Source organism: Eumetopias jubatus, unplaced genomic scaffold, assembly GCF_037043125.1.
Source record: "Eumetopias jubatus isolate StellerSeaLion01/CBP00866 unplaced genomic scaffold, mEumJub1_p1.0 scaffold_11, whole genome shotgun sequence".
Lineage (NCBI taxonomy): Eukaryota > Metazoa > Chordata > Mammalia > Carnivora > Otariidae > Eumetopias > Eumetopias jubatus.
The window spans coordinates 19,808,066-19,952,244 of NW_028274817.1; the positions used below are offsets into that span (position 1 = coordinate 19,808,066).

The following is a 144,179-nucleotide window of genomic DNA, read 5'->3' on the forward strand; positions in this document are numbered from 1 at the left end:
AATTCTCAAGGTGATACTCATCAGACCCATAAGCTGCATTTATCTGATCAAAATTCTTACATGGCACGTAAAGATTTCTCTAGTACATACTTCGAAAATCCTAAAAGAGAAAGTAGAGTTATGGCTAAATTCAACTGAGTGATAACCTAAGCTCCCTTCTATCCTCAATCCTGTGACACTTCTCAAGGCAGGCAGTGACACATGATGCTGGTGTTGCCTCCAACACAGGCATCATGAAAGAAGGGCAGAACACACTCTTGGTTTTTAGGTTATTGTTTTGTGTCTCAGTCCAGGGTGGAAGAGATTTAAGAACTCTTTTTGGGGGCGCCGGGGTGGCTCAGTCGTTAAGCATCCGCCTTCGGCTCAGGTCATGATGCCAGGGTCCTGGGCTCGAGCCCCACATGGGGCTCCCTGCTCAGCGGGAGGCCTGCTTCTCCCTCTCCCACTCCCCCTGCTTGTGTCCCCCTTTCGCTGTGTCTCTCTCTGTCAAATAAATAAATAAAATCTTTAAAAAAAAAAGAACAACTCTTTTTGGGCAGGATGTGTTATGTTACTTACCCCATCCCTCTACCCTAGTAGATAAGAGCCTCAGAACTGAGAAGAAGAGGGGCGCCTGGGTGGCTCAGTTGTTGGGCGTCTGCCTTCAGCTCGGGTCATGATCTCAGGGTCCTGGGATCAAGCCCCTCATCGGGCTCCCTGCTCTGTGGGGCGCCTGCTTCTCCCTCTGTCTCTCCCACTCCCCCTGCTTGTGTTCCCTCTCTCACTGTGTCTTTCTTTGTCAAATAAATAAATAAAATCTTTAAAAAAAAAAAGAACTGAGAAGAAAGCAAATAGAAAAGGGAACTTAGAAGATGGGATCTTGGAATGCCTGGGTGGTTCAGTTGGTTAAGCATCTGCCTTCAGCTCAGGTCATGATCCCAGGGTACTGGGATCAAGTCCCATGTTGGGTTCCTTGCTCAGCAGAGAGCCTGCTTCTCCCTCTACCCCTCCCTCTACTTGTGCTCTCTCTTTCTCTCTGATAAATAAATAAATAAAACCTTAAAAAAAAACAGAAGATGGGATCTTGTGGTCATGATGAGAGGAAGCAGCATTGGGTAGCAGTAGGGACTATGCCATTAGAGGCCTGATAGGGAGTTGCCCCCCTAATGAATGGCAGTAGGGATGGATGAGAGGGTGACTATATATCCCAAAGAAGGCTGCTGCAGAATATATCAACAGCCCAAGAAGTAGAGACCTCCCCACCACTGCTATTTCAGTCTTGCGTTAACTCTAGAGTTCCAAATCAACATGAGGGGCATGATGAAGGGAAGAGGTGACTCTTAAATCTGATTGAATTTAACATGAAATCACACACACACACACACACACAACATTGAATTGACTGAGTTCACGTGGATAAGGCTAGATTGTTTTCTGCTCTCAGGGAGAATGGTGACTTAGAAAGAAGTAAGTCCAGATATAGGCAGTGTAACCTCCAGAACCTTGTCTGTCTTGCTATGACTGTGTACCTAGCACCTGGCACCTAGCACAGTAGCTATTTGATAGGTATCTGTGGAACATATAATTATCCCTTGCAGAAAATAATGCATGATTTAGAACTTTCCTAAGGGTGTTAAGCATCAAAACAAGTTGTGAAATACTGCTTTAAATATTTGACTATTTCATTTCTTGATCACATGCTACTACTTCCATCTTATTAATGGTGTCTTTTCCCCAACTTCCTCTGCAACTATACCTGCTGAAATCCTCTCTGTTCTTCAATGCTCACCTCAAATGGTCCTTCCTCTTTGAAGCTTTTCTCCTCTCACCCCTCAGCTGGAAAAGAATGCTCCCTCTTCTGAACAACAGTGTCTCTGTGTACCTCTTATAGAACTTCTTGGAACTTCTCAAGGTCTATCTTGTATCATATTGTTACAGAATGAATAAGCACACCATGAGCTCTGATCATTCTTATCTTCACTCCCCCGCCATCTCTGCAGCACTTTACAGTTATATATATTTTTTAAAGATTTTATTTATTTATTTGACAGAGAGAGAAGGAGACACAGTGAGAGAGGGAACACAAGCAGGGGGAGTGGGAGAGGGAGAAGCAGGCTTCCTGCGGAGCAGGGAGCCCGATGTGGGGTTCAATCCCAGGACCTCGGGATCATGACCTGAGCTGAAGGTAGATGCTTAATGACTGAGCCACCCAGGTGCCCTACAGTTATATTTTTTTTAAGTAAACATTTACAAAACAAGTATTTACATTTTTCCATAGTATGCTTATTTCCCTTCTTTTAATGAACATAATATATATATGTATAGTTTAAGAAATGATTATGAGTGCCCATGTAACTTCTACCCAGGTCAAGAAATCAAACACTGTTGGGGGGCCTGGCTGGCTCAGTTGGTTAGAGCATGTGACTCTTGATCTCAGGGTCATGAGTTCAAGCCCCATGTTGGGTATAGAGATTACTTAAAAATAAAACTTTTAATAAAAAAAAGAAAAGAAAGCAAATATTGTTAGCAGTTTGGAAGACACCCCCAAACCAGATGCTTTCTCTCTGACAACCCCTTCTTCTTCCACCCAGAATTAAACCAGGGCTGGTATTGAGCCAGCATACTCTGATGAGGTATAAAAGCTTCTGTCTGTTTGGATTAGTCAAGGTTTGTGTCATACCAGCTGTTAAAATTTTTGAAGATCATTCCTGTACATAACCACTATCTTGACTTCTGTGATAATCATTTTGTTGCTTTTCTTTATAGTTTTGCCACTTACAGATGCAGCCATAAATGCCTTTGCCTGTTTTTGAACTTTCTATGAATGACATCATACAGTATTCACTTGTCTTGCTCATTTCACTCAATATTATGTCATGTATGTAGCTGTACATAACTGTCATTTTCATTGATGTATAATATTTCATTGTATGAATACATCACAATTCATTCATTCTCCTGTTGATGGACATTAGAATGGTTTCAAATATTTGGCTATTATAAATAAAACCTAGTATGGACATTCTTGTATATGGCTTTTGGTGCACATATGATTATTTTCTAGGATATACTATCCTGGTGGAATTACTAGGTCAAAGGTGTTGCAAGTTGGGCTTTCCAGAAACAAAAGCTGAGATGGAGTATTGAGTGCAAGATGTTTATTAGGGACTAACACTTGTGGAAGAAATGTGAAGGAAGTAGGATTGGGCAGAGGAAGAAGATAAACTGTGATACAAGTCTGACAAACCTTGAGCTGACTTGGCGTGGAGCTTTGGAACAAGTAGTGCCCATCTGTGTGTTCTGCATCAAACCTCACTCACTCTCCTGCCTTACTCATTCATCTTAGGAGGAGCATGACCTTGGGCAAAGCAACTCTCTGCAGCTAAGGTAGACCCTCTAGGAGTTGGCAGCTGGAGGCTATCTGTTGATGCATTCCCCATAGCTGTGCAGAATGTCCTTCCTTGAAGGGGAATCAGAGTGGCATCTCTGTTTCTCTATCACAAACCATGATAGGGTACATAAGTGTTCCGTTCTAGGTCATAATACCTAACTGGCTTCCACAGTGGTTGTACACCTTACCCTCTCAACTGCACTATATGGCAGGAATCAGTGAACACTGCCTGATGTCAATATTTGTATGCCCTTCAACCTAATAATGGTTTTCATATTTTTAAATTGTTCAAAAAATCAAGAGAGGAATAATATTTCATCATATGAAATTCAAATTTCAGTGTCCATAAATAAAGCTTTATTGGAACCCAGCTATTCTCATGTGTTTACCTATTGATTTGGCTGCTTTCATGCTACCGCAACAGAGGTTATTGTGACAAAGACCTCGAGGACCAAAAAGTCTGAAATATTTACTATCTGGCCTTTTACAGAAAAAGTTTGCTGATCTCTAGTCTAGGTCACTGGTTCTAAGGTGTGGTCCCTTGGCCAGCAGCATCATTATCACCTGGGAACTTGTTAGAAAGGCAAATTTCGGGGTGCCTGGGTGGCTCAGTTGGTTAAGCATCTGCCTTTGGCTCCGGTCATGATCCCAAGTCCTGGGGTCGAGCCCTGCATCGAACCCCGCATCGAGCCCCATCATCGAGCCCCACAAGAAGCCCTGTGTCAGGCTCCCTGCTCAGCGGGAAGCCTGCTTCTCCCTCTCCCTCTGCTGCTCCCCCTGCTTGTGCTTTCTCTTGCTCTCTGTCAAATAAATAAATAAAATTTTTAAAAAAAGAGAAAGGCAAATTCCTAGCCATACCCCAAACCTATTCAGAAACTCTGGGAGTGGGGCAAGCCACCTGAGTTTTAACAAGCCCTCCAGGTGATGCTGATGTATGTGTTAAAGTTTGAGACCATTGGTCTAGGCGCTGGGCAAGGACCTAATCCATTTTCTTTGCGAGCCATCACAGTCCTTCATGTTTTGTTCTACCCATAGTGGGTAAGCTGTAAAAGAGCCTTCAAAAGTGTTCTATAAATATATTTTTATGCATGTGAAATCCAGCCAAAAGAGACACCTAGGTCAAAATTAGAGGAGGAAAAGTGGGAGAAACCACAGAGGGCAACATAAAATCTTAAGGATATATGTGGAGGGTGGAGGGCACAATGAAGGCTAGGGAGCCAGCCCCAGCACCCCCTTTCCTTCCACCTCATTTCATGCAGCCTTTTAACAAAGATGAATCAGATATGGTCCTTGTCTCAAGGAGGTCATGTTCTATGTAGGGAAGTGTCTTGATCCGCTTCTCCCTCTTTTACTGCTTCTCTCCAAAACTTACTTTTCAGGAAGTGTAATTGCACCAAATTGCTGACCCTAATAAATGATAATGAACAGAAAAAATTAACTTGGCAGACAACAGTTTTGCTTTATTCTCCCTTTCGTTCAGGACTGACTTCCAGACGGATCTTCTCATGTCCTGGCTTTTCCCTTGGCTCAGTCTGATGCCCAATGCATCACCTTCCTTTTTTCTTCTTGTTAACGACCATCCATTGAATGCGTATTACATGCTAAGACAATGTTAAATGTTTTACATATACTTTTACATTAAATCCTCATAAAGCCACTCTGAGTTAGGTTGTTTTAAAATTGTTATTTTAATTCCAGTTAGTTCTGAGTTACATATTATATCCATTTTACAGATGTAAATCTGAGGCTCAGAGAGGTTAAATAATTTGGTAGCATTTGAACTCCAAGTCTTTCTGACTCTAGAGCTCAAGTTGGTAATAATTATGCTATTCTGCCTCTAATAATATTCACCATGTGCTTTTAGCAAACCCAATTCAGATTACTTAGCATGTGTTACATGTTTTAGGGCACGCTTTGGTGTATAGAATTCCAGGGTGGGAAGTGTTTGAAAAATTGGCTATATCTTTTTTCAGAGTTAGGTTTTGTGTGATAATTTTTTTTAAAGATTTTATTTATTTATTTGACAGAGAGATAGAGAACACAAGTAGGGAGAGTGGCAGGCAGAGGAAGAGGGAGAAGCAGGCTCCAACTGAGCCACCAGGCACCCCTGTGTGATAATTTTTAAAAGTAGAAAAAACCTTTTACATACAACTTAAAATGATAATGTCAAAAATAGCTCCTTAACCAGGTAACATTATTGTAAATAGCCCAGTAATTTATATTCCTTCTCTTATTTTGCACATTAAATAACTGCACTGTCTCTTTAGTGTGAAACTGTTCTTTCCCTTTTTTGACTCATCCTGTCTACTAGTTCCTACTCCATCTGTTAGGGATTATTTCAACCTGTGTACTTTTGAGCAATATTTTTCAATTAATCTTTTAAAATGTTATTTATTCATTATATAAGTATAAACACCTTCATCAAGGAAAATTAGAAATAATAGAGGGACAAAAAATAAGAAAAAAAGTCACCCATAATCCCACCACCTTGCTACAACTACTGTTAACATTTGGAGTAGAACTTTTAAGACCTTTTCCTTTGTGGAAATCTATTTGTGTAAACAGTTTCTTTCTTCCTTTCTTTCTTGCTTTTCAAAAATGGGATCATTCTGTTTTTTTGCTTGCCTTTTTTCACTCAACAATATATTAGGGGCCTCTGTGATCATGACTGCAAAGGAACAGGGAGCAAGGTCACAAACTGGCTCTTACACAATTGGCCTAGAAGAGAGACATCTATTCTACTCCTATCCTATTAGGCAGAATTTGTCATATTGACTTGCCTTGATGAAAACGACCTAGGAAATGAGAGGAGACACATGATTATATAATGTGGAGCTATAAAAAGTCCAAGAAAGACTACTAATCTAATATGGAATGATTTCCACTATATGTGGAGAACATGACATAGCCAGGTTTTGGTGTAAAAATGGGAAATACAACCAAAAAGAATACTGAAGTGGCTACTTGTTGGGAGCAGGAAAAAGATAAGACAGTGTTGTAGTAGAGATTCTATGAGTATATATTTAAACATAATTTTGACTGTTGAGACTCAAATACTTAATTTTTTTCAAATACTTTATATATACATAATGAAACAAATAAAATGAAAAACTTGAAAAACGGAAAACAAAAGATCTATTAGCAGCATACTTCCATGCCAACAGATACGTACTTCCATAATCATTCATAATGATTGTATAGTATTCCATTTACGAATGTTTTGTACAACATTTTGCAAACACTTCCTCTTGCACATTTACGTTGTTTCAGTTAGGTTTTCCCTGACCCTGCACTGTGTCCTGAGTCCCAATACTCTTCTGAGAATTTACTTTGGGTACAAGCCATGCAAGAATCCCAAGTTATTCTCTAACCTCCACCTTAACAGCAACTTTTCTGTGGAATTAAAGCAATTATCTGGCTGTGCATACTACCAGAGCCTGAAGAGTGACAGTGTCTCCTCATAAATCCAGAGGGAACACTATGGAGACAGATGGCAGAAATATTTTTAGTAATTTTCTCAGTATGATTTCTATTGTCAAGGAGGAAGCCCTGTGAAGAACAGAGAACTTAATAAAGGTGAAGTGGAAAGATGAAGTTTGGAGCCAGCCGGTCTGGGATTTGAATCTGGCTTTTGTCACTACCTGTGAGACCTTAGATGAATTATGTAGCCTCAGTCTCCATTTTCTGATCTGTAAAATAGGGATCATAACATTTATTTCATAAAATTACCAGGAGGATTAGCAATATCATATGTCAGGAATCCAGCACAGTGCTTGATGCAATAGTGGGTGCTCAAGAAATGGTTGATGCATACTAGCCATTATGATTACCTTTTCTTTAATATACAGAGCACCAAGGAAATATCACATTTTCAAAAATGCCACTATCATACATGTCTTCAAGAAGAATGGTGAGAAAGTTTACTGCTGTGAACAGAATTGTTACTATAGTTTTAAGTAAGATACTGTGACCAGAATCCTTTGTCCCAGCTTCTGAAGAACACTGATAAGTGGGATCACAATGTAGTTTTAAGTCATACTGTGGTTTCAATGATAAATTCCAGATACAGGATAAGAGAATGAACACCAAGTCTTTGACCTTGCCTTCATGAACTTTATAAAAGTACTTAATACCACCACTGCACACGCATTCTGGCAGCTACTGAATTTTAACTTCTGCAATATTCACAATCTGCCAAAATGGATGTATTGTTCAGTAGAATAAGATTGGTTGAGGTTCTCAAATATGGCTCCAAGGTCCTCTATAAAATTTTGCTTTGTTCTCCTACCTTACTGGAGTATAGCAATTAAAGACCATTTCAAATGAAAAGACAAAATAGGAGGAAGTAGTAGCAGATAGAGCAAGGTGAGTAGGTTCAGAAATGAGGTGACTCTTGTTGAACAAAGTCTACAGATCATGAATTTTAGGCAGATTTGCAAATAAGGATAGCACATGCTCTGTAAATAGCAGCTGTTGCCACAAGCCAAAGGGCAATATTTACATGAATCCTGAAGCAAGGTCTATGGACCAAGCATTGACCTTTTCAGCCAAACTCATTACTTGGTAGCACTTTCATCCATGTCATCCTGAAAAAGTAAGGATCACATTATACATACATGGAAAATTGCCAACATACAAATATGTTCTGTCCCCCAAATTAATTTCTAAATTATTTTTTTGGAACTTGGAATACATTTCCACAGAAAAGGTATTATAAAGGGATGTGAGTTTCCCAGATGTCCTCACAAAATGCATTTAGCTCACAATGTAACCCAAATACCCTACACTGGCAATGAGAAATACAATGTAACAAAGTATCTTCACTAGCAGGAACACAGAGTACACAAAATGTATTTACTGACCCCCTTTTCCTTTGAAAACCCTGGCAAGGAAAGGGGAATTCTATTCTCTTATAGCTATAGTTTGGTGAAAAAGAAATCTTCCATTCTGCTTGTCTAGAAGGATCCTTCTCAAGTCAGGTGGATGCATGCATTGCAGCATCCTTTGCTTTCAGTCCTTCCGGAACGGAATTCCCCACCAAACGACTTTTAATAACTGAGGAGACAGAACAGTTGGAGGGGAAGGGGTAGGACGTCTAACTGGAAGTCTCAAGCTTTTATTTGGAGACAGTTCAAACTCTGTGGCTCATTCCTTAATACGTCTGCACGTTTAATAGAAAAAATAGTGTTTCAAGTGATCAGTTAAGTGACTTAATTCGGTCTCACTTTTTGACTAAGGTTGATGCTCCAGAAATATGAACCATTGTTATACTGAGACTCCCTATACCCATTGCATAGTACACAGGTGTACTTCAGGATGGGAAACAAGGGCAAATGATAAGAACATAATGAAAGTAAAATCAGAGCAAAGCTAGCACCCCCAGTCTCAGTGGCACACTCCTTCAGTCACCAGTGTCTTGCTCTTTTCCTCTAAAAACTTCTCTGTGTTTCTGTGTAAAACCAGTCCCTGGACAGGATCTCACACTCCTTCACACTAAGGTGTAAATGACCAATAGTAGCTAAAATGTCACAAGGATTTTGCATACTAAGGAGTGGCAGCTTTAAAACAAAAAGGAATTTAGGCTACTATCTCCAGGAAAAAGAGATATTTGGGGGGCAATTGTGTGCCTTCCTTCCATTCACAGAAATCATACTTGATTTTAGTTGGTAATTTAGGAAGGTGTGTTGAGGGAAAGTAATCGTGATTTCTTTACTCTTTAAAAAGCATTTGCTTCACTTTGGAAATTGCAGATTTTGTGATTGTTGTTTGGTCTACTGTTTTTGGCATGTTTTGCTGTCTTTCCTCCCTAATGACTGAATTTAAAAACTAAGATGTAAATCTTCCCATAATTGATCAAAATAAATAGTGAGAAACAAAAATAATAATATTTAATAATTGACATTGCATACTGTCCCACCCTTTACAAAATGCTTTTATATCCATGATCATGCATATTATTGGTATTTAATTACTACTTAATAACAGGGGTACAAAAGGAACACGCACCAAAAAACTCACAATAATTCAATCCAATTACAAATATTGGGTACCTACCATGATTTGCCCCAGGTTCTGTGAGTCCCTTGACCTTGTCTCCCTGCAGGAGTTTTACAATTCAGTGGTGAAGGTAAAAGAAGGGCCCCTGCACATTGGCCATCTGAGAAGTATCAGAGTTGCAAATAGAGCAATATACATAAAACCCTAGAGTCATGCTCTGCCTTGTAAGAGAATGTTTGCAGCTGCAATCAGGAGATTCAAGGAGTGCCTCTCCTGCAGAATTTACAAAGGTGGGAATAGCACCACCAATCCCCCTTTCGAGATCTGGGAAAAGGCAGTCCCCAGAGGGGTTCTGGGCTTTGCAAATGGTGAGAAAGACCTTTTGCAGTGCAGTTACAAGCAGAGGAAAAGTTCTTTGTGCAAGAAGGGGAGAGCGCCCTGAGGTACAAAGAGCAGATTTAAGGGAAAGAGGATTCCTTCTGCACACATCTGCGAGGGGAGCTCAGGCTGACTGTTGGGGGCGTGTGGGAAAGGAGATTTTTAGGGAGCCGCGGGCTTGTGGGTTCCCGCCTCTACCCCAGTCCGCGCCCCACACTCAGGCAACAGTTGGTCGTGCGGGGCCGGCCCGGGCTCTGGGTGGGGAGGGGGAGTCTCGCGATCGTTGAGGGGGGGTGGAGGAAGGGGGGAGGGTGACGGGGGGAGGCCATGACGTAGGGTGGGTGGACGGAAGTGGGGCAGGGTTGAGGGTTATTTAAAGAAGGGGGGGCTGAGCGAAGGGGTTGGAAGCGGAGTGATTCCCCACCCCTGCTCCATCTAGCTCTTTCCAGTGCAGCCACTGCCGCCGCCCAGGAGCCCTCGTCCCCTTCCTCGTCCCCCTTCTCGTTCCCGCTCCAACGCCATGGAGCCGGACTCCGCTGCAGTGGCAGCCACCGTGGCAGCCGCTAATGCGACCGCCACAATCGTGGTCATAGAGGACGAGCAGCCGGGGCCATCCACCTCTAAGGAGGAGGGAGCGGCCGCCGCGGCCACCGAAGCCACCGTGGCCGCGGAGAAGAGCGAGAAGAAGAAGGAGGTAAATAGGAAGGGGGTGTGTGTGTGTATGTGTGTGTGTGTGTGTGTGTGTGTGTGTGTGTGTTGAACAAATCCTGAGCCGGGCCCCTCCGAGGGGCCCAAGCCCTGACCTTTCGGCGCCGACAGGTACCGGCGGAGCTCCACGGGGATGGGGGCCGAGGGCGCGCTGGGGGTGGGGGGCGGCGGAACAGTCTAGCATTCGCTCCCCTCCCCCTTTCCTCCTTGCCGCCTGGAGGGCGGGGGCGGGGCTGGACGCGGGCGCGGCGCGGGGTGGAGGGTGCCCGTTATCCCGGGAGTTGGGGGCTTTGGAGCCCCTGGACAGCCCCCGGCCCCATTCACATTCCCGGAACTGGGGTAACAGGGTGGGGGATGGGGCTGTGCAGGAAAAAGCCTCCGCCTCTCCCTCTCCTCTCGCTCGCTCCCTCTCCCCCCCCCTTCCCGTCGGCCTCTGCCTGGGAAATCTGGGCCCTTCAATCCCACACCCGCGCAAAAGGGGTTCTGCTGGGGCTTATTTTTTTAAATTTGAATTTTAAGGTGCTGGTGGTTGGGAGGCGGAGGACGATAGGAGAGACTTGTTTTTTTGAATGACAATGTCGGCCTTTTAGGTAGCAGCAAAAAAATCATCCCTTGTTCGTTTGGTCCCGCCTGCTGAAGCGGGGGTGTCACCCCGAGAAAATGAGCTCTCCGCGTCCTACCCGCCGCCCCCCCCCGCCCGCAATCCAAACCCCAAGCTGAGGAATCGTGGACGCTGGCTTAGGAAAATTTCCAACGTGTGCACCCTCACCCTCTCCTGCCCCGCCCCCGACGGTATAGTGTTTCACTCCAGGGCCACCCAAATGGTCCCCCAATGGGGCCCCAAGCCTTCCAGGCTTCCGCCTCCCTCTCCTAGTGGGCGCTGCTGGCTCCTGGACACACGCAGGGTTTTTTTTTAATTTTTATTTTTCTTTAACCCAGCGTCGCTAAGATGAACTGCTGCTAACATACATAAGGGGACCGCTCAGATACCTTATTAAAGCCAAATCTAGAAAATATGTATTATCTCCATAAGGCATATCTCATATGGACCAAGACATGCAAATGAAACTATGAAACACGTTCAAAATTTCAAATGAAAAATAGGATGGGACATAAGTATTGTTGATGTATAATAAAATGTAGAATGGATCGTTTATGGATGGATTTTTTTCCATTTATGAGTAGACATATCACAATTAAAAAAATGGTAGGTAATTAAAATTATGCTTTAGAGATCTCAAGTGGCTTTGTCTGAATCATTACCTGATATGATACGACCAAATGAAAAGCTTTTGAGGGAAATTAACAGCTTTTGCCGTGAGTTAATTTTAAATGCAGCAGTTGTTTTAAGTGACATATTTTACTGTTACAAGGTTGACTAAACAGAAAGACAATTGTAGTGCTAAGTGAAAACCATAGAAAACATGCACATTTTAAGATCTTTGGTACCTGGATCAGTAAGACAGTATTGTAAAGATGGGTCAAATACCAAGTATCACTATAAAATCAAATATTGGGGAATTCAGACATGAGTCTAGGTGCCTTTTATTCCCTAGACTGGGCAAATGTAAGGGCTAAACTATCTTTTGTATGGCAGTAAAGGTTGCTGAATTTCCAGATTGTGTAAATTCTTTGAATTGTGAAAAGATTGGGAATCAGTAAAAAACCTATGTAACAAACACTGAATTGATACATAGCTATTCATGAATTCTGTAACTTCATCAGAAATTGCCTAATAATACCTCATTTGTCTGCTCAGCATAGGGAAATGAGGTGTTGCATGGCAGGAACTTTCTGAATACCTGAAGTTTATTACTCCAGTCATTGCATCTTTTTTATTTTTCCTGAAAAATCTAAAGAGTACCAAACCATCCACTTAAGTTCTTTCATTTGTATCATTCCTTCAAATAAAGTAATTTGGCACACACACCCACAAAATCTAAATAGATCACTCCCTTGACTCCTTAAGTGATACACTGAAAGTGCAGATTAACCTGTTCCTCATGTTCATTAGTTATTGTACTCTGGAAGTGATACAAAGGCATTTGAGGTGCTGTTTCCCCTCAATTAAATAACCACTTCCCAGACAGTTCCAGTATTGTGTTGATTTTCTTAATGATTTTTATCTCTCCTCCTTCAATTGTCAGGCTGTTAGCTATCATTTTTTACTACTTTCATCAGAGAGAATTTATAATAAAGGACATAGATGTTATAAAGCCATAAAACCATTTAAAACAACTGTAAAAATACAAAAAGACAAAAGTACAAGTGATGCAGCAGGCAGAGGGAAATAATTACACCTGAATAGTAAGGAAAAGGGATGTTATTGCGGTGGAACTCATGTTTCAGTCCTGGGTTTCTGCCATCCCTCCCTTCCTGCTGTTTACATTGTCCCTTCCTCTAGTGGTCCTTCCCATGTCATTTGCTGCTGCTTTTCTCTGTAGCAGGTTATGGAACTTGCTAGAATTGTGTATCAAAAGAAAATCAGCTCTGAAGAAGAGCATTTTGTGATGCATAATTAGATTGACTTGTGACATTCAGCGACAGAAAGGTATTTTTGCGTATCTTCTGGTTCTTTTTTTTTTTTAAGATTTTTATTTATTTCTTAGAGAGAGAGAGAGAAACAGCAGGAGAGGGGAGAGGGTCAGAGGAAGAAGCAGGCTCCCTGCTGAGCCGGGAGCCCCATGTGGGACTCCATCCCAGGACTCCGGGATCATGACTTGAGCCCAAGGCAGTCGCTTAACCAACTGAGCCACCCAGGCACCCTATCTTCTGGTTCTTGAACTTACTTGGGTTTAAGTGATTGTTGGTTAACCTAACACTGGAAGTTGGAGTTGGTATTTTTGGTAATGAAAACATCAAGAAAAAGGTCATGGTCTTTAAGACAGGGCATCCTGATGACCTTGTGCTGTATTCTCATGGCATCTAAACTACCAGATAATAAAATCTGTAAGAAATTCATTAGAATATCTTAGTCACTTTTTATCTTGTGTGAGAAGTGTATTTTTAAAAAATATACAAAGGAGAAGGTTTAGAAGGTAGGTATTTTTAAATTTGTTGTGGAAGATAGTGCCAATTAAGTAATTACCCACAGCTTTTAATAGCACTGCTCAAGATTAGGAATTTTTAATCAGCATATAATTAAATTTTATGGTATTCTACCACAAGGTAGGCAAGAGTATTGAGTGAAATTTTTTCTAATTAAAGCTTTAATTTTTCTATAAGTAAAATCTATGTCCCACATTATTAGATATACACTTGTGTATATGAGGGGAAGTAATTTTGACTGTTTTGAAAGTTAGAAAACTACATATAGCTTTTCAGGTAATGATAAAGGTGTGATTTTTTTTTTTTTACCCAGTTTTCCTTTTCGTGTTGCTTTGAAAATAAAATCAGATTTATAGTATATGTGACAGTTTGAAAGTGTGGGATCAAGGGAATTTTAGCAGTTTTCTATCCTTGCCCATCCAGGATTATATTCAAAACATCCCACATAGACGATATATACATATGAGGTGCTTAAATCAAGATGGCTATTATTTGGGTTAAGAATGAACAGTATCTGATCAGTGCTTCAAAGTAGAACCCTGACAAGGGTCAAATTCCATAATCTTCGTTTGGATTTTCTCAAAATAGAAATTTCAGTAAATGTTGGAAGACGTACTCATGAACTATCGGAGTCATGTCTTTTTTTTTTTTTTTGAAGATTTTATTTATTTGACAGAGACACAGCGAGAGAGGGAACACAAGCAGGGGGAGTGGGAGAGGCAGGCCTCCCGCAGAGCAGGGAGTCCGATGTGGGGCTCAATCCCAGGACCCCGGGATCATGACCTGAGCCAAAGGCAGACGCTCAACGACTGAGCCACCCCTGAGCCACCCGGGAGTCCTGTCTTTCTTATGTTTAAGATCACATTCTGTTGTTGATTTAGGACCTAAGTTTTCAGAAACTGGTTGACAAAAGCCATGATAAAATGGACATAATTTCTTTAGTTTTCACAAACATTTGTGTTTTGACTTGTACAAAGTCTGTGTTAAAACTGAAATACTCTTGGCTCTGGTACTAAGGTGTAGATTTGTGTTTTTATTATTTTATTTCTCCATTTCTTACAGGGAAGGAGGTATATTTTATATGCCTATTTATATTTACAAGTACAAGCTTATCTTTACTAAGGATGGCATGCATGAAATAACCCTCCAGATAATTTCAGTATTTTTAAGAAGCTGATTTATGCCAGTTTTCACTAAATTACAACTTTTTAAATATCAAATGTTAATAGTTGATAGCATTGAGAAACTGCTTCTACAAAATGTTTATGTAATATGGTTTAAAATACTTTTCTTTCCAGTTGGAGAAAATTAACATAGATCAAAAGTTTGAAACTGTACTGTTTTATTATTTAAATAGAAATGAACACATTGCATTATATAAAAAAGTTTAAAAGTTCTGATTAGAATATGAAAACAATAAAAAGTGCCTTTTCAGGAACAGAAACCACAGTCTTCTTCTGAAAGTCTGGCTTAGTTCCATTACATAAAGAAGTGTTTCTGAGAATTAATATTTACTTTCCTTGAATTTTTTGGTTTGTGGTTGATAATATTAGCATATTCTAGATTTTAAATCTTCTATTCAATGGTTATATGCTTTTTTATGCTTTAAATTAAAAAAATAGGTGAAAAGGCTCAATGTTTCACCTTTTGGTGTTTAATTAATGTTATTTCTCTGGTTTTAAGAATTCAGATTTTTTTATTGGACCTCAGGTGCACAGAACTGGATTAATTATAAGCCCTGCTTCATGACATGCTCTCATCATTGGTCTATGTGTGGTCCATGTTTATTTATTTATTTAGTATTTAATTACTTTTTATTTTCTTCAAATGAAAATGTTGACCACTTTTAAGATACTGCTTTGTAATTTGATGGCTTATTTTTTTTTTAATTCTAGAAAAATGTTTCTTCGTTTCAACTCAAACTTGCTGCTAAAGCTTCTAAATCTGAAAAGGAAATGGACCCAGAATATGAAGAGAAAATGGTAAATATATTCTTGGGTAGGATAGTGAATACTGTAGTTGATTTTTTTTTTCTTACTGAAGTATAGTTGATACTCAATCTTATATTAGTTTCACCGTAGTTGATTTTTACAGAGGAGATGTGAAAGATTGAAAAAATTCATGTGTATGTATAATGAATACAGGATCATAGATTTTAGAATTGGAAAGTAATTTAATATATAATCAGTCATAATAGATTTTTTTTAAAAAATATTTTTTTTATTTGAGAGACACAGAGAGCACAAGCCAGGGGGAGGGGCAGAGGCAGAGGGAGAGAGCAAGCAGACTTCCTGCTCACTGGGGAGCCTAATGCGGGGCTCGAGGCTTGATCCCAGGACCCAGAGATCATGATCTGAACCAAAGTCAGATGCCCAACCCACTGGGCTACCCAGGCAGCCTCATCATAATAGATTTTGTTGAATAAATGAATCTCTTTGTTTTCAGATGAGAAAATAAGGATCAGAGAAACTATATGGAATAGTTGGGAACAGAAATCATATCTCTTCACTTTTGTTCAGTGCTCTTTATCCCATAATAAGATTTTTAAAAAGATTTTATTTATTTGAGAGAGAGTGTAAGAGAGAGTGTGAGGGGGGTGGAGGAGGGAGAGGGCGAGGGAGGAGACTCCCTGCTGAGCAGGGAGCCCAGATCCGCCATCCACCTCATCCCAGGACGCTGGGATGATGACCTGAGCCAAAGGCAGACACTTAAGTGACTGAGCCACACAGCTGCCCTTAAGATGTTTTTTTTAAAGATTTATTTATTTATTTGACGGAGGGGGAGAGGGAGAAGGAGAGAATCCTCAAGCAGATTCCCTGCTGAGTCCAGAGCCTGGTGTGGGGCTCCATCCCAGGACCCTGAGATCATGACCTGTGCTGAAATCAAGAGTTGGACACTTAACTGATTGAGCCACCCAGGTGCCCCAGATTTTTTTTTTTTTTTTAAGATTTATCCATTTATTTGAGAGAGAGAGAACAAGGCACACAAGCAAGCTGGGGGAGGAGTAGAGGGAGAGGAAGAGAGAGAATCCTCAAGCAGACTCCCCACTGAGTACAGAGCCCAGAGTCCATACTCTGGGGGCTGGATCTCAGGACCCCAAGATCACGACCCAAGCCAAAACCAAGAGTCAGATGTTCAACTGACTGAACCACCCTGCTACCTCCATCATAAGATGTTTTATGCTAAAAATATTGTATCCACTAAGTGGAAATATCTGGCACCATCAGTATGGCTGAAAGAAAGCAGGTCGCAAAGCCAGACTGATATTTGTTTCTTCCTCTCTTCTTGCTTTGGATGTATTAATGAATGTTACACATTGTAAAACATGTAATATAGTAACACATTTTCTGGAGGACATTTGCCTGGTACCTGGAAATATTACATATTTAAGCAGTATAATCTCAGTGATGCCCACCTACTGCTTTGCCATATATTTAATTTAATTTTTCATTTTTAAAAAATTTTTATTCACTAAAATCCATATTTTAGCTTTCATTTTAGTTGGAACTGAACTTTTTTGTTGAGGGGTTGTTTTGCAGTAATATAAAAATAGTAGAGATGAAGTATATTTTTTGGCTGCTCATGGTGATTTTACCAAAATCCATGCCTAAATGTCTAAGGTCACATCTAACGCAGACAGTTAATGTTTTAACAACTCTAAAAACAACATTCCAGTGAGGATAACATAAAATGGAAAAGTTTTGGCCTCCTTCCAATTTCTGGTCTGAATATATTTGTCTAATTCTTGTGTTTATGTTAATGAACTCTTGTATGTTTCTGGTGTTATTAATTATGCAACCTTCATTAGCAATCAAATATTCTCTACCCTGTGGTCAGAAAGTGATTGGGAATTAAAAAATAATTTTCATTTTTTTCTTTATCTAGAATGATGTATACATCTTTTGATCTTCTAAGATTTTTTAGTGAAGTTTTATTTCACTAATGTGGTATAAGTTATATGCCCTTTTACAATTTATTGAGAAATTATAATACATACCAATTTTAATAGTTAATATATATTAACTGTTTTACTTACATGTGTGTATATATTTTTCCTCCAAATCCTGCTCACTTTGGGGACAAACTTTTTATATTATTAGCATAAAGTGCAATTTTCCAGGGGCACCTGGGTGGCTCAGTTAAGTGTCTGACTTTGGCTCAGGACATGATCTTGGGGCCCTGGGATCAAGCCCCACATTGGGCTTTGTGCTTGGCGGAGAGTCTGCTTGTCCTTCTGCCCTTTTCCCCACTCTTGCACTCTCTTTCTCTCTCTCTCTCAAATAAATAAAATCTTTAAAAAAGTGCAATTTTCCAGATCATTGTAATTGAAGAAAAATATTTATTACATTGTTGTACCACGCATTCACAATATTTTGAGACAAGATGACACTGTATTCTAAGATGTTAATAATTATTCCTAGATGCAACTTGAAAATTCTTAAGAGTTCAGTTTACGGTATGTGTATATCATAGCTAATAATTTATATTTCTGTATTTAGGATATATTGTATATTATGATGCTTTATTTTGTTCACTAGGAAAAGAAAATCATTATGTTTTGGAAAGAGGATTTGCGTTTTGGCCCTGACTCTTTAAGCAGGGTACTTTTTATTGGGGCATTTACTGCTTTTAGATCACTTGGCTTCTATTCAAACTATCTGAAAATGCCATTTTCAAATTCTGCTTACTAGCTATGGGAACTTGGGCAAGTTAGTTACCCTCTCCATACTTTACTTTTATCATCTGTAAAATGGAGAGAATATTAGTACCTACCTCATACGTTTATGAAGAGAATTAAATGAGTTAGTATGTTTAAAGTACTTAGAACATAGTACAAAGTAAAAGGGCAATATAAGTCTTTGTTAAATAACTTTGAATAAGAAAGAAAATCATTACTTTTTCTTTTGTTTTGTACATTAGAAAGCAGACCGAGCAAAGAGATTTGAATTTTTATTAAAGCAGACAGAACTTTTTGCACATTTCATTCAACCTTCAGCACAGAAATCTCCAACATCTCCTCTGAACATGAAATTGGGACGTCCTCGAATAAGGAAAGATGACAAGCAGAGCTTAATTTCTGCTGGAGAGTACGTTGGCATCTCTCTCTACTTTATTCCCTCACTTCCTCCTGTCCCCACCTCTCCCTCCTCTTATATTCTCATTGCCTCTTTACTTACTCAGTATAATTCTGTATTAAAAAAATAAGGTTATTGTCAGTGTAAATAAGTTTTGGAGGCAACTATTTTTTCTCACTAGAAATCAATAAAAATGTACACTGGTTCTACCAACTTCTAAGCAAGACCTTAGATAACTCATTTTTTTTTTCATGACAGACATTAGCAATGTGTAGTGACTTAATTGACAGCTTAGCATTTGGGCTGAATATAAAGGTATTTCTTTTCATTTCAGCTACCGCCACAGGCGCACAGAACAAGAAGAAGATGAAGAGCTGCTCTCAGAGAGTCGGAAAACATCTAATGTGTGTGTTAGATTTGAGGTGTCACCTTCATGTAAGTATCTTATTACGTTGGTATTTTTTTTCCAGTTTGGTTTTAGAAAAATTGTACTTGATTATATATTTTTTAAAGGTTTTATTTATTTATTTGAGAGAAAGCGCGCATGAGAGAGCACGAGGAGGGGGACAGAGGGAGAAGCAGACTCCTCACTGAGCAGGGAGCCCCATCTGGGGCTCGATCCCAGGACCCCAGGATCATGACCTGAGCCGAAGGCAGATGCTTAACCAACTGAGCCACCCAGGCGCCCCTGTACTTGATTGTATTAATGAAAGTATGAGATGTCTTGATTTCTTTTTCAGATGTGAAAGGAGGACCACTGAGAGATTATCAGATTCGAGGGCTGAACTGGTTGATCTCTTTGTATGAAAATGGAGTCAATGGTATCTTGGCAGATGAAATGGTAAGGAGTTGATAGCTAAAAACACAATCTCAGTTACCAATTTTTATGTAAATTTGAAATACCTGCGCTGTATTGTCCCCCTGAGGCCTGGAGGCTAATTGCTTTATTAGGTACAATGTAAAAAGCATTTGTAAAGTCTAGAATTGTTTCTTTAAGTAACCTCTAGAACATATACTTTCACAGGCTACAAATTCTTAGTGCGATTTCCTCATATGGTTTAAAAAACCTCCTTGTACTTTTGTTTTTGTTTGCACTTTGGCTTCCAGGAAACTCAGCCAAAATGAATGCCAAAATGGAGACCCTGTGTAACATAATGGCCAGCCCATTATGCCTTTATGCCTTTTCCTATTCTATACCTTCTAATCTTTCCTTGGCCCTTCTTTATTTCTATTTTACCATTAATTTATGTTCCTTGTTTTCTTTTTTTTAAAAGATTTTATTTATTTATTTGAGAGAGAGAGAATGAGAGATCGAGAGCTTGAGAGGGAAGAGGTTCAGAGGGAGAAGCAGACTCCCTGCTCAGCAGGGAGCCCGATGTGGGACTCGATCCCCGGACTCCAGGATCATGACCTGAGCCGAAGGCAGTCGCTTAACCAACTGAGCCACCCAGGCGCCCCTATGTTCCATGTTTTCATTGTAGGCCACCTGGAACATTTTCTTTGTAGGCGACCTGAAATCCTTTTGGTAATGAAGTGGGGGTATATAAACCAAACACTAAATGAGTGCATGAATAAACCAAACAATAAATGATGAAACCATGAATGAATGAATGTAAGCACCTCAATGTGTGAGCATTCAGAAAGGACTAGATGGAATAAAAAAAAAGTAAAGAGCAATGTTGAGTCCTGTTATAGCAGAGTACCAGGTAGGACCTGGGAAATAAGCTAAGGAATGATGGGCATATAAATAAAATGACCAAAGAGAAAAAGTAAGACCATTTAAGATGCTAATTCAGCAGATCAGGGGAGTACATGAAGGCCTACATTGGTATTTTAAGACCAAATGAGTAAGATGGGATTTAAGAGAGTGGGGTGGGGGAGTTCTAGATTTTTATGACCTAGTGATACTCATATTTATGTGACTCTGGAGCCATATTTACATGACTATTTATGCTAAGTAACATGTAGTGTAGTAGTTGATCCCATAGATGCTGAGCAGCTGTTAGGTGTGTGGCAGGAGGTCCTTTAAATCAAGGGTCTGTAGGTCCTTATATTTAGTATTCTGGGTTGGAGACTACAATTAGCTCAGAGGGGGAGGAGCTTGGTTAATTGGATAACAGAAAGACCAGGATTATTTGCCCCAAGCTCCTCTTGGCTGCAGCCTGTCTAAAGGATCTAAAGAGCCTTCATACTGAATTTATGCTGATACCAGATACTTTTTGATTATTAAAAAAGGGAAAGATACTTTAATAAGGAGTCTAGAAAATTTGGAAAAAATCAAGAAAAAAATTGAAAGTAAATTATAATTATGCTTCCTAGAAATAATCACAGTTGATATTTTGGCATATTTCCCTTTAGTATTTTGACTCCAGATGTGTTTGTTTTACATAGTTGCGATCATATTGTATGTATAATTTGGTATTCTGATTTCTTCATATTCATACATTTTTTACATAATTCAAATATTTATAAAAATGATTGTTAATTACTCTGTAACAATTAATCCTGGAGAGTTACCATAGTTCTATTCATCTCCTCCCTTATTGCGGGTCATTTGGATTGATGTGTAGTATGTAGTATATATTTCGTATATTTAGTATATATGGGTTGATATATATGTACTATGGTATGTAATAATACTGTTGTAAGAACCCTTGTAATTTAGTTTTCCTGCACCTTTCAAATTATTTCCATAGGATTCCTAAAAATGGAATTACTTGATTAAGGAATTTTATTTCATTTTATTTTATTTTTAGATTTTATTTATTTGAGAGAGAGAATGAGAGAGAGAGAGAGCACACGAGAGGGGGGAGGGTCAGAGGGAGAAGCAGACTCCCCTCTGAGCAGGGAGATCCTGCGGGACTCGATCCCGGGACTCCAGGATCATGACCTGAGCCGAAGGCAGTCGCTCAACCAACTGAGCCACCCAGGCGCCCTTGATTAAGGAATTTTAGATATTTTAAGGTTTTGATGCATCTCATTAAGTGAAATATTAGATGGGATAAACCCTATAAAAATAGTTTAAGCCTAGGTTTATAAATGCAAATATATACCTTGCATAGAGATAAAGCCAAAAACTCTTTTATTTTTTATTTTTATTTTTCTTAAAGATTTTATTTGTTTGACAGCGCGAGGGAGCACAAGCAGGGAGAGCAGGAGTAGGAGAGGGAGAAGCAGGCTCCCCGCTGAGCAGGGAGCCCGATGTGGGGCTCGATCCCAGGACCCTGGGATCATGACCTGAGCTGAAGGCAGATGCTTAACCATCTGAGCCACCCAGGCACCCCCAGAGACTCTTTTAAAAGGCCACACAGCATGGAACATTGTTCCCTTTCTCATCAGTTAGGTGGTGGGTTCGTGGTGTTCAATATGCTATTTTTTTTTAAAGATCTTATTTATTTATTTGACAGAGACACAGTGAGAGAGGGAACGTAAGCAGGGGGAGTGAGAGAGGGAGAAGCAGGCTTCCCGCCAAGCAGGGAGCCCGATGCAGGGCTCGATCCCAGGACCCTGGGACCACGACCTGAGTCGAAGGCAGACGCCCAACGACAGAGCCACCCAGGCGCCCCTCAATATGCTATTTTTTAAAAAAGTTCACCAGACCAGGTCATCTCTAAGGCCCTTTCTGGCTGCAGAGTTCTTTCATGTTCTGTTCTTTTATGGTTCCATAGGTCTTCAAGGGTGTGAGATGCAAGTACAGAGAGCCACAAGTCCCTTGAGATTCATAGTCTGAATATTTCATGCCTGGGCTATAATAATGTTGGGGGCAATGGGAAAGAAAGACCAGTGTCTAAGCAGGCTGATAAGGGAAATGAGTGTGAAACACATACACATGAAATCCCTAATTTTGGCTCTAGAAAAAATTATAAAGTAGACTGCTTGCTCCTTTAAGAGGAGCAACAAAGCAGCCTTCTACCTGCAAGTCCCTGGTTTCTTTTTGTGCACACAGTAAGTACAAATTGGAATGGTTATTCACTTAAAAAAAACAAAGGTCTTTAAATTTTTCCCTATGTGACATAGTTGACGAATGTCTTTTGTAATGTTATTACTAACAAAATGTTTCATTAAATAAACATTTATGGATTTTTTCTTTGTAATGGTAATGCAGGGTCTTGGTAAGACTTTACAAACGATTGCTTTGCTTGGTTACCTGAAACATTACCGAAATATTCCCGGACCTCACATGGTTTTAGTTCCAAAGTCTACTTTATACAACTGGATGAATGAATTTAAACGATGGGTCCCATCTCTCCGTGTTATTTGTTTCGTCGGAGACAAGGATGCGAGAGTAAGTGAGAAATAGGTTTAAAGAGACCATCAAGAATAACATCATTTCTGGGGTTAAGTTGCCTACTATTACCATAAAAGACATTGAAGTTGACTGCTACTAGTAAATAACTCTACATTAAGGCTCTGTTTAAGTGCTTTTTATATATTAATTAATTCTCACAACACTCCTGTGAAGTAGATGTGTTACTTATTAATAACAGACAATCCATTACTATGTTTATCTGCATTTAATTTCAACTAGGTCATTAACCTCAGCATTTTTGAGTTGCATTTTAAATATCTTTTTATAAAAAAAGTCCTTATTGACAGTGTATCTTATCAGTGACTCTATCAGTTGTGCTATTTTGACTCCAAAACTGTAATTTTGCATGACTTAATTTTTTATGTTTAATTTTTTTTATTTTTGACTTTGACTTGGTATACATGGACACATGTGTGTGCTTACACACATGAATGGAACTTTTTCTATTTGTATGGAGAGCCTTGTGTTTTGTGTTTATTCATAGACACAGCTTTCAGTTTGGTCTTTGAATAGAAAAATACATATCTGCATACATTCTTAGATATTAGAAATTCTGGGCTCTTGCTTAAATTAGCCATTTGTCAATCTAGTAGGCTACAATTATTTAGGACTGTAAAATTAATCTAAAATAAATAAATTATGCAAAAATATCAAAATGAATAATCAGCTTAGAAAGCATATTATTAAACTTTGCCTTTATTTTGCCTCCAGAGGACATAGTTTAGAGTAAAGATTTATTCTATTTTACATATTTAGATACGTTATCAAAAGATATCCTTAAAAGAATGGTAGCATAATGAATTATGTAATTTTATTCTTATCATTTTGCTTGAAGAAAAATTACTTAAATTTATTTAAATTTAACTTATAAATAATTTAAATATTGAAATACTGAGCTCATAAATTTAGAATTATGGGCTTGATTCTTCCCTATGCCTAATATTTCCCAGTGGCAAATTAGTTACTTAGAACTCTTTCTAATCACTGCTGTTCTTTCCTTTTTAAAAAAGGTTTTATTTATTTATTTATTAGAGAGAGAAAGAGCACGAGTGGGGGGGAGGGGCAGAGGGAGAGGGAGAAAGAGAAGCAGACTTCCTGCTGAGCTGAGAGCTGGACACAGGGATTGATCCCAGAACCTGGAGATCACGACCTGAGCCAAAGGCAGACACTCTCAGGTGCCTCTCACTGCTGTTCTTTGATGTAATACCACTCCTTATGAAACTTTGCATTTCTAAAGTACTGATTTTTGGCTGAAATTATTTCTTAAAGGTCATAAGCAAAAGAGAAATATCTACACTTGTTTCCAGGTATCTCAGTAAAACTGTCAGTGGTTTTCAACTATATTGTATGGAATCCAAGGATTTAATGAAGTATTTCTTCACTTTTTTTTATGAAGATTTTTATTTATTCACTTGAGACACAGAGAGAGAGAGAGCATGAGCAGGGAGAGGGGCAGAGGGAAAGGGAGAAGCAGGCTCCCTGCTGAGCCAGGAGCCCGATGTGGGGCTCGATGTGGGGCTCGATCCCAGAACCCTGGGATCATGACCTGAGCTGAAGGCAGATGCTTAACCATCTGAGCCACCCAGGCGCCCCTAAAAGAAAGAGTGGATGTATTTAATTTGTGACTGTCCTATCTCTACCCCATGGGAGGTTGGGATTTTACTGGCAGCTTCAAAAATTTTTTAATCTTGAAAACCAATCTTCAAAGTCAGTGTTTTTCATATTGCCACTTGTTAATATTGGGAATTCATGTTGGTGGAGACAAGTTTTTAAAACATTGAGATACAAAAGAATGGAAAATGGCAGAGTGTTTCACTCATGGTGGGGATATGTACTGCTCCTTTTTTAAGGATTGCAACCTAAACTATAATTTTACTGTGGCCCATGGGCGAAAGAGTTTGCAAACTGGTAATTATTAATAACATAAATAATGTACTATATTCAACATTTAGAGATTGATGTCAGTATGCATAGTGAAAATCCAGATTATTACTTATAGACAGATTTGAATCTTGGGATATGGGATAGATATATTGGGTCTTTATAGTTTCCTGGCCTTTTGTAAATATTTTATGAGGTCAATATGTTATTAAAAATTTGATGTAGATTATAACAGGTATTTGAGTTGGGAAATTCTTAGTAATACTATTGATCCAGTTTGATACTAATGTAGTCCTGAAGTATATAGAGGTGTGAATCCCAAGTAAGGTTTTTTAGTTTTTCTTTTTTTTTAAGTAGGCTCCACACCCAGCATGGGACTTGATCTCACAACCTTGAGATCAAGAGTTGCATGCTCTAACTGAGCCAGTTAGGCACCCCACCAAACTTGGTTTTTGACCCCTTCCTTTTCCACTCCGGAGGCATTAAAGATCTTGGACATGGAAACAGATCTGGTTTTAGTTCTGGTGTTGCCATTGACTGTGTGATGTTGAGTGACTCTTGAAGGGCCTTAATTTTGTCACCTATAAAGTGAGAGCTTTTGGATTATGTGATATTCAATGTTCTGTCACACAAATTTCAAAGTAGGGCTAATTTAAATTAAAAATGTGCATATGTTTCATGAAACTGTAGGAAGAACCATTAAACTGAGTGTTTCACAAAATCAAAGAAAGATAAGGTGTTTGCAAGACCAAATGGGGTCTGGTACCCTGGTTCTCTTTATGTTGTTTCCAATTCCCTAATGTCTTAATTAGCTTTTTCAATATGACCACTTCCCAGAGTGCAACTGAGATCTCTACAAAGGCCTTTTTTTCTGTTCTCTACTTTAGTCCAGGGGATCCTTTTGTATATATAGGCACTCAGTAAATATTTGTTGAATGAGTCCACAGTGTGTTTGGTGCATAACTGAGTTTATGAAATAATGAGTTTGCAGTGAACAGTTACTTTGTTTATGTACTGTAATTTTAGATTTACAGTACTAATCAGAACCTTCTCAGTATAGATTTGGCTGCTCCCTGTTAACTTCTGTGGTTTTATTTTGACCTGTAGCATCTGGAATTCAGTTCATACAAGTTAAAAATGCTCTCAGTCAGCTTGGCTACTATGTTGGCCACTGCCTGTGAAGATTTAAAAACAGTTCTAAATAGTCTCACTGTTTTATTTTTTATTTTTTTAAAGATTTTATTTATTTATTTGACAGAGAGAGACACAGCGAGAGAGGGAACACAAGCAGGGGGAGTGGGAGAGGGAGAGGCAGGCCTCCCATGGAGCAGGGAGCCGATGCGGGGCTCGATCCCGGGACCCTGGGATCATGACCTGAGCCGAAGACAGACGCTTAACGACTGAGCCACCCAGGCGCCCCAGTCTCACTGTTTTAAATAGTCTCCTGTACTAGATAGAGCAAGTCCCCTTTATAAAATCATATCTGTAGCCTCAAAACAACATCAGGAAGTTCACAGAAGCATTAATGGGCTTTCATGACCCCTTAACGAAATATGTGATTCATTCCTGCTAGAAAGGGAAGGAACATAAGAGATCTCAAAGGTTGAAATCATTCATGTCTATTGAGTTCTTTTCATTTGTTAAAACTGTATTGGTAATAGTTGGTGATGCTTGGCTCTTGGTAAGAGCATGTTTTTCAGAAGGCAGTTACTTCACCCATGTTTTTTGGACCATCTGTCCTAGTCATCTTCTGGTGATAAGAACTACTCCAGTTCATTGGATATGCTGTACTCTTTTAAGGGAAGCCTTTGCTTCTCTTTTGTTGATGAATATATTAGCATGTCATCCAGATAATTGCCCACAAATGTGTCTTTGGGCCTTGGTTTTCCTGTCTTTAAAATGGATGAGACTAAATGATTCCCAGGTCTCTCTCTTACAATTATTAATATTCTCTTGATGTTTTAATTCTGTGACCATCTTGTCAGTGTATTCTAATATGAGGAACTTTATTTTGCATTAGGCTGCTTTTATTCGTGATGAAATGATGCCAGGAGAATGGGACGTTTGTGTTACTTCTTATGAGATGGTAATTAAAGAAAAATCTGTATTTAAAAAGTTTCATTGGCGATACCTAGTCATTGATGAGGCTCACAGAATAAAGAATGAAAAATCTAAGGTAAGCCAGTTTTCAATATCATTGTTAAAGTTTTCTTTTAACTACCATGTCTGTTTGTTTACTTCTGTGTATTCAAAATTAAAAAGGGTTGGAAGATTGTGATTTTATTCACAGAATGTGAATGAAAATCAGTTTTAAAAATGGTTTTAAAGTTTAAATTATTGAATATGAGACAAATGAAAATTGAGCACAGTTTTTAATATAAAGAAAATTAGGTGTTCATTTGCTATACTTGTTGCAGCCTAACTCTGTTATGCTACAGTATTTTAGTATTTTGGTAATATTTGGTGTACAAAAGTCATTTGCATTGATTTGACTTTTATTGAGGAGCCTACCAGCTTATGTATATTCATAAGGATTAAAAAAAACATTTCTTGGAATTATCTGATTTGTGTGAATTAGAGTGTGGTGTTAATTTTGAAAAATATGAATATTTCTTGCCATTCAACTCCATCAACAGTAGGAAAAGCCATCAGTTATTATGATGAGCCTCTCTTTGGATTACTGGGCTACTTTGGGAGAAACAGGGACAGAACTGGAGGAAAACTACCAGGTGGATCATACTAATTTCAAATTGAAACTAATAGCCAATAAAAAAGGATGCATGTTAGAGAATAATTATTTGAGTGTATAAAAATGTGCATTTTTATTTGATAAGGTTACTATTCTTTTATGCTTTTGTGCTTTAATTTTTATAGTTTTATGTTTGTTTATTTTTTAAAGATTTTATTTATTTATTTGACAGAGAGAGATACAGGGAGAGAGGGAACACAAGCAGAGGGAGTGGGAGAGGGAGAAACTGGCTTCCCGCGGAGCAGGGAGCCCGATGCAGGGCTCGATCCCAGGACCCTGGGATCATGACCTGAGCCGAAGGCAGACGCTTAACGACTGAACCACCCAGGCGCCCCTATAGCTTTATATTTAGAAAGTTAATGTAAGTTAAGAAAAATGGGTGCAACTCCGGTGCTTAGAAATTGTCATCAGGCCAAGTTAGAACTTGGCTAGGTATGTAGATGAACATGATTGGCAGGGAGAAGGAGATATTATTGTGTAAAGTGACTAGCCTGGATTCCATGGAGTTTTGACTGTTTCTGTGGACCCAAAATGGAGAAAATAAATTTTTTGAAGTGAGGGAGGGGTCTGAGGTATGACTATGATTTGCATTCTTGTAAGTGTAGAAATGCCTAGGATATTTTGTTTAGTTGTGATTCATTGTGGCAATGTCACCTGAGCTAGGATATTTTCCTAGTTCAGAAAAATAATTTTCAAGTTTTATTTTATTCAAAACATGGTTGGATAAAGAACTGAATTTTGAGAATTCTAATAAATAAAGCGATGTTAACATAATTATTTTTCTAGCTTTCTGAGATTGTTCGTGAGTTCAAGTCAACCAACCGCTTGCTCCTAACTGGAACACCTTTGCAGAATAACCTGCATGAACTCTGGGCATTACTCAACTTTTTATTGCCTGATGTCTTTAATTCTGCAGATGTAAGTTTAAGTCATGTTTTAAATATGATTTTCTTATGTTCACAGACATCTGTTTTCAAAGCATAGAATGTAGATTGAAATTTATAGTTCTTTTTCATTTGTAATTCTTTATCTGTGTGTTTTGGTTTTCTCAGAAAAAAAAAGCTCTTAAGCACAAATTTTTCAAATGGGGTTATTTAGAGAAATAATGTATCTTTTCTTTGAGATTATTCTGCCTGTTAAACTTTGCCTATATTGCATTGCTGTCACAATTTCTGATATGAAATAGGCTGAGTTCATAATAGTAAATTCAAAATTTTCTTTTAATTAAATTGGAAGGGCTTTCTACATACTAGTTTGGTAGGTGGAGTCTTTAAAATGGTCTTTAATTATTGTAGTCATTAACATTTGGTGAGCACTAAAGAGCTCATAATTAATGTGTGATTAGAAAAACAGCATATTTTGTAAACGTGTGATTTACATTGTTTTTATCATTAACACAAGGTTATGCTAGTGCAGCAAACTGAATTGAATGATTTAAGGATTTTGGAACTTGATTTTTCTCATTACTGATATTAATTGATAATAAAAAGTACCAAGTTCAGCTATCCATTGGTTTGTATACCTTATCTTGCTTTGGTTTATTTTTATTGTTTGTTTAAAATTTTTGTTATCATTATATGCCTTCTATTTTATATTCTTATTCCTACTCTAACTCTTAACTGGATAAATGCTACTATGATATGGGGAAGCCTATTAAAAGACTTTTAAGGAAACAGTGCTGGTGTAGTTCAAATTTTAACTCCTCCAGTATTTTAGCTATTTTTGAGAAGTAAATAATATTGACCATGATAGTGAACGTATTTTTGAAAGTGCTTTTAAAATGAACTACTGTTGTATCATTGTTTAAGAATTTGTGCAATATTGAATTTATTAAAAAAAAAAAACCAAACCAACCCCCTGTGTGCTTACTGCAAAATTTTCACCCCTCCACAGGACTTTGACTCTTGGTTTGACACTAAAAATTGTCTTGGTGATCAAAAACTTGTGGAAAGACTTCACGCAGTAAGTAATAGACAAGAAAATTTAGTAATTTAAAATATATATACCAACCCAGAAAACAAATTGCCATAGAGTCCGTTTGAACTTGTGGGTTTACCCCCTGGCTCAGTCTCACTGCTTCTCCCTTCCAGTCTTTCTGACAGCCTCTTTGGGAAATGAACTCTACTCTATTTTCAGCCTGTTTAGGGAACAGCTTTTTTACTTCAGCTCTCCTGCATGGATAATGTGGTCCTCTCCAGTAGAGGCTGTTCATACTCCCATACCCCACAGGTCCTTAAGATGGCATCAGTATTTTTCTAGTTCCCCAGTGCCACTTGTAAGCCACTAGTTCTGCACCATCATGTACAGAACTCTTTAAGGTGAAGTTATCTTGCAGGTCCACCTTCCACCCATTCTTTTCTCTGTCATCCACTCATCTACAGGTGACTCCCTCACATTCATTAAATACCCGTTTTCCATTCTTTGATAACAACTTCTTATATCCTTTTTAGCTCTTTCACTCATGTTACTCCTTCTGTACTTAATTCTGTTACCTTGCAGAGACCTCCAGTCCTTGGACCCCTGCTTTTTCTCATCCATCACCTCATTTCTGTTGTTACTTTACTTTCCTCTCTCTCTCTTTTTAAAAAAGACTTTATTTTTAAGTAATCTCTACACCCAACATGGAGCTCAAACTCACAACCCCAAGATCAAGAGTTGCAGGCTCCACTGACTGAGCCAGTCAGGTGCCCCTGTTGTTACTTTTTTCTCTACCAAACAATGAGCCCATTTTCTATCACTTGAACCACGCTTTTGCCAATACTCCCAAACTTTCTTTCTTTTCTTGTCTATCTGCCATTTCTGCCCTGGAAGCCCGACACTGGAATACTGTAACTGTCTCTGTCTTCTGGGTTTGAATTCTGCTTCTACCACTTACTAGAAGAGTGCCTTGTTCTGTACTGGAACTGTTCAACACTGATAAAGAAGGTTATACAATTGTACAGGTTGGAGCAACTCCAGTTTCATGTTCTATAACATAAGCTGGGGTTTGATGATGTCAGCAATCCTTCAACGTGGCCTTCTGTGGCATTCTTTCCCATTTCTGGTAACAGCTGCCTCAGGCCTTCCCCAATCTCCCCAAGACTTCTATCCCAGATACTCTCTGCCCCCTTCCTTTCTCAGTAAGTAGCATCATTATTTTCTCAAAGAGAAAGGAGAAGTTATTAGGTAGGAACTCCTTTAAAGATATCCAGCTTCCAAGGATATCTGCATCTGTGTTACCTTCTTTCTGAAGGGAGAGGTGTTTTCTTTGGTCATTGGCTAAGACTTTGGACATGAACCCTGGATCTCATCTCTCTCTGTTTCCTTATGGGACCTTTCCCCATAATTTATCCTTTTTATTGACTGATTTTTCTGGCTCTCACTCTATATTGGCTCTTTGTCCTAACATGTAAACATGCTCAAGTATCTCCCTTATTAAAATCCAAACCCACACCCATACGCACCCACCCTCACGCATATACAAAATAGTACTCTCTTATCATTGTGTGGCTGTGATTCTGGTCTCGTCTCTTGATAGCTAAGCTTCTTGAAAAAGTGGCTTATTTTCTCCATCTCCGCTACCTAATCTCCTGTTTACTCTTGACTCATTGACCACTGGCTTCTATCCGTTCTACGCAACTGAAACTTATCTTGGAAGGTCTTCAGTCATTTTCCAGTTGCTGAATTCAGGGTATACTTTTTGCTCAGTATTTTGGCTTCTCTGTACTGCTTAGCACTTCTAACCACTCCTGCATGAAACCCTTTCCTACCTGGTTTCTGGAGTACAGAATGGATTCTCTCTTGGATTTTCTCTTACCTTTTTGGCCACTCCTATCAGTCCCCTTTATGGGTTTTCTTTCTCAGTCTGTCCCTGAAAGTTTAGTGTTTTGTAGGGCTTTGTCTTTGACTTTCTTTTTATGTGCTCTCCCTGGGGATCCGCTCCCATGGTTATAGCTACCACCTATCTACTTAGAACTCCCAAATTTATCTTTCCATTATTTCTTGCCTAGTTTCTGCATATCTCACTGTCTTCTGAGTCTTTCTGTCTAAATGTCTCACAGGCAGTTTAAACTCTTAAAGAATCTTAGACAATTTTAAGAGGCTCAAACCAGAGATCAGAAGTTGTCTTTCACTCTTTTCTTTTCCTTACCTCCCATAGATCTCTAATAGTAATAGCTTCTATTTACTAATGTCTACTGTGATTAAGCTCTACACAAGTACTATCATAAATTTTCACAGCAGCTTTGGAAATAGGTATCATTATTCTCATTTTAAAATGCTTGTCATATACATATACTATAACTTTTTGATGAATGGTTGAGGAAAGAGGCTCAGAAAAGTTAAGGAAGTTGTCCAGGCTCTCACAACAGCTAATCAGGGACTGAGCTGATTTTAGAATCAGCTTGATCTGGGTTTGAATTTGGCTTCTACCACTTACTAGCAAAATGACTTTGGTTGAGTTAATACAATTGAAGGACACCTGGGTGGCTCAGTCGGTTGGGTGTCCGACTCTTGGTTTCAGCTCAGGTCATGATCTCAGGGTTGTGAGATTGAGCCCCATGTTGGACTCCACACTGAGTGCAGAGTCTGCTTGAGATTCTCTGCCTCTTCCTCTCCCTCTGCCCCTCCCGCTGCTCATGCTTTCTCTTTCTCTCTCTAAAATAAATAAATATTTTTATTTTTATTTTTTAAAAAAGTTTTAAACATTTTTTTTAAAGATTCTATTTATTTATTTGACACACAGAGAGAGACAGCGAGAGCAGGAACACAGCAGGGGGAGTGGGAGAGGGAGAAGCAGGCTTCCCGCCGAGCAGGGAGCCCGATGTGGGCCTCGATCCCAACACCCTGGGATCATGACCTGAGCCGAAGGCAGATGCTTAACGACTGAGCCACCCAGGCGCCCCTAAAGTAAATAAATAAATAAATAAATAAATAAATAAATAAATAAATAAATAAAATCTTTTTAAAAAAAGAAATAAAATTAAAGTAATCACATTTCCCTTAAAGATTTATTGTAAGGATTTTGTACTCTCTGTTGTAAAGTTCATGGTGCACTATCTGGCACATTGCACGTACTCTATATAGATGATGGTAGCACTATTACTTTCCTGTGATAGAGTCTGTCTGGCAGGTATATACTGATTATTTCATCTTTTTTCTCTATTCATCCATATCTTCCTTAACATTGAACTATTTTCTCTTCATTCATATATTTAACTATTTTGAAATGGCCTGCATTTTTATCTCACTTGTAAAGACTCTCTGATTCATACTCTGACTTCAGATTTCCTCTAAGATTAAAAAATCTTGTTGTTTCACTTAGTGTAATATCTTCTAGGTACATTCATGCTGTCACAAATGGCAAGATCTCATCCTTTTTTATGCCCGAGTAACATTCCATCGTGTGTGTGTGTGTATTATATTTACATACATACGTGTGTGTCTGTATTCATATATGAATACAGACACACATATATGTAGACCACATCTTCTTTATTTATTCATCTATCAATGGACACTTAGGTGTTGCTTCTGTATCTTGGTTATTGTAAATAATGCTGCAATAAACATAGGGGTGCATATAGTTTTTCAAATTAGTGTTTTTATTTTCTATGGGTAAATACCCAGTAGTGGAGTTATTGGATCATATGGCATTTCTATTTTTGTTTTTTTGAGGAACCTCCATACTGTTTTCCACAGCGGCTGTACCAATTTATATACCCACCAACAGTGTATGAAGGTTCCTTTTTCTCCACATCCTTGCCAGCTCTTGATATTTCTTGTCTTTTTGATACTAGCCATTCTGACAGATATAAGGTGATATCTCATTGCAGTTTTGATTTGCATTTCCTTGATGATGAGTGATAATGAGCATCTTTTCTTAGTGTGTCCGTTGGTCATCTGTAGGTCTTTTGGAAAAATGTCTGTTACCATCAAAATTATTCCTATACAGAATAAAAAAACAAATGTATGACAAGAACTTTTTTTTTTAAAAAAAGATTCTTTCATGCTTATTCAATAGTCAATAATCTTGTCTTTTTAATGTATTTTATGCTATCAAATTATGAATATCTAATTTAGGTCCCCTGTTCTGATTTTTTAATGGGCCATTGGTTCTTTTGAGAAAATTGGCAACTGGCATTGGTAGTGTTTTTCAGGTTATGCTTTGGGAAGTAAATTTCACATTAGTGTGTTGTCAATGAAATACATGGTTTATAATATTAAATATCTTATAAACTTTTATAAAAACTATCACTTTTTAGGTTTTAAAACCATTTTTGTTACGTCGTATAAAAACTGATGTAGAGAAGAGCCTGCCTCCTAAAAAGGAAATAAAGATTTACTTGGGACTGAGTAAAATGCAACGAGAATGGTGAGCTATTTTATTTCCATTGGAATTTATTTATGTGTAAGGATTTATTAAAATTTAGCTTTGTAGTGGTTCAATTATGCCCTTATTTTTTTTCAGTTGTGCCTTTAGATCAAAATTTACATTTTATGTTTAAATGGCAAGTTAAGTAGTTCAAATATTTTAATAGAAAATTAGTGAATATTTTATTTAGCCTTTGGGAGAGAGCATGGGCCTTGATTTTATAGGCCCATATTTTTTTTTAAATATTTTTTAAAATCTAAATTCAACTAATTAACATATAATATATTATTGGTTTCAGAGGTAGAGGTCAGTGATTCATCAGTCTTATATAATACCTAGTGCTCATTATATCACATGAACTCATTAATTATAGACCTGTATTTGAATCCCATGCTTTGTCCCTTAGTAGCTATTTAGCTTGGGTAAATCATATAACCTATTTCCCTTCTATAAAATGGGGATAATAATACTTAGCTTATGAGTCAATGTCAGGGTTAAAGAGGCTAATGTGACTTGCACATTTGTCTGGTATTCTTTTTCCGTCTGTGAAAATAGTAATAACCGTAATAATAAGTAATAATAAGATGGATGAGAATAGCAGTTGTAGATATTATAAAAATAGAAGCTGAATTGGTTTGATAAATACAGGCAAAGCAGGAAATTGACAAGAGAAGTCACAAGGAATCATAAATTAGACATGCTTATGTAATAATGCTGCTAAAAGAAGCAAAATGTTGTGGGGCACCTGGTTGACTCAGTTGGTTAGGCGTCTGACTCTTGATCTCAGCTCAGGTCTTGATCTCAGGGTCATGAGTTCAAGCCCTGTGTTGGGCATGGAGCCTACTTAAAAAAAAAAGAAGCAAAATGTTGCTAATATATGTTACAAGTGATCTAATTTTATTTGTAATGACTTCTCTACTACTGAAACCAGTATAGGGTGGTGGTGAAGAGTATATTTCTCTGGATTCAGACATAAGATCAAACTCTGACTTTGTCCCTTTTTGTGGCCCTGAATAGGTTGTTTCACCTCTCTTAGCTGCCTGAATTTCCATTCGTAAAGTGGGGGTGATTCTAGTACATACCTCAGAGTTGTGAAGATTTAACAAGATGATTTATATAAAGCCCTTCACATGATATCTGGCACTTCCAATAAAATTTGGCTATTAATATAATTAAATATTAATTACTGTTCAGGTGGATACATAGGTCTATTTTCACCTGGGTAAAGGCCAACAAAAGATAGTGAAAAATGTTTATGGATCAGAAAAAAATGCCTTACGAAGATTAGGTATAAGAAATTTGATTGTTGGGGCACCTGGGTGCCTCAGTTGTTAAGCATCTGCCTTCGGCTCAGGTCATGATCCCAGGGTGCTGGGATCGAGCCCTGCATTGGGCTCCCTGCTCCTTGGGAAGCCTGCTTCTCCCTCTCCCACTCCCCCTGCTTGTGTTCCCTCTCTCGCTGTGTCTCACTCTGTCAAACAAAATCTTAAAAAAAAAAGAAAGAAGTTGTGATTGTTTTTAGCTCAAACAAGAAAAAGTTGGATGCCAACTTTCAGCAAATATTGTAGTTATTGAATAATTAATTATCAGATATGGTTATCTGAGTAGTTATCAGCTGATCGCAATTTGTAGCAATGGATAAAGCAGGAGGAAACAGGTTTGTAGGCAACATACAAGTTAAAATGTTCAAAAGTTTCTTGGTTTTGCTGATCAGATTTAGTTTCAAAATCGAATTTGTTTAAATAGGACTCTATGCTAATCAGCAAAGGGATTTGCTTGATGACATTGAACTCTTTATTTTTAACTTTAAAAAAATTTTGTTTATTTATTTGACAGAGAGACACAGCAAGAGAGGGAACACAAGCAGAGGGAGTGGGAGAGGGAGAAGCAGGGTTCCCACTGAGCAGGGAGCCTGATATGGGCCTGGATCCCAGGACCTTGGGATCGTGACCTGAGCCGAAGGCAGACGCTTAACGACCGAGCCACCCAAGCACCCTTGAACATTTTTTTTTAGATTGCTTTAACTTTTTATTATTACAAACAGTGTTGTGATGAACACTATTTCACTTATATGGCTATCTACAAAGGACGAAATTGTAGATGTAGAATATTCACATTTTAAAACTTATTACCTATCTTGCCAAATTGCCCTTTAGAAAGACTGTACTAACATATCCATGTCAGTTTATAAGATCTTCCTATTTCACCACATATTCACCAAAACTGAGTATTTTTTTACTTTTTTTTTCAAATTTTTATTTAAATTCTAATTGGTTACTATATAGTGTAATATTTGTTTCAGGAGTAGAATTTAGTGATTCATCAATTACATATAATAAATGATTAATTATAGTTAAAAATTTTAGGTATACAAAAATCCTGATGAAAGATATTGATGTGTTAAACTCTGCTGGCAAGATGGACAAGATGCGACTCTTAAACATTCTGATGCAGCTTCGAAAGTGTTGTAATCATCCTTACTTGTTTGATGGTGCTGAACCTGGTCCACCTTATACCACTGATGAGCACATTGTCAGCAACAGTGGTAAAATGGTAGTTCTTGATAAACTGTTGGCCAAACTCAAAGAACAGGGTGAGTTACAAATCTATACATTAACATGAAATGACTTTATATTAGTGACTTGTGTATGAATAACATTTTGCATATTTACCCATCATTCATTCACTTATTCAGCGAACATTGTTGAGTACTTATTATCTGCCAGGAATTGTCCTATGGGCTGGGTATACAAAGATGCATAAGACAACAGTCTTTGCCTTGGATAAACAATGTAGTGAGGAGGAACAGTGGCAATTCGTTGTGATAAGTGCCATGATATGTTGAGAAACAGAGTTGGGGAAATCTTCACAAAGGCGACATTTGAAGTGAGTCCTGGAGAATGTCTAGGAGTAAATCATGGGAAAAAGGAGGGGGAAGCGTTTTACAGGGCAATGAAACAGAAGTGTGAAAAAGGAATGCAGAGCTTACAGCATTTGGGGTAGAGTGGCAGTTGAGGAATCTGGGAAGTTGGATGGGGCCAGATTACGAAAGGCCTTTTAAACATGCTAAAGAAGTTTGGACTATTTGGAAGGCAGGGAGGGAGGTGTGTCATAGAAGATTTTGCTGTCAGCTGACGTGATCAGACTTGTATGTTTGGAGGAGAACCTTTGAAGCAGTATGGGGGTTCTACTGAGGATGAGAGATGAGAAACAGGAGACTAGCTGGGAGACTATTGCAGTAGTCTAATGAAACGTTGTGTGGACCGATCACTCATCCTCAGGACAGAGAAAAGGCAGAATTTAAATCATCTCAATATGTGTGGAGGGTTTTGAAATCCTTAAACGTGCATAACTCAGCAATGCATAATTCTGTATAGCATTCCTCAAAGGTGTATATGTGTGTGTGTTTCATGAAGTGTTCCACTATATATTTATATTACATGTGATGTTTACTTATATTTTTGTAACTTTCAAATTAGTTTTACACAAGTTGAATAACTTGCTTTTTGGGGGGAAATGTTTTAGGTTCAAGGGTTCTCATTTTTAGCCAGATGACTCGCTTGCTGGACATTTTGGAGGATTATTGTATGTGGCGTGGTTATGAGTATTGTCGACTGGATGGACAAACCCCACATGAAGAAAGAGAGGTGAGGAAAAGAAAGTAAAACAAAACTTTAAAAATCAGAGTTCAATTAAGCCATGTTTTTCATCATTAGGTAGTTTTGAACTTTGGCCTTTTTTTAAATAGCTAGGTGTGTTGAATTTCTCACTAACACCTCTCTGTCTCTCTGAGATCTTCAATTTGGCTTGCATTATACTGACTCCTTACAAAGCATCCTTTTCAAGGTCTTCAGAGACATCCTCACTTACCTAAAGGATACTACACCATTGCACCCTTACCTCTTCTAACCACAGCTCTTGACCTTCTAATTACTGTTTCTCATCCTACTCTTTAATCTCTTGATTCTGCCATTTTCTTTTCTTGATTTGCTTCCTGCAGTAGACCCTCGCCATTTGTGGAGTTTAACAGTTGAGATTTTTCCAGTTTATGAGTAATCCTAAAGACTCATGAAACTAATTTGTAAAGGAAATAATCTGTGTTAGATTTTTGTAAAACTGAAATTGGACAACATAGGTATAGGTGTATCATGCATTTGGATCTTGGAATACCAAAAGGCTGGTGTATAGGAATGAGTTACTTAGCTAGTGAGGAAGCCTACCTAGCAGCCAGTGTTTCTCAAATTTGGGAATTCTTACAGATCTTTAGATTATCCCTCATGAATGTCATGGGTCTAATGTATTTTAAACCCTTTAAATACTTTTTTGGGGGGAGGGCTTTTCTAATTTATCTTCACTTTTCTGTGGTCCTTCAAGGCTCTGTCTTTGGTCTCTCTTTTAAGTCTATCCTCATGCTCTGGGCAAAGATTGTGATTTCATGGTATAGTGGAAAATGCATTGAACTTGGTTTCAGAAGACCTAAATTTCAGCACCAACTCCACCACTTTGTAGTGTATGCAAGCTGTTTAATTCTCTGAGCCTCAGTATCTTTAACTATTATCAGGGTAATATTAATACCTAGGCTGCTTTTTTTCTGACAATGTTATGAGGATCATTGGGTATAATAGATATGAATGCAGTTTTTAAAACTCTGTAGTGCAGGATATACTACATGTCATGAAATTGCACACAGGCCTTTTACCTCTCAGTTTTAAGGCCGCATCTCAGGCCACAGAGACTCTTAGTCCATGTCCCTCTCCTTCTATAGCTTCAGTGAGCACTCTGTCCCTTGTGTGCTTCCTTATTGAAGCTTGGCTCTAGCATAGGATAGGGTCCATAGCGGGCACACAGGCCCTTTTCATATTAAGGGTTTACCTGCTACCCATTGTGGGGAAACATTTTTGATAACATTTACAAATAATGGGGGTGTTTCAAAGTTTACACAGGTCCCTGCTCTATAGTAGTTTACTTTTTCTGAAATGGTAACTTGAAGCTTTATTGGGCTTTTGCTGATTTATTCCTCAGAATGGGTTTCTTTCAAATCCACATTAAGTACAAGCCATATAGTGCTATTCAAAATGACCCTTTTTCCTGGAGTGAAGATGATACTAAGGCAGAAAAGTAGGTGCTTTCTGACCTCAAATAGCCAATTTGCATTTCTGACTGATCTCCCTGTTTATGAACAATGTGGACTTTACCTAATTATACCCAAATTATTCTGGTTTCTTAAAATTTCCAATAATTTCTCCCTTCAGAGGCTTTGAATTGCATATGTTGAATTTAGGTACAGCAAAGTCAGAGCTGTTCTTTTTTTTTTTTTTTAAATGCCCCACTTTCCCATTATACTGTTGTCCACCTAATCGTTTCATCTATTTTCCTAGTAAGGAGGAGAAGCCACATTTGATTCCTTACTCTAACTATTTGCCAGCTGTTAATAAGCAATTCTTTTTCAGTAGTTCTCAGATTTGCCCTTTCTTCATTGCTACCGCTAAATTCAGCTAGCGAAGTCTCTGGTCACCCTCTGACTCAGTTCCTATAACCTTTACTTAATTGGCCTCCTCGCTTTTATAGGGAAAGGATCTAACATTTGTCAAGCAGCAACTCTAAGCTAGGCAATGTATAGTTCCAACTGAATTCTCCCAGCAGCCCAGTAAAATATAATTTACTGGTATCATTTTCTCTACTTGAAACTGTCTCAGAGAGGTTAAATGCTTGCTTAGAAACACATATGTCGTAAATGGTAATGAGTCACACCAGGTTTTTGCTCTTTCCTCTACACCAAATTGCCTCTCACTACACCATGCTGCTTTCTATACTGCCCCCTCTCCATGCTATACGGACTGCGGCAGTGAGCGTCACCTCTGCTGCAAGTTTTGACCATGCCATTCCATTCATTAAAAATATGACTTCCTGTATTTTCTGATTATCAAAGTAATATATGACTGCTGAAGGAAATTTGTAAAATAAAAGTATTTCTGGCCAATTTCTTTTTGTATATAGAATTTATATAAATAACGGATATTATACTATATTAATATAAAGTTTGGTAACATTTTTACTCAGCATTATGTTGTACTTTCCTATATCAGTAATAAACTTCATTGTAAAAATAACTTAAGTATAATATTACATCCAGTGGATGTACTATAAATAATTTATTTCCCAATTGTTGATCATTTAGGTTGTTTCCAAGTTTTCACTATTATAAATAATGCTAAAGTGAAAGTCCTTATACATAAATCTTTGTGCACATTTCTGATTATTTCCTTAGGATAAATTCCTAGAAGTGGAATTACTGGGTCAAAGGGTATGAACATTTTTAAGACTCTTGATGCATATTGCCAAATTGCTTTCCAGAAAGGTTGTACCAATTTCCATTCCCTGCAGCAATGTATGAGAGTGCCCGTCTCACCGCCCCCTCGTCAACATTGAGTATTATCATTTTTTTAATCTTCAAAAAATGGTATTATGTTTTAATTTGCATTTATTTGATTACTAGTGAGATTGAACATTATTTTTGTATTATTAGCCATTCATATTTGTTCTGTGAATTGTCTGTTCTTTCCTTTTTTTTTTTCCTTATTTTTCTATTGGGGTCTTAGTGTTTCTAATTAATTTGTATGAGATCTTTATATAGTAGGGATATTAACATCCCATTAATTTTAAGACTCTTTACTGAATATCCCTGGATTACCTTACTGAATTTCCTCATTACTTCCCTATTTGCCCCTTGTCACCATATGGAAATAAATCTACTTAATCTCCCCTTTATCCAATTCTCTCATTCACATTTCTGAACCTTTTTCTTTCTTGTTGGTCTTCCAAACTATACCTTCTTTGTTAATCCTATGTAAAATAATGGGAATGAAGTTGAGATAGCTGACATTTTGCCTCCTAGATATTTTTTAGCTCTCACTCCAAACATTTTTACTATTGTTGCTTTAAGTAATTTAAATGATTTGCTTGCCTAGTTAAATTTGTCTATACGATTGTTCTGAGTTTGTCTCTATTGATGTAAGCTTCTAAATATTAGGAACTTTATGTAATATACTTTCTACAGCAATTCACACAGTACAGTATATAGATATATGCTTAAGTATTTTTGAGATGGAAGAATATCATAAAGTGGGCTTTTGAATATGTATGTTAAAAATATTTCTTAAGGACTCTGTTAATATAATTTTATTTTTGTTTTTCTTCCATCTCCTGTGTCAATTAAAAAAAGGAAGCAATAGAGGCCTTTAATGTTCCTAATAGTAGCAAATTCATCTTTATGCTGAGTACCAGAGCTGGAGGTCTTGGAATTAACTTGGCAAGTGCTGACGTGGTTATACTGTATGATTCAGACTGGAATCCACAGGTTGATCTACAAGCTATGGTTAGTAATCTTTAATGATGCCAGAAATTTATTTTAGCTAGGAATACTATTGTTATTTATGCAGCACAGATGTAACTTATAAAAGGGCAACAACAATTTTTGGGAGGTTTTCTAGATGTTAAAATAGATTATCTTGGAAAACAAAGATACTGTGCTAATTACAAAAACAAAAAAGAAAACAGAAACACACACACCCCAAATCCAACTACAGCATTTATGTGTCTATTTTGGCATTTATCATGAAACAGAAATGTTTTTTCCCACTCCTGAATATTGAAAAGGACATGTACATATGTCTTAATGAAAAGGGTTAAAAAGTTAATGTATTGATATTAATTCTTTTGGATTACTAAATACATTAAAATCCTTAGCACTAAAATTGGGAGAGGTATGATTTCAACTTTTGTAATAAAACATTTGGGATGAGGAGGTAAAAAGGTAACAACGGAATATATTCCAGGAAAACATCTGATACCTAAGGACACCATTGGAAAATATCCTACCCTTTTTTCAAGAAAAATTTCAAGGAGCTATTTCTTTTATCTGTCATCATGCTGTCATTTACTGAATTAGAGGTACAACTTCTGTCAGTGTGACTCACATTTTGAGATAAAGAAAAGTAATTTCAGAAGTACAAAGATGCAAAATAGCTATGCACTCAAAATCCCAATAAATTATGGGATAATTTACTATCTTTGGAAGCAATTAAAGTCATACGTCAATGAGGCATGGCTTAGAAGTCCTTTTTAAAAATTTTATATATTTATATTTTTTGGTGCTGAAACCCGGGAGTGAACGCCCCACCTTCCTTTTTTTTATAACAGAATTAAAACATATTGACTATCAGGACATTTTAATTTTTTTTTTAAGATTTTATTTATTTATTTGACAGAGATGTAGTGAGAGAGGGAACCCAAGCAGAGGGAGAATGGGAGAGGGAGAAGCAGGCTTCCCGCAGAGCAGGGAGCCCTATGTGGAGCTCGATCCCAGGACCCTGGGATCATGACCTGGGGAAAAGGCAGACGCTTAACAACTGAGCCACCCAGGCACCCCAAAAACTTGTTTTAAATTAGCTAGGAAACTTGATACTTCAAGAAGGTCTGATATGAAGGTTTTCATAAAGAATTCCCTCTCCTTATTAATATTCTTAAATATAAAGAACTCATGCAATTTGATTTTTTTTTAAGATTTTATTTATTTATTTGATAGAGACACAGCGAAGAGGAAACACAAGCAGGGGGAGTGGGAGAGGGAGAAGCAGGCTTCCTGCAGAGCAGGAAGCCCGATGTGGGGCTCAATCCCAGCACCCTGGGATCATGACCTGAGCCTAAGGCAGATGCTTAAAGACTGAGCCACCCAGGCGCCCTGACATTTTAATTTTTTAATTTTTAAATTTTTTTAAAGATTTATTTGTATTTGTATTTTTTTTATTTTTTATTTATTTTTTTTAATAACTATTTTTTTTTTTAAAGATTTTATTTATTTATTCGTGAGAGACAGAGGGGGGGGAGAGAGAGAGAGAGAGAGAGAGAGAGAAGCAGAGGGAGAAGCAGGCTCCCAAGGAGCAGGGAGCCCGATGCGGGACTTGATCCCAGGACCTCGGGATCATGACCTGAGCCGAAGGCAGACGCTCAACCATCTGAGCCACCCAGGCGCCCCTATTTGTATTTTTAGAGAGAGAGCAGGCCCACATGTGTGCACATGCACGAGTCAGGGGAGGGGCAGAGAGAGAGAATCGTCAAGCAGCCTGACGCAGGGCTCAGTCTCATGACCCATGAGATCATGACCTGAGCAGACATCAAGGGTTGGACACTTAGCTGACTGAACCACCCAGGTGCCCCAGGACATTTTTAAATCGAAATGCTTTTTTATCATTACTTTAGCATGGTACTGAGCTAGCTGTTTGATATGACTCAGTAGGAGTAAGCCCCAGTAAGTTACAGGGTTACTAAACTGGAAAACCTGTTGATAACACTTCATTTCCTTATAATTGTTAAGAGTATAGCTGATCTTTCATGACTTACTGATTTGAGTTTGAAATTTTAAATTTGTGTAGAGGTGTTGCGTTCTCATTCAGTGTACTTTGTTGAAATTGTTACTGAGCTCTAGTGTTTTTATATTTAGTTCAAGGGCTGTTTTGAATCTTGTTTCTTTGGTTTGTTTTTCTCAACTGCCCTCTTCCCTTCACCTGTTTGCTCTAGCAGCTTCTGTGTTTTAAAAACACTCCCCATAGCTGTTTTTGTATTATCAGAACTTGCCATCTGTCACCTTTACCAACCATAAACCATAGGACTAATTCTAGACCACTATATAGTAAGGATATTAATATGCCATTAATTTTTATTACCTTTTATTACACATCCCTGAATTGCCTCCATAAAAAGAAAGAACTGCTTGATTATGCAGACTTTTGCCACCATAGCAACCCTTGCTAACTACTTTGCCCCTCACAAAACTACTTGCTATTGTGAAAGATGTTTGCATTTAGTGGCTTAAAGTTGCTTAGAAAACTCCGTCTAGTCCTCATCTTAAAGGGGCTTCGGTTGTTGCCTTTCTGGAAGTTTTCTCTTACTGGTATAGTATAATATTGGCAGATTTTTTTGGTCACAGGGACCTCTAGATATTCCTTATTTAAAAAAGATTTATTTGAGAGAAAGAGAGCGTGCACAAGCGGGGGGCGGGGGGCGGAGCAGGAAGCCCAACATGGGGCTCAATCCTAGGACCCTGAGATCATGACCTGAGCCGAAGCCAGACGCTTAACTGACTGAGCCACCCAGGCGCCCCATAGATATTCTTAATATTCATTATCCTCCTTTAAAATGTGGCAGGTCTAGAGAGCTCAGAAACTAATTTTATATTTAGAATTTTATAGCATATGGTGGCTGTACTATATATTTTATCCAGAATACCCAATATCTTATATTAGGATTCTTTCTTTTAGGATCGAGCACATCGTATTGGTCAGAAGAAGCCAGTACGTGTGTTCCGTCTCATCACTGATAATACTGTTGAAGAAAGGATTGTAGAAAGAGCAGAGATAAAACTGAGACTTGACTCAATTGTTATACAACAAGGTATTTATACATGTAAAATAATTAGGTGGTTTTTTTTTCCTCCAAAAACACATGCAGTTTTCTTTAAAGGACATTATTTTTATTTTTTTAAGATTTATTTATTTATTTTAGAGAGAGAGAGCAAGTGTGTGTGGGGAGGGGCAGAGGGAGACGGAGACAAGCAGACTCCCTGCTGACTGGGGAGCCTGATGTGGGTCTCGATTCCAGGACCCTGACATCATGATATGATATGAAATCAAGAGTTGGATGCTTAACCGACTGAGCCACCCAGGCACCCCAAGGAGATTACTTTTAAAGTTGACTAAAATTTGCAAACTTACAGGAAAAAAGTCAGTTTTTTAAAAAAAGTGTTAATTTAAATCCATTTAATTTAAAGCCTTGCATTCAATATATGGAATAGATAGTTAAACATCAGTAGTTTATGGTTGAATGCCAGTGGCATGTCTTCTCAAGTACCTGATATTATTTAGCAGTTAAAATGTCTAGTTAAAAATTTTTTTAAAGATTTAAGACTTTATTTATGAGAGGGAGCGCACATGCACGCGTGGGGGGGGCGGGAAGGGGCAGAGGAAGAGAGGGAGAAGCAGGTAGGAGCCTGATGGACATGGGGCTCTATCCCAGGACTCTGGGATCATGATCTGAGCTGAAGGCAGACACTTACTGACTGAGCCACCCAGGCGCCCCTAAAAAATTTTTATACACATATTAGAGAGTGCCTGTTGATAGAAGGAAATTTGATCTGAAAAATGACCTTTGAAAATGAAAATATGTTTCTGTTCTTCTGAGTTTTAACTGAATTTTACGGAAGGAAACTCATATTGAAATAGAAGGTATGGTAGAAGAAAAACTTGTAGGTGTGTTCATTAACATAACTTTATAGCTCACTAATTTTCTGTGCTTTTAAAGCTTTGCTTACAGTTAAATGTGGTAGTGTCTGATTAGAACTATTATGTTGTGCTTTCTATGGAATATAATTGAATATATACAACTTTTATTTTTATTATTAGGAAGACTCATTGACCAACAGTCTAACAAGCTGGCAAAAGAGGAAATGTTGCAAATGATACGTCATGGAGCCACCCATGTTTTTGCTTCTAAAGAAAGTGAGCTGACAGATGAAGACATTACAACTCTTCTGGAAAGAGGGGAAAAGAAGGTTAGTTAAAATGATATTTGTTTTCATGATGAATTGCTTTAAAAATCAACGTATTTCAGCATGCTTAATTGGATTTGTGTTGTTTCAAATGCATGTTTCAAATGACTCATGTTCTCTCTAAGGATTTGTAGATTTATATCCAGGGGTAGTTTAGGGTTTTTTAGTTTAATTTTTGGTAAGAAAGACTAAGAACTAGAGTTTAAAATTGAGTGACCTTATATCTTATGTTTATTGAAAATAATGTTGGTATTACTTAAAAGCCAAATAAATTTCATGTTCAATCACATATCAGGACTACATTTTTGCAACCTTTTTCTTACACTGGATAACATTGCATTAACTGAAAATCTTTTGTGAACATTTCATGAAATATTAAAGCATTATTTGTTAAAGTATAATAAACTATTTCAGAATATTGCAATTTTGTGTTGAATTTACTTTTTTTTTTTACAAATTATTTTAGATAATTTCAAACATAAGTAAAAGTAGACAGAAATTATATGACTACATCTTCAGGGATAAAAGATTTTAAAGAAAGCCTAATTGAGAATACTTGAATAACCATTTAAGTATTTAAAATACTTGGAGCAAGTTAAATTTATATTCATTTAACATTAGCCTTGCATTCTTACCTTGTAAATTAACAGATTGGGTATTTCATGTCAAACCTGACTTTTAAAAAGATAGAGAACCCACAGATTTTTGTAAGTAATTCAGTGATAACTTGCTAATTTCAATGCATTGAACTGTAGACTGCAGAGATGAATGAACGCTTGCAGAAAATGGGAGAGTCTTCTCTGAGAAATTTTAGAATGGACACTGAACAAAGTTTGTACAAGTTTGAAGGAGAAGATTATAGAGAAAAACAGAAGGTAACTTTTTACCCTCAGCCATTAGACTCTCAAATTAGCATTTCTCCCCATAACCATTATTAAAAAACACTGACGGGGCATCTGGCTGTCTCAGTCGGTAGAACATGTGTGACTCTTGATCTTGGGGTTGTGAGTTCAAGCCCCATGTTGGGTGTAGGGGTTATTTAAAAAAATAGATAAAATTAAAACAATAATAAAATTAAAAAAAACCCCACTGGCACTTACCTATTACAGTGCTCTGCTGTGGAGCGAAATTTGATGTAGGTCAGATCTCATGCAATTGCTATCTTTAATAAATTTTGCTGGATAAAGATGATGATGATGATTACCAGCATCCTCCTCATCATTTTTGCTGCTGTTGTTGCTGTTATTACTGTTTTTGAGAAGCAGTGTAGGATTGTGGTGGAGTTCCTGGATTTTGATGCTGAAATCCCAACTGTATTACTAATTAAGTGACTTTGGGTACTGATTTTTCTCCACTATCAAATGTCCATACACTGCATGGACAGCAAAGGTCCTTTGAGGAAATGGGAGTTTTATTTATTTTGGTTGAAATTATGACTGTAATTAAAAATTTTTAATTTGAAATGACTTTAGACTTTATTACAATAAAGTACAGAGTTCACATATATCTTTCACCCAGCTTCCCCTAATGTTAACAATTTACATAATCAAAGTACATTTATCAAATTAACATGTTTTCTCCCTAAGTTCTTTCCCTGTTCCAGGGGATACAATCCAGGATCTCACACTGCAATTTAAAAAAAACAGCTTTATTATGGGGTGCCTGGGTGGCTCAGTCGTTAAGCGTCTGCCGTCGGCTCAGGTCATGGTCCCAGGGTCCTGGGATCGAGCCCTGCATCGGGCCCCCTGCTCCGCAGGAGGCTTGCTTCTCCCTCTCCCACTTCCCCTGCTTGTATTCCCTCTCTTTCTATTTCTCTCTGTCAAATAAATAAATAAAATCTTTTAAAAAAATAGAAAAAGGCTTTATTTTTAAGAGCAGTTTTAGATTCACAACAAAATAAAGTGGAAAATAGAGAGTTCCCATATCTACCTACTCCAAATAAACATAACTACTACACTATTAATATCCCACATCAGAGTGGTACATTTGTTACAACTGAACCTACATTGACACATCATTATCATCCAAAACCCATCTTTTATGTTAAGGTTCACTTTTGGTATTGTACATTCTGTGGGTTTGGATAAATGTGTAATGACATGTATCCACCATTATAGTATCATCCAGAATAGTATTACTGCCCTAAAAAGTTCTCTGTGCTCTGCCTATTCATTTCTTTCTATAGCCACTGGCAACAAGTAATCTTTATACTATCTCCATAGTTTTGCTTTTTCCAGACTATCATATAGTTGGAATAATACAGTATGTGGCCTTTTCCGATTGGCTTCTTTCACTTAGCCGTATGCATTTAAGGTACCTTCATGTTTTTTCATGGTTTGATAGCTCATTTCTTTTTAGTGCTGAGTAATACTCTGTTGTCTGGATGTATCACAATTTATTTATTCATTCATCTACTGAAGGACATCTTGGTTGTCTCCAAGTTTTGGCCATTATGAATGAAGCTGTCATAAAAATCCATGTGCAGGTTTTGGGGTGGACATAGATTTTCAACTCCTTTGGGTAGATGCCAAGGATCATGATTGCTGGAGCGTGTGATAAGCTAATGTTTAGTTTTGTAAGAAGCTGCCAACCCTTCTTCCAAAGTGGCCATACCATTTTGCATTCTCATGAGCAATGAATGAGAATTCTGTTGCTCCACATTCTCACTAGCATTTGGTGTTGTCAGTGTTCTGGATTTTGGCCATTCTAATAGGTGTGTAGTGGTATCTTGTTCTAATTTGCATTTCACTGACATAAGATGTTGAGCATCTTTTCATTTGCTTATTTCCATCTGTATGTCTTCTTTGGCGAGGCATCTGTTCAGGACTTTTGCCTATTTTTAAAATCAGGTTATTTTCTTATTGTTGAATTTTAAGAGTTCTTTGTATATTTTGGATAACAGTCCTTTATAAGATGTGTTTTGCAAATATTTTCTGTCATTTTGTGACATTCTCTTGACCCACAATGTGTTTTTTTTTTTTGTTTTGTTTTGTTTTTTTTGCTGTGTCTTCCTAGGCTCTTTTAATCTGTGTTAGTTCTCAGTCTTCCTTTGTCTTTCACGGTCTTTACACTTTTGAAGAGTATTGGTCAGTTATTTTGTAGTTTGTCTCTCATTTTGGGTTTGTCTGACATTGTCTCATGATTGGCCTGAGGTTATGTATTTTTTGGCAAGAATTGCATGGCAGGGATGTTAAGTCTTCAGTACATCTTACCAGGGAATATAAGATGTTGTTGTGTTGTATTACAGGAAATAGTAACCTTGATCACTTAGTTGAGGTGGTGTCTGCTGGGTTTCTTCACTGCAGAGTTACCATTTTTCCCTTTGTATTTGATAAATATCTTGGGGAATATATTCCTTAAACATATACCCACTGATTTTAGCATGTATTGGTGGCATTTGCCTGCAACAGTTATTGTTGTAGTTTTTGCCTGATAGTAATTTTGTATTTCTTTCATTCCACCTACATTTATTAACTGGGATTTTTCCGTAAGGAAGACCTGTCTCTTCTCATTTATTTTATACTCATTTATATCAGCATGGGCTCATGGATATTTATTTTATTTTTTGAGTTATAATACAATTTTATCATTGTTTTGTTTGCCAAAATTGTTCTATAAAGCTGTTATATTTTTAACTCACAGAAATGAATTTTGTTAAAATAAGAGCTTATTTTTGGATATTGATTTTACTGAAGAATGAGAGGTGAGCCATTTTAGTTCGCGGCGCAACTAGTATGCTGATAATGCTTTGTTGCTATCATTATTTTTGGTAGTTTTTAGTGTCTTGACTTACATCTATTTGGTTGTTTTATCTATAACCTTAATTTAGACTGCTTATGTTTTATTCTGATGAGATAAACATGATGACTTGCATGAATAAGGTGGAAATTGTTTTTGAGATCTCATTGTGTGATACAAATTTTTTAAATTTTACAATTATTTCTGTGGGCTTATTGGTATTAAGAGTATTTTATAAAGTGGAAAAATATTAAACAGTGAGGAGTCTAAATATCAGTGGAACTTCTAATCTACATCCTTAGAGTAAAATTAGACTTAGTAAAATATTTGTTTATGTCTAATATAGCAGGTTTCCTGTGCTTCCAATTCTAGTGAAATAATGTACAAATATAGAAGAATTTTAGTAATAATTATGATTAGTCATATTTTTATAATTGAATGACAAAAATCAGATTTTAAAAATATTCTGACTTGACATTATCTCTTATTTCTGGCTTTTCATATTTTTTAGATAGGTTCTTAAAATAGGTTCCAATTATCCTTTGAAGAGAATTGAAAACCTACAAAAATATTGTTTATATGTAAATCATGGGAATTACACAATGAGGTAGATTTTCATATATGATTTGTTGAACCAGCATTACTTTACAACCATACCTGGGAAATTAAGTCATAATGACTGACATTGATCCTAAAGAAATTAACCTGAATTAGTTTGTATTAATGCACTCTTACCTAAAACAAATGAATTCAGCATGATTTAGTGTATTTGAAAGTTTGGGAATAGGCCCTTAATACTTATTCCAAATTTGGATACCTAGACCTGCGTATAAGTATGGGTTAAATGGCCAATACGTTACTTTTGACTAAGTTAAGTTAAATTATTATTGATTTATTTTCATTCCAATTGGGACAAATAACATATTGGTTATTTATAAAATATCTTTTCAATTACTATCCTCTCACATTAATTCATTTGAGGAGGGAAACAAAACTACTTTTAGAGGTTTGAATATTTTTTATTTTATGTAAACTCACATTATACTGTCTATATCTCATAGACTCTTAGAGTTAAAAGAAACTTAAAGGTCATTTAGTCTAACCTTTTTGTAATTAAGAAATCCCATCTGTAGCATGTAGGGCAGTTATCCAGCCTCTATTTAAATGTGGTCGTATTGGGAATCATACTCCTCTTGGGAGAGTTCATTTCACAATTTTATATTTTTTGGTTCTCAGAAAACTACTTATTTGACTTACAAGCTCCTTGATGGAAGAGATTATTCATCTTTGTATCCCTGACACTGACTTGTAAATAATACAATAGGTACTTAAGATATATTTGTTAAATTACATCGAGTAGCAATCTACTTTCCACATTGGTTTTTTTTTTTTAAAGATTTTATTTATTTGACAGAGACACAGCGAGAGAGGGAACACAAGCAGGGGGAGTGGGAGAGGGAGAAGCAGGCTTCCCGTGGAGCAGGGAGCCCCATGCAGGGCTTGATCCCAGGACCCTGGCATCATGACCTGAGCTGAAGGCAGACACTTAACGACTGAGCCACCCAGGCACCCCTCCACATTGGTTAACCTTATGGATCAACTGAGACTTGTGTTCTTTTCTAGTTGATAGACTTTTACGTATGTGAATACTACCATTATGTCTGTCTTTAGTCTTTACTTCTTTGGACACTGTGAGAGTTTGTAGATCCCTAACCATCCTACTCATCTTAGCTTATCATCCACTCTTAAACTGTGATGCTAAGGGTGGAACTCCATCCTTAGGTAAGATCAAATAGAGTGGGATCATTAATGGTAGATTAATGGCCTCTTTTGTGTTCAGGCACTAGGATAGGCACTGTGAAATCAAGAAAAATACCTGAACTGGAAAACCATCCCTATAGACTCCAGAATTTTGTATTTGTTAGTTTGGCCTATTGGCTTTTAAATTGTATTTTCTAGCTGATATTGGGGTAAAGTTTTTTTTTTTTTTAAAGATTTTATTTATTTATTTGACAGAGAGAGAGACAGCTAGAGAGGGAACACAAGCAGCGGGAGCAGGAGAGGGAGAAGCAGGCTCCCCGCTGAGCAGGGAGCCCGGGGGGGTGGGGTGGGGGGGGCTCAATCCCAGGACCTGGGATCCTGGCCTGAGCCAAAGGCAGACACTTAACGACTGAGCCACCCAGGCGCCCCCTGGGGTAGAGTTTTGTAATGCTACCTAATCCTAATCATTGTTCACCGAACTTTGGGTGTTTAATAATAATTTAGGTTCAACTCCTGGCAGTTTATCTAATGCCTTAACTCATGCGGTCACGTTTAATTCTCAAGGTAGATATTATTCTTCCCACTTCACAGAGGGAGGAATTAATTTTCCCCATTACACAACTGGTACAGTGGCAGAACCTGGTTTCAAATTCAGGTCTTTTCTGATTCCACTGACTTTTCCCACCGCTACCTTACCAAGGCCTTACTTCATTTTAAAATTTCTCTTGATTTGAAGGGATATATACCTGTCATGCTGATATTCATCATTTACCCCTTTCAGCTACTTTCTAATTCATACACTTGACACAGTTACCAGAATCATTGTTAGTCTTCTATATTAGATACTATTTATTTCAATATAAAATACTAACCAGATTGTGCAAATTCTTCTCACTTACCAAGGAAGAACTAAGTTTTTAAATAACAACTAAACTTGCTTATTACAAAAAAAGAAAACAAAAGCATCCTTGCACCTAAACTTGGCATATACAATGCAAGGGTTTGGAACTTGGGACATATAATTGTGACTTCTAAAGTGCAAGTTTTGCTTCTTCCAAATGGCTTTAGTTTTCTCATGCTTCTGCAACCTCGATGTGTTTGATTTTTAAAAACATTTTGGAATAATTAAATTCCTTGTTTTTGTATATAGCTTGGGATGGTGGAATGGATTGAACCTCCTAAACGAGAACGCAAAGCAAACTACGCAGTGGATGCCTACTTTAGAGAGGCTTTACGTGTCAGCGAGCCAAAGGTTCCAAAGGTAAAACATGAGGCCAGTTTTTATGTCCTATAGCTGAATTCTCTTGTAACATGGTCTGTGACTTAGATTGACTTGTATCAGTGCAACATTACAGCCCTTAAGATAGAACAATGATGTAGAAAAGTACTTGATGTGGCCCCACCATATAAAGGGATTCCGTTGTATTTATGTTTCTTTATATAAAAAATAGGAAAAGAAGTATGTTCACTTCATGTACTGAAAACAAGTATGTATGTAATGCACTTTTCTCCCATAGGCTCCAAGACCTCCAAAGCAGCCAAATGTTCAGGATTTTCAGTTTTTCCCACCACGTTTATTTGAGCTCCTGGAAAAGGAAATTCTTTATTATAGGAAGACAATAGGCTATAAGGTAATTTTTCAAGTTTTTATTTATTTAACTTTTTATTTTTTAAAGTTTTTAGATTAGATTTAAGCTAATATAATCTATTAAACCAGACTGGAAATCATTCCATTTTAATGTGAGAGAACATAAAAGTAAATCAAAATAGTGGTGTTTCTAAAACCAAAGAGGAGGTTTAACTAGAAGTCAAGCATCAAACTACCAAATCACCAGTAGGATCATCACGAAATGGGATTAATGGAGAATTATCCTATTTCAAAAATAGTGATGATAATGTATATTATCTTAATAATGCTAAATGTTTGAGTGGTGAAAGAATATGTAGAAAGAACAATAGGCATATGTTTAATTAGAAGTGAATATATGATAGGTGACAGGAAGTTTTTAATCATTTTCCTTAATATGACCAAGGAATAGTACTTTTGTATTTATTGTTCTTTGGTTGATGAAAGCCCTATTGGTAGTTATTTGGTTGTTGCCACTTAGGTGTTAATGATAAATGTGATAATGAATTCTAACATTTTAAAATGATCTTTTGGAAATAAAGATTCCTATTTATATAGGTAGATAGGAACCCATTTTTAGTGAGGGAAATGTTTGTCACCCTAAAGCTATCACACTGACAGATTAAGCCTACCTAGTTATTTCTATATGCTGAAACTGACTTTTCAGTGAATGGAAAGGGATGACCAAAGCTGTAAAATTAGTATAAGTAGTATAAGCAAAATTATAAAAATATTAATAATATTGTAATTTTATGAAGTTTTCTGTTTTATGAATTTGAAGCTGTGTTTTAAAATTTATTTTGTGAACCTTTGTCACAAGTGGAACTATGCCCAATTATTTTGATTAGTAGCTGTAATGTGCCTAGAAAAGCTTCATGTATATAAGGTACTTAGTTCATTTGTATTTTGGAACTAAAGTGGATCTCTAGAGTGTTTGTACTATTTGTCCAGAGTGAGAGCATTACCATTTGAAATGGAGCAAAAAAGGGTTTGCTTGCTATTTATGTACCAAAGTTCAACATATATGAACAAGAACAAGAAACTGACAGTGAATATAAGTAGTTATAATCTGGTTAGGGAAATATGATTACATTTGAATGTATTTAACCAACATGACTGGATAAAATCTGTCTTAGGAAGTTGTCAAAGAGTAAAAGTACCATGGTTGAACATTCAGACCAGGAATAAAATCAGTTTCAAAGAAGGTGAAAATGGTGATATACCAGAAGAAACAGGAAATTGTAGATCCAAAATAAAAATGAAGATAGTAAAATTAATAAAGTAGTCATATTTCGTGAGGTAAACAAATATATATATTATCCCACTAAAAGTTAAAATAATTTTAGGTTTGGATCATTGTTTTGTTACTTCTGTGGAGTGTTTTTAGTGAGACTTGAAAATTAGCTGAAATGTTAAGCCCAGTTAGTAATCAACCAAATATCGGTGTAGAGCATTCTATAATTTATGAAATGCTTTATCACATACTTCATTTGATTTCTAACAGCCATGTGAGATAGGTGTTATTATCACCTCCATATAAGAGGTGAGGAGACTGAAGTTCAGAGAGGTTAAAAGACTCATTCAAGGTCACATAGCTAACAGAGTTGCCAGAGGTGCTGGTCTCCATCCCAGGTTCCCAATGTTCAAATGCTATGCTCTTTCCACTCAGACATTCTGCGCTATTTCTGCATGTGACATAACCCTGCTGCTTTTTGCAGCCCTAAATAAGGACTGTGTTTATGGTGGTGTGACATGTTGTTTGGGAGGGGAGCCAAGTGGTAGTCAAATAGCAGCAATAAAAAAAATCCTCTCTGCCAATATAACTGTTTATGCTCCTTCTTTGGAGATCCTGAGATTCTGTTCCCTACGATAATACAGCGCTCACCACATCCTCGCCACAGCTCTGGTTTTAATGCAAGCCGTGCCTTTCATTACAGGCAGTTTGTGGTTAGGGGTGAGGTCCCATAATCACAGCTGGGTGGTGGCCAACTGGAAGGAGATGGAGGAGAGAGAAATCTTAGAAGAGGGAGGAATGAAGGGACAGCTGCAAAGGGTGACAAGAAGGAGGCAGGTGGAAGAAGAGAGGACAGGGATGAATGAGGAGAGGGAAGACGGCATGGAATCCATGCTCTGGCACCTTACTCTTTTCTTTTCCTCACCTCCCAGAGATCCATGACAGGAGAAGGGAGTATGAGCACTGTTTTTCACTTAATCCATACTTGCTGAGTATTCCTCTGTGTCAGGTCCTAGGCCATGCAATGGTGATAAAGTAATGAAGAAGACAGACAAGGTCCCTCAGTGCACGGAACTTGTGTTCTGATGGAGGAGACAGATATTAAGCTGATGCCACAGAGTAATGACATTATTTGTTTTCTGTGCTTACAGAGGGTGCTACGAGGGAGCATGACAGTGCCTATCTAATGTGGATTGGGAGGTCAGGGAGATGGTCCCTAAGGCAGTGTTATTACATTGAGATCAGAGAGACACACAGGAATTAGTCAAGGGAAGTGTGGGAGAGGAGCTCAGGCAGGGAAACCATAGGTACAGAGGTGTTGCAATAGGAAGGACGCCGGCCCCTTCGGAAACTGAAGGCAGGCCAGTGTTGGTAAGGAGAGGGGCGAGATGAAGTTGGTGAGTGAGTAGTCGGATCATGTGGACCGCTGAACAGTAATTGTAGGTCACATTAATTAGGTTGAACTTTAGCTTTAGAGCAAAGGAAAACCACTGAGGTGTTTTTAAGGCAGAGGAATGGGTGGGTCCTTACTTGTGTTGCTTTCTGTTCTAAGTTCTTTCAAAAGATCAGCTCATTATCCTCATTACAGCCCTGAAACTACATCCGTGTTTTATAGATGGGGAAACTGAGGCACATAGAGGTCGAGTAATTTGCCTTGGGTCAAACAACTTTTAAATGGTAGAGTATGATCAGATTTACATTTTTAAAAGATCACTCTGGCTGCAATACAGAGAATGATGAGTTTATCTAGGGAAACCAGCCAGGAGGCTGTTGAAGTGTGAAAAGATGAGAGAAGATGGGTGGCTTGGAGTATGGTGGTGTGGTGGTGATGGTGGAAGGAAAATCCATCCCCTACCACTCTACTAGCCTTGTACTCTCTTTAGCCTCATTTTGGATTGTCTTAGTATCATCTTAAGACTTGCCTTGTCCTCCGTATATATGCATATTTAGCTGAGGATTTATGAGACAAATAAGAGTACATTCTGGATGTTGGCTCTTTCTGAACCTTGTCTCTTCCATTCTTTACCAGGGGATGCAGACCTGAGCTAAGGTGGGTGCTTTAATTAGGTAGATGTTTGAATTCAGAGTATAGACAGATGAGCGTGGCATACTAGTCATCTGCAAAAGCTGTTTTTTTTTTTTTAGGGATGTTGTCATATTGATAACTGTTATACATATCTTCTCGAAGATACCTAGCATTGTTTTTTCTCCCCCTATAGCTCCAGAAAACTCACGAAAACCACAAAGTGAGTGGAACAATAGTTTATTCTCAGTTGAACAGATTGCTACAGTGCAGTTACCTGGTATTCTCTATGCATAGTTAGGTTCTCAGAAAGGGACTTCTTTCCCCGCTCTTCTGCTTAAAGGATTGCTAGCTCAAGGGAGAGAGGTGTAGTCTTATAGCTGGGAGTGTTATGGTGCATGGTACCATGCACCATGGGGCTCAGTACTTTTTTTAAAAAAGATTTTATTTTCACTTATTTGAGAGAGAGAGAGAGAGAGAGAGCGCGCGCGCGCGCGCGCACACACACACACACACACACACACACACACGAGTGGGGGGTGGGGAGGGGCAGAGGGAGAAGCAGATACCCTGCTGAGCAGGGAGCCTGACAAAGGGCTCCATTCCAGGACACCAAGATCATGACCTGAGCCAAAGGCAGACGCTTAACCAACTGAGCCACCTAGGCACCCTGGGCTCAGTACTTTTGAAGCAGTTGGTAAAGAGCATTTTTCTCCAGAGCCTGCTTATTTGCATTTTTATTTTCTATTTTGTTTTCCCCCCTGATATTTAGCACAACAAGGTCACAACTATATTGCTTATGATAAGATCTGCAATTAAAGAGTTTTGTTTTATTTGAGGCTGAGAAGTTTGTTTGTTTTGCCCTAACCAGTTGGTGGATAGCAGTGCATTATGCGTCAATTCTGCCTGTTGTCTAAGCTTTGACTTTGTTGCAAGTTAGACACATTCAGAAGTTTTATTGCTCTTGCAACTTAAGAGTTACTTAATGTATTTAATCATTGTGTTCCCTGAAATCTTTCTATTGGAGGAGGATGGCTTAATTGAAATTTCAGTTGCAGAACTAAAAAAAATCCAGAGGATCTAGAAGTCCCATTGAGTCTAAGACCTGGAGTGAAAGACTTGCTGTATTTGAAGCTGAAGAAAGCTGTAGAATATTCTAACACCTATCTTCAATAAAAAATTCTTTAGGGACACATATAAACATTTGACAAATGGAGGAAGTTCCATAATCTTTGTGAGCTTTGGTAATGTGCCATTGTGAGCCACCTGTTTGCAGTGGTGGAACAGTACAGTATGCGGATTTCAGTTTGTGTGCTGCCACATTTAATTTATTTTTCCATGTTTCTACGAAATGTTTGCTTAAAACTTGTTCTAAGTTTTAACATCGTTGATGTCTAACATCATTGAGATGTTTCCTTTTGAAAGATAACTGATTAAATTGTGGCTGTATTAAGTGTTACTGGGGGCCATCAGTAAGACATACAGTATGAATACTTGAGATAGCTTCTAGGTATCTCTTTAGTGTTGTTGGTCTACACTTTGTCTACTTAATTCTTATGTAGCGCTTTGAAATCACTCCAGGAAGTTTAATGCCGATAAGAACCTCATGAAGTAAAAAATGAATAGCTTTTTTTTTTAAGATTTTATTTATTTATTTGAGAGAGAGAGAATGAGATATAGAGAGCACGAGAGGGAAGAGGGTCAGAGGGAGAAGCAGACTCCCTGCCGAGCAGGGAGCCCGATGTGGGACTCGATTCCGGGACTCCAGGATCATGACCTGAGCCGAAGGCAGTCGCTTAACCAACTGAGCCACCCAGGTGCCCAAAAATGAATAGCTTTTAAAAATGATGAATATTAAGGAGTTTTTTTTTCTTGTGGGAGGAGATAAAGGAATGTAGGAATTTTGAGTCATTTCTAATTCTAGAAATTTTAGCAGTTATGTATTTGAGTTAAAATAGTAAACAACATTGATAAAGTCATTCTAAAGTTTTGCTGTATTAAAAATATGAGCAGTGGATGTGGAAGAAGTAGTCTGCCATGGAGCCTAAGATCTAATGGTATAATATAGTATTATGATTTTGCTTTTATTAAAGTTCAAGGGGAAATTTTTAGTACTGGGGATATCTGCATAGAATAAATCGTTTATTTTGTGTAGGTATGTTTCCAGGTGCATTTCCATTTTCTGGCATAAAATTCAGTGTTTATGAAATACTTTGTTAAAATATGATTTGTTGGACATGGAATATTTGAAGCTATTTGATAGAGAAATATCAAGATTAGAGAGGTTTTTCTTCATTTAAAATTGAAATTTGAAGCCAGAGTAATTTCATATACCAACAAAGGTCTGTTAAACTTCTAAAGCTATACCTGTAATTTTTTCCAAACATTTTGTTATGAAAAAATTGTAAACATACAAAAATATTGAAATAATTGTACAGTGAAATCTATATACACACTGCATATATTCTCCAATTTACATCTTACTGTATTTACTTTATCATCTCTTTGTCCATTTGTCCAGCCTCTAGCAAATGGATATCCAACTTTTTTTTTAAAGATTTTATTTATTTATTTGAGAGAGCGAGAGAGAGCGAGAGAAAGTATGAGCGCAGGGAGGGTCAGAGGGAGAAGCAGATGCTGCTGAGCGGGGAAACCTGATGCAGGACTTGATCCTGGGACTCTGGGATCATGACCTGAGCCGAAGGCAGACACCCAACCAACTGAGCCACCCAGGCGCCCCGTCCAACTTTTTTTTATGCATTTCAGAGTTGCAGATAAAAGTATATTTCACCCAGAAACACTTCAACGTGCTTATCATTAGCAAGAGTTCAATATTTATTTGATTCCTTTTTTAAGGTAAAATTTGCATACAATGAAATGTATAAATCTTAAGTGTTTCATTCAATGTATTTTGACAAATGTATATGCTGACATAACTGAAACTTCTATAAAGATCTAGGACATTTCTGTCACCCCAGGAAGTGCCTCTTCCCAGTCAATATCTATATCAATATCAATATCCTGCTCCCCAGAGACAACCACTGTTCTGGTATTATTTTCCTTCATAGATTAGTTTCTTCCCTAGAATTTCACGTAAATGGAATCATACATTATGTGTAAGGTGTCTTTCCCTTAGCATAATGTTTTTGAGATGCATTCAAGTCCTAACTATCAGTGGCTCATTCCTTTTTATTGCTGAGTACTATTCCATTGTAAGGATATACTGCAGTTTGCTTATCCATTCTCATGTTGGTGGACATCTAGGCTGTTTTCTTGTTTTTGGCTATTATGAGTAAAGCTGCTGAGAACATTTTTGAAAGGTCTTTGTATAGATAGGTATATTTGGAATGGAATTGCTGGTGTGCTTCTAATTTAAAAATTGAATTTAGCTATTGAAAAAGTTCTCCAAAAAAATAAATATAAAAGATAAAAGTTATTTTTATTTTTTTAAAGATTTTATTTATTTATTTATTTGGTAGATAGAGAGCACAAGTAGGCAGAGCAGCAGGCAGAGGGAGAGGGAGAAACAGGCTTTCCACTGAGCAGGGAACCCAATGCAGGGCTTGATCCCAGGACCCTGGGATCATGACCTGAGCTGAAGGCAGATGCTTAACTGACTAAGTCACCCAGGCGCCCTGATAAAAGTTATTTTTAATCATGCTTATCACTGGACTACATTTCATTTTTAATTTATACCTTCTTTTCCATTTCCATTTGTTACCATCCTGGGCCAGGTGATCATACCTCATTTCTAGATTATGACCATTCTGCTGGTTCTCTTACCTCTGGTTGCTTCCCTGCTTAAATCCATCCAGCACAAAGCTTACAAGTGTAAACACTGCGTTTTGACAGGTTCTTCTCTTATTGAAAAATCTCTAGTGGTTGTTGTTGTCTACTGTATAGATTTTTCTTTTTTCTTTACTTAGGCTCCATGCCCAGCGTGGGGCCCAGTGTAGGACTTGAACTCATAACCCTGAGATCAAGACCTGAGCTGAGATCAAGAGTCAGATGCTTAACTGACTGAGCCACTGAGATGCCCCACTACTGTGTAATTTCAAAAGCCCTTGTAAATCTATCTCAACCTGGCCTTGTTTCTTACTCCTTTTTAACATAAACCCTATATGGTCCTTCCTGGCTTTGCTCATATTGTTCCAGCCTAGAATGTTGTTTCTCTCTTCTTCTCCATTTCCCCAAATCCTTAGAATTCAAAATTCCACAACTAGGTTGTGAGCTTCCTGTAGGCAAGGACCATGTCTGCTGCTTTTATATTCCACTGAATACCTATCATAGTGCTATGGACATAATAGACATTTAGTCAGTACTTATTAATTTGATTGTGTGGTACTGATGATTGTAAATGAACGTGTTTTTTCAGTAATTGTTTTAAACCCAGTTATTAGGGTTTATATTTAAAAAACTATTGGATGCAATCGTTTTAAAAAATATTTATTTTTAAGTTACAATTATTGTTTCAAACTGTGAAATATGTGTAAGAATTAGGAAAATGTACTCTGATATGTATTATAATTACATTGTAGTAAAACCATGACTATCTGATATCCCTAGGGAATGAGTTGTTTGTGGTAGGTGTGCATATCAAACAGTGGAAGGCTTAGTGTCAGCCCTTTTCATGTTTAATGGAATGCTGCAAAATGTACCACACATGTTATGTACCTGCTATCTTAAATCAGGGTGCTACATTGTTACTGCAGGTGTACATAGAAATGGTGTGAGGCAATGGCCAACAGACACATGAAAAAGTGCTCAACATCGCTTGGCATCAGGGAAATCCAAATCAAAACCTCAATGAGATATCACCTCACACCAGTCAGAATGGCTAAAATCAATAAGTCAGGAAACGACAGATGTTGGCGGGGATGTGGAGAAAGGGGAACCCTCCTACACTGTTGGTGGGAATGCAAGCTGGTGCAACCACTCTGGAAAACAGTATGGAGGTTCCTCAAACAGTTGAAAATAGAGCTACCATACGATCCAGCAATTGCACTACTGGGTATTTACCCCAAAGATACAAATGTAGGGATCCGAAGGGGTACGTGCACCCCAATGTTTATAGCAGCAATGTTCACAATAGCCAAACTGTGGAAAGAGCCAAGATGTCCATCGACAGATGAATGGATAAAGAAGAAGTGGTATATATACACAGTGGAATATTATGCAGCCATCAAAGGAATTGAGATCTTGCCATTTGCAACGATGTGGATGGAACTAGAGGGTGTTATGCTGAGTGAAATAAGTCAATCAGAGAAAGACATGTATCATACGACCTCACTGATATGAGGAATTCTTAATCTCAGGAAACAAACTGAAGGTTGCTGGAGTGGTGGGGCGTGTAAGGGATGGGGTGGCTGGGTGATAGACATTGGGGAGGGTATGTGCTATGGTGAGTGCTGTGAATTGTGCAAGACTGTTGAATCACAGATCTGTACTTCTGAAACAAATAATGCAATATATGTTAAGAAAAAAGAAGAAGAAGATAGCAGGAGGGGAAGAATGAAGGGGAGTAAGTCGGACGGGGAGACGAACCAGGAAAGACGATGGACTCTGAAAAACAAACTGAAGGTTCTAGAGGGGAGGGGGGTGGGGGGATGGGTTAGCCTGGTGATGGATATTAAAGAGGGCACATTCTGCGTGGAGCACTGGGTGTTATGCACAAACAATGAATCATGGAACACTACATCAAAAACTAATGATGTAATGTATGGTGATTAACATAACAATAAAAAAAATGGTGTGAGGCTTTGGCCTGAGTGACTTAGTTTGTCACTCCATACAATGAATGCTGCTCTGTATTGCTGAACTGTACTGGTTGTCTATGTTCATTGTGACACATGGAACATAGGGGCCACAGCTTTTAGATACAGGTGAATGGCTGACTGCTTACTTCCTTGGAGAGCTGAGCTTCTGTCCTCAGTCTTTTGGACTTGAGCTCTCTTCTCAGTTGTCAGTGTTATTTGTAGTTCTGTATCTAAAACACTAGAATTTCTGTTGGTCACTGCTACTGTAGCTTTTTCTCTCTTTTTTTTTAGATTTGTTTTTTATTTGACAGAGAGATAGAGCACAAATAGGCAGAGCAATAGGCAGAGGGAGAGGGAGAAGCAGGCTCCCCGCTGAGCAGGGAGCCCAATGTGGGACTCGATCCCAGGACCCTGGGATCATGACCTGAGCCGAAGGCAGACGCTTAACCAACTGAGCCACCCAGGTGCCCCACTGTAGATTTTTCTCGACTGCAGGTTCCATCATAGCTGTTTGTGTGCTCTGCTACCCTTCCCCTTTTATATATATTCTCTCTCTCTCTCTCTCTTTTTTTTTGGTTCTTCATTATCCTCACACTTCTTCCAGTCTTTGCATTTTATATGAAGATGCTCTCCTTTTCCATACCCTGGCAGGCAGTAAAAGCACTCCTTTTCTTTTTGCATTTTGACCTGATCAGAGCATTGAATGCATTCTTCAGGTGCATTGCACTTCTCTACCCTGATCTATATTGCCAGGTGAATATGGGCTCCTTTTGTACTGCAAAACTTGTTTCTTCTGGGCTTGAGATTTTATTGTATAATGTTGATGTTGGCATAATGATATTATTGTTACTACCCTGTATTACAATATTATAAGGATGTATTTTGTTCCACAGTTATAATTAAATCTAGAATATAATGTGGCATTTAGCAAGGGGTTTAACTCTAAAATACCATGCAACACATTTAAGAATGGTTTTTATTTTGGTAATATCATGGTAGTAAGAATGTGGAGAAGATCATGTGTCAATCTGGTATGACTTTATATTGTTTACTGTTGAAATAACTCTAAGATTGATATGTGTATATACACCCTCAATCAGTTTTTCTCAACAGTTTACTTATAATTCATTTCTTGATTTATAGGTCCCAAGGAATCCTGATATTCCAAATCCAGCTGTGGCTCAAAGAGAGGAGCAAAAAAAGATTGATGGAGCTGAACCTCTTACACCAGAAGAGACTGAAGAAAAAGAAAAACTTCTTACACAAGTAAAATATTTTAAGTGGCTAAGTGTTTCTAATTAGTAGGAAAAAGAAAATACAGGCCACGTTTACCTTTTATTTTATGAGCTGATTAGACACATCAACAACATGCAAGGCTATTTTGTAAACATACATTTAGATTAGCTATTCCTATTTTTTATCCCGTTTGTAGAATACACCCATTCGGAAATGCTAGAAAATACATAAATGCAAAAATAAGTGTCAGTTATTATTATGAAGACATATATTTTGTCAGTTATGTTAAGCCATGTATGAATCCTGATAGGCAGTAATTACTAGCATATTCTTGAAAGTTTAAATTTATTATATTGATTGTGAACTGTCCTCTGAAATGATACTCTACTAATCTTTTATTTATGGAATAATTTCATAATTCTCAAAATGCCTTTTATCCTGTCTTAGAAAGAACTTTAATACAACAGTGAGAGATTTCTGAAACTTTGTAAGGTGTGATTATTGTATAATTAAAAGCCAATAGTTATTAAATAGGGAACATTTTCATTTGAACAAAATATTAATGCTTTCTGGTCATTGTTGCTTTAATGAGTTTTGAGTGTAGAAAGAATATACAAATAATCTATAGAAGATGAATAATCTATAGAAGATAAAAAAATTACAGCATAAAAGACCTTTGCAAGATAATAAACGTATACTCTATGATACCACCTTAGTATAGAAAGTTGCCAGCAAGATTTATTTATTCAACAATTTTTTTGAACAATATGCAAGGCACAGTGCTAGGAAAGTTGCCACATTAATTGAGAGAGTTTTTATGTTTATATCTTATTTATTATGTAGGTCTTTTCTTTGTTATGATGTGTAATTTTACTGAATGAATTTTTATAAATTATATTCATAAGTTTTTGAGCGAAATGCCTGAAAGTCATAAAGTTTAATTTGCAAATGTAATTGCAGTTCGCTGAATATTAGGACTTACACAGAATAAAATAAAACATTTAACTATTCATGTTTTATTTTCATAATTTATTTCCTGAACATAAAAATAAAGTTATGATCTTAGAATGCTACTTGGCTTGCAGTATATGGTGAATGTATATTATATTGTGAATATACAGTATCAGCTGAGGAATTGCTTTAGTTTGTAATTAAAAGTAAAATCAATTTTTTTGCCCCTCGTAGTTGAATTCATCTTTAAACATCTTTCTCTGGTGCCTTAAATAATTAATCTTTTTAAAAAATCATGGCAAAGATATAAAATGTGGGGTCACCAGAAATCATCTTCATCAGCTAAAGGCTAGGGATAGAGTTTTGAACAGCCAGGGATATCACATTGTTATGGATTGGGATATAAGGAGTAGAAAGTAAATTCTTGGTTTTGTGACTTCATGGACATACTAATAATACCAAAGAGATTTAAAACATTGACTGGTTAAACTGTTCTATCTTTTAATAAAGAAATTGAGTGGGACCAATAACACTCTGTTTATAGAAATTCTGTTTATGAATACAATTTTGAATAGAAATTATTTATTCACAGTACAGTTGACCCTTGAACAACATGGGAGTTAGGGGTACTGACCCCCCATGTAGCTGAAAATTTTCCTATAACTTTTGACTCCCCCCAAAACTTGCCTAATAGCCTACTGTTGACTGGAAGCCTTACTGATAGCATAAACAGTCGATTAACACATATTTTGTATATTACATGTATTACATACTGTATTCTTACAATAAAATAAGGTAGAGAAGAGAAAATGGTATTAAGATCATAAGGGAGGGCGCCTGGGTGGCTCAGTTGGTTAAAGCAACTGTCTTCGGCTCAGGTCATGATCCTGGAGTCCCGGGATCAAGTCCCGCATTGGGCTCCCTGCTCGGCGAGGGGCCTGCTTCTCCCTCTAACCCTCCCCGCTCTCATGTACTCTCTCTCTCTCATTCTCTCTCACTCAAAATAAATAAATAAATCTTTAAAAAAAAAGATCATAAGGGAGAGATGATACATTTACAGCACTGCACAGTATTTATTGAAAAAATCCATCTCTAAGTGGGCCCAGACAGTTCAAACACATGTTGTTCAAGGGTCACCTATAGTTTGGAATGATGTAAAGAGCTACACATTTTTTTCTGCATTCTGATTTTTTTCTTCTGTGTTTTTTGATCTAATGCAATCACATTCCTTTCTTAATTTACATGGGAACAGATCTTTGAAAAAAACTGTTGAAGTACTGGAATTTCAGGACTTCATTATTTGTATTAGCATTTTTATATCCTTGCATTTGTATTTTAATGTAGGCATCTATAAAATACAGAATTAAAAACTACACAATATCTTGGAACTATAAATCTGTTTGTAGTACTTGGAGAAAAGTATATTCTCTTCATGATAGAAAAGCAGTTATTTTTATAACACTCAGCTTCTGATTCTAAAAAGACCTGGGATTTTGTAAGGAGGAATACTTTTAAGTCTTTTATTAAACTGTTTTAATGTATCATTGTATAGAAATAAGTTGAACAGTAAATGGGTTTGCTAATTTAACTTGTACTGATGATGCTTAATTTCTGTTCACAGGGATTCACAAACTGGACTAAGCGAGATTTTAACCAGTTTATTAAAGCTAATGAGAAGTATGGAAGAGATGACATTGATAATATAGCTCGAGAGGTGGAGGGCAAATCCCCTGAGGAGGTCATGGAATATTCAGGTTTGTATATAACCTTAAAGATAGTGTTTGATTGTAACCTTATTCATTTCTTTAGTGTCACTTTAATTGTATCATTGTTCTGAGGTCTTCTTTTTTTTTCAAGATTTTATTTATTTGGCAAAGAGAGACACAGCGAGAGAGGGAACACAAGCAGGGGGAGTGGGAGAGGCAGAAGCAGGCTTCCTGTGGATCAGGGAGCCCGATGCAGGGCTCAATCCCAGGACCCTGGGATCATGACCTGAGCCGAAGGCAGATGCTTAATGACTGAGCCACCCAGGCGCCCCTGTTCAGAGATCTTTTAAACATTTATGAATAAAGTGTAGGTGAAAGTATAAAATATAATTGTATTTCCACAAAAAAGATTATAAGATTTATCTAAATGGACTGCTGTTGTCCTTAGTAGTTAGCTAATAGAGCCAAGTAAAGCCCTAATGAAACAAGGGTAGCTATTGAATGAGCATTGACAAAATTAGTTTCCCACTTTTCCCATCTCTGGAATTTGGTCCTCTTCTGGGCAATTCAAATATGAGACTTTAGGTTCAGAGGATTGAATTAATGTCTTTCTAGGTCATCCTTGAAGTAGAAAATTCCTTTCAGGCCCTTTTATATCCTTAGACACCCTCAGGGTTCCAGTCAACTCCAGGCAGGTCATGTGTATTCCATTAACTCGGAGCAAGCTGGAATAGATCTAAAAAGAGTGGTTGGATAAATCTTTTTATTGGTTCTAGAATCATCTCCCTTTTTTACTCAGCTGTGTCTTTGGTCTTGAAGCATATGGAGTTAACACTAATTCCCATGTCACAGCACATCCAACCTCAGGCTTCTGAAAGAAATCTCATTAAAGATAGGTAATTATCTCTAGCAAGTTTTCTATATGTAGAACAGCAAATTTCTAACTTCCAAATAGGATAAACTTTCAAATTTAGTTGAATATGAGTTGTTTAGAATCTAGAGCATTTTTTCTTATAGAAGCAATATTACGAAGTAGTTTTAGGTTTCTATGCTAACCTCTCAAAACCTGTTTAGCTTAACAACTGAAATCCTGTGTTTTTGCAGTGAAAAATAGCAGGGAGGAAACATTATGATACTAATAAATACACCAAAAATTGATAGAAGTTACGAACAGCTTTTAATTTATCTAGATTGTTAATGCTTGAAGAAATCCAGATTCATTAGAGAAAAGACACTTTTTCTTTTGGAAATCTGAAAGGGTTTCTGGTGATTACCAGGGAATTTAGAAGCTGATTATATTGAGTTTTTATTTCATATAATATCAAATTTATGAACTTCCTTTCCCTGATTCCAGCATAACATTACTATTACTCTTAAGCTTTATCACATAAGTTTAGGGCATTTGGGGCTCAGAGGGGGCAAAAAATAGAAGAGAGAGAGAAATTCTAGCAGCAAGAATAGAATGAAAAGAGTGTAAGAGAGATTTTGTGCAGAGAGATTTTCTGAAATAGAATTTTCTTCAAAATAGCATCAATGTGGATGAAATTGCAAGAAAATAAGTGATTAAAAAAATACCGTGTCAGATGTTCTGGTGGCAAGACAGCTTAATTGGGGCCATGTCAAAGGGTGGGGAGATTGGAATGGCTTTATGTAGCTGGTTGCGATAAAAGAAGAAATGTATACAATTGGCTGTTTGTGAGTATATTATACATAGCAGGTGTTTATATGTTGAGTGAATAAGTGAGAGAATGAAAAAATGAACAGAGGTGCTTATAAAAGGCAGAGAGTGACAATTCCTCATGTGATGCTGAGAAGGGGTGGTTAATGTCCAGTGCAAAGAAGAAAATGGCCCGCTAATGTACCAATTGTGTGCTATGGGCTGGATGTTTCCCCCTCAAATTTCTGTGTTGAGATCCTAACCCCAACGTGATGGTATTAGCAGATGGGGGCTTTGGGAGGTGATTAGGTCATAAGGGTAGAGCCCTCATGAATGGGATTAGTGCCCTTATAAAAGAGATCCCAAAGAGCCCTCTTGCCCTTTCCACCATGTGAGGACATATTGGGAATACGGTCATCTATTACCCAGGGTGTGGGCTCTCACTGGACTTGGAATCGGCCAGCACCTTGACCTTGGGACTTCCCAGCCTCCATAACTGTGAGAAATAAATGTTTATTGTTGAAACCCCACCCCCACAAAAATAAAGTCAGAAAGCACTAACATTCCTTTTATGATAGGCTCTAAAAATGAAAAATTTGAGAAGGTAGGCTATGCCATTAAAAGGTCTTTCACTGAAGTCATAACGTGTGACAATACAGCTAAATTATTCAGATCATATATAAAATTTGGGTGACTTTGTTGGTTTTTTGTTTTTTGCTTTTAAGAGAAAAGGCTGTTTCAAGTAAGTTTAGAAACAAGATACAGTCACTGGAAATACTTAATTTAGTGAGTGGTTCCAAAAGTAAAGAGTTTTGGTAGAAATTGCTGCTTCATAGGAAGTTTGAATGACCTGTTGATAATGGGTTTCGTTTTTGTTTTTGCATGCTGGGAAGCTATGTTCTCTAAGTTTATGTGACCACCCTCTCTTCTGTTTAACTTTATGTGTTTGGTCCCTTCTATATCATGTTTGAATGAAAGCATAGCTTAAATTAGTGTCTGTAGTATCTTTTGAAATTCTAATCATTTGGGATTGATAATTAAAAATTCCAGGGCACTTGGGTGGCTCAGTCATTAAGCGTCTGCCTTCGGCTCAGGTCATGATCCCAGGGTCCTGGGATTGAGCCCCACATTGGGCTCCCTGCTCAGTGGGAAGCCTGCTTCTCCCTCCCCCACTCCCCCTGCTTGTGTTCCCTCTCTCGCTGTCTCTGTCTCTGTCAAATAAATAAATAAAATCTTTAAAAAAAAATTCCGTATATTTCATGAAAAGGAATTCACTAACCTAAAACCTTCTTGTTGAGGTCTTACTTTTAAATAAAAAGTTAGAGGTATTTAATAATTTAATATATATATATGTATGAATCTGAATCTTAGTTTTAAACAGTATAAAGTTCACTGCATGTCCTGTTAATTCTTTATTCTTTATTATTATCTTAAAGAATCTTAATTCTTTATTCTATAGCTCCTCAGATTCATTTGCTTAAGATGGTGGTACATTTATTGAAAAGTAATAATTCTGTTTTTCAGCTGTATTTTGGGAACGTTGCAATGAATTACAGGACATTGAGAAAATTATGGCTCAGATTGAACGTGGAGAAGCAAGAATTCAACGAAGGATCAGTATCAAGAAGGCCCTGGATGCCAAGGTACTATATTTCATAATTTTCAAATTATTATTAGATTGTTTTAATTGACATGGTGATGAGCTTTGAGTTATTGCACATTTAGTTAAAATGTTTATTTTGTTTTAATTTACAGATTGCAAGATACAAGGCTCCATTTCATCAATTGCGTATTCAGTATGGAACCAGCAAAGGAAAGAACTATACTGAGGAAGAAGACAGATTCTTGATTTGTATGTTACATAAAATGGGCTTTGATAGAGAAAACGTATATGAAGAATTAAGACAGTGTGTGCGGAATGCTCCTCAGTTTAGATTTGACTGGTTTATCAAGTCTAGAACTGCCATGGTATGTATTCTTTGCTTACTTATTTCCTTCAACTTTCTATCTTGAAAAATTTCAAATATCATATATTCTTCATTTAGATTCTCTAATTGTTAACATTTTGCCCTCGGCCCAGATAAGTACATACATGTACAAGTACTTTTCTTACATAACTACAATACCTTTATCCTCCCTGAAAATGTTAACATTGATTCAGTAATGTCATGTAGTATATAGTCCATGTACAAAATTGTCCAGTTGTTCCCAAAGTGCTGGGATGATCCAGGCAAAGTGCACATATTGCATTTGATTGTTGATTCTCTTTAGTCTCTTTGAATCTACAACTTTTTGTTTTTCTTTTTGTTTTTTATGACAGTGGCTTTTTTTAAGGTGCCTGGGCTTATTGTTTTGTAGAACGTCTCATATTTATCTCATTTGCTCATTGTTAGATTTAGGTTAAGCATTTGGGGCAAGAATGTGACATAAGTGATGTGTACTTCCTATCACATCACATCAAGAAGCATGTTGACATAGGTTGTCCCACTCTTGGTAATGCTAAGTTTGATCACTTGGTTAATCTGATGACCACCAGAGCTGTCCACTTTAAAGTTACATTTCCCCCTTTGTAATTAGGCAGGTGATACTTGAGACTGCGTGAATAACTTAAGGATTTATTTTTAATGAGAAGGAATTGTTGCCTAAGTTGAATCTTTAAAAGAATATGACGTGACAATATAATTAAGTAGAAAAGATATTTTATTTTATTTTATTTTTTAAATATTTTTTATTTATTTATTTGACAGAGAGACACAGTGAGAGGGAACACAAGCAGGGGGAGTGGGAGAGGGAGAAACAGGCTTCCCGCTGAACAGGGAGCCCGATGTGGGGCTTGATCCCAAGGCCCTGGGATCATGACCTGAGCCGAAGGCAGATGCCCAATGACTGAGCCACCCAGGCACCCCAGTAGAAGAGAAATTTTAGCTTCATGCAATTTACTTCATTACTTTCTAATGTGAATTGTATTCCTGTTAAATTCTGCTGCTTGACAGTGTTCAAATTGATCTTGAACACTTTTTTAAATGCAACACATTTTTAATGTTAGCATTGTCAGTCTTTTCTCAGCTGAGGTAATTAAGACAAAAATAGATTTATATAGCCTAAAAATTAAAAGCACCAGAAACTAACAATTCAAACAATGGACATTTTTTTAGAGAGGGAGAGAGAGAGAGGTGGGGCGAGAATGAGGCGGAGGGAGAGGGCGAGAGAGAATCTTAAGCAGGCTCCACATCCAGCACGGCACCCGACATGGGGCTTGATCTTACAACCCTGAGATCAGGACCTGAGCTGAAATCAAGAATCGGACGCTTAACTGACTGAGCCACCCAGGTGCCCCCAACAATGGACATTTTTAAGTAGTTGCTATCTATCATAAATGTTTTCTTGGCCTAAAGTGTGAATATGGGTGTGAAACAATGCTTAATATTTTGTTTGATTCATCTTATATTTTCATTTCAAGCTGAATAAAAAGAAAAGAAAAATCTGAGTTGCTATATGGAAGACACTAATTTTGGCAGATGCTTTATAAGATCAAATATGTATTAAAACTTTAACATAAATTTAGAGTGTTCGTGAATGTGCCTGTCAAGTTTATGGAATACATAATGCTGGAGAGCTAGCAAATACTTTGGATCAAGCCAGGATTCAAAAGGAACTGGAGAAATTGGAATGATGGACAGGCTGAATCTCACAACATGACAATTAATAGGGATAAATTTATTTTATTTTATTTTATTTTTTATTTTTTTTAAAGATTTTATTTATTTATTTGGGAGACAGTGAGAGAGAGAGAGCACATGAGAGGGGGGAGGGTCAGAGGGAGAAGCAGACTCCCTGCCGAGCAGGGAGCCCGATGCGGGACTTGATCCCGGGACTCCAGGATCATGACCCAAGCCGAAGGCAGTTGATCAACCAACTGAGCCACCCAGGCGCCCTAGGGATAAATTTAAAGTGCTATGCTTACACAAAAGAATATGAAGAGGTATATATGTTAATAAGATATAGTAGGAAGAGTTGAATTAAAAATAAAAAATAAGAATCTGTAGCATGAAAGGCTGAGGTCTGAGGTAGAAGAGTTGTTTGACAGGGTTCTTTGGATCATTGAAATAGATTATTGAAGAACAATGTAAATAGCTTTTCTATTAGCTTTGAAAATGAGATTCTATTCTGAGTGTCTGAAGACTTTGGCAGTGAGCTAGTTGGCCTTTTAAGGTGTCTTCTAGCTCAGTGCATCTATGACCATGTTTAGCAGAGAACTCCTTTCAAAAGCCATGAATTTAAAAATTTTAGCCATTTGGAGTTTTATGTGTGTAATGATCTAATGTAGAGCAGCATCAACAATTTGTAAAAGACAAATGCCTACCTGCATTGGTCAGTGAATCATGTTGTAGATCATAAATGTCCTTTTATGTGATAGAACATTTGCTGCATTTTGAGTATTATTTCAGTGATACCTTACTAATTTTTTAAAAGGTTGAGAGTTTAATGCTGTTTTCAGTTTCTAGAATCATTAAATTAAAGCAGAGGATGAAACAGATTCAAAAGTGCAAGAAAAACCTTGTATTATTTGTAATAAGAATGTGGCTATAGAACTACATAACCTTATTTTATTTTCTAAGAAAAAAAACCCGGTATATTATTATCAACCACTAGATGTCTCTGAACTCCCTTTAAAGATTCTTATTTTCCTCCATCTTTCTACAAAGCATTTACTTCTTTCTTTACCAAGAGATTTAAATCTCCAATGTACATTTTCCAAAGAGCAGATATTAACTAATTACGTGATTGCGAAGTGAAAACTTTATTTTGTCTGTTAATAACGAAGATACCTCTGTCCTTCTGGGAGGTAGAATTTATGATTTCTAAAGAATCTTTAAGAACATGTAATAGTTTATTTCATATTTAAATATTTCAATCCAAAGTTTTTTATTTAACTTTTCTATCATATTTTTTTATTTCCCTCCTAGTTAGTGGATAATTTTTGCTTATGTTTCTGGATTTAGAGTATAAGTAATATATTTTAGAACATGCATATAGTTAGACTGTCTTTTTGGAATATTTCATGGCATTATCAATCATTAGGGAATTAAAGGAATGGATTATTAATAATTCTAGGTGATCTCTTTGCCCTTCTATTTTAAATAATTGTTCTTGTATAGTGAATCACATGCACAATCTAGGAAGAGGAACTTCCTTTTGAAAAAGGCAGTTGTGTTTTCCAAAATTAATTTGTTTCATTGAAAAATCCTCTCAGAACTACGAAGGATGTAATTTGATTCATTATGTGTGTCACTGTGTTCAAATTGAAATCTTATTAATGAGTAAACTTTAAACTTAGCTTACTAAAGAAGCTATCTTTAAAAAACATAGTTTTGCTTAAAGGTGATTCTTCTTTCCCAGAAATACCAATAAATAGTGTGAAATACTTAGGAAGAAAGTGAAAACCTTGGTAGTTATATTTTACTCAGACATCTCAAAGTACTGAATTCATGGCTTCTGACTTAAAGCAGTCTTAAAGTGCTTAAAGGCATGAACCTCCACTTCTAAATATGCCTGACTTTGAAAGCCTTCAGCTAAAGTATGAAGATTTCTTTGAGTCTCTTCTCCATTTAAAAATGCTGGCTATACAAAAGAGAAAATGAGTTTTAGTTCTATTTCTATGTGCTAAAAAAGATTGTGATTTTTTTTCTCTTGAGAACGTGTGTGGTCTTTAAGTAAGTAATCAGTCGCTATTGAACTACATAAACAAGTAGGAAGGATATGATCAATTTAGATTTTTAAGCTCAGAGCATGTGAATTGCCTTACCATTTTCCTGCTAAGAAAAACATAGGGCGCCTGGGTGGCTCAGTTGGTTAAGCGACTGCCTTCGGCTCAGGTCATGATCCTGGAGTCCCGCATCGAGTCCCGCATCGAGTCCTGCATCGAGTCCTGCATCGAGTCCCGCATCGGGCTCCCTGCTCGGCAGGGAGTCTGCTTCTCCCTCTGACCCTAATCCCTCTCATGTGCTCTCTCTCATTCTCTCTCTCTCTCAAATAAATAAATAAATAAAATCTTTTTAAAAAAAAGAAAAAGAGAAACATCTTATATTGGGGTCTTAGTCTTAGCATGTTCAAAGATGATCAGAATTAAAAGGACCTTTACCAAGTGACTGTAAGAGGAAATGATAATACTCTGTGTTTATATAGTATCCTTTATGTAATACTTGCCAATCTGCTTACTAACATTAGCTCATTAATTTTTTTGCCATTCCTTTTAGGGAATGAATTTCAGGGTATTATCTCCATTCATTTAGTGACAGACTTAACATGACTGGGAGATTTGAGAAGAATCAAGATTCAAAAGATCTAGCACATTATTCAGGTTTACTGGAAAGGACATGTGGAAAGTACTCAAAGTTTAATCAGTAATTCCTTAGACCTGCTTAGGTCCTTTTAAGGACTTATAGGAGAAAAGGCAGAATTTAAGTTTCTGAGATAAAGAACATTTCTTGATATAACCATTTATAGCATCCTTTGCAGGGTTGCTTTGACTCTGAATTTCAGTCAGAAAGCATTGTTGCCTTTTAGCCTCACTGAGGAGGTTTTTTCTTTTCCTCTCTCAGCCGCTTCAAGAAGCTGTGTGTGCGTTGCCCGTAGCCATGCAGCTTGGAGTTGAATCAAAGTATTAGTAACGAATTGTTTACAATCACCCGGCCTCAGGTAGTTAAATGAATTCTTCTGATAGCATCTCAGAAAGAATTGCATACTGTTGTATACAATGTAATAAAAATTCTACGTTATTACTGTTTGTTTTCAAATCACAACTTTATTATTAATGAAAATGTTCCTTATTGAAAATTAAGACAATGACATTCCTGATTAGAATTGGAGAAAAAAATACTTTTTAGAAAAATTGCTATAGCTTTTTATTAGCTTGCTTCCTTTTTATAGATTTATCAGTGATAGTAAATGTTAATTAGGTTATTAGTTTGGTATAGGATATTTTATAAATTATCTGTCCAATTAGGATTTTTTAATAGATAATTTAGAAAAATTAAAGTCAAATTCAAAAATTTCCAACTTATTCTGTAGTCGCAATGACACTTTTGTTGTTTATGAAGTATAGTCTAGGAAATTTCATACAGAATGCTGCTTGTGACTTTTTATTTTATATATTAGTACTTAATTGTGTGATAATAGCTAATATTGATATCTTAGAGCATTACAATGAAATGTGAAAATAGGAATTAGTATACTATTGGTAAAATTGGTAAACTGTAAAATATATTGATGGGTTCTTCTTGACTATAGTATTATTAAAATATTAAAAACAAAATATATTTATGCTCATAGGGGTTATAGTTCCTCATGTATCTAAAAGACTAAAATGTTCCTTTTCAGCCTTAATTTTAAAAAAGGTTATATACAGAGGCACGTACAGGAGAGGTAGTGCTTAATTTTGCCTTGAGGGTTAGGTTAGAGGAATGGCTTCCCAGAACTGGTCCTTCTTGGATCTAAGTCTTAAAAAACTAGGAGTTGGCCATGGGACTACGTTCTGGGTTGTGGAAACAGCATATGCAAGGGTATAAACAAGCACAGCATATTCAGAAATTGCAAGTAGGTTAGTATGGTAGGGTGTGAGTAGGGAAGTATTGGAAGATGAGTAAATAGCTGGCTGCCAAATTATGAAGGGCCTTGTCTGCCGTACAGAAGTCTTCTGTCATTAGTCTATAGGAAATGGGGGGAGTCATTGAAAGACTTTAATAGGGCAGTGACAATGATCAAATTTACATTTTAGAAATACTGTTCTGTGGAAGTGGGCAAATGTCTATCTCAGTTACCACATAGGCTGATAATTCCCAAATTTATATCTCTATCTTTCCTCTGTTCCTCCATTTTTTTCACTTACCCCTTGGCTAATGTATCACCATCTGCCCCAGAGTCTTTTTTTTTTTTTAAACTGCTGTTCTCTTAACATTCAAGTGCAATTAGTTATATCTAAAAGGACCAGCATAGCACCTTGCACAAAGTAGGCATTCAGTGAATAAATGAGCATGGAACTTTTGTACGTCAGTTGGCTTCTATCCCATAAACTCCTACGGTTGTATCAGATTTAGGTAGAAAGTAAAGAAATCTAGCAATGAGTTTTTCTTTTCTTTTCATCTACCTTTTTCTAATGATAGACTTTATTTGGCTGTCATCCCTGAAGCTTTTATTTTTTCATAAGTTTGAATAGCCTGTTATAAATATCATGTGTTTTATTAACAACTATAGTATTGGATTTAAGACTGAACCATTCTAACAATCTGAAATATGATAAATGCACTAACAAGAGTCCATTTTATGTGTTTTTACTTAGGTGTTATCTTGCAAAGAGAGGACAATAACGTTTTGTAAATAATGATGTGTGTAAATGGCAGCAGTTAACTAAAAGTATCATAATGTTTGATACTTATTTGAGAAATATAGGATATATTTATTGGAGTATTATCTCCCATTTAACTGCTGGTATGCTTGGGCCCTGAGATTCTAATATAGAATGCTGTTGCTTTTTTAAAGTATGATAGAGGTTCAAAAGTGACAAAGAACCTGGAAAATATACCACAGAATGTACAGTTGAAGGTATTGATTCTGGAAGTAAAGTATAGGGAGTTAATAAAAGAGCAAAGGAGAAAAACACCCATTTTGTTTTACTAAGAACTGTAGAAGAAAATTCTGACTGTATAGAACTAGCTACAGATTTAGAGGCGCAAATGTGGAGTGCCATCTATTTATTTGTTTTTTTTTTGCCCTTGTTCATTCACCTGCTTTTGACTTTGAACTGTAACAGGCATAGACCTTCTGTCATTCAGACTTAGGTAGGCTTAGTGTCTAGGATTTTAGTACATAGGAAATGTAATGTGGAGCCTCCTTAATCTCTTTGAATAAGTCACTTCAAGTCTACTGATGCTTTCTGTGCCTTTTGAATTGATGCTTTGAAGCCGAGTATTGGGGCAAAGGATATTTGAACTTGGTGCCTGGCATGATTGATATTCACCACACAGTAAGGGGCAGTGCTGCTCATTGCAAACATTTCATCATTTATTAAATAAAGGTAGAGATATGTATCCTAGTATTCAAAAGTTGAAACTTGGGTGACTTTGCATTGAATAGAATCACAAACCATTAGAAAGGTATGGAAAACCAAGGCAGCATAATTTGTTTAAAGTAAATCTAAAGACTATAGTTTAAAATGGGGTTTGCCAAACTATAGCCCCCCACCCCGACCTGTTTTTCTACGGCCTATAAGCCAAGAATTATTTTTACATTTTCAAATGGTTGGAAGAAAATTATAAAAAGCTATTTTGTGACGTGAAAATGATACAAAATTCAAATTTTATTATCTGTAAGTAAGATTTTATGGGAACACAGCCCATAAATGAACACATTCATTTATGTATTGTCTACAGCTGCTGTCATGCTACAACAACAGAGCTGAGTAGTTGTGACAGAGAGTGTGCGGTCTGCAAAGCCAAAAACACGTACTATCTGGCTCTTCACAAAAAAGATGTGCTCTCTGGTTAAAAGACTGTAAGAAAGGTAGAAAGGAAAGAAAGAAATTATATAACCAATGGTAGATATAAGTGCCATACAGTCCTTTAAGAAAAGTGTGAAATGAAGGATGGATAAAGGGAGAGGCTCTTGAGCCTAAAAGAGAGGTGTTTGGGAGGTCTGGTGGTGATTGTGGTGGAGGTGTGAGAGCTGCCTTGGAGTATTTGAAGGATTGTCATACAGAAGAGGGAATCAGCTTGTTCTCTGTGTCTACAAAAATTAGACCTAGAAACCATTGTGGGAAATAATAAGGCAGCACTGCATTAGGGAACATTTTTAACTTGGCCAAATGTAGAATACACAACCTTGGGAGGTAGTCTATTGGTAGTCCCGTTGGTGGAAGAATTCAGACAGGCCAGACAACTAACTAGCAAAGACCTAGTAGAATGGATTCAGTATCAACTTGAGTGATTTTTAAAGATCCTTTCTAATCTTGAGAGTCTGTGATTTTATGAACTCATACCACTGAAAGTCTGTATCAAGGGAAGATTTCCGAGTACAAAATACACATTTGATTACACCACTTCTGCTCAAAAATCCATTAATGAGATCCTTTTGTTAGCTAAATTAAGTAAAATTCCTAAGTTCTTCACTGTTAGTGTCTAGGTTCTTTGTCCTTTGATCCAAACTTAGCTTTATCACTCTTACCCTGCATAGCATCTCCCAAGTTGGTTTTGACCAAATGTTGTTCTAGGATATGAAAATCTATGATATGCAGAACATAGGTTCTATGTTCGAATAGATTTGGGAAATGCTGATACTGTCTTGCCCTTGACATTTCCAGTCTACATTAGTGTACTAAAAGCTCTGAGAAGTCCTGCCCTGAAGAAATTGTTTAACTTTTTAAAAATCCAGTATCTCCCACACATTTATAAACACAGTACTTTTTTTTTTTTGCCACAGATACTAACACCAGTTTTTTATTTGTCATTTTCTTTTATTTTTTTGAAAATTTATTGATTTATTTTAGAGAGAATGAGAGGGAGAGAGAGCACGGGGGAAGGAAGGGCAGAGGGAGAGGGAGAGGTAGAGAATCTCAAGGAGACTCCATGCTGAGCTTGGAGCCCGACACAGGGCTTGAACTCATGACCCTGAGATCATGAGCTGAAACCGAGTCTGACGCTCAACTGATTGAGCCACCCAGGCATCCCTCTGTTTGTCATTTTCTTATTCTCTTCAGTATTTTATTGTTTTTGCATCCTCTCTCTTCCTCTTGTGTGCTGTTTTTCTCGCTCCAACTTCATTTCTAAATCCAGCATTGGGAAATGGTAAAAGATAATTAGACCACAGAATTGTGGACACAGTTAGAGACCACAAGACACATTCCCTGTAACCCTAGGAAAATAAGAATATAAAGACGTACAAGAATTTAGGAGAATATGGATGTGAAAGGAGAAATCATGTAAGATAAAGGTGCTTTTGATATTATGAAATTTTTCATAGTTATTCAAAAAGTGAATCACCATTTTATTGATAATCTGGTCTTTTGCTTTGTAATTTCTGGTTTTAGCTAGTGTTCTGTTTATGATACCATCTGTTTAGTTAGGCAGTGCTTAAGCATGTGAATAAAAAATGGGGTTGGTATCCGTAGAGAAAGTGACATTACCTATGCTAGGAAGGTAACATCCACACTCTTCCATTCCTTGGTGCCTTTCTCTTGAGAGGATATTTTTCTGTGTCTGGAGTAGTTAGTGACATGTTAAAAGGAATGAAGGTAAGAACTTATTATACAGTCTATTTATAATCATTTGGAGATGTTCTACTTCCCTGCATATGAGACAGTCTCAAAGGTATTAGTTTTTTCCCCCTGAATCACCCATATGAACCATGAACATGTATCTAAAGATATCTGCAGTCACTGGCAACTAGTACTTATTGAGAATAATAACAGCCAGAGGGTACAGCTTAATGAGTCAAGAATCAGCCTCACATAAAGACTCTATCTAATAGTTTCCCTAGAAACCAACAATCAAATCTCATCAGGGTCAACTTAGTCCTTTTTATAATAGATAAATTGAATAACATGCTGTTTAATTTGTATGTGTGTTATTGGATGAAGCTATGAAGAGTATTTGGTCTGCATATTAAAGATACCACTATTGTTTTGGTAAGTAAGGATGTTATTTTTCCTAAATTATTTAACCTTGGGTAATTGGGGATGCAGGAGAAATCTGAATGTGCCAGTGCTTTGTAAGGTTATTTCTAATAAATAGTAATATTTTTAAAACATTAAGGAGGATTTGTTTTTCTGGGTAGAGACTATCTTTGGTTTTCTGCCTCCTTTTGGGCTTGAATTTTTAGGAAGTAGAAAATGCTTGGAGAGTTGATAATCTTTCTGTATGTATCATTTCCTATGTTGTATGTCATTTTTCTGGCTTGTATTTGGAAAGTTAAAACCATTTGCCATTTCTTAAAAGCGTTACAGGCTGCCCAGGACCTAAATGTTCATTGCAGAAAATTTGGAAAATACAGTCTAGCATGAAAATGAAAATAAAAGTTAGCATTGGTCCTACTTTCAGAGCTAGCTGCTGCTGACCACTCATAATGCTGTAGTTACTATTCTTTCAGCTGTTTTTCTGTATACATGTATACAGTAAGATGTGTCTGTGTATTCTGTTTTCTTTTTTTTTAAAGATTTTATTTAAGAGAGAGAGTGAGCGAGAGAGAGAGAGCGAGCACGAGTGTGGGGAGGAGCAGAGAGAGAGAGGGAGAAGCTGAGCAGGGAGAGCTACATGGGCAGGACTCAATCCTGGGACTCTGGGATCTAGACCTGAGCCCAAGGCAGATGCTTAACCGACTAAGCACCCAGGTGCCCCTCCACTTTCACATGATCAGAAATTTAGTTCTCAGTATTTCCCTGCTAAAAATAATACTTCTCCAAACATTCTTCTGTAAATTTTTGTATACATCTCTTATTTCCTTACATTAAGTTTCTAGGAGTGGAATTGTTAGTTCAAAAGAGGAAATTTTTAAAATGCTTCATTGATATTCCCAAATTGCTTTCTAGAAAGGTATAGTGTGTTTTTTTTTTAAAGATTTTATTTTTACATAACCTCCACACCCAAGGTGGGGCTCAAACCCACAGCCCAACGTGGAGAATCGCATGCTCCACCAACTGAGCCAGCCAGGTGCCCTGAAAAGTGTGGTGTAGTAGTCTCTTTGGGATGCCATAACAGAATATCACAAATGGGGTGGCTTTAACAAGTTTTTCACAGTTGTGGAGACTGGAAGCCCAAGATCACAGTGCCAGCAGGGTTGGTTTGTGGTGAGGTCTTTCTCCCTGGCTTGTAGATGGTGCCTTCCCACTGTGTTCCCACATGGCCTTTTCTCTGTACGAGTGTAGAGAGAGGTATCTCTGGGTGTTTCCTCCTCCTCTTACAAGAACGCCAGTCCTGTCGGATTAGAGCCCCACCCTTACAACCTCATTTAAGCTTAATACCTCCTTAAAGGCTTTATCTTCAAACATAGTCACATTGCGGGAGTGTTAAGCTACAGCATATGGATTTGGGAGGTGGAATACAATGCAGTCTGTAACAGGCAGTAACATTGGCATCCCATCATCAGTGAATGAGAGTTCCCGTATCCCATCTTTTTTTTAAATGTAGATTTTAAACTTTTCCTTTTTCAAAAAATTTATTTATTTGAGAGAGAGTGCGTGCGCGCACGTGTGTGCATGAATGAAAGAGAGAAAGAGAGAGCACAAGCAGGGGGAGCGGCAGGCGGAGGGAGAAGCAGGCTCTCTGCTGAGCAAGGAGCTCGATGAGGGACTCGATCCCAGGACCCCTGGGATCATGACCTGAGCCAAAGGCAGGCACTTAATCAACTGAGCCTCCCAGGCACGCCCCCCCTCCTATATCCCCATCTTATTGCCAACACTGGATCTGTACACCACATACACATGCATGCACATATCCCTGGCAATTTGATAAAGATGATGTTTTACTTTGCATTTCTTTGATCATTAGTTTCGGTGAAAAATTTTAAAATATTTGGATGTTTTAATTTTCTGTGAGTTTTCTATTCTTTTTTTTTTTTAAGATTTTATTTATTTATCTGAGAGAGAAAGAATGAGAGATAGAGAGCAGGAGAGGGAAGAGGGTCAGAGGGAGAAGCAGACTCCCCGCCGAGCAGGGAGCCCGATGCGGGACTCGATCCCGGGACTCCCAGATCATGACCTGAGCCGAAGGCAGTCGCTTAACCAACTGAGCCACCCAGGCGCCCTGAGTTTTCTATTCTTATATTTTGACTGTATTTTTGTTGGGGTTCTTAATTGCCAATAAACCTGCATTTTCATTTGTATGTTTAGCTGTTTTGTATGTATCAGACATTTTTGCTTATATAGAAAAGGAATTATACTTTAAAATGTACTTATCTATGATTTACCTTTAAATACAGCTGAGTATTACAGGGTTAATAGGTATGAGTACCTATAGTAATGAATCATATGTTTAATGCTCACCATACATTCATAAAAACCGTTTATAGTTTGGATGCATTGATTTGCTGGCAGTGAAATACAGGTAATGGCAAGGTTAATGCAAAGTCTTTTCAGCTATTGTTTGCTTTGCATTAACAAATACAGCAGCATTTTGGGAGATACGCTCCTCAGAACTCTAATCCTGCAAGACATCCTGTGAGAAGAGATTTCTGCTGGTTGAATAGCTTTGGGAACTGCTTGCATCCTACATCTCCCACCTAGTGCTTGACAGTGCTCATCAGGAACTTAAGTCTCCGAGAAGCCCTGGAGTGAAGAAATCTGTTTGACATTTGTAACCTGAATACTTCCAAAACTTATTTTGACAATAGGACTTTCCCCCCTTTTTTGTTTATATGATTTTTGTTACCTTTTTATTTTGAAATGATTCACAGGAAGTTATAAAGAAATGTATAGGAAGGTCCCATTCACCCTTCACCAAGTTTTAACCAATGGTAACACCTTGCATAACTGTATTACAGGGTCACAATCAGGAAATGCATATTAGTACAACCCATACAGCTTATTTGGATTTCATTGGTTAAACATGCACTCGTGTGTGTGTGGTTCAGTGCAGTTTTATCACATGTAGATTGTGTAATCAGCACCTCAAGACTCCCTTATGCAAGCTCTTTATAGTCACACGCATTCTCCCCCCTTTGCTAGCTTCTGGACACCACTGATAAGTGCTCTATTCCTAAACTTTTGTCATTTCAAGAATGTTCTATAAATGGAATAATATGGAATATAACCTTTTGAGATTGGCTGTTTTCACTCAGCATAATTCACTTCAGGTTCATCCAGGTTGTTGTGTTTACCAATAGTTCTTTCCTTTCTATTGCTGAATAGCATTTCATGGTATGGATGGACCACCGTTTGTTTACCCATTCACCAATTGAATGACATTTACCTCCTCCACATCTTTTTGGTGGAATCTATTACTATCCTGTATGAATATTGTTCTGAAGTACATCAACTTTAGAAATTCTGTACTTCAGAAATGATACCATTAAATAATTACTATTTTTTTAAAGATTATGCCTCAGTTGCAGAAATTAAAAGTCTTTTATTATTTGGTTTAGGAATTCCAGAGACGCTGTAATACTCTAATTTCATTGATTGAGAAAGAAAATATGGAAATTGAGGAAAGAGAGAGAGCAGAAAAGAAGAAACGGGCAACTAAAACTCCAATGGTAAAATTTTCAGCATTTTCCTAACTTTTAGGTAGATCTCATTTTTTTTACATAATTAAAATGACTATATTATGTTTAATGCCACATGATACCTATTATAAACACTGTTTTTATGAAGTGCTAATTTGTTTTTGACAGAAAAAGAATACACTACAACTGCATTCCCTATTTGTCTGTAGAACATATGGTTAGGAACTCCCTAGTAACAGGGCTCAGTATTTAAAAAAAATTCCTCATGACTTTAAGCAGAAGTATAATGCAAGTAAAATCCTTTGAATTGAGACTCTGGTTGTCGTGGGGGAGTAGGAGAGGGGTGGGGGGGATGGGATGGGGCTGAGGTTGAAACTGGGAGTTCTGATTTGATCAAATAAGTTTTCTGATCTTTGTGGAACTATGAGTACAAATGAGAACTTTGAGCAGACAGCAAAGCTTTACTTGGTTTACTTAGTAATAAATTAACTGTTGAATAATAAGATGACTTGATCTTAATCTAGTCAGGTTGCCTTGTATAGCTACAATTTAAAATATTCTTTAATAGATCGTATTATTTGAGTGTGGTTAAGTAAACTACCATATTTCATCAAGTCTAGGGTGCTTCCTGTTGTAAGTCACAGCATTATTTTATGTATCACTAAGTAAAACTGCTGCCAAGTAACTAATTTGTCATCAATTATAAGATGCATCCTGATTTCAGAGATGCTAAAGTGAAAAAGAAATGTGCATCATAGAATATATGAAATATGGTATTTTAATATCTATCATACAGTTTTAAAAAATAATACATTCATAAATAGCATTTTGCCAGAAAACTTTAAGTAGTTCTTTAAGATGAGAGTACATTTATAGTACCATGTGTAAGTAGACATTTGCTGACTATTTTTGATGGGTATTTTATGTCTTTTCTTAAGAAAAAATCTTTGAAGGTTATTTTACATTGGGTTATATATTTTGTTGGGCTATATAGAACGTTAACTGTGAGTATAACATTTAAGTGAATATTCATGTTAAAATTTTTTTTTAATGCATTTACATCCTAGATTTAACATTGTTGGGCCATTTAAAAATGTGCATATTGGAGCAGAACATTAAATCTGTTTCCATTTTAGTCACAGAAAAGAAAAGCAGAGTCAGCTACTGAGAGCTCTGGAAAGAAGGATGTCAAGAAGGTGAAATCCTAAAGCCTAGAAATAAAGTTTTAAATGGGAAACTGCTATTTTCTTGTTCCCATCTTCAAATGCTAATTGCCAGTTCCAGTGTATTCATGGTACTCTAAGAAAAATCTCTTTGGTTTTGATTTCTTGCATATTTTATATATTTTACAATGCTTTCTACCTGAAATGTGTAGCTTTATATTTTATGCATTCTAGTATTTTTGTGTACTGTATTTTGTGCATTTCATGTCTTCATCAAAATCCTCTCAGTCCTTGTTCTTTTGAAGCTTGTGCTGAGGTTTTAGCTTTTCTATGTTTTATATGCCGCTGCTTTGAAAGAGAACCTAGATTCTATAGCTGTATTATTGTTGTTTCATACTTTAAATTTATATGGCTGTGGAAAAATGAATTAAAATGATTTGAGGAGAAAGACTTTTTCACTTCTTTGTTGCTTTCTTTTCTATTGAGTATGGGCTTGTATGTGTTACTGCATACTGTGATTAGCATAATAATTGTTTCTTTTGAGGTCATCTAAATATTTTTTTCCTAAAGGAATAAAGGGTGAGAACAGAAAAATATAAAAAAAAACCCCTAATATTTGATACTGTGCTTGCTGTCAGTATGCATTACATTTAAATTATTCTCTAAATATTCAAGTGGGAAAATATAATAAAGAAATGTCTATAAGAAATTTAATTATTTCCTGTGTTTTGTGCAGTAGAAAAATAGTTGTGTTTATTGAATTGCATTGCTCACTACTATGTATTTGGTTGAAAGTTAAAGCTTTGCTTGCTGACTTGTGAGTGATCTTCTGTCCCGTAGAGCCAGTTCAGGGGAGTCTGGGTATAACATGTAGCTTTATTAACAACTAAGTTAAGAGTACGAAATCAGTGCTATGCATGTAGAAGAAGGGGGTCTGGCTTCTATAGGAATACAATTATGCTCAGATAACAAACAATCTCAAAGTGTCAGAGGTTTTTATACACCAACAGTTTATTTCTTGCTCACACTATAGATTCCATGCAGGTCAGAAGGATACGAGAATGGGAGGGAACCTGTTCCACACAGTCACTCAAGGTTCCAGGCTGACTGAGGCTCCAGTGTTTTGTATTGTCGCTGTACCATCTGGAACATGTGGCCTTTTCAGCTACTGCTGTAGGGGAAGGGCTGAAGAATCTTATGTAGGTTCTTCATTACCTAGGCCCAGAAGTGACACATGTCCCCTCCATTTATATTTCATCGTCCCAAAGTAGTCACATGGTCCTGTGTATGTGAAAGACGGCTGGCAAATGTAGGGGAACAAGTGGAATGTTTTACATTGCTGCCTCTGCCGCCGGGCCTGTTGGCTCAGGAAAGAACCCGTGGAACACATGGAACTGTTAGCATGTGATCAATCAGAATCAAGGTCAGGTTATAAGGGAACAGGGAAAATGGATTGGAATCTAGTGTGAAACACATAGCAAATAAGCAAAGTTGGGAATGCAGGAAAGTGATTTTAGTTATCAAAACAAGGTTTGGATCACTAAAGGGTTGCTCCCTCCCCCTACCAAAATCCTTTGCATTTCCTATCTGATTCTGTCACTGGCAAAACTTGGGTATCCGTGAAATTCACACCCTCAGTCTTTTCATAGGGGTTCTGACACCTAGGAATCAATCTAGAATGACAATTCACTGTCTGCTGAACTCTTCCAAGTCTTCATTCATTGTCTAGATTTCATATTTCTTACTGCCATGCTCCTGATTGGATTCCTTTTACTGTTTCTACTCTTAGGACTTAGAGTCTTGTACTCTGTTGGAAGTTGGGGTGAAATTGAGGTGCTATTAAGTGATTAAATCAGGGTGATACTAGGTCAAGGGACCAAGAGCTACCCCAGTCTGTCCTTGACTTAACTACCCTTTCTGTAAGGTCCACAAAGAGGTGAAGGTAAGCAAAGTGATACTTCAGTAGCTGGTACTTTGGCTCCAAACTTCAATCCAGAGCTCTTAAGCCCAAAATAAAATCTTGGAATTTTCTACTCAGTAAGATTTAAACGCTATAGTTACCTGGGCTAGAGAAAATGATACCTGAGAGGGTTTTACTGAAACCCCCAAGTTTCGTGTACTGAAAAACAGTGAGGGTCCTAGACTCTGATCAATGAGTTCAGCATTTCTTTTCTTAGCAATTAAATTCAGGTTGGGAGCAGGTACAATTAGGATCTTTAAACTTCTTTCATGGAAATTTGACAATCTCTGCTTGCTCTTTTTCTGTTAACCCAGAGGAGTTAATAGCTAAGCTGTATGTGACTATCTGCTTTAGGGGAGAAAATCTGCAGGTAAGTTCTTCCAGCCTTTTCATGGGGCCATTTTCCTGATCCATATCATGGCTCTTAGGAGACTTTCTTGGACCAAAGAGAAGTGAAATTCAGCTCTTCAAGATGTTCAATGAATACCTCTGGTGTCATCCTCAGAAACTTGTGAAATGGTTTTATCCAGGACATTAACTTAAAGAACACACTATATTTAGTGAAAAATTCACCACCTACTCTATTCCTCGTCTTAGATTATGTACAGCATTGTTGTTGAACATAGCCTACAAAAGAGACCCATACAGTGAATACTAGCTGATAGCACAGTTCAAATAATACAATGTTGGGGATACAAAATGCCCCGAATCTGTATTTGAAACCTCTCTTATTGTCAATTTTCCACAGAGAAATTAAAGTATGATAGACAATTCAAAAGTCCTGAGAAAGAAATCCCATTTCAAACAAGGGACTGAGACTGATGGGGTAGTAGCTCTAGACCTGGCTGCCTTTTGGGGAGAAAAAACAGGACATTCAGTTTACCAGCTGCTTGGAGGCCAGAGGAAGCAGAAGAGTGTGCTGTTTTCATGACTACAATCTTATAAATGCACAGTGATCCAGCCCACCAGCAAAAATGGTCCAATCGATTGTATGGGAATCTGACCCTACCTGATTCCTTATTTGCAGAATGTGCAAGGACGGAAGTGAGTAGAACAGGGACCCTGAGTGGTTTTCTTCACTCAAGACCTCTGTAGAAGACAAGAGGAATAGGTTTGCCAATAATCCTCCCACAGAGGCACTTGGAAAGCATGTCTTGATCCATTGGGTACTCAGGCTCTAATTGCCTTAGAATCAAAAGAAGGGGGTGAGCTCAGTTATCTCATTTGCATAATAGCCGTTTGTATCTGTCTTTATTGCACAGCTCCTTTTACTGCTGTCTCCCTGGCCTATGAGTGGTTATGCTATATGGAAAACCTGGATACTGTTGCATCACACAATTCTTCCGTGAAATGTGCCCCCAGATTTGGTTCATTGTCTAAGACCACCCAGTTAAGAGAAGTTATTGCAGCTATCTTAGTTGTTGGGTGTTTGGCTTTAAAAACCTGTACTCAACTGGTGGACCTATCTACTGTCACCAAAATAAAATGCTGTTATTTCCCAATTACTGACAAAGGTCCCCACTGTGGTCTGTTGTTCCTCCTCTATGGTGCGGTAGCCAATGCAGCCACCTATTTCAGATTTCTGTGCCAGTTTCAAGGTCCATGATAGCACTGGTGTCCACATTGCTTTCTCTCTAGCTATTCTTATCAACTCCTGAAATCCTCAAGTTGTCATCAAATTTCAAACTTCCATCAATATTCTGTTCCATGTCATCTTCATTTAGTCTGCCTAAGCTATCCTCCCCAATTGAAAAAGGGTAAGATTTTCCGGTGGTTCAAATACATGTAGCTAATGCTATTTGTCATGTCCCCAATCCCTCAGCCTTATCATTTCTGTGTGCTCTAGCTGATTTCTAACTGCCAGTATCTCTTTGTCTAAGGACTTTGAGGACTTATCAGAGGCCTTGGAAGGCTTTTCTTCCCATTGTTCGATAGGCTGGGAGAACTAGAGGGTTAACACCTTTGAGTGGCTCTCAATCAAAAACTAATTGGGGTTGTGTATAAGTACCCAAACTCTCTCTCACCCCTTGAGTAAGATCTCTCTTAGGTATGTGATCTATATGGTTCCCCAGAGTTTACTCATGGAATAAAGCTCTAGTTACTCAAAGTAGTAGCTGTGTTGATGACATACTTTTTATTGACTTTGTTTCTTTCTCTGTATCACTTATTCCCCGTGGGTATTTTCTGGGGTCAACTCCTAAATGATACTACTTGCGTGAGAATCTTATCCCAGGGTCTGCTTCTGAGGAAACCCAAATTAAGACACTCACCTTGTATGCATAGGTCTTCTTAGCCCGTAGTTATTTCATTAAAAGGTATAGAGTGTTTAAGGAGAGTAATGACCAGACAGTATATCATTGATCTGTTCTTAGAAGGTCTACCCCTCTATGGACACTTAGTAGGTGATATGATTACATCAGGATATTCTGCCCTGGCACAAAGTGCTGGGTTCTGATTTCTCTCCGTAAACAAAGGAAGCCTTTTCATACAACCAACAGTTTTGGCATTGGGAATTGTTAGGCAGAGGTTAAAGGGTTCCAAGTTTTTGGTAAGGCCAAAGCTAGTGTCCAGGCTAAGGTCTCTGGAAGTGTTCTCCATGCTAGTTGGTGCCCCTCTCCTGAGGCAGTGGTCCATTTAGATAACTGAACCAAGTGTTGGCCTTTCTCCCTGTACTGTGGCATATAGCCATTATAACAGCCTGGTGACCAGGCTTTTTCATCTGTTGGCCTAGTGACCTGATGATTTGTCCATTTCCTGATACATTGTTTTCCTACTGGGGAGACTTTCATCTGGGTCATTGTAGGCAGATTCAAGCTGTGTATTTCCATTGGCTTTCAGCCTTGCCAAGTATTGCCAAGACATGCTTGGTTAATTTCTCATCTTCTTCTCATGAGATACATATCAGAATTTGTCCAGATAGGACTACCAAATTTTGTGGTGTATTTTTGAGGATCTCCATTTATGTGTGGAAGGTTGATGGTGAGTGCCATGTATGTGCAGTTGTCTACCTCCCATCATGAATACAGTTTTGAGCTAATATATCTCCTTTAGTGGTAGAGACCAAAGCCTGTTTACTATATCTAAGACAGTAAAGATCTTTGCATAAGGTCTTATCTTTTCTAGAATATTTGGTATATGACCATCATCATCATCAGTTGGGATTGATATCTTACTCAGTTCTCTCCTAGAATCAACTGTAAGTCTCCAAATGCCATTTAGTTTTTGTACTGGCCATATGAGAGCATTGCTAAAATATGATAATTTACCCATTTTCTTCTGATCACTGAGTATTCCTTCTGTTTCTCAGTATGTGTTAGCTATATTGTTCACAGTTAGGTAGATGGCCTCCCTTACCTTTGTGAGAGATGATTGCAATTATGTCTGGGTATATCTTTGTAGGTATGTCCTTTTGGCTTTCATATGTCTATCCTGGTTTCTAAGATCTCAAGCTTTATTCTTTCTCTTCATTTCCTAATTCTTTCCTAGCTTGCCTCCCATCACAACTAAAACTCAATGTATCTCCTGGTTAAGAGTTTTAAAATATCCTGTAATCATTCTGCCTGCTGACTAAGGGCCTTCCACTGTTTCCAGGCCAACCCATTTCTCTCTCTCTTTTAAAGGATTTTATTTATTTATTCATGAAAGACAGAGAGAGGCAGAGGGAGAAGCAGGCTCCCAAGGAGCAGGGAGCCCGATGCGGGACTCGATCCCAGGACCCTGGGATCATGACCTGAGCTGAAGGCAGACGCTTAACCATCTGAGCCACCCAGGCGCCCACAGGCCAACCCATTTCTCAAAGCCAAGGCATTCTGGGTACAGGCATTACTTAATATCTTTTTGACTTTTTTCTTTCATTAAATTTTCCTCTCCACCTCAAAAAGTCTACTTTCCCTGTGCAGCAAAGGCCTCAATTCCTTTCTTATTAGTGAACTCTACCTGTGGTGATTGTATCCACACTCTGAAGCCTCTGAAATCCACAGCCATGATTAGACATTTGACCAGTGCTCACTGAGGATACCGGATCAGGAAAGCCATTGCAAGGAATGTATTTTCTCCTGATTAGGCCTTGCAAATCACTAAGGGTTATTTCTGTTAGTCTATCCCTTTATCTTCTTTCCACAAATTTGTAGATTAGGATTTAGATACTGCCCAAATCAGAGTCAACATGAGAATATATGGTGGAGAAGGGACTCAGAAAACTTTGGAGAAGGCATATGACACCCAGAATTTCATCTTGCCATCATTCTCTCCTTACCCCTGGATGCAGGTTAAAATAAGATTAAGAGATTTAGAGTTTGGGACTGCCATCTAGTTGGCCATGTGACTATTTAGATCTAACAATCCAATAGGCCAAAGATGCTTATTTTAGGAAGACTTAGGTCGTGTCGTGGACCTTGCTGCTCCTGCAATTCAAAGTACCATAGCTCCTAAAATGAATATTTCCACCAATACCAGTACCTGCCTATTACACATGGGAGATTACATTCTTGGCCTACAGAAGCAGTGCTTCAAGTTGGAGGACTGAACCTCAGTCTCTTTTGTGGGACTTTGCTCTCCAAATGTCAGTTCCTGGGGCATATATTTGCTTTGTCTGCTGAGATAATGCCAATGTGGAGGGTGGAGGTGAGATGCAAGTACTATTAAGGGATGAAATTATGATGGTAATAGACCAGGGGACTCAGGAATACTTAAATTCTGCCTTGACCTTACCACTTCTGTGTGTTCCACAAGGGATGTATGTACATAAAAGAGTGGTAAAAGAAAGCAAAGTAGCATTTTATTAACTGGGACTTTGGTTCCAAACCCCAGTTTAGTATACTACTTATTGGGCTTTGAGCACAAGGAGGTTTAGGGTAGAGGCTGCCTGGAACTCAGAACCAAAGCAAGGTGAATAGCATTTCCTTGAAGCCAAAATCAAATTTCAAAATTTGCCATTCCAATGAGAAAAAAACCTCACAACTACCAACTCCAGAGGGAATGAATCCAGAAAGAGGCTTTCTATCCACGTGGGATTGTTTAGATTCCCAAGGTCTACACATTTAGAAACTCTGGTGCAAAAAGTGTTTGGCAATCTTACCCATCAGTTCCGCACTCCTCCACTACTTGTATAGGAGGATAGGGAGAGGACCACAGAGGAGCTTTGAACCCCATCCGCTGGAGGCCAATATGGACACTATGCTTACACTGCTTCAATGCTCAGCTTCTGTAGACAGGTCAAGTCCGTCCTACAGCTTGTGGTTGATACATATTGATACATGGCTGGAACATTGACTAATACAAAAGGTATCACACGAGGTACCATTACAGAATGCAAACTTGGTAACTTCTAACAAGACTCCGTATCACCTATGTGGGATTTCTTATCATCTATCATATTTTGTGATTATTGGTGAGACAAAGTTTATCAGTGAACAATCGTTTACAACAGTGTCACAGTATTTTGAGTCTTCTGGGAGATGGTGACGGTTGCCAATCATGACAGTAGGAGAAAAAATGATGCTTTTCATATGCTGTTTTAAATGCACATTTACTGCTAACATTTGAATATGCATGGATTATGTTTTCAAAACATGTTTTTATTTTATAATTAAAAAAGTAATGTAAACGATATGTGAATAATTTGTATGCCATAATTTTCCTCATGTGATCTTCCACAATGCAGGTGGGCGCTGGAGCATAGCAAGTTGCACTGCCCAAGGCTTGTAGAACCGTAACTAGTGATTCCTCTCTCAGGGTGCAGAGTTTAGAGTTAATATGCTGAAGGAAACATTTGGAATTGTATTCAGAATTGTGGGCTTCAGCCTTTGAAGACAACTAATCTTGGTTTGGTTTGGTTTTATTTAGGTTCTGTATCAGTTAACTTTTACTGCATAACAAACTACTCTAAAACTTGTGGCCTGGGGCGCCTGGGTAACTCAGTCATTGGGCATCTGCCTTCAGCTCAGGTCATGATCCCGGGGTCCTGGGATTGAGCCCCGCATCGGGCTCCCTGCTTGGCGGGAAGCCTGCTTCTCCCTCCACTCCCCCTGCTTGTGTTCCCTCTCTCGCTGTGTCTTTCTCCGTCAAATAAATAAATAAAATCTAAAAATAAATAAATAAATAAGAAACTTGGTGGCCTAAAACAACCATTTATTTTTATTTTTTTAAGTAATCTCCATGCCCAACATGAGGCTCAAACTCCAAACAACCCCAAGATCAAGAGTTGCATGCTCTACCAACTGAGCCAGCCAGGTACCCCAAGACAACCATTTATTTAACTTGCAATTCTGTGGGTTGGTAATTTGGGTTGGGCTCGGTTAGGTAGTTCTTTTGTCTTGACTGGGCTCACTCGTGTGTTTGGTCAACTTCTGATCAGTTAGGTGACACTGGTTGTGGTGGTTGACTGTTGGCTTGGTCAATGGGGGTAACTCAGCCACATATCTCTTATTGTCCAGTGGGTTAGCTTGGGCTTGTTCACATGGTAGCTTGGCAGCGTTCCAACAAAAAGAGCAAAACTTGCAAGGTCTCTTGAGCCTCAGGCTTAGATTTCACACAACTTCTACTAGATTCTATTGGTCAAAGCAAATTATAAGGCCAGACCAGATTCAAGGGATAGAGAAATTGATTCCACTTCCAGATGGGAGATGCTGCAAAGTAACATTGCAAAAGGCCTGGATACAAGATGAGTGTGGAGGGGAATCTATCACAGGCTCTTTCTGTTGAGGTGTCCTGATTTATAGTTAGTGTGTGACTTAACAGTCCTCTAGTAGTATCCCAAATTATAACATTTGAGTCCCCGTGTGCATAGCTCAGTGGAAAGTCCCCAGTCTATCTCTTAGAGCCTTCCTTCCTGATATGTTTGTGAAGGGTACAAAGGTATTTTATTTTTGACTGCCATTTTGAACTAGTAGTCTTTTTGATTTAGCAATTTGGATACCCTGTGTATTTTGGCCACAAGAATATTTGGACTCCCTGTTTCTGAGTATAAGCAGTTATATCACAATTATGCAAACAGAGACAGAGACTGCTACTGGCTTCCCAATATACATCTTTTACTTCTTGCTTAATAATAAGAACATCTATTTTCAGTTTTTCCACACTGCCACTTGGCTAAAAGACTACATTACCCAGCTTCCTTTATAGTGAGGTATGGCCACATACTAAGTTTTGGCCAATGAGATGTAGAGAGAACTAACATTGCAACTTCTGGAAAGTGTCCTGAAAAGGAGAAGTTTTCTTCATCCTTTCTTCTTTCCTCCTGGTTGGGATGTGGACTTGATGGCTGGAGTTCAAGCAACCATCTTCAGTTATATGGATGCACATCAAGGATGCTATAGCAACTGGATAGAAGGAGCCTGGGTCCCTGATGACCATGGAACTGCCTTCCAACCCTAGGGTGCCCCCACTTCCAGACTTCTTTATCTTGAGAGAGAAATAGTTTTCCATCTGTTTAAGCCACTGTCTCAAATTTTGTTGTTATTAGTATATGGAACTCTATCCTAATACCCCAGGTTTTTTTAAAAGATTTTATTTATTTGACAGAAAGATAGAAGGAGAGCACAAGTAGGCAGAGTGGCAGGCAGAGGGAGAAGGAGAAGCAGGCTCTCCGCTGAGCAGGGAGCCGGACGTGGGGCTCAATGCCAGGACCCCAGGATCATGATCTGAGCCGAAGGCAGCCGCTTAACCGACTGAGCCACCCAGGTGCCCCCTAATACCCCAGTATTGATGATTTTTTATTGAGCAAATTTTTGTTGAAACAAATTCCTTCAAGCCAACGAAAGTCCTTGATGAATTTTCTAAGTTGTAAGATAAAACATTTCCATTTTTTCCCATTTGTACTTTTATTCTACTGAGCATATTTTCATTGGGATTGGTTAGTTTCATTTTAACTTTATAGTAAGGATTTGCCTTATCAATAAATTAATTTTCATAGTAAAATTTACTTGGCATTGTAAATTTTTGATTTGTGGACATGATTTTCATCAAGGTCTAGTTTCCCTGAGTCAAATTTTACAGATCTAAATTTTTCAAGAACGTGTGGTTTTTCTGTAAAATTATAGCCAATAACAAATTTTATCATGTGCAGTTTCACCACATTTCATGTTTTTCTATGGTGGTTATTTCCACCAAGTCTACATTTTCTCAGGTCAGTTTTCAGAATTGCCAGTGTTAAAAATGACATGTAGTTTTTAGTTTTTTGTTTCTAATAAATTTTACTATGTGCATTTTTTAAAAGATTTTATCCATTTATTTGACAGAGAGAGAGAGCATAAGCAGGGGGAGTGGTGGGCAGAGGCAGAGGGAGAAGCAGGCTCCCCACAGAGCAGGGGGAGCCCAATGTGGGACTTGATCCCAGGACTCCAGGATCATCACCTGAGCCGAAGGCAGTCGCCCAACCAACTGAGCCACCCAGGTGCCCTACTATGTGCATTTTTAGACATTGACCATTTTATTTGTGTTCTACCTGCTATATATTTTTAAAAAGATTTTTATTATTTATTTATTTATTTATTTATTTATTTAAGAGGTAGAGAGAAAGACAGCATGCCGGGGGAGGAGCAGAGGGAGAGGGATAAGCAGACTCCATGCTGAGTGCAGAGCCTGATGTGTGGCTCAATCCCATGACCCTGAGATCATGACCTGAGCCAAAATCAAGAGTTGGACGCTTAACCAACTGCACCACCCAGGCGCCCCTCTACCTGCTATATTTTTATGACTTGGAAATTAATACTACTTTCTTCGTGATTCCATGAGGAAGTTGTGAGCAACTCCCCTCAGATGTTCCAGAATTTTCCTAATCTTCAGACTGGATCTGTGCTATTGCACATCCATACTTATAAGTGATTTGTTTCTGGCAATCTCCTTTAGCGCAAATCCTCCTAAGTCAAAGTTGCAATTACCATTACTTTAAATGGGAGAAAATGTCATACATCCCTGAGCCCCCAAATTGACACCAATTTTCTTAAAACACCAAATTTCCATTAAAATGGACTCAAGTGGTTTAATAATTAATGTAACTTATCATAATACAACCTAATTAGGCAGTTTCTCCTGATATAATTATAGCTATTTACTTCTCCATTAAACTCTTTGTAGTTATTGTATGCTCAACATGTAAAACTCTGTTCCCACCCCCCCCAGTCATCAGTATGATACCGCAAGTTTATGTCCTTCAACCTTTAATGCAACACACACACCTACAACAATAAAGACAAAATAAATCAATTAAAAGAATACATTTTAGGGGTGTGTCAGTGACCTTCAGCTGAAGTCTACCAAGAACACACCTGTAGATGAACAAGTTGGGTTTATTACTTGTTGCAGGGAGAGAAAATAAAACCATGGGGAGGGGCACCTGGGTGGCTCAGTCGTTAAGTGTCTGCCTTCGGCTCAGGTCATGGGTCCTGGAATCGAGCCCCACATCGGGCTCCCTGCTCAGCGGGAAGCCTGCTTCTCCCTCTCCCACTCCCCCTGCTTGTGTTCCCTCTCTCGCTGTGTCTCTCTCTGTCAAATAAATAAATAAAATCCTTAAAAAAAAAACAACCACCCATGGGGAACCATGGGTCTCTCAGTGAGAGGATTGTAGAAAGAATCTATTATGGGATTTGAGCTTTGGTTAGGTGATTAAGGGAGGGTCTAAGGAAATGAGGGTTCCTTCTAGATTGGATGCTGTCAAAAATCAGGGATGATTCTATAACTGGGTTTCTCAATAAAATCTTATCTATAGAGAGGATGGACTAGAGACAGGATAAAGCTATATTTGGTAAAGAAGTAGTGGTTATTCATTTTAGCCAAGAGGGGTGGAGTTTGGTAGTTTGCTGGGGGCACAGTGACCTTGACTTTGTGCTTAAGACAAAATTATGAAGTGGCTTTGTTTCGTCTCACATTCCCATGTTCTCAGAGTAACATTTTTTGGAGTTGATATGTGAAATTGTTAATGTCCAGTAGGAGAATAACATGACTTAGCTGTGACCATCAGACCGGCTTTTGGATTTCAAGAGATACCTTTTTTCTTTCTGAGGCACCACACTTCAGGTTTTCATTGTTAGAAACTAGTAAAACGGGAGTACTCTGAGAAGGGAACTTAATGCAACATGTGCCAACCCTATAACTGGGAAGATCAGCATGCAGTGTCTTTCCTCTCATTGGCTCAGCTACTTTCATGGTGTCAAATCCCTATTTATACATTCAAATAAATTTCTTATAAGTTGAAGTAGAGGTATTAAACTCCTAGCAAAGTTGAATTCTAATGTGAATTGTTCCACTCTGGGTGGAGGAAAGAGCAAAATACAGAACAAAAATGTTCTTGGGCTCAAAGTGGCAGGGTCAAAATAGGCAGTGAGAACAAAATGTTCTGTGTGTCTGGGAATGCCCCCAAGGTCCTGTATGTTTATCCAGGTTCAGGGCTTGGCCCTGCTACTCGTCTCTTGGCACTGGGTCTGAACCCAGACAAGCCCTATCAAGGCTGCAGGCTTCCTTCCACCTTGGCTACCCTAAGCGGTTTGCTTCAGGACAGGCTTTCGTGCCACTTTTACTGCCACTGAAGTTGGCAAGGTTTTTGATCCCTTGGTTGCTCCCATTGCCATTGCTGTGCTGGACTGTGCATTGTCACTTGTTATGACTGAATTTAATGGGTCTAGGGCAGAACACTCCCACTCACATCACTTCCCTGGCCCCTTACTGAGATCCCACCCAGGCCACCACTGAGCAAAGGTGCTCTAGCAAGAACTGGTTGGGAATTCAAATACTTGAGCTCTTTAGAAACATTAACTTTTCTTCAGGACACCAGAAGAGCTGAAGTGTGATTGGTTGCTGGGTTTGCCACCGCACCGATCCAATCCTGTTCCTCTCTGACTACCTGGCTTGGGGTAAGGGCTGGCTCACCAGAGCCATCTCTTTCTACTCTCATAGTGATTTGATTTCAGAAACTTTGTTGCTCTTTCTGCTACTGGGCCTTGCCCAGAGTCACCTCTGTCCATTCTGACAAATGTCATTAACTTAATGTATTTATTCAAAATATTATTTATTCATGTGTGCGTTTATTCACTTATTTTTCATTTAACTGGACTTTAGGATAAACTCCTGGGAGAAGGGATTGTAGCCGTGACCACTTTTCTGATAGAATGCCCTTTAAGCTTTGCATCACTAGAACTGTCTTTGTCCCCTTTGATCTGTATTTCTCTATCGTTATCTTTGCCTCTCTCATTGACTGTGTTTCTCTCATCTTGTTAATCGCCCTTACCTGCCTTTACACTCAAACTAATTTAAATAGCCCTCTCCTCAGGCACTGTAAGAACACCAGCCAGCAGGAATCGAGGCAGTTATGCTTTCCATCTCTCTTCAGGACGACATGATGTCTCCCAATGTCCCTGTCATTGTTATTCCCTTTCAGTATCTCTGTTTCTCTGTTTCTCAGTATCTCTGTTTCTTTAGCCTCAGTGGATGACCTACTGATTTTATTTCTTGAAACTCCATGCTGTTCTCAATGCATTCTGCTTTTGTTGTTACTTTGCCTTGCCATGATCCTCCATAGATCCTTCTCTTCTTCAGGGCGTTTTTGGTAAGTGATGATTGTCATTTCTTACTGCTACAGTCTTCAGATTTTTAAGTGGGAGAATCTTAGGGGTATAGATCATCTGCATCAGGTCGCATTGTAGGTAAGTGGTTTGACTGACTTGGCTAAACCTGGGTCGGGTACACCCTATGGCTAAGGGCAAGGTCATGTGATATGAAACTTGGCAGCATGAGCAGCAAAGGTTGCAGGCAGGCCGTGATTGATATCTCCCTATAGTCTACTTCTTGCCCATTGGTATATTAACCTTCCTCCTGTATGCTGTACCAAAGTTGTGTCTGCCTAAAACAATCTACCAATTATGCCTCAACCACAAACACCTGCTCTCCCACTTAGAGGAGGAAGACAACCCAGTTTTATCTAGAAGTAATGAGAAAAGATCACAGTAAAAGTTGCTTATCAGACCCAGTGTTGATAATCTTTAGGTGGCATCTTCAAATCTTCAATTCCTGAGCCTGCCTCTGGTTGTTAATTCAGAGTATATATTGCATCCTGCAGCTGCTTGGGTACGATGAGTTATATACTGGAATCAGTAGGCATACATTATTGCACAACAATGCATTCCTTGGTCAACAAATCTGACCAACTGGAGAATCTGCCTCTGGGAGGATTACCCCTGACATGCTCTAAGGGCAGCAGGAGTCCACTTCCAGGTGATATCTGCACTCTGGGCAAAGCCAGCTTTGAGGGATTGGTTCTCAGACTTGGCTTGGATTGGAATCACCTGGAGGGTTTATTAAAACACAAGCACTGAGTTCCACCCCCAGAGTTTCTGCTTCAGAGCATTCTGGTGATGTTGATGCTGCTGGTCCAGGAACCACATTAAAAAAAAAAACAACAACAACCCTATTCTAGGGTGAGGAAATCAGGCCTTTAGTAGTCAAGTAGAAGTGGGGTTTTGTTGGTAGTAGTTTCAATCCAGGAGAATTTCTCTAGGTTATCTGTCAGTTGTGTTATTGGGAATTCCTCAATTTTGTTTTGGCTTTTTTTTTTAGGTTTTTATTTTAATTCCAGTCAGTTGATATCGGTGTTATATTAGTTTCAATTGTACAATATAGTGATTCAACACTTCCATACATCACAAGTGCCCTCCTTAATCTCTGTCACCTATTTCACCTGTCCCCCTCCCCCCTCCCCTCTGGTAACCATTAGTGTGTTCTCTATAGTTAGGAGTCTGTTTCTTGGTTTGTCTCTGTCTCTCTCTCTTTTCCCCCCATGTTCATTTGCTTCATTTCTTAAATTCCACATATGAGTGAAATCATATGGTATTTGTCTTTTTCTGACTCACTTATTTCACTCAGCATTATACTCTAGCTCTGTCCATGTCATTGCAAATGGCAAGATTTCATTCTTTTTTATGGTTGAATAATATTCCATTATATATATATGTACACACCACATATTCTTTATCCATTCATCAATCAATGGACATTTAGGCTGCTTCCATATCTTGGCTATTGTAAATAAAGCTGTAAACATAAGGGTGCATGTATCCCTTTGAATTAGTGTTTTTGCATTCTTTGGGTAAATAACCAGTACTGTTATTGCTGGACTAGAGGGTAGTTCTATTTTTAACTTTTTGAAGAACCTCCATACTGTTTTCCAGAGTGACTGCCCCAGTTTGCATTCCCATCAACAGTGCAAGAGGGTTTCACTTTCTCCGCATCCTTGCCAACACTTGTTATTTCCTGTGTTTTTGATTTTAGCCATTCTGACAGGTGTGAGGTGAGATCCCATTGTAGTTTTGACTTGCATTTCCCTGATTGTAAGTGATGATGAACATCTTTTCATGTGTCTGTTGGCCATCTGGATGTCTTCTTTGGAGAAATGTCTGTTAATGTCTTCTCATTTTTTAATTGGATTATTTGTCTTGTTGAGTTTTATAAGTTCTTTATATATTTTGCTACTAACCCTTTATCAGGTATGTCATTTGCAAATATCTTCTCCCATTCAATAGGTTGCCTTTTAGTTTTGTTAATTGTTTTCTTTGCTGTGCAGAAGCTTTTTACTTTGATGTAGTCCCTATAGTTTATTTTTGCTTTTGTTTCCCCTGCCTCAGGACACCTATCTAGAAAAAAGTTCCTATGATTGATATCAAAGAAGTTACTGCCTGTGTTCTCTTCTAGGATTTTCATGGTTTCAGGTCTCACATTTAGGTCTTTAATCCTTTTGAATTTATTTTTGTGTATGGTGTAAGACTGTGGTCCAGTTTCTTTCTTTTGCATGTTGCTGTCCAGTTTTCCCAGCACCATTTATTGAAGAGACTGTCTTTTTCCCATTGGATATTCTTTCTTGCTTTGTTGATGATTAATTGACCTTATAATTGTGGGTTTATTTCTAGGTTCTCTGTTCCGTGGGAATCCCTTAATTTGTAAACCCAAAACAGAGGTCTCTCTGTGTTCTGTCCCTACTGGCACCTGGGTTGCCACCCTTCTTCATGTGCTGATTGCGATTTTCATACTCCCTTCTGTGATTAACTGCTGCCACTTGTGTCCAACCCTAGTTGCCCCTTCTTTTGTGTATTTAGTGATACCTTTTCATCATTTTTCCCATTCTCATTTCCTGCCAGGAAAGGACTTATTGCTACTTGCCTCAGTCTTTTTGTGTTTCCTAACTCAAAATCTTAGGACTAGGAATCTGATTGGTCGGCCAGGTTATCTTTTTTTGTTAGGCCAAAAAGGGTTGCTGGCTGGCCTATGGATTTTCAGCCCTTGGATTGTGAGTCCATACTGAGTTCCATTGGCTATGGCCTTTCCTGGTGGCTGTAGCCAGTGAATGTCTGAGTCATATGGTATATAACATGGCAGACTGGGCAGCGGGGTTTAAGGGTAGGGTAGTTAGACAAAGGGTTTGGGTTGTGGCAGGCACTGATGGACATTTTAAGTATAGTATATTGACTGGCAGGATTCGTTTTCAGATGCTACCTACCATACTGGTTATTTTTAAATACTATAGTAATATTGAAGGGGCGCCTGGGTGGCTCGGTCGTTAAGCGTCTGCCTTCAGCTCAGGTCATGATCCCAGGGTCCTGGGATCGAGCCCCGCATTGGGCTCCCTGCTCGGCGGGAAGCCTGCTTCTCCCTCTCCCACTCCCCCTGCTTGTGTTCCCTCTCTCGCTGTGTCTCTCTCTGTCAAATAAATAAATAAAATCTTTAAAAAAATATAGTAATATTTAATATAATATTAAAATATAATATACATTAAAATACACTAATGATAATTATTTGCTAGCTAGTACAGCTGTACTGGTTTTTAAAATACTGAATACCTCCTAGTGATTGCTAAGTAGTTCTTTTCCTCAGCCTCTTGAGTGCCTCTCCCACCCCTGCTGACTTGATCTCTCTCAGATCTCCTTACTACCCAGCAACTAAAGAGTTAATTTGTGGTATAGCGTAGGACTCCAGGATTGTGCCCCAGGGTTAGGGTTGGCTTTCATTTTGATTGGCCGATGTCTGTGCCATAGTGATTGTTAAATATTTTGAATGCCACTCCTGTGACTTGCTTGGAAAGAGGATTCAAAGTCCATATTGCAGAAGGCGTATGTACAGTATTTTCTGTGTGTACTTGTGTAAGTATAGTTGTAAGTAACACATTTTGTAGTTTGGTTGATCTCTTCTGAAGCAATTTCAACGTGTCTTTCTATAAATTTTGCATTTTTTAAACATTCACCATTTATTCTGTAAAAAAGAAGAAATCAGGTCTTTAAAAAAGCATTTTTAAAGTGATAATCTTTCCCTAAGTTCATTCTTTTATTGCCAGAAAAATTAATTTTTGTCACAAATCAGAATGAGTTAATCGCCTGTAAGTTAGTATTATATTCTAGTAAAACTGACCTGGGGGGAAAAAAATCCCCTTCCCTTTACAGAGAAGAACTGATTTCATAGTAGAAACAAATTTATTAGAATCTCCTACAAGGCTGTAATGGAAAACAACCTAAAAGTAAACCAAACATTGTTGAATGTTTTCATTCCCAGTAGGGATTTGGCATGATGTATAGTGTCTGGCCATAGTGCTATGCAATGGCTGATCCAAGGACTGAGTAAATAACAGGATCCAGAAATGAACATATGTTCATAGAACATATGAGGCCTTAGGCTAGAATTCATCAACCAATACTAAAATGTGTAGGATGCAAAGTATTGCCCTGAGCTTTCACAGAACAAAATTACATTTGGTATATTCTTCAGTAGTTGAAGTATATTTGCTGAAAGGAACTATATTATGTAGTTCAAATTCAAAGAATGCAGACTTTTTAGAAATGCAAAGGGAGCCAGGAGCATTATTCAAGAATTGTCTCCTTTTGCTAACCCCTTCAATATATAAAGTAATAAAAATGTCTCACTCAGATTTATTAAGATATGAAGCGTGACTTTAAAGCAACATGACTACTTGTTGTGTGTGACTTGTGGAATGAGGGTCATTACTTTAGAGTCATAAACAATGGCTATTCCTTTTTTGGGGAAGTAAGTAGTCTAGTGAACAGACATTTGATTAGAAATCAGGAAACTCAGACCCAACTTCCCACACTCCTGCTGGGCTTTAGAGACCAGGGAGAAGCATCATGGTATAGTGGAAAGAGCACTGGTTTTGGGACTCAGACTCATCCAGGGTCTACACTTAGCTTCTCCACTTACCACTTACTAGCTATGTGAGCTTGACACATTATCTGACCTCCCTGAGCATTAATGCGTCCATCTGTAAGGTGGGGATGATCTATTCAGGGCTGACATTCAGCTGATACTTACCAGCATGAGTGGAGCAACTGTTTACAGCTGGGCTCTGTTCTGATTGGGCCAGTGTCCACTCTGATTAATGGATGCCCATATTGTACTGGTTGTTAAATATTTGTTTATTCCTCTGAATAAGACTTAATGGATAGGGTTATTGAGAACATCAAATGAAAAATATGTGAAGTTCCTAACATAAAATTACTAATGAAATTTTAGTTTTATATTCTTCCCTTTTTTCTGTAGAACTTTTAAAAAACATGTTTTTCAACCTAAATAAAGGAAGAGAAAATGCCTGACACTTGTTTCCACTGGGATGTTAAGAGATTAAGGGGAACTGTTTATATCTTATATTTATTCAGGTTCCATTAAGCAAACATTAAATTCCTACTCTGTGTGGGGTCCTTGATGAGTTCACAGTCTAGGAAGAACAATCGAGGAATAAACTCTGATTTCAACCCAACAATTTTAAGAGTTAACGTGAACCTTTAAGGTGACTTTGTGGAAATTTAATGAGAAAGACTTCCTCTAGGCAGGTAAAGCCTAGCTTGGCAGCTGAACTCAGGATGGATTTCAACTCCCAGTTACTCCCTCATCTGTGTGCTTTTGTGCAGTGCACAAACTGCACGATTATATACTGTGGCCTTGAGAACTGTTATAACAGAGTATACACCAAGTACTATAGGCTTAAAGTGGTGGGAAGGACTGAGTTTTGCCAGGTGAATGGCATTTGTCCAAATTACAGTTGAAGGAGGAAGCAAGAGGGTGTGTATAAAGACACAGATGTATGAAAGAGCTGTGAGATTAGGGGAATAGTGAATGTTCCTACCAGATCATATATTTGTACTTGTTTTGAAGAAAGGATGCCAATGGAAGTTATATTTACAGCCTCTCTAAATAGACAGTTTACCATCATTACAATTAAATATTAGAACGACTTTATGTGTAAGTTAATGTTTCATTGTTCTTGGATTAGATAGCATGCTTCATTTTATTTTTTTTTAAAGATATATTCAAGTAATCTCTACAACCCACATGAGGTTCGAACTCACGACCCTGAGATCAAGAGTCACATGCTCTTCTGACTGAGCCAGCCAGGTGCTCTGCATGCTTCCTGTTTTAAAATTTTCATTTATATTAAAAAAATTGTTTTTAGTTGATGAGAACACACTGTCTTCTAAGGTTAATTATTTGAGGTCCTCTAGTGCTTTTCTATTTGGCTTGAGCCTAGACAAAGGTCAGTAATCAAAGGAGGCTAGAAGATTTAGTGAGACATTATTTTAAAAAAAATCTGGAGACTTTTATCATTGAATTATGGATCTATGTTTGCTTCATAGAATATTACATCATAGACTTAACAGAGCTTAGAGATTTTTGGAGACCTTTGAGCCTAATCTCATTTCAAAATGACTTTATTGTTCTTCTAACAATGATACATGCTCATTATTTAAAAAAAATTCAAGCAGTTCAAAGTAAAAAGTTGAGGGTTACAACCACCTGAATTCCCACCGCCCTGATACAAACACCATTAATGTGAGGTTAACAGGATTCTAGATATCTTGTTGCAGAAAAATAGGTGATAGATGTACAGAATCAATTTTTTAAATAAAATTTGCATCCTATTATACATATTTTTATCAAAATTACTCAATGTACTGTTACTAGAAATTAATGCAATAAAAAGAAAATGAAGAAACTATACACTTTGGAAAAATATTTATTCCCCACAAGGCATATCAGTTTCTCTTTCTTTCTTTCTTTCTGATTTTATTTATTTATTTATATTTATTTTTTTATTATGTTAGTCACCATACATTACATCATTAGTTTTTGATGTAGTGTTCCATGATTCATTGTTTGCCTATAACACCCAGTGCTCCATGCATTACGTGCCCTCCTTAATACCCATCACCGGGCTCACCCATCCCCCCCCTCCCCTCTAGAACCCTCAGTTTGTTTCTCAGAGTCCATAGTCTCTCATGGTTTGTCTCCCCCTACGATTTCCCATCCTTCATTTTTCCCTTCCAAGAGATCCCTGTGAGGTTCAGGGAAAAAACTGTTGTAAAATACGTCAAGAGGTTGTTATTTTTTCCTTCTTGTTTCAATTTTAATAATATTGATTGACTCTCTGCTATGAAAGATGAGGAAATCACACCTGTGTCTTTTCTTCTCCCCTTCCAATTTGTTTTATATAATAATTTATCACAATGTCAAAGTTTATAACATTTATTTCATGTTTTAGTAATTGGTTAGAAATTGTACTTGACTGTTAGTTAATAGAGACCTGACTATAGTGACTTAAACACATAAGGATTTAGTCTCACATCTAAAGGAAGACTGGAGGTAAGAGTCAGGACATGGTCAGGGCTCCATGAACTCATTAGGAACTTAGCTTCCTCTGTTATCTTGCTTTACCATGTTTAGTAAGTGATTTTCATTCAAGGTCATAAGGTGGCTGCTGGAGTTCTAGTCCTTATGTTTATACTACAGGCAAGAAGCAGGAAGAAGGGAGAAGGTAAAAATTTTTTTTAAATTTTTTAAATTAAATTTTTATTAAATTTAAATAAAATTTAATTTTATTTAATTTGGGGCACCTGGGTGGCTCAGTTGTTGGGCGTCTGCCTTTGGCTTGGGTCGTGGTCCCAGGGTCCTGGGATTGAGCCCCATGTCGGGCTCCCTGCTCCATGGGAAGCCTGCTTCTCCCTCTCCCACTCCCCCTGCTTGTGTTCCCTCTCTTGCTGTGTCTCTCTCTGTCAAATAAATAAAATATTAAAAAAAATTAAACGAGATATCTAGAATCCTTTTAAACCTTTTTAAAAAAATATGTGCTTTATTTCATAGTCTTAATTTTTTTTAAGTAATCTGTATGTCCAATGTGGGGCTTGACCTCATGACACTGAGAGCAAGAGTCCCATGCTCTAACAACTAAGTCAGCCAGGTGCCCCCAAAAAGACTCTTTTAGAAGCCCCAAGTGCTATTTATATTTCATTGCCTGCCCCAAGCCCCTGCCATCTGTAGGGGAGGCCGAGAAATATAGTTTTGCTACTCACCACATTACCTAAGGTGGGAAGTCCTTGTAAACCTCAGTTTCCATAGTTGCTTGATTTTAGTTTTATATTTACATTGATTTAATGCCTGAACCACCAGTACATTTTAACAAAGAATATCTATTTATAAGATTTTATTTTGCTTATTTCTTGCCTGAATGTATTGTATCCTTAAGTACTTCTTTCCAGAACAGTCTGTGGGCATTGTATTACTTACTGCTAGCTTGGTTGCTTTCCTAATTCCCAGGCATTTCTTGCCTTAATTATCTCCTTAGGTTGTTCCTGTTTTTTAAGGATAGTACAACATCTCTTGATTCCATGGATATCTCACTCCTGGAGCCCTCCACCTTGCTGCAATCTGACCTGAATTCTCCCCAGTTCTAAAGAACAGCAATCATCCTAGGACTTCTCTTCACTGCAGTTCTTGGGTGGAGCCACTGGTTCTTGGATCTCAATGTCTTTTTTTGGCTCACTACTTTTTCTTGCTGGGATAGATCCTCAAGTAACTTCCTAAGAAAGAATGTGTGAGAGATAAACTTTCTGAATTTTAACTATCTGAAAATGTTTTCATTCTATTCTTACACTTGACTGATAACTTTGTAGATGCAGAATTTTCATTTGAGAATTCTTTCAGGATTTGGAGACATGGCTCAGTTGTCTTCTTCTAGCATCTGATGTTGCTGATGAAAAATATAATGTCAGTCTGATTTTTGTACCTTTGTAGATGACCAGTTTTGTAATCTTTGGAAGCATTTAGCAACTTCTCTTGATTTTTGGCATTCTGGAATTTCACAATGATGTGGCCTGTTGTGGAATGTTTTTGATTCATTGTACCCAACACTGAGGGGGGACCCTTTGACATAGACTCTTTTCTTCACAAAGCTCCATAAAATTATCTTGTATTATTTGTTGTGGTAATTTATTATCCTCTCCTTTCTCCATTCTCTCTCTCTTTTTTAAAAGATTTTACTTATTTATTTGACAGAGAGAGACACAGTGAGAGAGGGAACACAAGCAGGGGGAGTGGGAGAAGGAGAGGCAGGCTCCCCGCTGAGCAAGGAGCCTGATGCGGGGCTTGATTCCAGGACCCCAGGATCATGACCTGAGCCGAAGGCAGATGCTTAATGACTGAGCCACCCAGGCGCCCCTCCCCATTCTCTTTTCTGAAACTCCTGTTAATCAAATTTGGAATTTCTGTGTTGATTCTCTATGTCTCTTATCTTTTTGTTCATATTTCCCATCTCTTTGTCTCTTCTGTTTTCTGGGAAATTCCCTCAGCTTTATGCTCAACCTTGTCAGTAAATTTTATTTTGAAAGAAACATTTTATTTTTATTTTTTAAAGATTGATTTATTTTTAGAGGAGAGAGAGAGAGCACAAGAGGGAGGGGCAGAGGGAAAGGGAGAGAGAAACTCTAAGCAGACTCCATGCTCAGTGTAGAGCCAGACACGGGGCTCGATCACATGACCTCCAAGATCATGAACTGAGCTGAAACCAAGAGTCAGACCCTTAACCGACTGTGCCACCCAGGCACCCCTGAAAATAACATTTTAAGTTTACACAAACTTTTTCTCTGATTGGTCCTTTGTCATAGCATTTTGTCCTTGTTTTAGGGATGTAATATCTTGAATCTCTCTGAGGATGTTATTTAAAATTGTTTTTATTTCTCAACCTTCCTTTGGCTATTTGAGGTCTTTTGTGGTTCCATATGAATTTTGGGATTGTTTTTTCTATTTCTGTAAAAAATGCCATTGGGATTTTGATAGAAATTGCATCGAATCTGTCAATTGCTTTGGGTAGTTTGAACATTTAAACAATCTGAAAAGCTCAGGTAAAGACATCTGAATTCTCTGGAATTCTTGGTGTCAAAATTACTTGAAATCATTGGATGAACTGAGAACAAGATTTTGCTCTGACAGCATTGACAATTATTGAGGACAACACTCCCCTTCCACCACAATCTTGTGGCTAATCATAACATGGCTCTGGGTAGATAAGATTCTTGATAGGAGCAGCTAGAATAGAGACACTTGGGCTTTACCATCGGATTCTCACTAGCTGTAGATAATCCAAGTTCTCAGAGCCTTGTTTTTCATCATCTAAAAAAATGGTGCTAAATCACACTTTACTTCACAGGGTTATTGTGAAGGAGGATAGGTTTGGCACTTAGTAAGTCCTCAATAGATGTTAGCTGGTTAAACTTCCAGAGCCTATATTTTATTTTTTATTTTTGTTTTTAATTTTATTTTATTATGTTAGTCACCATACCAGAGACTATATTTTATTTTATTTTTATTTATTTATTTTTTAAAGATTTATTTATTTATTTATTTGAGAGAGAGAGAGAATGAGAGAGAGAGAGAGTACATGAGAGGGGGTAGGGTCAGAGGGAGAAGCAGGCTCCTTTGCTGAGCAGGGAGCCTGATGTGGGACTCGATCCCAGGACTCCGGGATCATGACCTGAGCCGAAGGCAGTCACTTAACCAACTGAGCCACCCAGGCGCCCCAGAGACTATATTTTAATCACTGTGTTAAATTATTAGTGGGAAAAATGGACTGTTATGCATGTTATGCCTATAGGTACTTGTTGCCTGGAAACTTTTTTTTTCATACAGAATGTCATGTAAGTATTTTTATTATTTATTTAAGGAGAAAATACTCTTATACTAATTGACATATAATGTTACATTACTTTTAGGTATATACTATTTTGATTCAGCAATTCTATACATTATTCAGTGCTCACCATAAGTGTAGTCATCATCTGTCACCATACAATGTTATTACAGTATTATCGACTATATTCCCTGGGCTGTACTTTTCATCTCTGTGACTTATTTATTTTGTAACTGGAAGTTTGTACCTCTTAATCCCCTTTGTCTATTTTGCCCACCTTCCCACCAACCTCCCCTCTGGCAACCACCAGTTTGTTCTTTGTATTTAAGAGTCTGTTTGGGTTTTTTGTTTGTTCATTTGTTTTATTTCTCTTTTTTTAAAGATTTTATTTATTTGACAGTGAGAGAGCATGAGTGCACAAGTAAGGGAAGCAGCAGAAGGGGAGGGAGAAGCAGGCTGTCTGCTGAGCAGGGAACCTGATGAGGGGCTCGATTCAAGGACCTTGAGATCAGGACCTGAGCCAAAGTCAGATGCTAAACCGACTGAGCCACCCAGGCATCCCATTTGTTTTATTTCTTAAATTCCACAGTCTTTTATTGAAAGACTGTCTTTTCCCCATTGTATATTATTGCCTCCTTTGTTGTAGATTAATTGACCATATAGGTGTGGGTTTATTTTTGGGCTCTCTATCCTGTTCTATTGGTCTTTGTATATATTTTTGTGCCAGTACGATACTGTTTTGATTACTATCCCTTTGTAGTGTATCTTGAAATCTGGAATTAGTATACCTCCAGATTTGTTCTTTCTTCTCAAGATTGCTTTGGCTATTTGAAGTCTTTTGTGGTTCCATACAAATTTTAGGATTATTTGTTCTAGTTTTGTGAAAAATGCTATTGGTAGTTTGATAGGGATTGCATTGAATTTGTAGATTGCTTTGGGTAGTATGGACATTTTAACAATATTAATTCTTTCAATCCACAAGCATGGTTTATCTTTCCATTTATGATATCTTCAATTTTGTTTGTTGTTGTTATCTTCAATTTCTTTCAACAATGTTTTATACTTTTTGGAGTATAGGTTTTTCACCTCCTTGTTTAAGTTTACTCCTAGGTATTTTGTTCTTTTTTGATGCAATTATAAATGGAATTGTTTTCTTAATTTCTTTTTCTGCTACTTCATTATTAGTGTATGGAAAATGCAAAAGATTTCTGTATATTAATTTTGTATCCTGCAACTTTACTGAATTCATAACTCTTCTTTAAATGTTTGGTAGAAATTACCTGTGAAACCACATGGTCCTGGACTTTTGATTGTTGGGAGTTTTTTGATTACCAGTTGTATTTCACTACTATAATTTGTTCAAATTTGCTATTTATTCCTGTTTCACTTTTAGAAAATTATATGTTTCCAGAAATTTGTCCATTTCTTCTAGGTTGTCCTATTTGTTGACATATAATTTTTCATAATATTCTTTTATAATTCTTTGTATTTCTACAGTGTTGATTGTTATGTCTCCTCCTTCATTTCTGATTTTACTAATTTGAGTCCTCTCTCTTTTTCTCCTGGTGACTCTGGCTAAAGATTTATTGGGACACCTGGGTTGGCTCAGTCAGTTAAGTGTCCGACTCTTGATTTCAGCTCAGGTCATGATCTCGGGGTCATGGGATCGAGCCCCGAGTTGGGCTTTGCACTCAGCAGGCAGACTGCTTGAGGTTCTCCCCCTCTCCCTCTGCCCCTTCCCCCCCTGCTCCCGTGTGTGCTCTCTCTCTCTCTCTAAAGTAAATAAATAAATCTTTTAAGAAAGGTTTATCAATGTTGTTTATCTTTACAAAGAACAAGCTCCTAGTTTCATTAATCTTTTCTGTTTTTTTAATCTCTGTTTCATTTATTTTGCTCCTATTTTTATTATTTCCTTCCTTCTACTAGCTTTGGGCTTTGTTGTTTTTCTTACACCCTTAGGGGTAAGGTTAGATTTTTATTTGAGATTTTTCTTGTTTCTTGAGGTAGGCCTGTATTGCTATAAATTTCTCTTAGAACTGCTTTTGCTGCCTTTCAAAGATTTTGGACCATTGTGTTTTCATTTTCATTTGTGTCCATGTACTTTTTAAATTTCGTCTTTGATTTCTTCATTGACCCATTTGCTGTTCAGTAGCATGTTGTTTAGCTTCCATGTGTTTGTGTTTTTTCCAGTTTTTTTCCCTTGTAATTGATTTCTGTTTTCAGACCATTGTGGTTGGAAAAGATGCTTCATATGATTTCAGTCTTCTTAGATTTATTGAGACTTATTTTGTGGCCTGACATGTAATCTATCCTGGAAAATATTCCATGTGTACTTAAAAAGAATGTGTATTCTGCTGTTTTTAGGTGGAATATTCTCTGTTAGATCCATCTGGTCTCATGTGTCATTCAAAGCCACTGATTTTTCTTGTTGATTTTCTGTCTGATCTATCCATTGATGTAAGTGGGGTGTTAAAGTTCTCTACTATTATTGTATTACTGTCAATCTCTCCCTTTATGTCTGTTAATATTTGATTTGCATATTTAGGTGCTCTTATGTTGGGTGCATAGATATTTAAAATTTTTATATCCTCTTGTTGGGTTGATCCCTTATCACTATGTAGTGCCCTTTGTCTCTTGCCACAATCGTTGTTTTGAAGTCTCTTTGTCTGATATAAGTATTGCTGCCTCAGCTTCTTTTTTTTTAACTTCCATTTGCATGGTATATGTTTTTCCAAACCTTCACTTTCAGTGTGTATGTGTTTTTAGGTTTGAAGTGAATCTCTTATAGACAACATATAGATGGGTCTTGTTTTTTTTAATCAACTCGGTCCCCTATGTCTTTTGATTGGAGCAGTTATAATTACTGATAGTTGTGTACTTATTGCCATTTTGTTAATTGTTTTTCTGGTTGGTTTTGTAGTTCTCTGTTCCTTTCCTTTTCTTTTCCTCTCTTCCCTTGTGGTTTGATGGCTTTCTTTATTATGTTTGGATTCCTTTCTCTATTTTTTGTGTATCTATTATAGGCTTTTGATTTGTGGTTACCATTGGGTTTATATATAACATTTTATGTGTATTAAGTGATGAATCTACTACCTTTACTATATGTTTGCTTTTACCTATGAAATTTTTTCCTTTCATAGTTTTCTTCTAGTTATGGCCTTTTCTTTCCATTTCATAGTATCCTTAAAATGCTGTATCTTAATTTTTTTTTATTTTTTTAGGTTTTAATTTTAATTCCAGTTAGTTAACATACAATGCTATGTTAGTTTTAGGTGTACAATATAGTAATTCAGCACTTCCATATATCACCATGTGCTCATCACAACAAATGCACTCCTTAATCCTCATCTTCTGTTTCACCCATCTCCTCTCCCCTCCCCCTGAACCTTCCCTCTGGTAACCATCAGTTTGTTCTCTATAGTTAAGAGTCTGTTTCTTTATTTGCATCTCTCTCTTTCCGTTTTTCCCCTTTGCTCATTTGTTTTGTTTCTTAAATTCCACATGAGTGAAATCATGTGGTATTTGCCCTTCTCTGACTGACTTATTTTGCTTAGCATTATACTCTCTAGTTCTGTCCTTGTCTTGCAAATGGCAAGATTTCATTCTTTTTTATGGCTGTGTATTTCTTGTATATTTCTTCTACTATTTGAAAGTTGAAATGATATTCTCTGAAAAATTGTGTTAGATGATGCAAAAACTGATCCAGTAAGATGAAAACAGTGATTTGACTTCACAAAATGAGAGTCGATAATCAACATGTGTAAAGTATAAATAGGTATGTATAAATTAATAAATAATATAAAGTAGCTATTATTTTCATTGTCATTATTTCAGCCATGCTATCTTTAAGTCCCAGATTCTTTGTTTCATTTTCAAAAAGCAATTAACTTGAGCTATCAGACCTATAGGCAGAAACCAACTACTATGCCCCATCGTTTTTAAAAGAAGCTTTTAATACATATACAAACTTGTTTTTTTTTTAACATTTTATTTATTTGAGAGAGAGCGTGTTCAAGTAAGAGAGCACAAGTAGGGGGAGCAGCAGGGGGAGAAGCGGACTCCTCACTGAGCAGGGAGTCTAGCAGGGAGCCTGACGTGGGGCTTGATCTCAGGACCCTGAGATCATGACCTGAGCTGAAGGCAGATGCTTAACCAACTGAGCCACCCAGGCTCCCCAAACACTTTTTTTTTTAAATGGAGTCATACAACCTAACATTTTACTATATTTATTACAGATAATTTTTATGTAGTTTTATTGATGTATAATTTAAATGCCATGAAATTTGCCATTTTCAGTGTAGAATTCAGTGATTTACAGAGCTGTGTAACCATCACCAAAATTCAATTTTTGAAGACTTCCATCATTCCAACAAATTGCCTTGTGTTCAGAGTGACTACATTCCCACTCTTGGCCTCAGGCAACCACTAATTGACTATCTTTTTCTATAAATTTGTCTTCATAGATTATTTTTAAAAAGAAACAAATATCACATTATGCCATTGAGGACCCATTCCCCTTCCACCCGCTATGTCATTCCCCTCCCTCCTTTCCTCTTCAGAGGTAATCATTAGAGGTTTGTTTGTGCTTATCCCTCCCATCTACTTTTATGCTCTCCAACGTTATATTTTTTGAGATTTATCTATGTTTAGATATGCAGATCTAGTTCATTCATTTTCACTGTAGTATACCAATGTGTAAATTTGCTACTTTAGTTAACACTTTGGTGGATATTTTTATTGTTTTCAAGTTTTCACATTACAACAGTATTGTTTTCACCTTAAAACTATAATGAAGTGCGCCTGGGTGGCTCAGTTGGTTAAGCATCTGCCTTCGGCTCAGGTCATGATCCCAGGGTCCTGGGATTGAGCCCTGCATCAGGCTCCTTGCTCAGCGGGGAACCTGCTTCTCCCTCTCCCTCTGCCTGCCTTGCCCCCTGCTTGTGCTCTCTTGCTCTGTCAAATAAATAAAATCTCTAAAAAAAAAAAAAAACCCTGTAATGAACATTTGTGGCAGACACAATGCTATGTATTTACCAAATTCTGTTTTATATTCCTGCTTCCTGAACAACAGAAAACTATACTTTCCAGTCCCCTTGCAGGGCTATATGATTGGCTCTGGCCAATAAAATGTGAACTAAAGTGATGTGGGTCACCTCCTGGCTGAGGCAGTGAAAAGTCTCTGTGATTCCATATTCATTTATTCATTCTCTCTTCCTCCCTCCCCCCTTCTCTCTTCCTCTCTTTTCCTTCATTTCCCTCTCCCTCCCTTTCTCCCCCTTGCATCATGGGCATGAAGGTTGGCTATAGAGATATTGGAACCATATGATCATAGCAGCCTTAATTCCTGTCACCTCACAGAGAAATGCTGCCTTGGAGAGTTTCTTGATCTACAGTTGACTTTTTATGAGTGAGAAATAAGCTCAGTGTTAAGAAACTGAAATCTGGGGATGATTTGCTACTGCAGTGTAAGTCCTAATATTAGCTATTTGGATTTCCTCTTCTGGGAACTGCCTATTCATTCTTGTCTAATTTTTTCATATGGGCTTATTGATTTGTAGGAGTTAAAAAACAAATACTGTGGGGGCACCTGGGTGGCTCAGTTGGTTAAGCATTTGACTCTTGATTTCAGCTCAGGTCATGATCTCAGGGTCATGAGATTGAGCCTCATGTGGGGCTCCATGCTCAGATGGGAGTCTGCTTGAGATTCTCTCTTACCCTCTCCCTCTGCCCCTCCCCACCACAATCACACACGTGCACTCTCTCTTTCTCTAAAATCTTTAAAAAAAATAAATACTGTGTATTAATCCATTATTAGTTAAATTCATTGTAAATGTCTTTTTCCTGACTGTAGCTTATCTTTTAACTTTATTTAATGATGTAATTTTTCATATAAAATATTTTTATTTGATGTGGTTAAATTATTTTCTTTCTTGTTTGTGCTTATTGTGCTCTGTTTAATAAGTCATTTTCTAATTTATGTAATAAAGATATTCTCCTATTTCTAATTCTAAATTTTTTGATTTTTTTGCTTTTCACACTTAGGTCTTTAATCCATTTAGAAATTATTTTTGTGTATGATGTGAAGTAGGGATCTAATTTTATTTCCCCCTACCTGTGGAGATAACAAATTGTTCCAACACCATTTATTGAATAGTCCATTCTTTCCCTACTAATTTATAATGCCATTTGTGTCATATACCAAGTTCTTATATGTATGTGAATCTGCTTTTGGGCACTAATTTGAAGCACTGATCTATTTCAGAAGTCAGTGTACTATGTCCCTCAGGCCACATCTTGACCATAGGCACTGCTTAAGCAAGCTAGCGATATAAGTGGTGAAGACCAAGCCTGGGCATACTCCTCTGACCCCATTCCCCTTTCCACTTCCAGTGCCTGCCTCCCCTTCTGGTGACTGCACTTCCCTGCTGCCCAGGGCCCACACTTGTCTCTGCCTACATGTTAGAGGCCCCGCTGTTGCCAACTGCCAACATGGAGTGGTGGAATCTCAGTTTAGTGGAATCTCAATCTGAGAATTGGTGACTTAGTAACACCACTGGCCACCTGTCCAAGTTAAGACAGCTGAACTCTCTGGGGAACAAGAAGGGTGTTACTGGGGCTAAAAATGAAACTGACTGTGGTAGCTGCCACTCTTCCTTCCTCTAAGCCTATCAGGCCTTTCTCCTTTAGGTAGAGTGGCCAACCATCCTGGTTTTCTGGAGATGGAGGGGATTCCTAGGACATGGGACTTTCAAGGCTAAAACAAGGGCAGTCTCGGGCAAATTGGAATAGTTGGTCATTGGTCACCTTACGCCTTGGCCAGTAGTAGCTCTTCATCTAGCAAATGTCTTCAACAGGGGGGCACAAAGCCTCCTCACTGCCTGGGATGGCCTATCCCAGGCAAACTGATCTGTTTGTTTATTTTTACACTAATATCACATTGTTTCAAAAAAAATTTTAAAGATTTTATTTATTTATTTGACAGAGACACAGCGAGAGAGGGAACACAAGCAGGGGGAGTGGGAGAGGGAGAAGCAGGCTCTCCGCAGAGCAGGGAGCCTGATGTGGGGCCCGATCCCAGGACCCTGAGATCATGACCTGAGCTGAAGGCAGAGCTTAGTGACTGAGCCACCCAGGCGCCTCACACTGTTTCAAAATTAATATAGTTTTATAATAAATTGATATTTGGTAGGGTGAATCCCCCCTCATTTTTCTTCAAAATTTTCTTGACTGTTTTTGGCGTGTTACTCTTCCATATCAATTTTAGAATCAGCTTGTCAAGTTCCATGAAAACAAATACTGTTGGCATTTTGGTTGGAGTAGAATTGAATAATAATTTTCTTATTTATGATTGTACACATACTTGGTTAGTTTTATTCCTAAGTGTATTATAGGTTTTGTTGCAATGGTGAATGATATTTTTATAAAATGTGTTCTACATTTTCTAATTATTGCTTGTATATTGAATTTTGTATGTTTGATTTGGTATCCAGCAACATTGCTGAAATCTCTTATTAGTGCCAATAGTTTGTCTGCAGATTCTGGGGTTTTTCTCTATCAGTTATATCATTTGCAGATAATGGCAATTTTCTTTTTTCTTTAAAATATCCTCTCTCATTTTTATACTGTTTTATTGTTTTGACAAATCCCTTCAGTCTTGTAGTAGAAACAGCAATGAGGATCTTTGATTTGTTTTCTGATTCTAAAGAGTATGATTTTAATGTTTCTCCATTAAGTATGATGTTTATTGCAGGTTTTTGATAGCTACCTTTTATCTCCTTAAGGAGGTTCCTTTTTGTTCTAAGTTGGCTAAGAGTTGGGTTTTTGTAATCATATGAATGAATGTTGAACTTTACCAAATGCTTTTTTTGTACCTAGTGAGACTTGATGAATTTTCTCCCTTGCACACTTAATTTTGTGAATTACATGGATTTTCTAATGTTAAATTAACCTTACATTGCTGGGATAAATACCACTTGGTCATAATGTATTAAAAATTATAATACAGTGGTTTGCTAATATTTAATTTCAGATTTTTCATCAATGATTATAAGACTGCCCTGTTTTCATCCTCATTTTGCACTGTTCTGTTTTTTTTTTTAAGATTTTATTTAGTTTTGACAGAGATCGAGTGTACAAGCAGGAGAAGCAGCAGGCAGAGTGAGAGGGAGAAGCAGGCTCCCTGCTGAGCAAGGAGCCCGATGTGGGGCTCAATCCCAGGACCCTGGGATCATGACCTGAGCTGAAGGCAGAGGCTTAACTAACTGAGCCAACCAGGCTCCCCAATATACCACATTTTGATGGACATTTGAATTGTTTCAGTTTTTTGGCTACTGTGTATAATACTGCTATGAACATTGACTTACAAGTCTTTATGTGGACATGTTTTCAGTTCTCTTGAGTATATACCTAAAGTGGAATTCCTGGGTCATATGGTAGCTTTATGTTTAACTTTTTGAGAAACTTTCAATGATGATTCTTCTTAATGATTAAGTTTTATTTTTCTTTCCACCCTCTACTCATTTGGAAGTCATACATGTTGCTTCTGCATTTCTATTTCTCTTAAAATTTAAATGAATATATGACCCCTTATATGTGTACAGCGAAATGTGACTTAATAAAATCTAATATTAATCACTATATCTATTTTTCTGAATAACTCAAGGTCAGTAGAACACAAATACTTATCACCACCCCCCTCTTCCATGTTATTTCCTAGTATATTAACTTTATTACTAACCATCCCCAACTATTATTATTGCTTATTTTTATACTCCATGCTTTTAATACTTGTCAACATGTTTTTTTAGTTTTTCTGCTATACTTTCTCCTGAAATTATTGTTATTTTTCTTTACCGAAGTCCATATTTCCACTGTCTTCCAGTGAGGGTTTGTGAGTGAAAAATGCTCATAGACTTATTTATCTGAAAATGCCTGCTATTTACTCCCGCTCAATAATCGTTTAGCCAGGCATATGCTTCATGGTAGCAGATATTTTTCCTCAACACTTTGAAACTATTCCATTTTATTTGAACCTCTATTGTCAATCTAATTGTCATTTCCTTGTAGGACTTTTTTGGTTAGTTTTACCTTTGGTATTCTGCATTTTCACTATGATATGTCTAGATATGCATTTGTTTTTACTAATACTGTTTAAGATCAAGATACTTTTTTAATCTTTTTAAATTAATTGTTCCAATCTCCTTTACACAGAATGGGTAGATTTTGAGGATCCTAATTTTAAATAGGAGTCTCAGTTCCAGTTTTCTGTCTTATGTGGGCTCAAGACCACATTTCCTGTCCCCTTAGGAATATTAATGCTCCATCTATGTTCAACTAATAGGGTCCTTATTTTAAGTAAACTAAATGCAACATACATTAAGTTAGAGGCATCTCTTTACCAAATGATTATTTACTTTACAGAAGGATCCACTCTAGATTTCTTCTGAATAACCACTCATGTATTATATTGAAATGTGGTTTAGCCAATGATTGGCCCTTAGAAGAGTTCATTATTTTGAAACTAAATGAAAAACTGCTTCCTGAATATTCAGCCTATAAAAAAGTATTCTGCTGGTTTGTGGTGATCTGGGAAGGTAATTTAAACTTCACGTGAGGCTATGTATTAAAGAAAAGACACCTTTATGGCAGGGGCACAATTCAGCAAGTGATGCATACTCAATTTCTTGAGCTACAAAGGAGTTTGGCAGTGTCAAGAGGGTCAAGTGACTTTTCCTGCAAAGAGAAAGTACCACAGGAGAGATAAAAAAAAGAGTTAAAAAAAAAAGCAGAAAGGAAACATAAAGGAAAGCTTTTTATGTTCCAAATCTTTAAAACATAGAAAGGGGATTGGGAAACCATTTTGAACACATTCTGTGTCGTGCAAGTATGCTGTGCATTTTTAATAACGAAGAGGAAGTCAGCATGAGATTTCTTTAATGTATATCAAAACCAATGGTTTACAAACTACATAAAGCATCTTTGAATACAAGGCCAAACAAGAACTAGGACAATGCTACTTTTCTTTCTTTGGTTAAATGAGGCTTAGTTGTTGGCATCATGTAAGTTTTATATTCATACAATGCTGGAAAGGACGTTCTGCATTTATAAAGTGTAAGAGAACAAATGGAGTTTAATTCACAACTGTATTGTGTTTTAGAAACTGTTATGTCTCACTTCATAGTCCCTACAAGTCTTGGGGAATGATTTCATGTTCCTATAGGAACCAAAAAGAAATGGGGGTGATTTTAGTTCCAGCAAGATTTCAAGATGAACAAAAGAGCTTTAAGATGTACAAAGTTAATTTGGTTATAAAATATTTCCCTACTTTTATTGGTGTTATTTGAATTTGGGGCCCCAGGCTAACTTTTCAGAACTGTAAAATGAATTAGTTCTATTAACAGTGGGAATGTCATCCTTGAGGAGACCTTAGTGATTATGTAACCCAATTCCTGCATTATTTTATAAATGGGAAAATTTAGGCTCAGAGAGAGCTAGTGACTTGCCTTATGTCATCCAGTGAGTCAGGAGAGAATTGGGACAAAAAATTTAGATCTCTTAATTATTTTTGAAATCTCATACAAGTTGAAACACCTTGGGTTGTTTTATTTATTTTTAATAGGTGTATTGTTTTGCTATGGGTATCATAACAAAATTCCACAAACTGGGTGACTTAAAACAATAGAAATTTATTGTTTCACATCTCTGGAGGCTAGAAGTCTGAAATCAAGGTGTTAGTGAGCCATGGTCCCTCTGAGATTCTGACTGGAATCATCCTTTTCTTCTTCCTAGCTTCTGGTGCTGGGTGTCAATCCTTGGTGTTCCTTGGCTGGCAGCTGCATCACTCCAATCTCTGCTTCTGTTGTACAGGGCATTTTCCCTGTGTGTCTTTGTTAAAATTGTCTTCTTTTTATAAGGACACCAGTCATGTTGAATTAGGTACCAATGTAATGACTTCATCTTAACTTGATTAAATTTATAAATAAGGTCCTATTTACCAGTATTGGGGGTTAGGATTTTAACATAATTTTTGGGAAATACAATTCAACTCATATATATTCATATATAATTCACATATCATACAGTTCACCCATTTAAATTGTACAATCAGTGGTTGTTAGTATATTCACAGGGTTGTGCAACCATCACCACAGTATAATTTTAGAATTTCCATTCCCTTAAAAGAAACTCCATATCCATTAGTAGCCGCTCTCTATTTCCCCCTTCTCCCTGCCCTAGCCCTAAGCAATCACTAATCTATAATATGCTTTCTCTGGACATTTCATATAAATGGAATCATACAGTATGTCCAATGTAACTGTTCTTTCATTTAGTAAAATGTTTTCAAGGTTGATTCATGTTATAACATATATCAATACTTCATTCTTTTTTATGGCTGAATAATATTCCCTTGTACGAATATACTAGTTTTGTCTATCCTTTCATCAGTTGATGGACATTTGAATTTCCACTTTTGGGCTGTATGGATAATGCTACTATGAACATTTGTTTGCAAGCTTTTGTGTAGACATATGTTTTGATTTCTCTTGGGTATATAACTATGAATTGCTGGGTCATATGGTTACTATATTTAACCATTTGAGGAATTGCCAAATGGTATTCCATAGTGGCTGCACAATTTTACATTTCCACCAGAGATATATTAGGGTTCCAATTAATTCACATCTTCCTCAACACTTGTTACTGTTCATCTTTTTTTAAAAAAGATTTTATTTTTTTAAAGATTTTTATTTATTTATTTATTTATTCAACAGAGATAGAGAGCATAAGTGGGCAGAGCGGCAGACAGAGGGAGAGGGAGAAGCAGTCTCTCCACTGAGCAGGGAGCCCGATGCGGGGCTCGATCCCAGGACCCTGGGATCATGACCTGAGCCGAAGGCAGCCGCTTAACCAACTGAGCCACCCAGGTGCCCCTAAAGATTTTATTTTTAAGTAATCTCTGCACCGAACATCTGGCTTAAACTCCCAACCCTGAGATCAAGAATCACATGCTGTACCAAGTGAGCCAACCAGGCACCCCTATTCATCTTTTTTATTATATCCATCCTAGTGGGTATGAAATGATATCTCATTGTGATTTTAATTTGCATTTCCCTAGTGACTAATGATGTTGAATGTCTTTTCATGTGCTTATTGGCTATTTGTATCTTCTTTGGAGAAATGACTATTCAGATCTTTGGGCCATATTTTAAATTGAGCTGTCTTTTTATTGGTGAGTTGTAAGAGTTCTTTTTATAGTCTGGATACAAGTCTTTATTCAATATATAATTTGCAGATATTTGCATTCATTCTGTTGGTTCTCTTTTCCACTTTTTTTCATGGTACCCTTTGAAGCACAAAAGTTTTAAATTTTGATGAAGTCCACATTATTTCCTTTTGTTGTTGGTCATGTTTTTGGTGTCCTAAGAATCCTTTGCAAAATCTGAGGTAATGAAGATTTACCTCTATGTTTCCTAGGAATTTTATAGGTTTAGCTCTTTCATTTAGGTCTTTGATCCATTTTAAATTAATTTTGTGTAAGATATGAGGTAAGGGTTCAACTTCATTTTTTTGCATATGATTATCCAGCTGTCCCAGCATCATTTATTGAAAATAATATTTTTCCCAACTAAATGGTCTTGGCACCTTTATTGAAAATCAGTTGATCCTTGACACATGGTTTTATTTTTGAACTCATGGTTCTATTCTTCTGATCTATATGCCTATCCTGTGCTACTACCATTACTGTCCTGATTACTGTTGTTTTTTAGCAAAGTTTTGAAATTTGGAAGTGGGAGTCCTCCTACTTTGTTCTATTCAAGGTTGTTTTGGCTATTCTGGGAAACTTGCAGTTCCATATTAATGTTAGAATCAGCTTGTTGGGGTGCCCAGGTGGCTCAGTCGTTAAGCGTCTGCCTTTGCCTCAGGTCATGATCCCAGGGTCCTGGGATCGAGCTCTGCATCAGGCTCCCTGCTCAGCAGGAAGCCTGCTCCTCCCTCTCTCACTCCCCCTGCTTGTGTTCCTTCTCTCACTTTGTCTCTGTCTGTCAAATAAGTAAATAAAATCTTAAAAAAAAAAAAAGAATCAGCTTGTCAATTTCTACAAAAATGTCTGGTGGAATTCTGATAGGGATTATGTTGAATCTGCAGATTAATTTGGGGAATATTGCCATCTTTATGATATAAAGTCTTCCATTCTGTAATCATGGATGTTTTCCCATTTATTTAGATCTTTAATAGCCTTCAACAATACTTGTAGTTTTCAGAGTATAAGTTTTTCACTTCTAATTTTTAAAAAAGATTTATTTATTTATTTGAGAGAGAGAGAGAGAGAGAGAATGAGTAGGAGGGGCAGGGGCAGAGGGAGAGAGAAAGAAACTCAAGCAAACTCCGCAACAAGCATGGAGCCTGATGCCAGGCTCAATCATACAACCCTGAGATCATGACCTGAGACGAAACCAAGAATTGGATGCTTAACTGACTACACCACCCAGGCTCCCCGTTTTTCACTTCTTTTAAAATTTGTTCCTAAGCATTTTATTCTTTTTGATGCTATTGGAAGTATACTTGTTTTATTAATTTCATTTTTTGATTGTTCATTGCAAGTATATAGAAATACAATTGATTTTTGTATATTGATCTTATATCCTGCAATCCTGCTGAACATGTTTATTAGTTATGATATATTTTTAGTGGATTCCTTAGTGTTTTCTAAATATTAAGATCCTATCGTATGCAAATAGAGATAGTTTTACTTCTTCCTTTCCAATCTGGATGCCTTTTATTTCTTTTTTCTTGCCTGATTGCTTGGGCTAGAATCATCAGTACAATGTTGAATAGAATTGGTGAATGTGAGCATCCTTATCTTGTTCCTGACCTGAGATGGAAAGCCTTCAGTGTTTCACCACTGAGTATGATGTTAGCTGTGGGTTTTGTTTTTTTGTTTTTGTTTTTATTTATTTTTTAATAAAGACTTTATTTATTTAAATGACAGAGAGACAGAGAAAGAACACAAGCAGGGGGAGTAGGAGAGGGAGAAGCAGGCCTCCCGCCAAGCAGGGAGCCCGATGTGGGGCCCAATCCCAGGACCCTGGGATCATGACTTAAGCCAAAGTCAGCTGCTCAACCAACTGAGCCACCCAGGTGCCCCTTGATTTATTTATTTATTTGAGAGAGAGAGAGAGAGTGCACAAGCATGGGGGGGAGGGACAGAGGGAGAGGGAGAGAGAGAATTTCAAGCAGATTCCCCGCTGAGCATGGAGCCTGACACAAAGTTCCATCTCATGACCATGAGATCATGACCTTAGCTGAAATCAAGAGTTGGATGCTTAACTGACTGAGCCACACAGGGTCCCCTAGCTGTGGGTTTTGAAGCTCTCCTTCAACTTGTCTTAACTGATCTATTCGATTTCTTCTTCACTACCAACCTTTGTATGCCTGTTGTTCAACTCCACAGTCCCAGCCTTGTTTACAAAAACCCATTTGTCAAAATAACCTAGATATTTTTATTGTTTACGTGCACAGTTTTTTGTTTTTTTTATTATGTTATGTTAATCACCATACATTACGCCATTAGTTTTTAATGTAGTGTTCCATGATTCATTGTTTGCATGTAACACCCAGTGCTCTGTTCAATACGTGCCCTCTTTAATAACCATGACCAGGCTAGCCCATCCCCCCTCCCCTCTAGACCCCTCAATTTGGTTCTCAGAGTCCTTAGTCTCTCATGGTTCATCTCTCCCTCCGATTTCCCCCCTTAAGTTTTCCCTTCCTCCTATCTTTTCTTTTTCTTTCTTTCTTTTTTTTTTTTTTAACATATAACGTACTATTTGTTTCAGAGGTACAGGTCTGTGATTCATCAGTCTTATGCAATTCACAGCGCTCACCATAGCACATACCCTCCCCAATGTCTATCACCCAACTACCCCATCCCTCCCACTGCCCACCACTCCAGCAACCCTTGTTTTTTTTCCTGAGCTTAAGAATTCCTCATATCAGTGAGATCATATGATACATGTCTTTCTCTGATTGACTTATTTTGCTTAGCATAATACCCTCTAGTTCCATCCAAGTCATTGCAAATGGCAAGATTTTTTTTGATGGCTGCATGATATTCCATTGTATATATATACCACACCTTCTTTATCCATTCATCTGTTGATGGACATCTAGGCTCTTTCCATAGTTTGGCTATTGTGGAAATTGCTGCTATAAATATTGGGTTGCACATACCCCTTCAGATCACTACATTTGTATCTTTGGGGTAAATACCCAGTAGTGCAATTGCTCCTTCATACGGTAGCTTTATTTTCAACTTTTTGAGGAACATCCATACTGTTTTCCAGAGTGGCCACACCAGCTTGCATTCCCACCAACAGTGTAGGAGGGTTCCCCTTTCTCCACATCCTCACCAACATCTGTCATTTCCTGACTTGTTGATTTTAGCCATTCTGACTGGTGTGAGGTGGTATCTCATTGAGGTTTTGATTTGGATTTCCCTGATGCTGAGCGATGTTGAGCACTTTCTCATGTGTCTGTTGGCCATTTGGATGTCTTTGGAAAAATGTATGTTCATGTGTTCTGCCCATTTCTTGATTGGATCATTTGTTCTTTGGGTGTTGAGTTTGATAAGTTCTTTACAGATTTTGGATACTAACCCTTTATCTGATATGTCATTTGCAAATATCTTTTCCCATTCTGTTGGTTGTCTTTTGGTTTTGTTGACTGGTTCCTTTGCTGTGCAAAAGCTTTTTATCTTGATGAAGTCCCAATAGTTCATTTTTGCCCTTGCTTCCCTTGCCTTTGGTGATGTTTCTAGGAAGAAGTTGCTGCGGCTGAGGTCGAAGAGGTTGTTGCCTGTGTTCTCCTTTAGGATTTTGATGGACTCCTGTCTCACGTTTAAGTCTTTCGTCCATTTTGAGTCTATTTCTGTGTGTGGTGTAAGGAAAGGGTCCAGTTTCATTCTTCTGCATGTGTCTGTCCAATTTTCCCAATACCATTTGTTGAAGAGACTGTCTTTTTTCCACTGGACATTCTTTCCTGCTTTGTCAAAGATTAGTTGACCATAGAGTGTCTGTTTTTATGCCAGTACCATACTGTCTTGATGATGACAGCTTTTTTTTTTTAAAGATTTTATTTATTTATTTGAGAGAGAGAATGAGATAGAGAGAGAGAGCATGAGACGGGGGAGGGTCAGAGGGAGAAGCAGACTCCCTGCTGAGCAGGGAGCCCAATGTAGGACTCGATCCTGGGACTCCAGGACCATGACCTGAGCCGAAGGCAGTCGCTCAACCAACTGAGCCACCCAGGCGCCCCGACAGCTTTGTAATAGAGCTTGAAGTCCGGAATTGTGATGCCACCAGCTTCGCTTTTCTTTTTCGACATTCCTCTGGCTATTCGGGGTCTTTTCTGGTTCCATACAAATTTTAGGATTATTTGTTCCATTTCTTTGAAAAAAGTGGATGGTATTTTGATAGGGAATGCATTAAATGTGTAGATTACTCTAGGTAACATTGACATGTTCACAATATTTGTCCTTCCAATCCATGAGTATGGAATGTTTTTCCATTTCTTTGTGTCTTCCTCAATTTCTTCCATGAGTATTTTATAGTTTTCTAGTATAGATTCTTTGCCTCTTTGGTTAGATTTATTCCTAGGTATCTTATGGTTTTGGGTGCAATTGTAAATGGGATCGACTCCTTAATTTCTCTTTCTTCTGTCTTGCTGTTGGTGTATAGGAATGCCACTGATTTCTGTGCATTGATTTTATATCCTGCCACTTTACTGAATTCCTGTATCAGTTCTAGCAGTTTTGGGGTGGAGTCTTTTGGGTTTTCCACATAAAGTATCATATCATCTGCAAAGAGTGAGAGTTTGACTTCTTTGTGGATTCAGATGCCTTTTATTGCTTTTTGTTGTCTGATTGCTGTGGCTAGGACTTCTAGTACTGTGTTGAATAGCAGTGGTGAGAGTGGACATCCCTGCCATGTTCCTGACGTTAGGGGGAAAGCTCTCAGTTTTTCCCCATTGAGAATGATATTCACTGTGGGTTTTTCATAGATGACTTCTATGATATTGTGGTATGTACCCTCTATCCCTATACTCTGAAGAGTTTTAATCAGGAAAAGATGCTGTACTTTGTCAAATGCTTTTTCTGCATCTATTGAGAGGATCATATGGTTCTTGTTCTTTCTTTTATTAAAGTATTGTATCACATTGATTGATTTGTGGATGTTGAACCAACCTTGCGGCCCAGGGATAAATCCCACTTGGTCGTGGTGAATACTCCTTTTAATGTACTGTTGGATCCTATTGGCTAGTATTTTGGTGAGAATTTTTGCATCCATGTTCATCAAGGATATTGGTCTGTAATTCTCCTTTTTGATGGGTCTTTGTCTGGTTTGGGGATCAAGGTAATGGTGGCCTCATAAAACGAGTTTGGAAGTTTTCCTTCCATTTCTATTTTTTGGAGCAGTTTCAGAAGGATAGGTATTAATTCTTCTTGAAATGTTTGGTAGAATTCCCCTCGGAAGCCTTCTGGCACTGGGCTCTTGTTTTTTGGGAGATTTTTGATGACTGCTTCAATTTCCTTTGTGGTTATAGGTCTGTTCAGGTTTTCTATTACTTCCTGGTTCAATTTTGGTAGTTGGTACATCTCTAGGAATGCATCCATTTCTTCCAGATTATCTAATTTGCTGGCATATAGTTGCTCATAATATGTTCTTATAATTGTTTGTATTTCTTTGGTGTTGGTTGTGATCTCTCCTCTTTCATTCATGATTTTATTCATTTGGGTCCTTTCTCTTTTCTTTTTGATAAGTCTGGCCAGGGGTTTATCAGTCTTAGTAATTCTTTCAGAGAACCAGCTCCTAGTTTCGTTGATCTGTTCTACTGTTCTTTTGGTTTCTGTTTCATTGATTTCTGCTCTGATCTTTATTATTTCTCTTCTCCTGCTGGGTTTAGGCTTTATTTGCTGTTCTTTCTCCAGTTCCTTTCGGTGTAGGGTTAGGTTGTGTATTTGAGACCTTTCCTGTTTCGTGAGAAAGGCTTGTATTGCTATATACTTTCCTCTTAGGACTGGCTTTACTGTATCCCAAAGATTTTGAAAGTTGTGTTTTCATTTTCGTATGTTTCCATAAATTTTTAAAATTCTTCTTTAATTTCCTGGTTGACCCATTCATTCTTTAGTAGGATGCTCTTTAGCCTCCATGTATTTGCGTTCTTTCTGACTTTCCTCTTGTGATTGAATTCTAGTTTCAAAGCATTGTGGTCCGAAAATATGCAGGGAAAGATCCCAATCTTTTGGTACCGGTTGAGACCTGATTTGTGACGTAGGATGTGATCTATTCTGGAGAATGTTCCATGGGCACTAGAGAAGAATGTGTATTCTGTTGCTTTGGGATGGAATGTTCTGAATATATCTGTGAAGTCCATTTGGTCCAGTGTGTCATTTAAAATCTTTATTTCCTTGTTGATCTTTTGCTTAGATGATCCGTCCATTTTAGTGGGGTGGGGTGAAAGTCCCCTAATATTATTGTATTGTTGTCATTGTGTTTCTTTGCTTTTGTTATTAATTGGCTTATATAATTGGCTGCTCCCATGTTAGGGACATAGATATTTGCAGTTGTTAGATCTTCTTGTTGGATAGACCGTTTAAGTATGATATAGTGTCCTTCTTCATCTCTTATTATAGTCTTTGGTTTAAATTCTAATTTGTCTGATATAAGGATTGCCACCCCAGCTTTCTTTTGATGTCCATTAGCATGGTAAATCGTTTTCCACCCCCTCACTTTCAATCTGGAGGTGTCTTTGGGTCTAAAATGAGTCTCTTGTGGACAGCATATTGATGGGTCTTGTTTTTTTTTTTATCCAATCTGATACCCTGTGTCTTTTGATTGGGGCATTTAGCCCATTTACATTCAGGGTAACTATTGAAAGATATGAATTTTGTGGCATTGTATTGCCTGTAAGGTGATTGTTATTGTATATTGTCTCTGTTCCTTTCTGGTCTATGTTACTTTTAGGCTCTCTTCCTGCATAGAGGACCCCTTTCAATATTTCTTGTAAGGCTGGCTTTGTGTTTGCAAATTCTTTTAATTTTTGTTTGTCCTGGAAGCTTTTTATCTCTCCTTCTATTTTCAGTGACAGCCTAGCTGGATATAGTATTCTTGGCTGCATATTTTTCTCATTTAGTGCTCTGAATATATCATGCCAGTCCTTTCTGGCCTGCCAGGTCTCTGTGGATAGGTCTGTTGCCAATCTCATGTTTCTACCATTGTAGGTTACAGACCTCTTTTCCCGAGGTCTTTTTCTTTGTCTCTGAGACTTGTCAGTTTTACTATTAGATGTCGGGGTGTTGACCTATTTTTATTGATTTTTGAGGGGGGGGTCTCTGTGCCTCCTGGATTTTGATGCCTATTTCCTTCTCTAAATTATCGAAGTTCTCTGCTATATTTGCTCAAATATACCTTCTGCCCCTCTCTCTCTTTCTTCTACTTCTGGGATCCCATTTACTCTAATAATGTTTTTTCTTATGCTATCACTTATCTCTCAAATTCTGCCCTCATGATCCAGTAGTTGTTTACCTCTCTTTTTCTCGGCTTCTTCATTCTCCATTATTTGGTCTTCTATATTACTAATTCTCTCTTCTGCCTATTTATCCTAGCAGTTAGAGCCTCCATCTTTGATTGCACCTCATTAATAGCCTTTTTGATTTTGACTTGGTTAGATTTTAGGTCTTTTATTTCTCCAGAAAGGGCTTCTCTATTATTTTTCATGCTTTTTTCAAACCCAGCTAGTATCTTTATAATCGTCATTCTGAACTCTTGTTCCCACATCTTACTGATGTCCGTATTGATTAGGTCCCTGGCAGTCGGTACTGCCTCTTGTTCTTTTTTTTTTTTTTTTTGAGATGAGTTTTTCTGTCTTGTCATTTTGTCCAGAGGAGAATAGATGAATGAGAGAACAAAATGCTAATAGGGTAACAACAACCCCCCAAAAATATACACTAAACAAATCAGAAGAAACCTGAAACCAGGGGAAAAGAAAGGGAAAGAAAAGAAAAAAGAAAAAAAAAGAATACGATCAAATATGGTAAGTCTGGTGAATAGCTCAGTGCCACACACTAGATTTTGAGCGTGTTTTGGTCTGTTAGAAGAAACTGCCTCCCAAATTTTAAAGAAAAACTTACGTATGTAGAAAAATAATGGTAAATAAGATGAAGGGATGGAATATGACTTTAAAGATGAAAATTATAAAAGATTTTATAAAAGGAATTGATAAGAAGTTGGTTGAAAAAAGAAGAGAAATTAAAAAAAGGGGGGAGAGAATATGATCAGGCAGGAGACTAGAACAAAGCCATATAGTAGAGATTTATGGTATATTTTGGTCTGTTATAAGAAACTGTGTCCCCAAATTTTAAAGAGAGAACAACTTTATATATATATATATATATATATATATATATATATATATATACACACACACACCAAAAATAAGGTTAACTACAATGAAGGGATAGAATATGACTCTAAAAATGAAAAATAAAAAAGATTTTTAAAAAAGGGATTGATAAGATGTTGGTTGAAAAATGGAAAAAGAAAAATTCAAAAAAAATAGAAAAAGAAAAAAAGAAAATAAAAAAAAAAGAACTTTGAAAGACTAAAGAGTAAGGGGGGAAAAAGCCATGAATTCTATGTGGTGTATTTCCCTAGTGCTGGAGTTCACTCACAGATCAGTAAACTTGGTCTTGGCTGGCTGTTCTTGCTGCTCTTCTGGGGGGGAGCCTGTTGCCATGGTTCTCAAATGTCTTTGCTGGAGGTGGAATTGCCCCACCCTTGCCGGTCTGGGCTAAATAATCTGCTTGGGTTTGCTGTTGGGAGCTTTTGTTCCCTGCAAGTTTTACGTACAGCTTTGGAGGACTAGAGTGAAAATGGCTTCCCAATCTCTGCCTGGAGGAGCCGAAAACTCGGGGCCCGCTCCTCAGTGAGCCCCAGAGAAAAGCAGTTAATCACTCCCATCTCCCCGGTCTCTGGCCGCATTCCGTGCTCACCCGGCTTTTGACTGAGCATTTCTATCTCTGGCACTCGACCCCGTGTGGAGTCTCCAAACCCAGCAGATCCCTGCGGTGCGCTCCCGTGCAGCTCCTCCCAGGGGAGGAAGGGGAGTCTCCCCGGATCTGCCGCTTGTTGGGTCCCTGCTGGAAGAGCAGTGGTCCGACTGTGCCGTGGATCATGGTTTATGGCAACCCCGAGCTGAGAGCCCACTCCTCGCCTCTGTCTGTGCAGTCGGCTTCCCCGCTCCGATACCCGGGAGTTCTGCTGCACTCAGGTATCCCTGGTCTTTCTGTGACCCCTAGGGTCCTGAGACCACACTGTCCCGCGAGGGTTCCACCCCCCCTTAGCCACTGGAGCGATGTCCGTCAGCGGAGCCGACTTCTAAAATTTCTGATTTTGTGCTCCGCTGCTCTATCACTTGCCAGAAGTGGCTGACGGAGGCCCCCTCCTCCGCCGTCCATCCTCCCGAATATCACCTCGGATTCATTTCTGCACGTCCTACCTTCCAGAAAGCGGTCGCTTTTCTGTTTGGAGAGTTGCTGCTATTCTTTTCTTTGATCTCCTGTTGAGTTTGAAGGTGTTCAGAATGGTCTGATCCCTATCTAGGTGAATTCTTGGGACCAGACGAAATTTAGGTCTCCTACTCCTCTGCCATCTTGTTCCTACCCCTACATGCAAATTTTTAAAAAATATTTATTTGAGGCGGGGGGAGAGAGATACAGCATGAGTGGGGGAAAGTGCAAAGTGAGAGGGAGAAGCGGACTCTCTGCTGAGCAGGGAGCCCGACCTGGGGCTTGATCCTAGGACCCTGGGATCATGACCTGAGCTGAATGCAGATGCTTAACAGACTGAGCGACAGGTGCCCCTACATGTGCTGTTTATTTTTGCCTCTGTACCCATTGCTCATATGGTTACAAAGAATGCCCTATTTCCTCCAACAAGCTAGTTCATATACTTCCTCTGGATAAAGCTCAATTTCCCAAAAATTGCACAACCACCCCCTCACCAGATACAGGTTGGTACACATACACATGGAGATACACACACATCATGTGATTCCCTGACTCCCCATTTCCCTTGGTGCTTGAGGCTAATTTACATTTTGTTTTAGCCCATAGCACTTTGTAAATGTTCTTCTGTTATTTCAGATATCTTTGTCTTGGCTCCCACCAGCTGCACGGTACATTTCTATAGAGCAAGTAGCAGCAACCTTGTATTTTAATATTATCTATGACAGTGGGCAACACAAAGGCTTATAGGAACAAGAGGTGCTTCATAAAAGCTGACTGACTTCAGTCAAATTTTGTTCTCCCAGAAAGACCCCCAGTGCCTTATAGGCCACTATGAAAATCACACTGACTAGATGCCACTCATACCTCTGTCAGTGCCCCATTTCCATTTCTAAGCCATTTCTCTTCTTATTTTGGCTGAGTTTCCGAAGGAGATAATTGGCTCCATCAATTTTTATAGCTTAATGAAAGTCTCAACCATGTTTACCTGCTTTCCTTCCAGGGTAAATGCATCACAAGCCAAAGCAAAGTCATTCCCACAGCCCTTGTTTAGAAAATGTAGGATTTTTATATTGTCCCCATTAAAGCAATATAGTCTACTAGCTATGATCTCAAACATGAACTTCTTTAGAAAATGAGTGTCTCTTAGCATGAAGTATTTATTCTTACAGCCAGGACCATGCTGGGGTTTGAAGGTTTGTATCAAAGGTCCTAGGTTCCTGAGCACTGTGCCTGCTGTTGTTTTCTTTCCTGTGGCATTTGCCTGTGGTGTGTGTGTGTGTGTGTGTGTGTGTGTGTGCGTGCGTGTGTGTGTGTGTGCACGCTTTACTGCAACCAAAATATTGACATCTCCCTTCCCCACCCCATTAACTATGGCAAATGCCATAGAATGAAAATCTTTTGCAATAAGCATACCACAAATATCAGAGTGTTGGGCTTGGTCTTGCTGCCTTAATGGCTAAAAAGGCAGGCGGCATACCAGTTTTAGGAGAAAAATAGTTTTTTAAGGTACTTGCTGAGCATGTAGCCTGTGTCAGGCATGGAAGGATAGGCAAGCAAATACATTGTTGCTGCTCTAGAGGAGTTTACTGTCTCGCTGGGGTGATAAGACTAACGTACCTCAGAGAGCTATTAAGTTAGAGATAGTGTGTGATAATTGCTAAAACAAGGGCAGAGGAGCATACTGTCAAGTATGACTTGGAGTCAGTGAAGGTTTTTGAGAGAAGGTGAGCTCTTAAGTTAATTTGGAAAGATTTCATTGGAGAGAAGAGTTAAAGGGATGCAAAGAAACTAACATGGCATTGACAATATAAGGAGGCCGACTAATATGGTTGAATATCCATATCAGGAACCATTTAGGGACAATATTAGTAAAATAAGTATATATTGGAGTGGATCTTGAATAGATAGAATCACAGAATATTAGAGCTGGAAGGCTAATATTGCTAGTATTCCAGCTAGAACTGGAATTCCTAGTCCAGTGTCCAGTTCCTATGGTTTTCATTCAATTCTTTTTAATCTATAGAGTTTTTTTTCCTTCAAATGGAATCTTATATAAAGAAGTTCAACATGTAAAACATATAAAAGCCAAAGCACTTTAGTTGAATTTGGGTGAGACCAAGATGAACCCAATTCCTGCATTTTAGGAGTGAGACAACTGGGATACAGAACAGAAAATTATCTCCATGTCATTAAATCCAGTGGACACTTCTTAGTCCACAGCTTACCTGGCTCCTCAGCAGCATACTACATTGTTGACTACTCCCTTTTGCTCAACACATTCCTTCTTATTCTTCTATGATACAACTCTTACGATTTTCCTCTTACTTCCTGGCCTTTCCCTCTTAGTCTTATTTTAAATGGATTTCTTAGGACTTGAACATTAGCCCTTTTTACTTTCTGCCCTACATTCTCTGCCTAGGCAATCTTATTTGGTGGCTTCAAGTATATTCTAAATGATATCAACTCTCAAGTTACATTTTCATCTCAAGCTTCTCCTCTATTACTGATTAGGTGTCTCTATTGGGATATACTACATGCGCCACAAAGTCAACATTTCTGAAACTAAACTCATCTGTCTCTCTCTACAGTCCTTCAAGTTTGTACCTTCTCCTGTGCATTCTTTATTGCTGTGAATGGCATCACCAACCACCAAGTTTCTTATGCCCCAAATCAAAGACTCATCCTTAACACCCTTTTTCTCCTCTTTTACTTTCAATCACCAAGTCCTGTCCATCTTACCTCCTAAATGTCTGTTGAATCTTCCACTCCTCTGCGTTTTCTTCACTGCACCAGACTACCACTCCCTTCCAGGCCACCATTATTTCTCTGTTGAAGTACTGCAATAACCTCATTGTCTCCCTGCATCTACTCTTTCCCCATCCTCCAGGCAGTTCTCTACATTACAGCTGGAGTGTACATTTTAAGGCATAAATCTGATCATGTCACTTCCCTGCTCAAAAGCCTTCAGTGATTTCCCATTGCCTAAGGAAAATGTTTACATTTATTACACATTTTAGAAAATCTTTTATGACCTGGCATCTGTTCACTTGATCAATTACACTTTTTTTTTTTTTTTTTTTTTTGCCATACTTCTTTCTCTTTTACAACAATAGCCTCACAGTTTTGGCCGGTTGTATGGGTCTCTACTGACTAGAACTATAATCTGCACTCATCCTACCAGTCTAACTTGTCCTTCTGATTTTAGCTGAAATTTCACCACCAGTGGAAAGTCTTCCTAACTCCATTCCCACTCCCACGTCCAGGAAAAATGTACCTTCATTGTAGACTCACAGCAACTTGAGAGATTAACCTCTTACAGAATGCATCACACATTATTGTAATTGCTGCTTTAATTGCTGTGAAGGCAAGGTCTGTCTTGCCTATGACTATATCCTCAGTGTGTAGCATGATGCCTAAAATATAGTAGGTTCTTTTTTGTTGCATTTTAAAAATTACATTATGTTATGTTAATCACCATACATTACGTCATTAGTTTTTGATGTAGTGTTCCATGATTCATTGTTTGCGTATAACACCCAGTGCTCCATGCAATATGTGCCCTCCTTAATACCCATCACCAGGCTAAGCCATCCCCCCTCCCCTCTAGAACCCTCAGTTTGTTTCTCAGAGTCCATAGTCTCTCATGGTTCGTCTCCCCCTCCAATTTCCCGCCCTTCATTTTTCCCTTCCTACTAGGAATCTTCTTCTTTTTTTTTTTTTTAACATATAAGGTATTATTTGTTTCAGAGGTACAGGTCTGTGATTCAACAGTCTTACACAATTCACAGCGCTCACCATGGCACATACTCTCCCCAATGTCTATCACCCAGCCACCCCACACCTCCCACCCCCCACCACTCCAGCAACCCCCAGTTTGTTTCCTGAGATTAAGAATTCCTCATATCAGTGAGATCATATGATACATGTCTTTCTCTGATTGACTTATTTCGCTCAGCATAACACCCTCCAGTTCCATCCATGTTGTTGCAAATGGCAAGATTTCATTCCTTTTGATGGCTGCATAATATTCCATTGTATCTATATACCACTTCTTCTTTATCCATTCATCTGTCGATGGACATCTTGGCTCTTTCCAGAGTTTGGCTATTGTTGACATTGCTGCTATAAACATAGAGGTGCACGTACCCCTTCGGATCTCTACATTTGTATCTTTGGGGTAAATACCCAGTAGTGCAATTGCTCCTTCATACGGTAGCTCTATTTTCAACTTTTTGAGGAACCTCCATACTGTTTTCCAGAGTGGCCACACCAGCTTGCATTCCCACCAACAGTGTGGGAGGGTTCCCCTTTCTCCGCATCCTCACCAACATCTGTCGTTTCCTGACTTGTTGATTTTAGCCATTCTGACTGGTGTGAGGTGGTATCTCATTGAGGTTTTGATTTGGATTTCCCTGATGCCAAGGGATGTTGAGCACTTTCTCATGTGTCTGTTGGCCATTTGGATGTGTTCTTTGGAAAAATGTCTGTTCACGTCTTCTGCCCATTTCTTGATTGGATCATTTGTTCTTTGGGTGTTGAGTTTGATAAGTTCTTTACAGATTTTGGATACTAGTCCTTTATCTGATATGTCATTTGCAGATATCTTCTCCCATTCTGTCGGTTGTCTTGGTTTTATTGACTGGTTCCTTTGCTGTGCAAAAGCTTTTTATCTTGATGAAGTCCCAATAGTTCATTTTTGCCCTTGCTTCCCTTGCCTTTGGTGATGTTTCTAGGAAGAAGTTGCTGCGGCTGAGGTCGAAGAGGTTGTTGCCTGTGTTCTCCTTTAGGATTTTGATGGACTCCTGTCTCACATTTAAGTCTTTCATCCATTTTGAGTCTATTTCTGTGTGTGGTGTAAGGAAAGGGTCCAGTTTCATTCTTCTGCATGTATCTGTCCAATTTTCCCAACACCATTTGTTGAAGAGACTGTCTTTTTTCCATTGGACATTCTTTCCTGCTTTGTCGAACATTAGTTGACCATAGAGTTGAGGGTCCATTTCCGGACTCTATTCTGTTCCATTGATCTATGTGTCTGTTTTTGTGCCAGTACCATACTGTCTTGATGATGACAGCTTTGTAATAGAGCTTGAAGTCCGGAATTGTGATGCCACCAGCTTTGCTTTTCTTTTTCAACATTCCTCTGGCTATTCGGGGTCTTTTCTGGTTCCATACAAATTTTAGGATTATTTGTTCCATTACTTTGAAAAAAGTGGGTGGTATTTTGATGGGGATTACATTAAATGTGTAGATTGCTGTAGGTAGCATTGACATCTTCACAATATTTCTTTTTCCAGTCCATGGGCATGGAACATTTTTCCATTTCTTTCTGTCTTCCTTAATTTCTTTCATGAGTATTTTATAGTTTTCTGAGTATAGATTCTTTGCCTCTTTGGTTAGATTTCTTCCTAGGTGTCTTATGGTTTTGGGTGGAATTTTAAAAGGGCTTGACTCCTTAATTTCTCTTTCTTCTATCCTGTTGTTGGTGTATAGGATTGCCACTGATTTCTGTGCATTGATTTTATATCCTGCCACTTTACTGAATTCTTGTATGAGTTCTAGCAGTTTTGGGGTGGAGTCTTTTGGGTTTTCCACATAAAGTATCATATCATCTGCAAAGAGTGAGAGTTTGACTTCTTTGCTGATTCGGATGCCTTTTATTGCTTTTTGTTGTCTGATTACTGTGGCTAGGACTTCTAGTACCGTGTTGAATAGCAGTGGTGAGAGTGGACATTCCTGCCATGCTCCTGACCTTAGGGGGAAAGCTATCAGTTTTTCCCCATTGAGAATGATAGTCGCTGTGGGTTTTTCATAGATGGCTTTTATGATATTGAGGTATGTACACTCTATCCCTATACTCTGAAGAGTTTTGATCAAGAAAGGATGCTATACTTTGTCAAATGCTTTTTTCTGCGTCTATTGAAAGGATCATATGGTTCTTGTTCTTTCTTTTATTAATGTATTGTATCACATTGATTGTTTTGCGGATGTTGAACCAAACTTGCAGCCCAGGAATAAATCCCACTTGGTCGTGGTGAATACTCCTTTTAATGTACTGTTGGATCCTATTGGCTAGTATTTTGGTGAGAATTTTTGCATCCATGTTCATCAGGGATATTGGTCTGTAATTCTCCTTTCTGATGGGGTCTTTGTCCGATTTGGGGATCAAGGTAATGGTGGCCTCATAAAATGAGTTTGGAAGTTTTCCTTCCATTTCTATTTTTTGGAGCAGTTTCAGAAGGATAGGTATTAATTCTTCTTGAAATGTTTGGTAGAATTCCCCTGGGAAGTCTTCTGGCCCTGGGCTCTTGTTTTTTGGGAGATTTTTGATGACTGCTTCAATTTCTTTAGTGGTTATGGGTCTGTTCAGGTTTTCTATTTCTTCCTGGTTCAGTTTTGGTAGTTGATACATCTCTAGGAATGCATCCATTTCTTCCAGATTATCTAATTTGCTGGCATATAGTTGCTCATAATATGTTCTTATAATTGTTTGTATTTCTTTGGTGTTGGTTGTGATCTCTCCTCTTTCATTCATGATTTTATTCATTTGGGTCCTTTCTCTTTTCTTTTTGATAAGTGTGGCCAAGGGTTTATCAATCTTAGTAATTCTTTCAGAGAACCAGCTCCTAGTTTCGTTGATCTGTTCTACTCTTCTTTTGGTTCCTATTTCATTGATTTCTGCTCTGATCTTTACTATTTCTCTTCTCCTGATGGGTTTAGGCTTTATTTGCTGTTCTTTCTCCAGTTTCTTTAGGTGTAGGGATAGGTTGTGTATTTGAGACCTTTCTTGTTTCATGAGAAAGGCTTGTATTGCTATATACTTTCCTCTCAGGACTGCCTTTGCTGTATCCCAAAGATTTTGAACAGTTGTGTTTTCATTTTCGTATGTTTCCATGAATTTTTTAAATTCTTCTTTAATTTCCTGGTTGACCCATTCATTCCTTAGTAGGATGCTCTTTAGCCTCCATGTATTTGCGTTCTTTCCGACTTTCCTCTTGTGATTGAGTTCTAGTTTCAAAGCATTGTGGTCCGAAAATATGCAGGGAAAGATCCCAATCTTTTGGTACCGGTTGAGACCTGATTTGTGACGTAGGATGTGATCCATTCTGGAGAATGTTCCATGGGCACTAGAGAAGAATGTGTATTCTGTTGCTTTGGGATGGAATGTTCTGAATATATCTGTGAAGTCCATTTGGTCCAGTGTGTCATTTAAAGTCTTTATTTCCTTGTTGATCTTTTGCTTAGATGATCTGTCCATTTCAGTGCGGGTGGGGGTGAAGATCCCCTACTATTATTGTATTATTGTCGTTGTGTTTCTTTGCTTTTATTATTAATTGGCTTATATAATTGGCTGCTCCAATGTTAGGGACATAGATATTTGCAGTTGTTAGATCTTCTTGTTGGATAGACCATTTAAGTATGATATAGTGTCCTTCTTCATCTCTTATTATAGTCTTTGGCTTAAATTCTAATTTGTCTGATATAAGGATTGCCACCCCAGCTTTCTTTTGATGTCCATTAGCCTGGTAAATCGTTTTCCACCCCCTCCCTTTCAATCTGGAGGTGTCTTTGGGTCTAAAATGAGTCTCTTGCAGACAGCATAGCGATGGGTCTTGTTTTTTTATCCAATCTGATAGCCTGTGTCTTTTGATTGGAGCTTTTAGTGCATTTACATTCAGGGTAACTATTCAACGTTATGAATTTAGTGCCACTGTATTGCCTGTAAGGTGACTGTTATTGTATATTGTCTGTATTCCTTTCTGGTCTATGTTACTTTTAGGCTCCCTTTTTGCTTAGAGGACCCCTTTCAATATTTCTTATAGAGCTGGTTTCATGTTTGCAAATTCCTTTAGTTTTTGTTTGTCCTGGAAGCTTTTTTTTTTAATTTTATTATGTTATTTTAGTCACCATAGAATACATCATTAGTTTTTGATGTGGTGATCCACAATCCATTGTTTTTGTATAACACCCAGTGCTCCATGCAGTACGTGCCCTCCTTAATACCCATCACTGGGCAAACCAATCCCCCCTCCCCCCTCCCCTCTAAAACCTGTTTGTCTCTCAGAGTCCATAGTCTCTCATGGTTCATCTCCCCCTCCGATTCCCCCCCTTCATTTTTCCCTTCCTTCTCCTAAAGTCCTCCATGCAATTCCTTATGTTCCACAAATAAGTGAAACCATATGATAATTGACTTTCTTTGCTTGACTCATTTCACTTAGCATAATCTCCTCCAGTCCCATCCATGTTGATGTAAAAGTTTGGTATTCATCCTTTCTGATGGCTGAGTAATATTCCATTGTATATATGGACCACATCTTCTTTATCCATTCATCTGTTGAAGGGCATCTTGGCTCTTTCCACAGTTTGGCTATTGCAGACATTGCTGCTATGAATATTGGGGTTCATATGGCCCTTCTTTTCACTACATCTGTGTCTTTGGGGTAAATACCCAGAAGTGCAATTGCTGGGTCATAGGGTATCTGTATTTTTAAATTTTTGAGGAAACTCCACACTGTTTTCCAAAGTGGCTGTACCAACTTGCATTCCCACCAACAGTGTAAGAGGGTTCCCCTTTCTCCACAACCTCTCCAACATTTGTTGTTTCTTTCCCTGTCCATTTTTACCATTCTAACTGGTGTAAGGTGGTATCTCAATGTGGCTTTGATTTGAATTTCCCTGATGGCTAATGATGATGAACATTTTTTCATGTGTCTGTTAGCCATTTGTATGTCTTCTTCAGAGAAGTGTCTTTTCATATCTTCTGCCCACTTTTTGACTTGATTATTTGTTTTTTGAGTATTGAGTTTGAGAAGTTCTTTATAGATCTTGGATACCAGCCCTTTATCTGTAGTGTCATTTGCAAATATCTTCTCCCATTCTGTGGGTTGCCTCTTTGTTTTGTTGACTGTTTCTTTTGCTGTGCAGAAGCTTTTTATCTTGATGAAGTCCCAAAAGTTCATTTTTGCTTTTTTTTCACTAGCTTCTGGAGATGTATCTTGGATGAAGTTGCTGTGGGCGATGTCAAAGCGGTTACTGCCTATGTTCTCCTTCAGGATTTTGATGTATTCCTGTCTCACATTGAAGTCTTTAATCCACTTTGGGTTTATCTTTGTGAATGGTGTTAGAGAATGGTCGAGTTTCATTCTTCTGCATGTGGCTGTCCAATTTTCCCAGCACCATTTATTGAAGAGACTGTCTTTTTTCCATTGCATGTTTGTTCCTGCTTTGTCAAAGATTATTTGACCATAGAGTTGAGGGTCCATATCTGGGTTCTCTCTTCTGTTCCATTGGTCTATATGTCTGTTTTTGTGCCAGTACCACGCTGTCTTGGTGATCATAGCTTTGTAATATAGCTTGAAATTGGGTAACGTGATGCCCCCAGCTTTGTTTTTCTTTTTCAACATTTCCTTGGCGATTCGGGGTCTTTTCTCATTCCATACAAAGTTTAGGATTGTTTGTTCCAGCACTTTGAAAAATGTCACTGGAATTTTGATTGGGATGGCATTGAAGGTATAGATTGCTCTAGGTAGCATAGACATTTTAACAATGTTTATTCTTCCGATCCATGAGTGTGGAATATTTTTCCATCTTTTTGTGTCTTCTTCAGTTTCTTTCATGAGTGTTCTGTAGTTCCTAGAGTATAGATCCTTTACCTCTTTGGTTAGGTTTATTCCGAGGTATCTTATGGTTTTTGGTGCTATTGTAAATGGAATCATTTCTCTAATTTCTCTTTCTACAGTTGCATTGTGAGTGTATAAGAAAGCAACCGATTTCTGTGCATTGATCTTGTATTCTGCCACATTACTGAATTGCTGTATGAGTTCTAGTAATTTAGGGGTGGAGTCTTTTGGGTTTTCCACATAAAGTATCATGTCGTCTGCGAAAAGAGAGAGTTTGACTTCTTCTTTGCCAATTTGAATACGTTTTATTTCTTTTTGTTGTATGATTGCTGTTGCTAGGACTTCTAGTACTATGTTGAACAATAGTGGCGAGAGTTGGCATCCTTGACGTGTTCCTGATCTTAAGGGAAAGGCTCTCAGCTTTTCCCCATTGATGATGATATTCGCTGTGGGTTTTTCATAGATGGATTTTATGAACTTGAGGAATGTTCAATCCCTATACTCTGAAGAGTTTTAATCAGGAAAGGATGTTGTATTTTGTCCAATGCTTTTTCTGAATCAATTGAGAGGACCATATGGTTCTTCTCCCTCCTCTTATTAATGTGTCCTATCACATTGATTGATTTGCGAATGTTGAACCACCCTTTCATCCTGGGGATAAATCCAACTTTGTCGTGTTGGATGATGCTTTTAATGTATTGTTGGAACCTATTAGCTAGGATTTTGTTGAGGATTTTGGAATCCATATTCATCAGGGATATTGGTCTGAAATTCCCCTTTTTGATGGGGTCTTTGCCTGGTTTGGGGATTAAGGTAATGCTGGCCTCATAGGATGAGTTTAGAAGTTTTCCTTCTGTTTCTATTTTTTGAAACAGCTTCAGTAGAATAGGTATTATTTCTTCTTTGAATGTTTGGTAGAATTCCCCAGGGAATCCATCAGGCCCTAGACTCTTGTTTTTTGGGAGGTTTTTGATCACTGCTTCAATCTCGTTCCTGGTTCTTGGCCTATTCAGGTTGTCAATTTCTTCCTGTTTCAGTCTTGGCAGCTTATAGGTTTCCAGGAAGGCCTCCATTTCATCCAGATTGCTCAGTTTCTTGGCATATAGTTGTTGATAATAATTTCTAATAATTGTTTCTATTTCCTTGGTGTTAGTCGTGATCTCTCCCTTTTCATTCATAATTTTATTAATTTGGGTCCTTTCTCCTTTCTTTTGGATAAGCCTGGCCAGTGGTTTATCCATCTTATTAATTCCTTCATAGAACCAACTTCTAGTTTTGTTGATCTGATCTACTGTGTTTCTGTTTTCTAATTCATTGATATCTGCTCTAATTTTAATTATTTCTCTTCTAATGCGTGGCTTTGGAATCGTTTTTTGCTTTTTCTCTAGTTCTTTAAGGTGTAGAGTTAGTTGGTGAATTCGGGATTTTTCTATTTTTTGGAGTGAGGCTTGGATGGGTATATATTTCCCCCTTAGGACCGCCTTTGCAGTATCCCATAGGTTTTGTACTAATGTGTTTTTGTTCTCATTTATTTCCATGAATTGTTTGAGTTCTTCTTTGATTTCCTGGTTGACCCAAACATTCTTGAGCAGAGTGGTCTTTAGCTTCCAAGTGTTTGAATTTCTGCCAAACTTTTTCTTATGAATGAGTTCCAGTTTTAAAGCATTGTTGTCTGAGAATATGCAGGGAATAATCTCAGTCTTTTGGTATTGGTTGAGACCTGAGTTGTGACCCAGGATGTGGTCTATTCTGGAGAAGGTTCCATGTGTGCTGGAGAAGAATGGGTATTCTGTTGTTTTAGGGTGGAATGTTCTGTAAATATCTATGAAGTCCATCTGGTCCAGTGTATCATTCAAAGCTCTTGTTTCCTTGATTTTCTGCTGAGATGATCTGTCCATTGCTGAGAGTGGAGTATTGAGGTCTCCTACAATTAACGTATTGTTATCAATATGACTCTTTATTTTGGTTAACAGTTGGCTTATGTAGATGGCTGCTCCCATGTTGGCGGTGTATGTATTTACAATTGTTAGATCTTCTTGTTGGATAGACCCTTTAAGAATGATATAGTGTCCTTCTGTGTATAGTGTCCAAATTATTGACCGGAACCCAAGCAAAATGCACCTGTTCTCTTGGGACCTTAGGGTTGCTGGCCTCTTGTTTTCCCACCCTGTCTTCTGGGGAAGGGGCCTGCCGCACTGTTACTCAGGCAACCCTGTTTGGGCGGGGTTGCCCTGCCCCCCTGTGGCGGGGGATGGGCTCAGCGGGAATCAGTTTTTGGGGCTTTTGTTCTCTTGCGGTTTTCCCTGGCGGCTTTCTGTGTCTCTTCCTTGAGTGAGAGCATAAGAGACCATTTCCAACCCTCTGCCTCAGAGCAGAGAGACTGCAGTCTGTTCTTCAGTGAGCTCCCCAGGCCACACCATCGCCGTTTCTGTCCTGCTGCTATAAACTGCTGCGTCCTGGATTGTGCACCCCTCCGCAGCACTCCCAGTCCTGCCTCCAGGTCAGAGCATGTCTCTGCCCTTTGTGCTTCTAAAACCGCCAGCCGCTCCCAGTTCCCTCGCGCGACCCCGCCACTCTGGGTTTCCACCCCGGAGGCTGCCCTAAAGTCCTTTCCCCACTGCTACCGGTCTGCGAGTCTGTGCCCTGTCCCCAGCGCGCAATGCTGTCGCTCACTGGTGGTGTAGGATCCCCGCGGACAAGCTCCCTCCTGCTGCTGTTTATCCTCCGATATCTGCCCGCGGAATCACGGCTCCCCGCTTTGTACCTCGAAACCAACCGCCTGCGATATTCTGTTTGTAGAGATCCAGATCTTACATCTCAGGCTGGTTTCATGGGTACTCAGAGTGGTCTGGTAGATATCCAGCTCAATTCCGGGGACCCATTGAAATAGGTTTCTCTATTCCTCTGCCATCTTTCCTTCTCTGTACTGGAAGCTTTTTATCTCTCCTTCTATTTTCAGTGACAGCCTAGGTGGATATATTATTCTTGGCTGCATATTTTTCTCATTTAGTGCTCTGAATATATCATGCCAGTCCTTTCTGGCCTGCCAGGTCTCTGTGGATAGGTCTGTTGCCAATCTCATGTTTCTACCATTGTAGGTTACAGACCTCTTTTCCCGAGCTGCTTTCAGGATTTTCTCTTTGTCTCTGAGACTCATTAAGTTTTACTATTAGATGTCGGGTTGTTGACCTATTTTTATTGATTTTGAGGGTGGTTCTCTGTGCCTCCTGGATTTTGATGCCTGTTGCCTTCCCCACATTATGGAAGTTCTCTGCTATAATTTGCTGGAATATACCTTCTGCCCCTCTCTCTCTTTCTTCTTCTTCTGGGATCCCAATTATTCTAATATTGTTTCATCTTATGGTATCACTTATCTCTTGAATTCTGCCCTCGTGATACAGTAGTTGTTTCTCTCTCTTTTTCTCAGCTTCTTTATTTTCAATCATTTGGTCTTCTATATCACTAATTCCCTCTTCTGCCTCATTTATCCTGGCTGTTAGAACCTCCATTTTTGATTGCACCTCATTAATAGCCTTTTTGATTTTGACATGGTTAGATTTTAGGTGTTTTATTTCCCCAGAAAGGGTTTCTCTAATATCTTTCATGCTTTTTCAAGCCCAGCTAGTATCTTTATTATCGTCATTCTGAACTCTAGTTCCAACATCTTACTAATGTCCATATTGATTAGGTCCCTGGCAGTCGATTCTGTCTCTTGTTATTTTTTTTGAGGTGATTTTTTCCATCTTGTCATTTTGTCCAGAGGAGAATAGATGAATGAGAGAACAAAATGCTAAGAGTGTAACAACAGCCCCAGAAAAATATACACTAAACCAATCAGAAGAGACCTGAAACCAGGGGAAAAGAAAGGGAAAGAAGGAAAAAAGAAAACAAGAAGAAAACATAAAAGAAAAAAAAGAATAGGATCAAATATGATCAGGCTGGTGAATAGATCAGTGCAACATACTAAATTTTGGGCATATTTTGGTCTGTTAGAAGAAACTGCCTCCCAAAATTGTACAGAAGGGAATGCTTGTATATATACAAAAATAAGGGTAAATATGATGAAGGGATGGAATATGACTATAAAGATGAAAATTATAAAAGATTTTATAAAAAGAGTTGATAAGTTGGTTGAAAAATGAAAGAAGAGAAATTAGAAAAAAAAAGGGAGAGAATGTGATCAGGCAGGAGCCTAGAACAAAGCCATACAGTAGAGATTTAGGATGTATTTTGGTCTGTTAGAAGAAACTGTATCCCAAAATTTTAAAGAGAGAACAACTTATATGTATACCAAAAATAAGGTTAACTACTATGAAGGGATAGAATATGACTCTAAAAGTGAAAAATAAAAAAGATTTTTAAAAAAGGGATTGATACGATGTTGGTTGAAAAAGGGTAAAAGAAAAATTAAAAAAAATTAACTTTGAAAGACTAAAGAGTAAGGGGGAAAAAAGCCATGGATTCTATGTGCAGTATTCCCCTAGTGCTGGAGTCCTGCCATTCTCATTGATCGGTAAACTTGGTCTTGGCTGGCTGTTTTGGGGGATCTTCTAGGGGAGGGGCCTGTTGCCGTGGTTCCCATATGTCTTTGCTGGAGGCGGAATTGCCCCGCCCTTGCCGGTCGGGCTAAGCAATCTGCTCGGGTTTGCTCTCGGGAGCTTTTGTTCCTTGCAAGCTTTCCGTACAGCTTTGGAGGATGAGAGTGAAATGGTGGCCTCCCAATCTCTGCCCTGGAGAAGCTGAGAACTCGGGGTCCCGCTCCTCAGTGCGCCCCCAGAGAAAAGCAGTCAGTCACTCCCGTCTCCCCGGTCTCCGGCCGCACTCCGTGCTCACCCGGCCTGTGACCGAGCATTTCTTTCTCTGGCACCCGACTCGGTGTGGAGTCTCTAAACCCAGCAGATCCCTGCAGTGCGCTCCCGCACCGCTCCTCCTGGGGGAGGAAGGGGAGTCTCCCCGGCTCTGCCGCTTGTTGGGTCCCTGCTGGAGGAGCAGTGGCCCGACTGTGTCGCAGATCACAGTTTATGGCAACCCCGAGCTGCAAGCCCGTGCCTCAGCTCTGTCTATGCAGCCGGCTTCCCCGCTCTGATACCTGGGAGCTCTGCTGCACTCAGGCACCCTCGGTCTTTCTGTGACCCCGAGGGTCCTGAGACCACACTGTCCCGCGAGGGTTCCACCCCCCGCTTAGCCACTGGAGCGACATCCCTCAGCGGAGCCGACTTCTAAAAGTTCCGATTTTGTGCTCCGCGGCTCTATCACTTGCCAGAAGCGGCCGACGGAGGCCCCCTCCCCCGCCGTCTATCCTCCCGACTATTGCGTCAGATTAGCTTCACACACGTCCAACCTTCCAGAAAGTGGTCGCTTTTCTGTTCATAGAGTTGCTGCTATTTTTTTCTTTGATCTCCTGTTGAGTTTGTAGGTGTTCAGAATGGTTTGATCCCTATCTAGCTGAATTCCTGGGACCAGAGAAAATTTAGGTCTCCTACTCCTCCACCATCTTGCTCCTCCCCCCTAAAATATAGTAGGTTCTTAAAAAATATCTGCTGAATGAATACATGTGTGAATAAATCACACC

At 38.1% G+C, this 144,179-nt stretch overlaps 1 protein-coding gene and 1 non-coding gene across 3 annotated transcripts; both read left to right on the plus strand.

Annotated features, from left to right (window-relative positions):
* Positions 1-2,371: 2,371 nt before the first annotated feature.
* Positions 2,372-2,445, plus strand: TRNAK-CUU (transfer RNA lysine (anticodon CUU)). The gene has a single exon. It is a non-coding gene; the product is annotated as a tRNA-Lys (tRNA).
* Positions 2,446-10,265: 7,820 nt separating this feature from the next.
* On the plus strand, positions 10,266-83,637 carry SMARCA1 (SNF2 related chromatin remodeling ATPase 1). Of its 2 annotated transcripts, XM_028122732.2 has the most exons (25): positions 10,266-10,439; positions 15,397-15,483; positions 18,422-18,588; positions 18,911-19,011; positions 19,317-19,417; positions 22,682-22,861; positions 26,787-26,942; positions 28,302-28,433; positions 29,409-29,477; positions 33,758-33,867; positions 36,234-36,460; positions 37,393-37,514; positions 40,136-40,171; positions 41,090-41,242; positions 44,184-44,316; positions 45,324-45,472; positions 46,225-46,344; positions 52,119-52,229; positions 52,486-52,599; positions 62,752-62,874; positions 65,417-65,549; positions 68,683-68,801; positions 68,914-69,126; positions 82,285-82,395; positions 83,502-83,637. In XM_028122732.2, exons 1-25 carry the CDS (start codon positions 10,266-10,268, stop codon positions 83,571-83,573), a joined length of 3,213 nt encoding a protein of 1,070 aa, XP_027978533.1. In that variant the 3' UTR covers positions 83,574-83,637. The 2 variants fall into 2 exon arrangements, with proteins under 2 accessions (XP_027978533.1, XP_027978534.1); XM_028122733.2 differs by lacking the exon at positions 40,136-40,171.
* Positions 83,638-144,179: the final 60,542 nt, after the last annotated feature.

Coding starts and splice junctions, on each gene's coding strand:
- SMARCA1 (XM_028122732.2), top strand. CDS start 10,266: ATGGAGCCGGACTCCGCTGCAGTGGCAGCCACCGTGGCAGCCGCTAAT. Junction 10,440..15,396: donor AGAGCGAGAAGAAGAAGGAG/GTAAATAGGAAG, acceptor TTTTAATTCTAG/AAAAATGTTTCTTCGTTTCA. Junction 65,550..68,682: donor GGAGGTCATGGAATATTCAG/GTTTGTATATAA, acceptor TCTGTTTTTCAG/CTGTATTTTGGGAACGTTGC.